Source organism: Lampris incognitus, chromosome 2, assembly GCF_029633865.1.
Source record: "Lampris incognitus isolate fLamInc1 chromosome 2, fLamInc1.hap2, whole genome shotgun sequence".
Classification (NCBI taxonomy): domain Eukaryota; kingdom Metazoa; phylum Chordata; class Actinopteri; order Lampriformes; family Lampridae; genus Lampris; species Lampris incognitus.
Window position 1 is genome coordinate 113,891,230 of NC_079212.1, and position 144,179 is coordinate 114,035,408.

At 43.8% G+C, this 144,179-nt stretch overlaps 5 protein-coding genes and 2 non-coding genes across 7 annotated transcripts; 3 read left to right on the top strand and 4 right to left on the bottom strand.

Moving 5' to 3' along the window:
• Positions 1-4,833: 4,833 nt before the first annotated feature.
• LOC130107313 (cysteine and glycine-rich protein 1-like) lies at positions 4,834-9,074 on the top strand. Its single transcript, XM_056273842.1, has 6 exons — positions 4,834-5,028; positions 6,313-6,422; positions 6,927-7,095; positions 7,884-8,013; positions 8,176-8,269; positions 8,494-9,074. The coding sequence occupies exons 2-6, from the start codon at positions 6,314-6,316 to the stop codon at positions 8,568-8,570; spliced, it is 579 nt and encodes a 192-aa protein (XP_056129817.1). The 5' UTR covers positions 4,834-5,028; position 6,313; the 3' UTR covers positions 8,571-9,074.
• A 14,544-nt stretch (positions 9,075-23,618) lies between these two features.
• On the top strand, positions 23,619-34,814 carry nek4 (NIMA-related kinase 4). The gene is given in 17 exon segments (XM_056273802.1): positions 23,619-23,897; positions 25,063-25,329; positions 25,425-25,622; positions 26,934-27,041; positions 27,184-27,338; positions 27,476-27,620; positions 28,030-28,315; positions 28,318-28,715; positions 28,818-28,874; positions 29,036-29,161; positions 31,682-31,846; positions 32,202-32,268; positions 32,658-32,770; positions 33,086-33,174; positions 33,380-33,591; positions 33,696-33,829; positions 34,283-34,814. Coding segments are annotated over 17 exon segments (2,751 nt in total). The 5' UTR covers positions 23,619-23,762; the 3' UTR covers positions 34,379-34,814.
• Positions 34,815-34,926: 112 nt separating this feature from the next.
• spcs1 (signal peptidase complex subunit 1) lies at positions 34,927-36,683 on the bottom strand. Its single transcript, XM_056273803.1, has 4 exons — positions 36,546-36,683; positions 36,019-36,078; positions 35,816-35,902; positions 34,927-35,217 (listed from the first exon to the last, which is right to left on the bottom strand). Exons 1-4 carry the CDS (start codon positions 36,579-36,581, stop codon positions 35,092-35,094), a joined length of 309 nt encoding a protein of 102 aa, XP_056129778.1. The 5' UTR covers positions 36,582-36,683; the 3' UTR covers positions 34,927-35,091.
• A 356-nt stretch (positions 36,684-37,039) lies between these two features.
• glt8d1 (glycosyltransferase 8 domain containing 1) lies at positions 37,040-47,140 on the top strand. The gene is made up of 9 exons (XM_056274485.1): positions 37,040-37,326; positions 37,592-37,690; positions 42,604-42,820; positions 43,117-43,234; positions 43,325-43,409; positions 43,622-43,734; positions 44,542-44,708; positions 45,381-45,493; positions 45,982-47,140. Exons 1-9 carry the CDS (start codon positions 37,311-37,313, stop codon positions 46,164-46,166), a joined length of 1,113 nt encoding a protein of 370 aa, XP_056130460.1. The 5' UTR covers positions 37,040-37,310; the 3' UTR covers positions 46,167-47,140.
• A 2,270-nt stretch (positions 47,141-49,410) lies between these two features.
• On the bottom strand, positions 49,411-59,547 carry gnl3 (guanine nucleotide binding protein-like 3 (nucleolar)). Its single transcript, XM_056274262.1, has 15 exons — positions 59,480-59,547; positions 59,174-59,232; positions 58,653-58,793; positions 57,726-57,845; positions 57,534-57,614; positions 57,066-57,201; positions 56,845-56,948; positions 55,904-56,054; positions 53,949-54,036; positions 53,460-53,637; positions 53,010-53,152; positions 52,552-52,688; positions 51,201-51,343; positions 50,367-50,433; positions 49,411-50,078 (listed from the first exon to the last, which is right to left on the bottom strand). Exons 1-15 carry the CDS (start codon positions 59,490-59,492, stop codon positions 49,984-49,986), a joined length of 1,656 nt encoding a protein of 551 aa, XP_056130237.1. The 5' UTR covers positions 59,493-59,547; the 3' UTR covers positions 49,411-49,983.
• LOC130108634 (small nucleolar RNA SNORD19) lies at positions 50,514-50,586 on the bottom strand. Its single transcript, XR_008809944.1, has one exon. It is a non-coding gene; the product is annotated as a small nucleolar RNA SNORD19 (small nucleolar RNA).
• On the bottom strand, positions 56,576-56,712 carry LOC130108638 (small nucleolar RNA SNORA47). Its single transcript, XR_008809947.1, has one exon. It is a non-coding gene; the product is annotated as a small nucleolar RNA SNORA47 (small nucleolar RNA).
• Positions 59,548-144,179: the final 84,632 nt, after the last annotated feature.

Sequence of the window (144,179 nt, forward strand, 5' to 3'; positions counted from 1 at the left end):
TCTCAACACTGCCTCCCCCGGTCCTACGTCCCCAAGGATCTGCCATCGGCGAGGTACGTCTTCATTAGGCACGACAGCCATCGGTCCCCGCTGCAGCCCCCATACGACGGGCCCTTCCGCGTCCTGGAGGCGGGGGATAAGAACTTTGTGGTGGACATGGGGGGCAGGCCGGAGCGGGTCGCTATAGACCGTCTCAAGCCTGCTCACTTGGACATTGGGGAGCCAATGCAATTGGCCCTACCCCCGCGGCGGGGACGCCCTCCTAGGTCGGCCCCGGCACCTGCCTCTGTTCCTGCTTCGGCCCCGCCTATGGCCCGGGTTTCGGCCCCATCTGTTTCCCCTCCTGTGAAGCGCAGCCGTTATGGCCGCAGGGTCCACCCCCCGACTCGTCACTTGTTTTCCCCGTGACTTTGCACTATGTCATTGACTGTTCTGTTGTAGAGTCTATTTTTATGTTCATGAGTTGCGCTCTTGCTGTTTTGCATTGTTTTGTGTAGGTGAATTCTGGGGGGGCCTGTGTGGTGACCCACATCTATATAACTAGAGACATTCACCTAAGAGAGAATGCACTTCCGCTTCCGGTCCAGAGAGTTCAGTGTCGTTGTCGAATATATGACATGAAAAGTTGGAGCTAGTAAACTACCTCGACTACGTCTACTCTCACGTCTCCTGTCTCGTTGTTTTCTAACTCCACAGCACCATGGATATGGGATGCAGATCACCAAAAATGCTTTGAAGACCTGAAGTCAGCAATCACTGAGGATGCATGTTAGGGTTTGTGGAAGACCCCAAGCGCACGACACCAGACAGAGATGGGGTTAGCCGAAAACTGGCGTACTTTATTCCTTACGCGTACAAATAGTTAAACATCGGAAGGCAATGAGCGACAAGGAAAAAACGGAAAGTCCAAGGGGGAAAAAAACTCGCGGGTAATCCAAACGGGAACACAGCAGGATACTTCCACGGGGAAGCTTTGCAAGGGAAAAACACGAACCAAGGGCTGGGATGAGTTCGTAGAGAAAAGGACCGTGAGAGGAGAGTAGCCGCTACTGCGGGTGCGGGGAGGCGACAACACAAACTGACAACGGGCAAGTTGGAGGCCACCAAACTTAAGCCCAGCCCTGATGACTAAGCCCGGCCCTGACGAGCCGATTGGCTGCCGGTGCGGGGTGGGCGGGCCACGGCGCGGGGTGAGCGAGCCATAACAGCATGTTTAAGATATTACGACCAAAACACACCCTTAACCTTTGAAATTGATGCGTCACAGAAAGGCCTAGGTATAGCATTGGTGCAGAACAACAGACCCATTGCTTTTAGCTCAAAAACCCTAACAGACTACCAGTCTAGATACAGCAGCATAGAGCATGAAATGTTCGCCATTGTTAATGGGATGCAGCGATACCACACCTTCCTGTACGGGAAGTCATTCATAGTGATAACAGATCACAAATTGCTCCTCACCATATGTGCAAAACCACTGCATGCTGCACCACCACGACTCCAGTGCATGTTGATCAAGACAAAGGGATACAACTATGAAGTAAGGTACCGACCTGGAACACAAATGATCTTGGCGGATACTCTAAGCCGGTTACTAAATCCAGAAAACCATGGTGACATTGAGCTAGACGAGCACATAGATGGAATTGATGCAGAGATTGAGGATCCAGAGTTGCACACCATCACCATATTAAATTTCTGCTGAAGATCCTAAACTTAGTGCGCTGAAAGAGCTGATTCACAAAGGATGGCCAGAAAAGATACAAGACCTACCTAAAGACCTGCGTGCTCATTGGTCCTTTAGGGATAAACTCGCAGTGGAATCAGGAGTCATATTCAAGGGCAGGCAGGTTCTCATTCCAGACTCCATGACTGAGGCTATCCTAAAACAGTTACATGTAAGCCATCAAGGCATAAAGAAAACATGCCGGCTTGCATGAGAAAGTGTCTATTGGACAAAGATGAATGACCACATTGAAAGAGTTTGCAGATCTTGCAGTGTATGTGTGGAACATCAAGATGCAAATCCAAAAGAGCCTGTCAAATCACATTAAGTTCCCTCCAAGCCAAACAATCTTTAGCCTCTGCCCAGTACTTGTTGACAGTAGACAGATATTCAAAATACCCACTGGTGGATGAAATGAAAATTCCAGTATCTAGCCAAGCAGTCGCACAGAAAATGCAAATGTACATGTCCTTATTTGGACGCCCTGATGAAATACTAACTGACAATGGACCACAGTACACAGGGCAGGCTTTTAAAAAGTTTGTAACCGACTGGGGATTAAGACACATAACAAGCTCACCCCACTACCCAAAAAGCAACGGGTTCATTGAAAGGCATGTGCGACATATCAAATCAATTGTGACGAAAACTCAGAAAAATGGAGGTGATCTGCACACAGCATTACTACAAGTCAGAGCAACCCCTATTGATAGTAAGCTACCCTCACCTGCAGAACTGATCTTGGTAGGCCTGTTACTACCCTGCTGCCAAGTTGAACAGACCCAGGCAAAGAGGGACACCGAATGCATCTGGCTCACAGAGCAGCTGTAATGAAGGAACATCATGACCGCAGCTGCTGCAGAGAACTACCTCCACTCCACCCTGGCCAGCATGTCACTGTGTTAAATAAGGAGAGAGGAACATGGCACCCAGCAATTGTCCTGCAAAAGTGCACTGAGCCAAGGAGCTACATTGTCCAAACACCGAATGGAAACAAGGTCAGACGTTGCAGGAGCCATCTGCGAGAGCTATACAATCCACAACTGCATCAGAATATAAAAAGGATCCGCTTTGCTGAGCCAGAATCTCAAGATGAAGCTCAAAAGAATCACAGGGGCCCAGATGAAACACATACCACATCAACCGGTGAAACTAACACAAATGCAGAGGAACTCATAAACCCAAAGCCAACACACAACATCTGGGAGGGCTATAATCAAACCAGCCCACTACAAGGATTTTGTTTAACTATATAACATAGGATTATGAGATAACATCTTGTGACTAGAAACCTTATATCTTCCTCATCTTTCATGTACGCTTTTCTTAATTATGTTGGTTTAAACAAATCGTGTACTGTTGTAAGTGAGAGGTACACATTAGGAATCATTCCAATGATATGTGGACAAATGGTATTTAATGCATTTGAGTTCTTGTTTATTACACAGGACTGTTAAAATATGTTTACCTTTGTTATAGTCTGTCGGGGACTTCAGCTAAGTGGGGGGGGTGTTGTGATATGTTAATTAGGACAGGATGCCAGGTGAAGTGATACAGGAAGTGATGTATGATGTAATGTTACACCTGAGCATAACGTGGAGTAAAGTTATGTTAAACCCCGTTCTGGTTGTCTGCCTTGTCATCCACTAATACTTCAACCCCTGTGTCTTTACCATTTGCATTTTCTCATGAACACTTACTTTTGCGTGTCAAAAGCTGTCAGTCGAGTGGAAGCGATTTTTTTTTTTTACTAGATGAGCTCAGCCGCAACTACACCAATAGGTGTCAGTAGAGAGCAAGAACAGTGTCATATCATCTGTTTTAGGAGAGGAAGAACCTTTGGGGAAAATACATCGCTTAGTGGACCTTTTATGTAACTGCATTGAACTGTAGATGGCAAGCCGAGGCTGCATGTCCACTGTGAAGGAACGGATGGATGACCGAGAAAATTAAACCCACTTATGTAATAAATGAGCGGGGAGTATAAAATAGGAGTGAACTCCAAAAAGTCTGAACTATTCCTTTCAAGGTTTAACACATTGCAGTATGGTATCCCCTAATGAAACACTAGCACCTCATTGCTGGATTTGTTTATAGTGTTTGCTGAAATCTAGAGTTTCCAATTCACCCAACATGCATGTTTTTGGACTATAGAAGAACACCAGGGTATACCTGTTGGGAACCAACAACAACACAGGAGAGCACAGCAGGGCCAGTATAAAACCTGCAACCTATTAGCTGTTTAGCAATATTGCAAACAACTAAGCTACTATGCTGTCTTGTTGAAGTTCCATTCCACTATCCAAACCGCTTATCCGGCTCAGGGTCGCAGGGCTGCTGGAGTCTATCCCAGCAGTCACTGCGCGGCAGGCGGGGAGACACCCTGGACAGGCCCTCAGTCCATCACAGGGCCGACATACATACATACATACACACACACACACACACACACACACACACACACACACACACACACACACACACACACACCTAGGGACAATTTAGTACGGCCGATTCACATGTCTTTGGACTGTGGGAGGAAACCGGGGCACCCGGAGGAAACTCACACAAACACAGAGAGAACATGCAAACTCCACACAAAGGACAACCCGGGATGACCCCCAAGGTTGTTGAAGTTATCCCTCTGAACTATTGCCTCGGCTTTTGCTGAAAGGACAATAGTTTCTGTATAACAGACTAGGAAAACTCCAAAATGTTTTATTCATCTATGCAGAACAAATTGCATATACAGTTACAAATACAACTGTGCATTCAAATATATTCTGCTTTGTGCTAAGTGATAGCAAAACAAAAAACGAGAAATTGTTTTGCAGAATGTAACAAGTAGATATCAGCTCCAATTGGTTGCATGCACCCCTTAATTACAATGTTTCATGACAGGACCTGTCTCTGTCTTATCAACAAGCAGGACATTTCAGGAAAGTGTGGGTAGGTGAAATGCAAAGTTGTTCACCTCCCCTCCTCCCTCTCATCCTTTGCCTCCGACTTCATCAGTAACTCGGATTCAATACATAAATATGTGTCTCCCCATTCTCCTCTGCCTTTTTCCCTGCATCTCTTCACTGTCCCTCCCTTCCTACCGCCCTCTCCCTCCATCTCTCTTTTCCTCCTTCTGTGCCCTGACTCCTCCTTCAGCTCCAGAGTCTGAGTCCGGCGTCCACTCAGCCATCCTCCACTTCTCTGTGTCAAACTAGTGTCTCGTCTTCACCTCATCTTCACCTGACCACCTCTGAGCGCCACTTTACCACTGTAGAGAATACCAGCCTTACACTTTACTGCAGGTAGGAAAACAATTTCAAAAGTAGCCAGGATACATTTAACATTCAAAATAAGGACTCCATTTAGGCTTTCAAAGATTAGTGACAAGTTTGCTTTAAATTCTTATATTATTCCAGTAGGCTGAATAATCTACTTCTTGCACAGAGAGGGTTTTCTTAAAAAAAAAAACAACAACAATAGAACGCAGTTTTAAAGTACAATTACAGCAACTCTTCCAAGTGGCGTCGATGCAGGTTATGATTTGCATATTGTCAAATGCTTTTTCTGAGAAACACTCAACAGGAGTACGTGGCTTTTTATAGCAGTTTGCAGACAAAATCCTTGCATAAAGTCCTCAAGTTGTTGCAGATTGTTATCTAGTACGTCATATAAAGACAAAGATGCCGAAGCCTTTCAGAGCCGGATTAAAAGAGATCTTTGGATGTGTTTGTAGAGGTCTGTTTTTCTTTCAAGCATGAAACACTAGATACTTTCTTCTATATAGAGCATGATGGGAAAACCCCTACCATGGCCTTAGAAAGGTGTGTTTTGCAGGTCGATTTTCTGAGCAGCTGCAGGATATGTAGGAAATAAGGGAAAATAAATCAAGGAAAATAAACTTTTGATTGCTGGAAGTTTACAAAAATGTCAGTCAAATTCTTTTAATGCCAGTTGAATCATATGCGTCAGAAATTTAGGGTTGACACAGTCAGAAAGTCTTTTTCTTTTCTGTGATAACTGGTGGTATGGTGGATAAGCATCAGCCACAGAAACACAGCCTGATTATGTTGCTCAAGGTCGAGATGTGTAATGACCAAATGAAATTCGGGGAATTTCCTGTTAATCCCGTTTGATCTGGTAAATTACTGTTTCTGTCCCAGTGACATCGCCGAGCCAATAGAGTATATCTCAAAATAGCTGTTGTGAAAAAATACTTTCACTTTAGCAGCTCAGCAGCAGACTTGACGTGGTCAAAAGAGTAGTCACGAAGAGGGTAATCTTTATGAGGTGGTTTGAAGCTATCTGCGCAACGCAAGCAGACACTTTGCATTTTACAAGCAGGGAACAATAAAACAGCAGATGCCCATTTATTCCTGTAAACTGCACCACCAGGAGAGAGTAATTCATCGTTAAAAATGTGTACTTTTTTTTCCTTTGAAATGATTTCATGTGTCAACAGTTGACTCAGTTGTTCCTCCCCAACTGTTACGCAAATGACACATGGCACCGCCTGAAATCCATCAGTGATTGCTGTGTACACAATGTATGAAGGTATGTATACAGACGACTCTATTTTCTCTCCACAGAATGCCTTTTGGAGGAGGGAACAAGTGTGGCTGCTGCTACAAAACTGTCTACTTTGCAGAGGAAGTGCAGTGTGAGGGGAAGAGCTGGCACAAAACCTGTTTCTTGTGCAGTAAGTATGTCGATTGTGTAGTTATTTCATTATTTGGCCTGTCCAGTGCTGTAAACGACCTTGAGCTGACAAGAGATGCCCGGGTGGAATTCAGATTATTTGGCTCTGGGGTAGGAAACTGAGCCTTTAAAGGTTTTGCCCAGGCATCTCTGGCCTTATTTGGATGCTGTGAAAACATGTGACCTGAGTTTGGTCTTCCTTATATGGGAGAGGAGGATTCACAACTCCCACTCATCTCGCAGACGTGTCAGAGCCAACTTCAGCAGTAGCACATCGCATTTTTTGTGAGATGACGTATTGAAGGTGTGGGGAATGTTGGTAAATGTCAAAGTGAACTTTTGAGATAAAAAACTGAAGCACTACAATGCTGAACAGTTACATTTGGGGAAATGATTGCTTTGTTTGGTGTGCTTTGCATACACATAAATTGAAATGTAAATGAGAAATAATTTACTGTCTTACACTTTGTAAAATTCATTTTTATCCCACTCTGGTTGTTTTAAGTGGCTTGCAGGAAGAATCTAGACAGCACAACAGTGGCTGTCCATGTGGATGAGATCTACTGCAAATCTTGCTATGGCAAGAAATATGGACCTAAAGGTTATGGCTTTGGTGGCGGAGCAGGGACTCTGAGCATGGACACAGGCGAACGACTTGGAATCAAGCCTGAAGTGTAAGGAAAATTTACAAATCCTGCCATATGCAGGCATACAATTATGACAGGACACATCATAAACTGAAATATAGTAGTATGTATTTCATGCATTGTTTGATCAAATTTCTCCTGAAATCCTTCAACATCTGTCAGAGAATGCTTAGGGTGTGGTATGAGTCTGTGGTGGCCAGTGCTCTCCTGTTTGCTGTTGTGTTGGGGCAGCAGGTTGAGGGTAGTGGATGCAAACAGGCTCAATAAACTGATCCGCAAGGCCGGGGATGTTGTGGGGGTGGAGCTGGACTCTCTGGCAGCAGTTTCTGAGAGGAGAATGTTGTTGAAGTTATGTGCCATCATGGACAATGTCTCCCACCCACTCCATGACGTGCTGGTCAAGCACAGGAGTGTTTTTGGTGATAGACTCAGCCTGCCGAAATGCACTACAGAACGCCACAGGAGGTCACACCTGCCTGTGGCCATCAAACTTTACAACTCCTCCCTCAGAGTGTCAGACACTCTGAGTCAATAGTCAATAGACTGGCTCTTCGACTATTTTACCCTGCCGGGTGTTTGTTTGTGCCATTTGTTTCATGCTGCAGTAACAATATGGATAGGGTATTATATGCTGATGCATGGTGCACATGTGTTTACATATATTATTCTTATTTTATCTTCTATTTCTATTCATTTCTATTTTCTGTTATCTTGTATCTTGTTAGTTTTTCTTTACTTGAGCGTGAGTGTCTGTAATAGGACCCAATTTCCCCTCAGGGATGAATAAAGTATTCTGATTCTGATTTCCTACACAGACAAGCACCCCATCGTCCAACAAATAACCCCAATACCTCAAAGTTCAGCCAAGCTCCACCAGGGTCAGATGTGTGTCCAAGATGTGACAAAACAGTGTATGCAGCGGAGAAGGTCATCGGGGGTGGCAATGTGAGAGAAAAATTTATGTTTTATATCAATTTCACAACAGTGTACAGTGACTTACTCAAGAACACGTGAATGGAAAAAATGTTTTGAATTCAGTTTGACTGAAGGTCAGTCTTTTTACCAAAGACTGTTTTTTTTTGTTTTTTGTTTTTTTTCCTCATCCAGTCCTGGCATAAGATTTGCTTTCGTTGTGCAAAGTGTGGCAAGGGATTGGAGTCCACAACCCTTGCTGACAAAGATGGGGAGATTTACTGTAAAGGTCTGTGTGCTGTCTACGCTCTTTGTATCTGGTATTAAAATATCACTGCTGTGGATGCTTTCAATCATTTTCTATAAACACCTGCAACAAAGCAAACTGAGTTGATCAAATAAGGTAAATTGCAGTAAACTACTGCAGTAAGCATTGCAGTTATGATTTGATGTAATAATGGAACGTGTTATGCCCGATGCAGTGTTTCTCATTTATTTCATCTTTCTCTGCAGGATGTTATGGAAAGAATTTCGGGCCCAAGGGCTTTGGGTTTGGTCAGGGGGCAGGCGCTCTGGCATATTCCCAGTAGTGCCTCCAGCAAGGGCCCACCTTGGACGGACATCTGGTGTACACCGATATCACCTGCTCCAGGCTCCTGCAGTCAGCATCGACCCTGCCATCGCACTCCAGTCTCAGGTGTAGGGGTGTGAAAGCAGCAAATGAAAAGTTTTTTGTGTTTGTTCACTTAACAGATTATTTTAGATATTGCTGTTGAATTGGGTATCTTCACACAAAAAAGTGTGATTGAACGAGAAATAGACACTTCGTTTTTTGTCAGAGCTCACATCAATAATTAAGTGTAATCAAACTGATAATTCAGTGTCTATGCATGGGAACCCACTTACTGAATGAAAGCTGCAAAATACTACCAATGGTTGCTATCGGTTTCTCACGTTGCATTTCACCTACACACCAGCAACACTTTACTCACTAGGTTTCATGTCATATACTGTACATGTCATTACTATGCACCTAAGTTTGTTAACATAGAATAAAGATCACGTGAAAATGGCACTGGAGTTTGTTATTCACTTGAGAAGACTTACTCTTTACAGAATATCTAAACAGCAATATGACCAGTCATCACGAGATAAACACTTGAACAAGTTGCAAATTTTGGCAAACTGAACACAACTGGCTTTGTTCTTTTTAGGGTTGTGGTAATTCTGGTGAAAACAATGAGTCTGTGTGTGCACTTGTTTATCTTCATGCCTGTGCTTGTTATCCCTTATTACCATCACCATAACACACAGTAGCAGGCAGCTGGCCAGGCAGGGATGGTCAGGAACAGCTGGGCACGTCAGCACAGACTAACACTTTTGACTCCCACCTCCCACTTTGTGTTGGACTAAGTGTGACCCTTTGATTTGTTTACAGCGTATTTCCCATCATTGCTACATTATCCCAGTTTCATAAATTCTGAAAATGTATGAAATGAGTTGGAGCTTGTGCACAAAGGAAGATGAGCCCTTGGCCTGCACGCTAGCAGCTGCCCGTTGTGTAAATGAGGTGGTCTAAGGTCGAGAAGTGTAAGGTCAAAGACTACACCAAGATATCACATTTAATAAAAATTAGATGCAACATTAATTTCAGAGCAGTCCATCATAGATTTCATATATGATATACTACAAAAAGTCCATTTTTAAAAAAACTAGATTAGTTTCATATTCCACTATACATTTTCTGCTCGTCTATATTGGACGTCAGTTTTGTGTGTAAATAGTTGAACTACATTCGACACCCTTTGAATTTAAGTAACTGTATGAAAACAGGGCTGCAGAAAAAACTACAGCCCTTTGTTTTCATAGATTTCTGATCTTAATGATAGAAACATGATTAAAAATGTAGCTTTTGCAAAGGAAACTTTATTTAACAGCTAACTAAAGATACTGCTCAATTGGGAGCATCATTTCAGACCACATAATGTTGAAAATATAAACCAACTATATTCAAAATTGTGTAAAAATATAAAGAAATATCAAAATGAATCAGCAACTTTTTGTTTTGTTCAAGTTTTCTGTCTATTAAAATTTGTGTGGTTAACTGAGTTTTATTGAGCCAGGTAGTCAGCACTGAGGTAAAAAAAGCAAAAAACAAAAAAACATGAGAATAAAAAGGTTGACAAAATGGAATATTTTCTTTGAATAATTATCACCAAAATTTAGCATCAATTCTTTCATGGACTTCAATGGCGCGGGGATCCAACCAAATCTAAAATGCTTTTCGGTTGTACTTTTTGAGACTTTAGGATGGGACTTCAATGCATGGACAAAACACCCAACTTATCGTAAAGTCATTGTGGTGGTATGAGTGACTATTCCCCACACTAAAGGGGCTATTGCATTAAGAATGCTGTGTCCAAAATGTGCACTAAAACACTAAAGACTGTGCTTACTTACACTTCTGTCTTATTCATATTATTGCTTGCACATGCATGGACATTTAGGTGCCACGAAAAGTATCAAAAAATGGCTGCTTAAACATTAGCTCAGACTTTCTTATACTGCACTGCTTGTTATAAATTATCAAGTGCAATATTCAAAAAAGTATTTCTGAGTTACAGAACTGTCTTAACTGAAAAACTTGCATTTGTATTTTATATCATGGTGCATATGCATGCTCTGGTAAGTGAACCTCAACCAGCAAATTCTAATCCATTTTAACTTGCTAGATACTTGGCATACAGTATTTGGGAAGTTGTAATGTGGAAGTTACAAAGCGCTATATGGCCCATAAAGGCCTAACAGTAATTGTTTTAATTTCAACACTGACACTCAATGGAGTCTGCTTATCATTTGACAGAGTTTAACAAATACTGAAGCATTATAAAACGTTAGACTCTGAATAAAAAAAAAATGTTCGGACAATATTTTGCCATGAACTAGACCAAGCTACTACATCTGTAAGCTAATTCCAGTGCTCAGAAGGAATGAAACAGTCAATAAAATACTATTGCCCATCAACTACACGCTGTCACTGCAACACATCTTTACAGTTTTTTAAATGTTTTTGTACCATCTCAGCTATTTTTGATTAACAAGGTCAGTAAAAGCAGTGAAACTTTACATTTCAATCCAACTCAATTTTAATACACACTAGTTTTTGTTTAAGGTATGAAAACAACTTGGTAACATTAGGGTTTCACTCAGACTGTAGCTGTATTTGGTAATCTGTACAAGTTTACTTTCAATTGTGTCATGCCGGGAGCAGGAAAAGAGGACCCAAATGCACGACTCAAGAGACGGACTGGACTAGAACAACGCTTTAATTAAACAAAGCAGGTACAGACAGCAGGGAAGGCTCGAAACAGGACGTGGCGCATCTGGCGACCAAGAGTCAATACGTGTCTGTGTGCGTCTCTCTCTGTGAGTGTCTCTAAAACGATCCGACAAGGAGTCAGGGCAACCAGGGGGAATACATACGTAGGGGAGCCAATCAGGGAGATTGTGCGCGGGTGCACAGGGCAGGGCAGGAACAGAACAGCCAATCGGAGAAAGGGGAGGGAGATTGGGCGCAGGACTGTGCAGGACTGGGCAGGGACAGAACAGCCAATCGGAGAACGGAGAAAAGGTGAGTGAAGCAGGGGCGATCAGGAGCAATCAGGGTCACTCAGCCAAATGGGGCGCAGGTGAACCGAAACACCAGTCAGGGGATGGGGAACAGGCGAGCCCCGATGACCCAGATCACACACCCATGACACACTGTTAATACATTATATACAAGTGACACAACCAAGGTAAATGGACACAAAGTGATTACTGACATCAAAGTGTTTGATATTTTCCCCGCTATGGTTGTGGTGTCACTACTGCATCGGGTATAAACACTGTTAAATGCCGTATTGACTTCAAGATCCTGCCTCTCACCTTTAAGGCCCTTGATAACCTAGCTCCTTTGTATCTTTCCGAACATTACATTACATTACAGTCATTTAGCCGACGCTGTTATCCAAAGTGACTTACAATAAGTGCATTTAATGTAGGAAATCAGGAGAACTACTAGTCATCAGAGGTCATAAGTGCATCTAAACAAGCATCTAAGAGCAAAACCAGTGGTAAAGTAAAAGTACAAGAATGAGATTTTTTTTTTAAAAGCGTGAATACAATAAGTGCTAAGAACAAGTAACAGGGTAGTAGTTCTTGAAGAGGTGAGTTTTCAACCTGCGCTGAAAAATGGTGTGAAAAATGGGCACTCCGCTGTCCTGACATCAGTGGGGAGTTCATTCCACCACTGTGGGGCCAGGACAGAAAAGAGCCGTGACCGGTATTGTATTTAGAAATCACGTCAGGACACAGCGCTGTCGCTCGACACAACCGCTACGTTGCATTCTTTATTTAGACTGACACAGCATCACAGGCAGACCCGATCAAACAACCCAGAGCCCGCAGGCATCACAATCGATCCCAGCACAATAGAACAGCACCAAATGCAGCACTGTCGACGTGTGCAGACATAACATTTCCCCCCCCCCCCCCCCGGCAGGATTTCAAACATGAAAGGTTGACACAAAGTCCTCTAGGTGGCCAGGGCGTAAACGTGTGCGAACAGGTCGCGGGGCGGCCTGAGGCTGGGCAGGCCGAGGTGGGGAGGGAGAAGGCAGGGGAAGCTGAGGCCCAGGAATGTCTGGGGCCCGTGTAGGAGCTGCATGAAGCCCCGGGGCGTCTCGCCATGCCGAGGGAATGGCTAAGGTTGTGTCACCAGCTGTGTGTGGCGGGGCTGACACCTTCCGTAGACGACTGGAGTGCCACCGAGTGCCATCGCTGAGGAGGTAAGTGGCTAGGCCCAGCTGACGGGTGACTTGGAGAGGAGAGGACCAGTATGAAGCCATTTTATTGTCCCTGTGGGGACTGCGGACCCTGACCCAGTCTGACACATTGATGTCTGGCACCCTGGTTCGTTTTGACTGGTCAAACCGTTGCTTCATCCGCGTCTGCTGACGAGTGACTGAGGCTCTGACCCCAGAGGGAGGTGCCTGGGGTGTGGAGGGGCGGAGCCTGTCAAGGGGCATGCACAGTTCCCGGCCTAGCATGAGAGAGGTTGGGGAGACGCCTGTGGTCGAGTGCTGTGTGGCCCGATAGTGCAGCAGAGTGTGACGGATGGCCTGCGTGAAAGAGCACCCTTGGGCCATGTGTGCTCTGAGGCCGTTCTTCAGTGACTGGTGAAAACGTTCAACGCCGCCATTGGCCTGGGGGTGGTAGTACGCAGTGCGTATATGATGGATGCCCTTGCTTTCGAGATAAGCAGTGAACTCAGCAGAGACCAGCTGAGGGCCGTTGTCAGTGGTGATGGTCTTTGGGAGGCCCCAGCGAGAGAAAAAAGAGTCCAGGAAGTCGATGATGATCTGTGAGGTCACAGTGCCGGAAGTGGTGAGTTCAGGCCATTTTGAGTGTAGATCGTAGGCGACCACCATGAAGCGTTGGTGGTGGGGAACTCCATGGATCTCACCACAAATGTCCAACTGCAGGTGTTCCCAGGGCTGAGAGGGCCAGGCGAGAGGTTGCAGGGGTGGGGGAGCCTGGTGGCCAGTCTTGCCACTCACAAGGCAGGCAGAACAGTCCTTCACCAGAGCCTCAATATCTCTGTCTATCCCCGGCCACCACACCAGGTCTCGGCAGCGCTGCTTCAGTTTCACAATGCCCAGGTGGCCTTCATGCGCCATATTCAAAACAAATGCACGGAGAGCAGCTGGGACCACTGTGCAAAACCCACGTGCCACGCAGGTGTCGTTCCAGCAGGAGAGCTCCTGTCTGACTCGGGCGAACACAGCCAGCTCCCCTGGGACCTTGTGAGGCCAGCCGTTCTAAATGTAGGTGCGGAGCTGGGAGAGGACAGAGTCCTGTTCGGAGGCTGCCCTCAGCTTCTGCAGAGAGACAGTGGCCTGAAGGGATGTGTGTAGCATTTGGACAATGTCCTTTTCCACACAGTCAGTGTCCGTCTGTGGAGCTGTGGTGGAGACAGAGCGAGAGAGCAGGTCGGCGACAACATTGTCTCTGCCTGGGGTAAACTGCAGGCTGAAGTTGTACTGGCGGAGGTGGTCAGACCAGCGGTGCAACCTCAGGGGTTTGTGGCCTGTCCCAGATGTGGACAGCAGCGCTGTCAGGGCCTGGTGATCTGTCCTGAGGGTGAAGGAGTGGCCATAGAGGTAGAGGTGCCACCTTTCACAAGCCCAGATACAGGCTAATGCCTCACGCTCACCCACGGAGTACCGCTGCTCGATCAGGTTGAGGGCACGGGAGGCGAAGGCGATGGGCTTCTCCACACTGTTCTGGGTTTGAGACAGCACAGCCCCTATCGCTGTGGCTGATGCGTCACAGGTCACAAAGGTGGAGCTGGAGATGTCGAAGTGAGCCAAAACTGGTGGTGAAGTCAGTTGAGTCTTGAGATCACGCACAGCGTCACTGCATGCCTTTGACCACACCCATGGCTCGTCCTTACGCAGCAGCTGACGCAGGGGGGCTGTGGTCACAGAGTACTGGGGAAGAAACCTCAGGTAATAACTTGTCATACCCAGGAAGGAGGCGACCTGGGCGGCCGAGCTGGGCTCAGGGATGGCCTGAATGGCGTCCACGTTGGATTGTAGTGGAGTTACACCGCTCGCTGACAGCCGGAACCCCACGAACTCGATGGCTGGCACAGAGAGGACACATTTCTCAGCATTGAGAGTTAGCTTGTGCTTGGACAGGGCTGCGAAGACCATGTTGAGGCGCTTGTCGTGGATTTCACTGGTGGGCCCGTGTACCACTATATCGTCCAGATAAACGGTCACGCCCAGTATGCCAGCCAGCACAGAGACCATGATTTTCTGGAAGCAGCTAGGGGCGGAGCTGAGACCGAAAGGCATCCTGGTGTAGCGAAACACTCCTGCATGTGTCACAAAGGCTGTGAGGTTTCGGCTGCTGGGGTGGAGGGGCACCTGTAAGTACCCCTGTCTGAGGTCGAGCTTGGAGAACACCTCAGAGCCATAGAACTGAGCAGTGAGTTCTTCTGAGGTGGGCAGTGGATACTTATCAGGGACCACTGCCATATTTACTGCACGTAGATCGATGCAGACACGCAGGCTCCCCGACTTCTTCTTAGCCACCACGAGGTTTGAGACCCAAGGTGACTCGTCCACCGGTTCAATGATGCCAGCTTCCAGCAGTTGTTGCAGCTCGGCAGAGACCCCCTCACGGAGAGCCAACGGGATGCGGCGCAGTGGTTGGATGACAGATTTCACAGCAGGGTTGAGGAGAGGTTGATGGGCGAAGGCGGAGAGGCAGCCCAGCCCCATAAACAGTGATGGCCACTTCTGCTGCCAAGGTGTGGCAACAGTCAGGATGCTGCCCCCCTTGTGTCTAAGAGGGAGAACCCCAGAGCGGAGAACAGGTCCAGGCCCATCAGGTTGGCCCCACGGCGTGCCACATGAAAAACTGCATTGGGCACCAGCTTGGTTCCATAACGGACAGTCACTTGGAGAGAGCCAACCAGATCGATTTTGGAGTCACCATACCCGCAGAGGACAGCTGAGGGTGCGGACAGTGGCAGTGAACCGAAAAATTGACTGTAGGTATCAACATTCAGGAGAGACACACCTGCACCGGTGTCCAACAGCAGGGGATGCACACATCATTAATGTTGACTGTGCATGATTTGAAGGACACTGGCCCAGAGCTCACCTTGTGAATGACGGCGGTTGAAGACTGGGGGGTGTGGCCCTCTGACCCAGCCGGGGAAGATCGACAGACGTTGGCAAAGTGATTTTGCTTACCGCAGCTACGGCATGTCTGGCCACGGGCAGGGCAGTTCTGAGCCCTTGAAACATGAGACCGAGACCCACAGTTACCGCAGGACTGTTGAGGGCGGGGCCGAGAACGCCGTCGTTGCAGTTGCAAGACGTCCTCAGTGGAGTCGGCGCCCGCCTCGCTCTGGCTGGGTTGCGTCCCGAGGGGCAGCTGTGAGTAGAGGGAGAAGTCGTTGGCAGCTTGACTGGAGGTGGCCACTTGCTGTGTATTTAGCATAGCAGCACACTCAGCTGCTCCCTCAACCTGTAGTGCGATGGTAATTGCTGTGGACAGCAGCAGATCGTCTTTTTCCAGCAGGAGAGTCTCACGCACCTTTGCGTTGTTGGTGTGTTCGATAAACTGGTCGCGGACCATCTCGTCCTGAAGCGCGCCAAACTTGCATGAGCTAGCTAGCCCTCGCAAATTAGCTACATACTGCTGCACAGACTCACCAGGCAGTTGGTGTCGCTGACGGAATATAAATCGCCGAAGGAGGGCACTCTGTGGAGCAGCGAAATGGGTGCTCATAAGTCCCACAGCTTCGTCAAAGCTTGTGACGTTCCCCAGAGTCCCGAGCACACGATGACCCTCTGCTCCCAAGCAGTGTAGCAACAGAGCCGTCTTCCTAGCCTGGCTCACGTCGTCGAGCCCTGAGGCGATGATGTAATTTTCAAAACTATGTAGCCAGCGAGTCCATGGTACCGGAGGCTCGCCAGGTAATGCCAGGAAGGGGGTGTAATATTTGCTAGTAATATTTGAGTTGCTAATGTCCCTTACGGCTTTCCGTAGCGCCACAACAAAGTCACGTGATGTACGTAACAACGTCAGTCGGAATCCGTTCGGTGAATAAACACCCAGCATGAGAGAAGTCGTCCTTGCTTTATTAATGTTATAAGTTAACATAGCCAGAGGGCACAGATCATTACATGGTGTCAGAGTAGCGGAGTTTAAATACCCAATATGGATTCGTACGCCGTTCCAGCTCCACAGATGGACTGGGAATCGGCGAACTTACCTGAAGCATGGAGACGATTTCGACAAACAACGGAGCTAATGTTCAAGGGCCCCCTGCGCGGGAAGAACGAAGAGGAGAAATGCAGCTACCTCCTGCTCTGGATAGGGGAAAAAGGGCGCGATGTGCACAACACTTGGACACTCAGCGGAGAACAAGCCAAGAAGCTAGAAACGTACTACGATAAGTACACTGAGTACATCACCCCCAAAGCAAACCCGATTTATGCCAGATATAAATTTCATGACAAGATGCAGGGAGAGAGTGAATCCTTCGAACAATTTGTAACTGAGCTAAAGCTCCTAGTCAAAGACTGTGGCTACCCAAATGCCGACGAGATGGTCAGGGACCGCATCGTGTTTGCCACCAACTCACCCAGAGTGAGAGAAAAGCTACTTAGCCAGGGAGCTGAGCTAACGCTAGAAAAAGCCTTAGATGTAGCCCGCTCACACGAGCTAACAAAGCAACAGCTAAAGTTTATGGGCCAGGGCAGCACACGTGAAACGGTGCACGCAATAGGCAGAAAGACTTACAAACCGAACGCACCCAAAGCAGCTAACGCTAACTTCAGACAAAGGGAGGGTAACGTTAGCACCGCCGCCAGGGCGTGTAGCTATTGTGGAGGGCTACACGCCGCTAAAGCCACTTGCCCAGCTAAGGGTAAACAATGCATTAAATGCAAGAAGCTCAATCATTTTGCTAAAGTATGCAAGTCTAGCTCCCAGGGACAGACAAGGTACTACCGCGGCACAGTACATGCCGTCGGAGAGAACCCAGAAGAGTACACCACTGACAGAGAGCAGGAAGAACTGTACTTCGACAACATTACAGTGGAGAGCACCGCTGTGGGAGAACAGACAGAGCTGTACATAGAGTGCATCTCAATAGAGAACAACGGAAAAAGCAACGAGCAGGCTTACGTAGAGGTTGGAATTGGCACACCTCCACAGAAGGTAAAGTTTAAACTAGACACTGGGGCACAGGCCAATACTATTCCCACCAACCTGTTCCAGGCGCTGTTCAAAAATGTGACACTGAAACCAGCAATACACAGACTCACTGAATATGGAGGAGGCGCGCTGAGCGTGAAAGGCACATGCAAACTCAAATGTAAGTACAGAGACAATGCAATGATGCTGGACTTTTACGTCATTGACACAAACGCCCCACCAGTCATGGCAATGAAAACATGCCGTGACCTAAACTTGGTAAAAGTAGTGATGGCTGTGAGCGAGGAAAACAATGTCACATCACAGAGCATAATGGATGAGTATGCAGATGTTTTCCAGGGAATAGGAGAGTTCCCAGGCGAGTGCACCTTCCACGTCACACCAGATGCAACGCCGGTCGTCTGCCCACCACGCAGAATCCCCATCGCCCTACGCAGCAAACTGAGGGACGAGCTTGACAGCATGGAGAAAGGCGGCATAATCTGTAAGGTAACAGAACCCACAGAATGGGTGAACGCACTCGTCATTGTTGAGAAGCCAAAGACAGGCAAACTTAGAGTGTGTTTAGACCCCAGAGCTCTTAACAAAGTGATACAACGACCTCACTACCCCCTCCCCACGCTGGAGGACGCCACCACAAAGCTCGCTGGAGCTGAGTACTTTAGCGTGTTAGACGCGCGGTCAGGCTATTGGGCCATCAAACTGAGCACTGAATCCTCAATGTTGACGACATTTAACACAGTGTTTGGCAGGTATCGTTTCCTCAGACTGCCATTCGGAATCGTGTCCGCTCAAGACGAGTTCCAGAGACGCGTGGATGAAACATATGAAGGATTGGACGGTGTGACGGCCATAGTGGACGACATACTAGTGTTCGGCAAGACTAAAGAGGAACATGACCAGCGTCTCAGAGCGATGCTGAAGCGCACAAGGGAGCGAGGGGTGAGGCTCAACCCCGACAAGTGTCACATATGCGTGTCCGAGGTACGCTACTTCGGCCACACGCTCTCACACAAAGGCATCAAACCAGACCCACACAAGGTGAAGGCGGTCAAGGACATGCAACCCCCACAGAACAAAGCAGAGCTGGAGACAGTCCTCGGCATGATCAACTACCTCGCCAGATTCGCTCCACACCTCTCACAGATAAACTCACCCCTCAGACAGCTTCTGAAACAGGACAGTGAGTTTGTGTGGGATGCAGTCCACGACAAGGCGTTCCAAGAGATGAAGAATCTCATTACACAGCACCCAGGTCCAGTACTCTCATATTTCGACCCGCAGAAAGAGCTGCGACTCCAAGTGGATACATCCAAAAGTGGCCTTGGGGCTGTCATGCTCCAAGATGGCAAACCAATTGCCTATGCGTCCAAGTCACTCAACAGCACTGAAGAAAACTACGCACAGATAGAGAAGGAGCTCTACGCTGTGGTCTTCGGCTGCAAGAGGTTCCACGAGTACATGTACGGACGAAAAGTGATTGTGGAGTCAGACCACAAGCCTCTGGAGGCAATACTAAAAAAGCCACTGGCAGCAGCACCACCCCGGCTGCAACGGATGATCCTGGCGCTCCAAAAATACGACATCCAAATCATCCACCGCCCCGGTAAGGACATACCGGTGGCCGACACACTGTCACACAAGTCAATAGAACACCACGACAGTGACCTACAGGAAGGGATGGAGGCCCAAGTGCACACAGTCCTCAGCAACATCCCTGTGAGCGACACAAGACTCACAGAAATCAAGCAGGAAACAGCGCAAGATCCACAGCTCACCGCAGTCAGACGAGCCACACTCACTGGCTGGCCAGACACAAAGAAAAAGTGCCCGCCCAGCATCCAGGAATACTGGAACCACAGAGCAGAAATCTCAGAAATGGGCGGTATCCTGTTCAAAGGTGAGAGAATCATTGTCCCCCAAAAGCTTCGCAAGGACATGATACAGCGCATCCATGCCAGCCACCTTGGCGTGGAAAAAAGCAAATGCCAAGCAAGAGACTTACTGTTCTGGCCTGGCATGGGGAAACAGATCGAGGATGCGGTAGCAGACTGCAGCATATGCCAAGAACGGCGCAGCGCAAATGCAAAGGAACCAATGATGTCACACGCCATACCCGAGCGGCCGTGGCAAGTGATAGGCACAGACCTATTCACATGGAACTCACAGGACTTCATAGTCACTGTGGACTACTACTCCAGATTCTTCGAGCTAGAGAGACTTTACAGCTGCACCTCATCTGCCGTCATCATGAAGCTGAAAGCAGCAATGGCTCGACACGGAATCCCCGAGACTATCATCAGCGACAACGGTCCGTGCTACAGCTCTGGTGAGTTCCGCAACTTCTCACAGACATGGGGTTTCTCACACACCACCACAAGCCCCCACTACCCACAGAGCAACGGCCTCTCCGAGAAGACTGTCCAGACGGCCAAACGCATCCTGGACAAAGCCAAAGCTGAGAACAAAGACCCCTACATGAGCTTACTGGAGTATCGCAACACACCGGTGGACAACCTGAAATCACCGGCACAGCTACTGGTGAGTCGGAGGCTGCGGTCCATTCTCCCATCAACAGCAAAACACCTGCAGCCACAGATCGCCAGTCAGGAGGATGTTCACAAAAGGAGAGAGGTATGTCAACAGCGCCAGCAGGCATACTACAATCGAACAGCCAAACCTCTGCCCCACCTGCCCACAGGCATACCAATCCGCTTCCGGCAGGAGGATGGATCCTGGAGACCTGCAACTGTGGAAAGACCAGCGAACACAGACAGGAGCTACCACATCCAAACCAAAGAAGGTCAGATCTACCAACGCAACCGTCAACACCTGCGACAAAGCAGAGTGAACACTCACACTACACACACACACACTTAACAGCAGACTGTTACCAGCGCTAACAACAACACACAAGCCCATCAGCAAGAGCATGCTGAACCTCCAGACACGAACAATCAGCGACAACCAGACACACAGCCTGGTTACACCACGAGGTCAGGTCGCACGATCAAATCAAGACAAATCCTTGACTTATGAATGTAAAAAAAAGAGAGAATTGTACACCAACCTGTACTATACCTGCTATGTTTTGAAAAGAAATATTTACAGCATTCACTTACCTTGTGTACCTACCTGCTGTTTGCAGTTACCAGTAATAAAATGGGAAAAAAAAGATGAAATGTTATTACGGTGTCACATTTAGACAGTGAAGGAAATGTTTTACACTACTTTGTTGCAGTCCAGTTATATAAGAGTTCCACTTTCATATTCTTTCTTATTAAGATTGTATTCGCTTATAAACGTGCTCAACGTGGTCTGTATCTCTGCAGAGAAAGCAGCACTTTTCAGAAAAAGGGAGATGTAATATTTGCTAGTAATATTTGAGTTGCTAATGTCCCTTACGGCTTTCCGTAGCGCCACAACAAAGTCACGTGATGTACGTAACAACGTCAGTCGGAATCCGTTCGGTGCATAAACACCCAGCATTAGAGAAGTCGTCCTTGCTTTATTAATGTTATAAGTTAACATAGCCAGAGGGCACAGATCATTACAGGGGGCAGGTGGTGGGAGAGAGATATATCCCATCCTCGTCGCCAATATTGTATTTAGAAATCACGTCAGGACACAGCGCTGTCGCTCGACACAACCTCTATGTTGCATTCTTTATTTAGACTGACACAGCATCACAGGCAGACCCGATCAAACAACCCAGAGCCCGCAGGCATCACAATCGATCCCAGCACAATAGAACAGCACCAAATCAAATGCAGCACTGTCGATGTGTGCAGACATAACAACCGGGTCGATCGACAGCGAGGGCCTCTGAGCGACGGGGCAACCAGGCGTCCCGAGGCAGCAGAGTGAAGTGGTAGGGCGGGGGTGTAGGGCTTTTGACCATGGCCTGGAGATAGGAAGGAGCTGTTCCTTTCACTGCCCTGTAGGCTAGCACCAGAGTCTTAAACTGGATGCGAGCAGCTACTGGGAGCCAGTGTAGGGACATGAGAAGGGGAGTTGTGTGGGAGAACTTATGGTGGTTGAACACCAGACGAGCTGCAGCTTTCTGAACAAGCTCCAGAAATCTGATGGCCGACACCGGGGCGCCAGCAAGGAGGGAGTTGCCGTAGTCCAGCCGGGAGATGACCAGAGCCTGGATGAGCACCTGTGCCATCTCGTCCTTGAGGAATGGATGAATCCTCCTGATGTTATAGAGGAGAAATCTGCAGGAGTGAGCAACCGATGCAACATTTTCAGCAAACGACAGTTGGTCGTCCAGGATCACACTCATTCATATCCATCCACACACCCTCCACTCTCTAATCATCTTCTGCTCTCCAACTCACTACTACACCATCGGCGTGCTTGACTACCATGGGAACTAGAGCCTTCAGTCATTCTGCCCTCCACCTATGGTTCCTCTCCCACAAGACATTCACAACACTGCCTCTCTTCCAACCTTCAAATCCCATCTCAAAACACACATTTTCAAACTGGCGTATTCAGTCTGATACACGCTTCATTGAGTTTTGTGCAGATGATGATTTTATGCTTATCTTTTGCATTAACCTTTTATTGTCTACCCTCCTTTGTTTTGATTTTATGCTGTCTGATACAGTGCTTTGTTTTTAACAGTGTTCTGTAAGGTGTCCTTGAGTGCTCTGAAAGGTGCCCACAAATAAAATGTATTATTATTATTTAACTTACTAGTATTAATAATATCCACTGACTATGAAGCATTCATTTTGGATCTTGGCAAAGATGTGTCAGTAACTGTACATTAAAATATACTCAGGGGAAGAAGCTGTCCCTGTGATTAGCTGCCTTGATTTATTATATCTCCCTTGGAAGGAAGAGAGTCAAATATGCTGTGGCCAGAAGTCAGCAACGATCCCAATTTCAGACGTTTAACTTCAGGATCACACAGAACTCTTGTCAAAGTTCTACAAAGAGCCAGAAAACGTTCTCCGTAAATAATTTATTTATTGCGTTTGTGTGTTTAGAACCATGAAGGTTTCCTTTGAATTCCATTATGAAAACAAAAGCTCTATAGAGAACCCTGGCTGGACGGTAATAAAACCAAAAATGGCAAAAATTGTTCTATGATTAGAATCTATGACGTCACTCTACAGTACCTACCCAGAACCCTTTTTGGTCGGGCGGGCGCCTTTATTATGACTACGAGGCCAATTTCGCAATTTTCATCGTGGCAGCGCTGACAGAAACATGGGTACATATTCCAGATCATGTCATCACAGTAGGATGTGGATTTACGGCTGCAACCCACGTTTATTACATTGTAGGTTTATACTACGAGATCTAATATATAGTTTTTTCCTGAAACAGTCAATGGTGTTGAGTGCTCGATTAATGAGGAGCGGAATATCAACACGGATACAGGAAAAAAATATTTTAATGCATAGCAGTAAATATTTTAATGCATAACTGCTATGCATTAAAATCTTTACACACACATAAACCTAACTCCGTTTTACAATCAGGTGATAACCGCTACACCATGGAACTACGGCCATATCACGAAACCATTTGGCCCTGTGATGGCCTGACGGCCTGTCCAGGGTGCTGTCCCCCTGCCTGCGTGCCCAACGAGATAGGCTCCAGCGTCCCCTCGACCCTGAGAGCAGGATTAGCGGTTTATAATGGATGGATGGATGGATGGATGGACATCACAGTCTGGGAGTACAGCTATACCCCTGCTAATAAACCCACTCCTTTTTCCGAGTTTGTACTCTAGATGGGGCACTAGCAAAACCAGCTCTGCAGTTTTTGGTTTCGCTTGCTCCTCCGGCCAGCCTTCACAACGAAGAGTCGGTTGCCTAGTGACGGAAAACTAGCTGCCGATGATTTCCTGTTTTTGGAAAACCGTGCTGATGGACATCACTCTTGGCGAACTTTTGCAGTCGTGAGTCACACGTTTGCCTTAACTTTACAATTTACACGATGAGAAAATAAAACACCGCTTATTGCGCGGAGAATGGCGCATGACGTCGGCGTCTCCAATCGGGTACCGCAAAACTTGTGAAGAAACGATGAACGATTACATTTTCATCAGAGTCGTCGGCAAGGGGAGTTACGGAGAGGTGAACCTGGTGAAACATAAAACGGAACGAAAACAGGTGAGATCGATAGATGAGTTTGTTTGGAAATGGGACACGGCGGGCAAAACGCTAAACCGCGCATATCCCCGTTCCCAGCGCTTGAAGTTAGCCAGCTAACGCTACGTTAGCTTGGCTAACGTGGGTCACAGGGACATGACAGTGGGCTTGTGATTTTAAAATGTTGCATCAAGTTAAAAAGTAAGGTCAGCTTAGCTTGGTGTTTGCAGGCTCGGGGATCGGAGAGAACAGTCCAGACAGTCGTGTGTCGCAAAGGCCTCTGAAGAGAACGTCTGTAAATTGATAGGGAAATATAGCAACACATTTCACAATTCAAAATGGAAAATTCCTTGTTGTCAAGCGTAATCAAACACTCGTGAACATGAACACCACCCTCTCAACTCTGGACGTAAACTCGAGTTCATCTACAGAGAATGCAACAAAAAAAATCTAGTCGGCCACAAGCACCCAGACAAATTCTCAAGTTTGAGGGTATGTTTTCAGTTTCAAAATAAATAGCAGCAGGATGTACAGACGGGTGACAAAATAAAGCGGAAAAACCTGAATGCTTGACCCCCTACAGTGAGGGGGGCCAGGGGCTCTGTTATGCTGTGGGAGGCATTTTCCTGGCATGGTTTGGGTCCACTTGTCCTCGTGGAGGGAAGGGTCACTGCAAATACAAAGTTATTCTGAGTGATCATCTTTGTCCTATGATGAAACATTTCTATCCTGATGGGAGTGGTCTCTTCCAGGATGTCAATGCCCCTTCCACAGGGCATGGGGGGGTCCCTGAATGGTTTGATGAGGATGAAAATGATGTAAATCATATGCTGTGGCCTTCACAGTCACCAGATCTCAACCAAATTGAACACCTATGAGAGATTTTGGACTGACATATTAGTCAGCGCTCTCTACCACCATCATCAAAACACCAAATGAGGGAATATATCTTTTGGAAGAATGATGTGCATCCCTCCAGTAGAATTCAGAGACTCGTAGAATCTATGACAAGGAGCATTGACACTGTTCTGGAGGCTCGTGGTGGTCCAACAACTTACTAAGACACTTTATGTTGGTTTTTCCTTTTAATTTGTGACCCATCTGGTTTCCAGATTTGTTCATAATCAAAATAAACGTTCACAAATATGCTGCATGACTACTTCTAGCTCTGTCTTTGTTTTGCCAGTATGTAATAAAGAAGTTGAACTTGACCACCTCTTCGAAGCGAGAGCGACGTGCTGCGGAGCAGGAGGCCCAGCTTCTCTCTCAGCTGCGACATCCCAACATTGTGACATATAGGGAGTCTTGGGAAGGAGGTGACTGCCAGCTGTACATTGTCATGGGTTTCTGTGAGGGAGGTGACCTCTATCATAGGCTCAAGCAGCAAAATGGACAACTTTTGCCTGAGAGGCAGGTGGTGGAGTGGTTTGTCCAGATAGCAATGGCCCTCCAGGTTTGTTGTAAATTTTTTAAAAATGACAACAAAATAAAAATCAATGAACTCAAAGGTCATGTTACCAGTAAAATTGTTGTAATTTCACTCTATAGTATCTGCATGAGAAGCACATCCTACACCGGGACCTAAAGACACAGAACATCTTTCTGACTAAGACCAACATCATCAAAGTGGGGGATCTCGGAATTGCACGGATTTTGGAGAATCAGAATGATATGGCCAGCACACTCATTGGGACGCCATATTACATGAGCCCTGAGCTCTTTTCTAATAAACCCTATAACCACAAGGTACGTAGACGATCTGTTAAAGCTTCAAATATTAGTTTTTCACTAATTATTCATCAGGCTCAGTTTGTGTTGGCTGCCTCTATATGGCCAGCATAAGTGAATGAGACCGTCTGTGAGAAAATTAGATAATCTCTCAAAACGATTTATGACATTGATGGGACATATAGCCATCATTAGATACATTACCTCATTGCCATATGTATTGCAAACATCTACCTTTCCAAAACACCACTACACTCACTCACTTTTCTTTTCAAAACAAATGCACAAGGTACCAGTGGGTGAATGTAGTTCTTTGTGACAAAAGGTAATGCTTATGCAAAATGAAGCCGTTCTTCCTCGAAACAGGGTGGCATGATGGCCCAGTGGTTAACACTGTTGCCTCACAGCAAGAAGGTCCTGGGTTCGAACCCCAGGCTGTCCCAGGTCCTTTCTGTGTGGAGTTTGCATGTTCTCTCCATGTGTGTGGGTTTCCTTTGGGTGCTCCAGTTTCTTCCCACCATCAAAAAAACATGCATGTTACGGTTAATACTCCTGTCTGAGACCCTGACCAAGGCAATGGAAAGAGGAAATGGAGTTGGTCCCCGGGCACTGCACTATGGCTCGCTCACTGCTCCTAATGTATGAATAGAGGATGGTTAAATGCAGTGAATGAATGTCATTGTATAAAGAAGGGGGTAAAAATGACAAATTGGAGTTGTAATAAATTTTTGCATGTAGAATATATATTGCAGGCTTCACAATACAATGTTTATGTTGGGACAGCCCACCCAATTAAATCTAAAGCTTTAAAGTACTTAGTTGGTCCCCAAACCCGGCGTCTACTGTAGATGTTGTATTTAATAAAAGTTAAGATTTACTGCTATCAAACACAGAAAGTCTTCTTAATAAGTGATGACCATGATTCAGCGTACCTACCATGCAAGGCACTGTAGTGGTTAAACATTTCATGATCACTCTGTGGCAGTGAACACACTGAATGCAGTAGCGGTTTCCACAACATGCTGAATGCAGGGGCAAAGGTGCTTATACATAGCCTTGTATATATGAAACGATAGACTTGAGCATCAACTAAGGCTAGTGCCCAAGCAAAAATTATATGTTGAGCTCACTAAAAGAAATGTCAGAAATGCAAAGTATAGTTTAGTATAGATATACAGATGGAGAACCAATCGCTATCCTACCCTTAATTAGGTAGACTGTGAGTCTATGGGAAAACTTGCATGCTGTTTCTACTTTTCCTTTAGGTAGAAAACACTGAAGAATAAGCTGGGGTTTTTTTGACAGTGAGCTGTTATATTTGATCTCTAGTCAGATGTATGGGCATTGGGATGCTGTGTTTATGAGATGTCCACGCTGAAGCATGCCTTCAATGCCAAGGACATGAACTCATTGGTGTATCGTATTGTAGAGGGAAAGGTGAGTTTATCTTTTTTTTAAATATTTTATTTTCAAATAAAGACCCAAGCTATTCTTTTTAACAAAAAATATCTTGAAAGCTCAATTAAGGCAAACTTGTTATACATAGATCTCTCATGTAATAATCTATTTATCCCATCAGTTGCCTCAGATGCCTAGTAAGTATGACCCCCAGCTTGGAGAGCTGATCAAAAGCATGCTGTGTAAGAGACCCGAGGACAGGCCCGATGTCAAGTTCATCCTCCGACAGCCTTACATCAAACGACAGATTGCCATGTTCCTTGAAGCCACTAAAGAGTAGATAACGCTGATAGCGAACAACCTTTCTGGAATATTCCTTTTTCTACCTCTTTATATTTTAAATGGACTCAATTCATCTATCTTGTAAATGATGCTGTCTGAGATGTCTCTTATTTTGGTTCTCGCCACATCAGGAAAACTGCCAAGTCAAGAAAGAAAGCCGCAGGTGGCAGCAGTGACAGAAGTGCCAACAGTGCAGTGCTTGTAGAGTCACCTCAGCCAAAAGCCGAGAGGCTTCCACCAAATCCCCAACCGGAGCCTATTGCCAAGGGAAGACGGGTGAGATAATGCACTGTAGCTTGGCTAGCTTTGCATGGTAACTTAAGTGGAATAAATTACAGCTTGCAAGCAAGTACATAAGCAACCAAATTAAATTAGATTCACATTGTGTTATGTGAATACAACCCTTGCCGAACTCTATCTGAACAAAATCCTGCTCTGCCAGTATAGCATATCAATATGATGTGAAAGATATATAGTGTTTTTACATCTTGAACTTGTAGAATCATTTTTATGATGAGATGTTGCCAGTTGCAAAGTCCGATAACTGTTTCTGAATTTTTGGCGCCATGCTTACTTTGCAAGAACATTGAAGATGTCGGGTCATTGGGGCCTTCAGTAAATACGAAATTCTGTCATTGTCTTATGTTTATTCTGACTAGTTCTTGGGTTTCTCCCCCATCCCCAGAAAGAGAATTCACAACATAAAAGTAAAAAAGGTCTTATAGAGCTACACAAAGCTCAGACACCTCCATTGCCCAAATCCCCTTCACCTGATGCTGTCAAAGGAAGTGCAGTGTCCCTGGCAACCATCAGCAACATTAATATTGATATCCAGCCACAAGAAGACAAGGACCTGGTGGAAAGACGGTTTCAGCAGCCCCAGTCAGTTTTGCCAAACACCAAAGCTGGTGACAGACAGGCAACGGACAGTTCTACAAAAGACAGCAAGGGAAAGGGGAAACCGGATCCCTCTTCCCTCCTTTCTTCCGTCAACCACAGCTAAAGCCATTATCAGAAGTTGAGAGAAAGGGGGGAGAGGAGAGAAGGCCATCCAATGGACTACTAGACATTTGCTCACACGTGGCGCCGCCTCCTGGAGACAAACTTCCTGCCTTCACAAAGAAACAAAAAGCAGATGCGAATGATAAAGATGATACAATGGAATTACTTAGGGAGGCTGAGATGGCAAGACCAAAGCGTAAAGTCGGGAGAGAGGCTGCTGTATCTGTTAGTGACCCTGAGCTGTGGTCTGCAGATGAACCCAATAGAGAAAACGTCAGGGAAACTTTGGAAGGGAATATGGACAGTAAAAATGACACTGCCACCCCCCTCAAGGGAACCCCAACGCAAAACCATACCTCAGAAACCCAAGTAAGTGCTAATGGTAGACAGTGATACTTCTGCTGTTGTTTGATTGATTATATGAATTGCTCATTTGTTCTGTTTCATATGCTTGATATATTGTCTTTGTAGGAGAGCCTAGAATCTACTGAAAAACTATTAGAGCCCCTTCCTCCCTCCATAGCGCTGGTGAGAATTAGGGTTATTATACCCACTGTGTGATGTTTATCTCTGAGCAAAACCCATAAGATGACTGTATGACAATGCCAAAGTGGAAGGTTCTTCTCCAACAGTGTCAGATAAAGTTTGCCACAATGGCAAAAAAACAAAACTTGATTTTGTGTCTTTAGGAACCTTTTCAGCATGAGTCCTCCTCAGCAGTCACCAAGCTGGGCCTGCCTCTCACAGGCCCCACTTCCCACATTTATTTGGAATCTTCAGTCTCACAACAACACTGTCAGACACACAAGGACAAGGTAGAGACAGTAAGTAAGACAGTAAGACCCTCAAGATTTAAATTAGCGAATTATTTCCTTTAATATGTTGTTGAAAAGGTTTTATCTCACTACAGTTTGATAATTTCCTAAGATCACATGCTTTATGTTGTGAGGTCTGGCTTTAGGTTTAGAAAAAGCACCCTAAACTTAGGTACCACCTCTAGGATGTCTTGGGGGTCAACAAACAGAAATATGTAAAATCTAGTTGGTGTGAATTGCAACTTGCAAATGTTTTACATGAATCAAGTGGAAGAGAGAGAGAGAGAGAGAGAGAGAGAGAGAGAGAGAGAGAGAGAGAGAGAGAGAGAGAGAGAGAGAGAGAGAGAGAGAGAGAGAGAGAGAGAGAGAGAGAGAGAGAGAGAGAGAGAGAGAGAGAGAGAGAGAGAGAGAGAGAGAGAGAGAGAGAGAGAGAGCGAGAGAGAGAGAGAGAGAGAGAGAGAGAGAGAGGGCTTTGGGTTTGGAATCATAGATAGATTTTTGGAGAGACCCCTCCCAGGATACCTTATGTTCTCATGATCAAGATGAATCCCCTGCTAGTTGATGTTTTGATCCTCTGTCCGTATGCAACTTGAATTCTTTTTTCTTTTTTTTGTGAAATTGAACATCAGGTTGAATCTTCAAATAGAAACTAAAAATATATGCTTGGTGCCAAACAACTGAGATTAATCACCTCTAATGTAAATACGTTTTTTAGCTTCTTGTTTAGCTTGTTTGTAATTTCAACCTACAATAGTTTGCTAAGGAATATAATTTCAACAGACAATTATACTGTTAAGACATTGAAACGGCAGTTACAGTGCATCCGGAAAGTATTCACACCCCTTCACTTTCCCCACATTTTGTTATGTTACAGCCTCATTCCAAAATGGATTAAATTCATTTTTTTCTCATCAATCTACTTACAATACCCCATAATGACAAAGCGAAAAAGGTTTTGTAGAAATTTTTGCAAATTTATTAAAAATAAAAAACTGAAATATTGCATGTACATAAGTATTCACACCCTTTACTCAGTACTTGGTTGAGGCACCCTTGGCAGTGATTACAGCCTCAGGTCTTCTTGGGTATGAAGCTACAAGCTTGGCACACCTATATTTGGGGTATTTCTCCCATTCTTCTCTGCAGATCCTCTCGAGCTCTGTAAGGTTAGATGGGGAGCATCGCTGCACAGCTATTTTCAGGTCTTTCCAGAGATGTTCAATGGGGGTCAAGTCTGGGCTCTGGCTGGGCCACTCAAGGACATTCACAGACTTGTCCCGAAGCCACTCCTTCGTTGTCTTGGCTGTGTGCTTAGGGTCGTTGTCGTGTTGAAAGGTAAACCTTCGCCCCAGTCTGAGGTCCTGAGCGCTCTGGAGCAGGTTTTCATCAAGGATCTCTCTGTACTTTGCTCCATTCATCTTTCCCTCGATCCTGACTAGTCTCCCAATTCCTGCCGCTGAAGAACATCCCCACAGCATGATGCTGCCACCACCACCATGCTTCACTGTAGGGATGTTATTAGCAAGGTGATGAGAGGTGCCTGGTTTCCTCTAGACGTGACATTTGGCATTCAGGCCAAAGAGTTCAATCTTGGTTTCATCAGACCAGAGAATCTTGTTTCTCATGGTCTGAAAGACCTTTAGGTGCTTTCTGGCAAACTCCAAGCGGGCTGTCATGTGCCTTTTACTGAGCAGAGGCTTCCGTCTGGCCACTCTACCATAAAGGCCTGATTGGTGGAGTGCTGCAGAGATGGTTGTCTTTCTGGAAGGTTCTCTCATCTCCACAGAGGAACGCTGGAGCTCTGTCAGAGTGACCATCGGGTTCTTGGTCATCTCCCTGACCAAGGCCCTTCTCCCCCGATTGCTCAGTTTGGCTGGGCGGCCAGCTCTAAGAAGAGTCCTGGTGGATCCAAACTTCTTCCATTTACGAATGATGGAGACCACTGTGCTCTTCGGGACCTTCAAAGCTGTAGAAATTTTTTTGTACCCTTCCCCAGATCTGTGCCTCGATACAATCCTGTCTCGGAGGTCCACAGACAATTCCTTTGACTTCATGGCTTGGTTTCTGCTCTGACATGCACTGTTAACAGTGGGACCTTATATAGACAGGTGTGTGCCTTTCCAAATCATGTCAAATCAATTGAATTTACTATGGGTGGACTCCAATCAAGATATAGAAACATCTCAAGGATGATCAGTGGAAACAGGATGAACCTGAGCTCAATTTTGAGTGTCATAGCAAAGGGTGTGAATACGTATGTACATGCAATATTTCAGTTTTATTTTTAATTAATTTGCAAAAACTTCTAAAAAACCTGTTTCACTTTGTCATTATGGGGTATTGTGTGTAGATTGATGAGGAAAAAAAGGAATTTAATCCATTTTGGAATAAGGCTGTAACATAACAAAATGTGGGGAAAGTGAAGGGGTGTGAATACTTTCTGGATGCACTGTACATAACAATCACTGAGTTCAGTCGAATGAATCTGGGTCTTGTATCATGTTTTGTTTTTTTTGTTAGTCCAAGGCAGCAACTACTAGACCGCTACCTCCCCCGCCTGTATACGCCGTAGCCATAGAAGGGAAGAAGAGGAGCAAGGGGAGCACAGAGAAAAAGAAAACTGCAGTTCCTACACCTTTCACATCAACTGGCACCCCTAAATGTGGATTCTCACCACTGCCACAGGTGACTGATGGTAGTGGGCTGTCTTTATCTGTTTCAAGGGCCCTTAGCTTGTTCATCATATAAAAAGCCATGAAAAAGCCATTTGAACCTTCAGTTTCTTTAGGCTGGCTCTCAGTATGACAAATTTCAGAGTTAATAAAATATTGAACCATAACATCAAAGGCTCTTTTGGAACTCATGGAATCACACCTATAAATTATAATCACACTTATAAATTGTTATCTTGTATCTTGCTAGTTATTAGTTTTTTTTTTTACTAGAGCATGAGTGTCTGTAATAGAGCCCAATTTCCCCTTGGGGATGAATAAAGTGTTCTGATTCTGATTCTGAAATTGTGCGGGTTCATTTCTTTCAGGACCGTCCTCTTTCTGCCAGAGAGAGGCGAAGACTGCGACAGTTCCAAGAAAACCTCAGCAATCCAGGTAAATAATTGCAAGAAATGACAAATACCAGATAACAACAAACACAAGGCCCCGATAAAAGATGGCATGGTACTTGAAAAGGGGGCAACAATCACTTGGGTGAAAGAGTTAAGAGCAGATCAAAGAAAATCACATGGATGCATTTTGAAAAAAGCAAAATGGTAAGATGAAATAGGCATGTTTGATAGCCAAACAAATGTCACTACAAAATCTTACAATTCTTGACATCCAAGTTACTAATCTTGAAAATTTTAAAAAGCAAAGGTTGACACTTAGGATTTAGTTCAGTTTCGTGAGTCATTTGCTTGTGCAAATTCTGCATGTATGGGTGATGAGTTAATCTTCTGCATATTTCTTAAATTGTTGACTAATTTTTTGCTTTCCCGCAGCTGTTGGTGATGTAAGAAGAGCATCGTATGATGTCACTCCCTCAAAGCCTGAGCTCCAACATACCCCAGTCACCCGATCCAGTTCTGATTCCATCAGCGAGGCTGAAAAGAAGGTATAGTCTGGGTGGATGAATCCAGATTTGGTGACTTTCTTGCACTTTTCACCTTATTGTATCTTGGCTCAAGATATTTCAGCAAAGTTATAGAAAGCATTTAAATTCATGTCTTATGCTTGGACAAAAGGCAAGATTGCCTTTTTTATTACATCACAACACGCCTAAAAAACATTTGATTATAGCCTAAAAGGTTAGAGGTGCATCTGAGCTCCTCTTGCTAACAAAGCTAACCAAATAAACAATGCCATGAGCTGAAAGGAGAAATGTATCCCATTTCTTCCTATGATAACGGGGTGTGATCTGTCCTAGCAGGATAGGTTGCTGGGGCAACGGTCAGATGAAGATGAATGCAGCTCATCCACAAGTTCTACAGAGCGCTCAGAGGGGGACTGCAGAGAACGGTGAGAGCGTTTGAACACAGGGTGAAGAGGCCATGCACTATAGCCCACTGTTACATAAAACCTTTAAGAACCTCACAACTCCTCCGTGAAGTCACTACACCTTTTATTAGTTGCCTAGCTCTAGAGCTGTATGCACTCATCATTTCCTGTATTGCATTATCTATGGAAAATTTACAGTTAATTTGTGTTCATTGCCTCTCTGCAGTAAGAGTGAATCCACTGACATGCAGGATCTAGTTCAGATGATGACTCAAACATTGCGCATGGATGGCAGAGATGGTGTGAGCGAGCTAAACGGAAATAGCTCTACTGCATTACCAGAGTTTAAACTGAACAGGAAGTACAGAGACACCCTGGCGCTTCATGGAAAAGCTCATGAGGAAGAAGAGGAGTTCCCATTCAGCAAAATACCAGCTGGTTAGACGGGAGCATACACAATTGCATTTTGCATACTATTATTGTTAGTTAATTCATTATGTGGCTTTTCCTTGTTTTGTGATCATTTTTTCCTACTTCAAAAGGCTCCAAATCTGGCCCAGCCAAGATCCTGAGGGCTGTTGAGCGCCTGAGGACAGATGTGGTGAAAGGTTTAGGTGTCAAGCTGTTAGACAAAGTCATGGACATCATGGAGGAGGAGGATGAGAACAAGCGAGAGGTATGGAATCAAACTAGTAAATTGCATCCAACTCAAAGAGCTTTGCCAATATACTGGCCTTCATTTATGAAGCCATCATAAAAGCAAACAAATGTGAGAGGTGGAATAACAAAGTTAGTGTTTTGTGGTGGAAAGAAAACTTTCTTGCAGCTAAGATTAAAATGCAAAGGTTAAGTGACTTAAACATCATTCAGGTGGGTTTGCACACCATGAAGAGCTATGGTACTACTATCTGCTAAATGAGAGGATCTAAGGGCTACTTGTTACACTCCACGTCTTTCCCAAACTGAATTTTCAAGGCTTGCTGATTTCTGAAAGTTTGTTAGCATTACTGAAGTTATACTCTAGCTTTAAAAATAATCCCACTAGAGAAATTAAGTTCAAACTGATACATTAATTTTAAGATTGATCCAGATTAGAGACCACATCTGGAATCTTTTTGTCTCACTGCAGCTTTGTCTTCGGGAGCAAATGGGAGAGAAGTACCAAACCTATGCTGTGATGGTGAGGCAGCTGAAGTTCTTTGAGGAAGTTGCCCTCAAAGATTAAAAAAAAAAAGTTAAAAGTGAAAATTAGCTGACTTTGGTTTGGCAATCTTATGGAAATGTGTATAAAATATTTTGGTACCTCACTTTTAGTAAAAGAGATATACAGTTTATGATTTCCATGAAACCTATGCAAGGATCGTGAGATTCTAAACATTAGTTGTCTTTTTACTAACTGTAGAGTTTTCCTAGCAGTGATTGAGTGGCTAATTTATTTGCATGATAAAATTTCAAGAATTGATCCTATGATGTATGTATGTTACAGATCTTAGATTTCATTTGTTCTGCTTTTTGTATTTTTATAGTCACAAGATAATGTAGATGTATTGTAGAGGTTTACAAAACAATCTTTGAATAAAGTTACAAATTGAATTTTTCCTTAACAAGCTTGAACAGGTTGAGCAAAAATGTTAGGACAGATTCATGGACTAATCAAACGACTTAATATGTCTCATTGCGCTACTGGTCTACCATCTCGAAACACATTCCCAACAGTGCTTGCACCACATCAAAAAACCTGAACTGTGAAAAAAATATAATTTACAAAACAGATCTTGTTTGATGTTTATTTAAATATATTGACAGTTCACCACTGACAGACATATTGTAACAAACTCATCCATACAAATGCTACTTAAGTGAATTTTGTGAGGAAAAAATCCGTTATTTTCATTATAAAAGGGTGCATTCAGACAGCTTGGTAGGGATGGTTCTCGTTTACTTGTGCTTCTTCTTCTTGATGCTTTCCTGAGGTTTCTGACTTGTTTCACCACTGCTCTCCGGTAGGGCTGGCTGCCAGGACAGGGGGCTCTTTCTGTACATGGGCCAAGGGGGAAGGGTCAACTAATAGGATGAAGGGGGGAGAGAATAGTAAGGATAAAGTTTTTCCAACTCCTGTAAGTTTCCTGTCTCAAGTAGTTACAGGAAACACAAGCTTTTATAGCATGTTAGAATTTTTATTTCAATGCTGCCCCATACGTTCATACATAAAGAGGGTGATGGGCCTAATTCATCAATCGTTCATACGTACAAATTTGTTCTTACACACATGGATTTTTTTTTAGCACTCAAGATTGTCTGACAGTCATAAGCAAAACCTGATGGTTATTTGCATTTCCTTCCCCCTAACATCTATTGTCTACCACTTGCAACGAGCAATCACCCAGGCCTGCAAAGACATCAGTGTTAGCCAATTGGTGTCTAAATTCAGGGGTTACCCAGGTTCTACGCTGGTCTGGAGACAAATTTCTGGGCTAAAAAATTCCATGGGTGTGTAAGAACAAATCTGTGCGTATGAACAATGAATGAGGCCCAATGCGTGGCAGCAACTCATCTGTTAATTACTGTGTGAACACAGCCTAACTTTGATAAGTGGGCAACCTATATATACATCATTTATCCACATCAAAGTACAACGGCAAAAATTAAAAATACAACTTACCACACAGGACACGGCAAAGCCCGTCAAGACTATGTAAACTGTCCATCCAAATTGTTCAATAACTAGACCATATATGAATCCAATCACCTGAAATACAACGTAAGGTGTTATTGGCAACTTATAGCTGCACACTGAGGGAAAATACAGTGCCCTGCTTGAAAGGACTGTAGAAAAATAGTTTCTGTGGTTTAAGGTTTATTTACCGCTGAGACGAGAATTATTCCTTGGAAAATCTGTTCAGCCAGTTTCTGGCCTTTATAGTCCTGGGAAAATATAAGAACGAACAAACGTTTCTTTCGCTGACTGGGTCACAGATATTATAAATACAGGCGACATTAAACATTATTGTCCAGTTTAACGAACATGGGATTACACTTGAGTGTGGTGATAAACGATAAAGCAGCTGCATTGCTGGCTACCTAACGTCCCTTGTAGTGTGTGACATTTCACTGTTATCAAACAGGTAACAATATTATGGTAACATGGAGATTGACTGGGGCAAAATGCTAACTGTGTATTTGGGTAGGGATTTAGTTTACAGCTGCACAAAGAGGAATAATTGAGCCAATAGTGACGAAATTTATCAACAGCGTCGGCCGTTATAGCTGAAGATAGCTTCATGGGAAGAGGTAAAAATGACAAAACATGCCAGCTGGCAGAGTTTGCCGCGTAAACAAAACGTGGAAAAGCCTTTACATGAAAGATAAGTTAATGCTATTAAAATACTTACCATATGGGTCGGAATAGATTTAAATACTGAGAGCATTTTTTTTTATTGTGGATGTAAAAGAATTAACGGAACTTGGTCCAAATTGAGGCAAACTCAACTTCCGGTTTCAAAAAGCTACGTGGTGCTGTGAAGGACCCCTCCGAGTCTGCTCATGAGCGTCATAACTTGACCAAAACTGTGCAGGATGGTAAAGTTACAAATCACATTGATGAGCTCAATTTCAGCTGATTGTGCTAATCCGTCTAGTTTAACACCGGCGAAACAACGCCCTGTAGTCCCGCCAGTTCAAATGTTGTTTTTTATATTTTGTATATATTTACTCTTTGACTTATATTTGCTATTATTAAAGTACTTGAAGTCTACTGCAATTTGATGCACAACATGATAATTTGTAGGCTTTAGACAGCGGTATCAATTACTTTTACAACAAGGCAAAAATAGAGACAACTCATAGAGCAATTCAATGCAAACTATAAACTTGCTGATGTTGAGTTGGCACTTTGGCTTCAACGTGAGTTAGTTTTATTGTCTGTGTGTGATTGTTTATATACGCATTGCGTGGATTTTACATTAAAACATACACGAGTTATACGAAGCCCTCACAGACACATGCTTTTGTGTTCATGCAATTGCCACGCATTCCGCTTTACTATGCCTTCTTGACGACACCCCATTCACAATAAGCTGTATTTTTTGTGGGGATTTTTTTTTGTGGATCCTATCTGTTGTTGATCGGACTTCCACGGAACGAATGAAGGGACTAACATGACATTGAGGAGAGGTAAATCGGACTGGATGATGGTTGCTCTTTTAAAACATAATTTCCAGCTTAAACATAGTGGTATGTCTAGTGCATGATACCATATGTAAGCAGTGTACGAACTCGTTGCAATAGACAGCAAACTGAACCAAAGGGTTAAACGTTCCCCCCAAATAATTACTGGAAATGAGAGGCACCAGTCATTACGTATTATTGAGGCAAGTCACTGGGGACATTTATTAGTTTTTGATTTAAAAATGCATTTTCATCCGTTTTTCTCTTGCAGTAAACGTGGCCATTCTCGTGCTGCTGGCCGTGGCTTTCCTAATCATTGTTCAACGAAACCTTCTGAATCTCAATGACTTCTTGCAGAGAGAAAACCCAGGTATGAGTTTGTGTTTTGTTCAGGAGTTCTTATCCGGCTGTCTGTCACTGTCCTGCACCTGTCGGTGTGTTTGACATTTTCTTGAGTGTTTTTGCTGTGTTAATGGGCACGTCAAGGAATGATTAAGTGCATATGGCACTTCATTTTAACGTGTACATTCCACACAGTTGACTATGAATAACTATTATAAACGTTAAACCAGAAATATCAAATTAACATTAATAACGTAATTTTTACTCGTCGAAATTTAATAAGATACAAAGAACACAATTATTAAATTCAACTTGAAAATGTTTTCTTTTAACCTGCAACTCACTTCTGTGTTGTGAAAATATAAATTCTAGATGTTTAGATATAATTATAAATACACAGAATTATGGGGGGCGGGGTGATCGCAGAATCCACATAGAATAAATACACAGACACAGAATAAATACACACGTATAAATACACAGAATTATGGGGGGGATGATCGCAGAATCTAACTTTAAGTCAGCCTCCTTTTACATATTTATAACTTTTCACTTGTCGTAATTCTAAGTAAATGCTTCTGAAATGTAGTTTTGACCAATCATATTTATAATTACAGATATTAACAAATCAGTTATTATTTCTCAAAATGATAAACCTTGGCATCTACATGTCCAGTTATGACTTATCAAAATGTTAACTGTAGATGTCTACAATTAATTTTTGACTAGTGAAAGTAATATATAGAGATCTTCACAAAACACCCAATTCTCTAGATATCTACACAAAATAAATATTCAAAATTAAGACCAGTTCATATTTTAATTGTAAATATTTATAAGTCCTGTTATAACTTGCCAAAATAATTGTACAGATACCTTTAACTTTGCTCTGACCCATTAAATTACTTGCATGCCATTCAATAATACACTGGATCTGTTAAATAACATGCTGATATTTTGGGGGTAAATACAAAAACCCAATTCAGCAAACCAAGGCGGAAAATCCTAATTCAACAAACTTAACATACTTTTCCCTGCATTCAGTGAGAGAACATCAGGCGATGCCGTTGTAAATCTCCATAAATCAGATTCCAAATGACTTGGTTGCCTACAGAACAACAATGACCCTTTGTCTTCTATAAACATCGTTTCTCCATTGACCCCATGTGGCATGTCAGGCACCCTGGTAAATACTGGTTAGCTTTTACAAGAAAGAATGAAGACAGGGTTGCCAATGTGAGTATGTGTACCCTCGCTCTTGATATCAAAAACTGTAAGCTAATGGAATAGCTGACACTGCTGGCTTGAACCAGCCCACTCAGCAGGTCAGAAACCGAACACCCAAAACTACAACAACCATTGAGACTGCTAAAGTGAGTATTTCACTGGGGTTATCAAGTGGGCACCTTCCATCCCAGATGTTACATTGAGTTAGGCCCACAAACACTTCCAGAAGGCTCAACAGTGACTTTTGGCCTCTCAGAACCACCCCCCTCCATACCCACATCAGAAACCTTCTGTGTACCACCAACCTGCAAGAACAACATCAAAGGGCTACTCCTCCAACGAAACTGATTTATTCTCATCCACAGCCAGTGACTAGCCTATTGTGTCAGACAGTTTCTCCATGGTTGATATCAAAAGCAACCTCAATACCAAATTCTAAAAAAACAAAAAAACAAACATTGCTCTTGCTACAAACACTGTTCCTATCAAAAGCTTCCTCCAGTCTACAAGCGGGATTGTTAACTTAATGAAGTACACTGCTCATTCATTCCTTCTCTGAATATAGAATCATGTTCAGCCTCAAAGTACTGGACAAATCTGTGGAGCCTGAATTTGCATGCCAACATCAACTAGCAATTTCCAGTCCCTTGCCTTCCCCCATCTACCAAGAGTATGATTATATGCCTGTACTGCAACAGTTTGACCCTCCCACACGACGCTGGCTAATCTATTCTCTGTACTGATAGGAGACCAATTTAACTCGATATGCTTGCTTTCAATCACACCTGCCAAACACTGAAGAACTGGAGTGACCCTTTGCTAAACTAACCCTGTAGCCTGCTTCAGAATAGCCGTGCCTGCACACATCTGACAACTTGCATCTTCACTTAGCCATTGACTTAATGTTTTGCGGTTATTTTTAAATGCATCGATTATCAACTGCAATACGTTATACTTTCCATGGCGTTACCATGGATCTTATGGACAGACCATGTGCCATTGTTCGAGAATAGCCATCTTAATAAATACTTCACCTGTAAGTGCTTCTTAACAACAATGTTGGTGTAACTAAGAGATTCTCTGAAAAAAGAAAACTTTTTTTTATGTGTAGGTTATCAACAGAAATACGAGTTTTTCCAGTTATGATGAGCAGACTTGTGAAAGTGTATGAACCTGGTTCAGAGAGGAGGAGGCAAAAAAGGAGAGGATGGATTTTTTTTGTTTTTTTTTGGTGGTGTACTTTCAAAATCTATTCGTCTTGCTTATTTCTCCAATTTCACATATTGCAGCTTTTATGGTGAGACTCTTGTTACCATTTAGAATAATTAATTGACTTGTCACAACCAAAGATGAGATATCTAAAACCACTTTGGTGGCAAGTTTCATTGGAATTACAGGTTTTTGTCATGGAATTGCTACTTGTAGAGCAGCAAAAGGAAATGCTTGACTAATCTGCATTCAGTTGGAGATATGAAATCTTTCAAAGTATATTTTCATCAAACAGTTATCCAATTAAGAAGTAAAAACTTTATGGTATATCACAACATTACAATTAAAAAGTTCATATAAAGTTCATTATGGCCTAACAAATATAAAAACAAGTTTTAAAGAAAGATATTATTGCGTTAAACTGAGTCTTATATTTTAATGTTGACTAAAAACATTTAACTATAAAATATAAACTATAAAAATTATTTATCTATAAAATATTGGCTAATGTGGCATTGAGCTGTTATTTGTTTCACCTTGTGTTTTTAAACAACACAGGCCGTAGAGTTTGTGTATGTGAGCAAGCTGCCCAGCCACTATGCAAGAAAAAGTGACACGGGGATTCGGCCGCAGTGTAATCAGTAAATTTGGGAGACATAACCAGTCGTATTGTTAAGATTAATACTCATCCCACATCTTTTGTTACGAGAAAATCAAGCAGTTATGAATGATACAGTTGTAAATTCACAGGATGTTAAATATCATGTTAGGCCAATGGTAACGTTGATGGTAGCAAGTGCTGGTTGACAACACTGCTGCAATAGTGGCTCACTAGTCAGCAACGTAATCCATCCTGTTTGACTTGTTGAGTGACAACCAATTTTTATGCATGTGGTTAGCCTGGCATGAGCTGAAATGATTAAATCTATTGGAACAGTTAACATGGAAACCTGTTCGGCCGTGTTGATATGCAAAGCCTGTGTGCTATTCAGCGACTCTGATTCATTCCCACGTGGGAATAATGGAAATGGTCATGTTAGGTGCAGGAAAATAACTTTGTAATTTCTGGTGACCATTCCACTGCTGTCGACAATCCATTATCTGCATACCGACTAAGGTCTGTCCCTGGTCTGCTTAGTTAATGTCAATAGTCTCAAATGGCCCATGTCAAATCTTTTTGAAATACACATGTGAATAAGTTAATCGTTGTAAATCACATTTCGGTGGCCTTACACATATGAAATAGGTAGGGATTGTACAGAAAACGGCTTGTGTTGTTACAACAGGTGTCTGAAATTCAGATTTGACCAGAAATGCAAAGTGCTTTGAATGGCTGTTGCAGCTAGAAAAGCACTGTATAAAATGCAACTTGATTGATTGATTGATTGAATTATTGATTGATTGATTGATTGATTAACACAAATGTCCTTGCTATGAACCTGCCTCTCTCTCTTCATATAATGCACTTAAACTTGTATTGTGAAGTTATCTGTGATATAATTCCTATGCCTTTAACTGTAAACTGTTGGGGATGAAATCTTTTGCAGCAATACTTATACTTATATTAAAATGCCAGACATTAGGCATATGATCTGCAATGTGATGTAAGAAAATTAAATGTTGAATCCATCCTGCAAAACTGGTTGCAAAGTATGCATGAAAGAGACAAGAAATGCACAACACTCCCTGTAACAGAAGAGTAATTTAATTCGTTGTACAGTTTTAATAGTGGCCCTGTGGTTAGCACTGTTGCCTCACAGCAAGAAGGTCCTGGGTTCGAACCCCAGGCCGTCCCAGGTCCTTTCTGTGTGGAGTTTGCATGTTCTCCCTGTGTCTGCGTGAGTTTCCTCCTACCATCAAAAAGACATGCATGTTAGGGTTAATACTCCTGTCCGAGCCCCTGACCAAGGCAATGGAGAGAAGAACTGGAGTTGGTCCCTGAGCGCTGCAGCTGCACACTTGCTCCTATACAATATGATGGGTTAAATGCAGAGAACACATTTCATTGTTACCAAACAACTTTATAATGACAAATATAAAGTGGCTTTTTTTCTTTTCTTTCTAATTCAGCAAAGCCTGGCTTTGCTGAATTAGATTATGGTTAATCCATACTTGGGATAGTCTATAGGCTACATAGATACAACTAGACACAGTGAATTTGAAGTTCAAACAATGAGCCACTTCCTTTCCATACTGGTTAACTTTCCCGTCCTTTACATCTCTGGTTGCAGAGACTGCTTTCTGTTTGGCCTACTCATATATCAGGCCTCAAATAAACCCAACCATCTAAGTGGAACATTGTACCTCTCAATCAGAAACATCAACACCGCACCACTGTCTGTTGTCTGTCTGACTGTTGTTTTCTTTTCTTTTTTTTATTGTTTTACACACATGGTGTGACTAATTATCAAATATTCATGAAAACATTTAGTGAGACTTAAATGTTACAGTTTTAATGTGTATGAAGTCCCCAAAAAAATGTAAGATGAAACTGTCTTTTTCCAGACGTAGTGCCAGGTGGGATACTTCCATTTGAATCAGAACTGTCCCTTGACCATAGACTAGAGTTAGTGAGGACGGGGGAGGAAATCCCTGTCATCATCACTGCTGCTGAGGAGAGACTTGGTGCTGTTGTGGCAGCCATCAACAGTGTCTACCAGAATACTAAAGCCAATGTGGTCTTCAACATCGTGACTCTGAATGACACAGCGGACCATCTAAAGTAAGTCAGCAAAGCTCAGTTACTCAGTGAGGCTGATATCTACTTGTTTGGCTCCAAAAAGCTCTTTACAGGCATGCACATACAATAGATAACCGCACTGACTACTGTATAATCTTCCTCTTGAAACAATGCTTCTCTCTGGTGTCTCTTTTGTGGGAACTGTCAGGAAGCCACAAATTGGACTAAAGAAGAATTCTTGAAAACTGTCAGCCATAACTGCTTTGTCTAATGCGTGCATTTTAAAGTTAGCTCTCATCTGAGACCCAGTATGACTTTTTTCATTTTTATTAATCCAGAGTGTGGCTGAGTCAGACAAAGCTAAAAAATGTCAAACACAAGATTATCGTTTTCAAGCCTGAGACGCTCAGCAGTAAGATATCCAAGGATCAACAGAGGCTGGAGACTGTGAAGCCGGTGAGACAACATGCGATTCTGGTTCAGTATCTAGATAAATGAATACTGTTTACCTACTGTCACATTTACAAATAACCCCCTGTTTTTCAGTTAACTTTTGCTAGGTTCTATTTGCCCGTGTACATACCTGATGCAGAGAAAGCCATCTATTTGGATGATGATGTCATTGTTCAAGGTAGGAGACCACAAAGAAAGCAGTTGGTTTCTTTGGTTATGGACCCGATTAGGGTTTAGTCTGAAACAGACTGTGCCCATTCAGAACCAATTGGATTGTGTCCAATGCACCATTTCACATATAGTTATAATAATGTCTGAGAAACTATAACCGATGGTCCAGTCTTAGAAATGGTGTGATTAATGGATTCAAAATGTTCTCTTTGGTCCCAGGGGATATCCAAGAGCTTTATGAAACCAACCTTAAACCAGGACATGCAGCTGCCTTCTCAGATGACTGTGATTCGGCATCTGTTAAAGGTATAGTTCGAGGGATGGGAAATCAGGTAAATACCTCTTTACTCTATAAAGAAAGAAGAAACATACGAGCTGGTTTTTCATATGTACAGCCTTGTCATAAGATAACTATTTTCATGTAAGACCACTGTACCAACTTTATCCCAGCCTACCTCCGCATTATTATTTTTTTTAGTTATGTATTTCTATGTACTGCTCATAACTTAAGAAATATGATTACACCACTCATATTGTCAGCAACTGAACACAAATGTTCCAGTATGGGTATTCACCTCACAAAATCTGGTTCAGTATGCCATCTAAAGGTTGAAATGAACAGAAGGTGTTTATTTGTAGATGCTTACGTGTAAAAGAGTAATTGTATCAAGATGTGTCATGACGCCAATGACTTACTACAGACTGTTCAAGAGTAGATTTCTCAAAGCGCGGCCCTTTCTCTGTGCGCACTCATGATCCCACCCATTTTTGAGAATGATGAGACCCTGGGGCTTAGAAATACTCCACCTCTATATTTTAACTTGGCTGTGAATGGGTATCACTCTCCATTTTCCATAAGACCTGCAAATGTTTTCATCAATTCTAATGTTTGCATATGATGTGTTGGGCAGAGGGGTCGGCTCATTCACACGACCCCACCATGTTCCTCTTCTGACCAACCAAGCCCCACCCCTATAAGCCCCTGTCCTCTCTCCCACTTTTCACACCTACCCTCTGGCATTTTTCAAAATCGCGTAGCAGGCGAAGACAAGCTCAGAACAAGTGTGGTGTTAGACTTTTAAAGCAGGGTAGATAGCAGTTGATTACAGTCAGTTAATTGAAGGTGTGTTTTTCCTTAGAATAACTACATAGGCTTCTTGGACTTCAAAAAGGAGGCGATCAAGAAGCTTGGCATGAGGGCCAATATGTGTTCCTTCAACCCAGGGGTCATCATTGCCAACCTGACTGAGTGGAGGAGCCAGAACATCACCAGCCAGTTGGAGCACTGGATGGAGCTTAACACACAGTAAGTCATTGGCGCCATATAAAAATGATAATTGAATTTACACAAACTTTTAGACTTGGGGGCAAAATTTAGAGGAACTGAAATGCTGTCTTTTTACATGGCTTTGGCTCTCATATATGTGTGCACTTAAGGAAATCCGCCGCAAAGAAAAACATGTTGTGTTTATCACTTGATCTAATTAGGGTGCCTGATTGTAACTTTAGTTGAAACTCCTACTAACTGTCCTTAAAAGTAAATGAGATTTCCAGTCCGCGGTGGCGTAGCGGTCTAAGCATCGGCTTGGTGTCGATGCAGTTGCCCACTGGGGACTGGGGTTCGCGCCCCGGTCTCGTCAGATCCGACTATGGCCGGACTCGATGAAGCAGCAATCATTGGCAACGCTGTCTTCGGGAGGGGGGCGGAGTCGGCTTGTGTTCGTCATGTGAATGCGTCTCTGTGTGTGTCGGAAAAACAGTGGTTCGGCTTGGATTCGCCTTGTCACGAAAGTGGGGAGGCGCTTTCCTTCGAGACTGCCGGCCAGAGAGATGCAGTTGGCGAACGCATGCAATACGAGGGTGGGTGTTTGAATTAAAATAGGGATCAATTGGCCACTAAATTGGGAGAAAAAAGGGAAAAATCAGAAATTAAAAAAAAAAAAAAAAGTAAATGAGATTTGATTTGTAATTTCACCAGGGAGGATCTGTACAGCAAGACATTGGCAGGAAGTATTACTACCCCTCCACTCCTCATCGTCTTCTATAAACGACATTCCTCTATTGACCCCATGTGGCATGTTAGGCACCTTGGTAAGTAATGGTTAGTTATTTAAAAGAAAGGAAGACCGCTTTTTTAAATGACCCTTTGGATATAAATTAAATACTGACCTTTCCCGTGGACTAATTTATTTTTATGCTGGGATGTCAGTCTCCCATTCACGAAGAGCAAACAGTTAAACCATGGGAGCCCAAAGTGAGATTTGCAGACATTGCTTTTAACACTGGTGGATGAGCCGTATGGAGAAGGCCATAAATCCTAATAATCGTGATCAAACCTCATGCTTTAATGATGCTGTGTAGTAGGATGTCTACCTCAACAGAGCATGCATCAACACGTCCACCTCAACAGTCCAATTAAGGCAGTTTGTCATTACACTCTGTAAAATCCTAACACATTTTTGGGGGATTCAAGCTGAACACATGCAGCACCATGTCAAACACCAAACTTTAAAAAAAAAAAACTTTGGTTGATTTATTTTTTCTTGAACCACCTGACACCTAAACGTTCTGTTTATAAGGCAATACAGGAGCTGGAAATCGCTACTCCCCCCAGTTTGTGAAAGCTGCCAAGCTTCTGCACTGGAACGGACATTTCAAGCCTTGGGGGGGAACGTCCTCCTTTTCTGATGTGTGGGACAAGTGGTACATTCCAGACCCCATGGGAAAATTTCACCCAGTGCGAAGACACACAAGAGACAAATAAATTGAAAATATGCAATGTTGATGGGCAACCAACTAAACCAGCCCAGTAATAGCAGGACCACACCTATTGACTTCTCAGGAACAAACAAGTAAGAAACAATATTACAGTTAACAGTATACAACAATCCTGTGATCAGGGTTGATAGGTTACTTTATATATGTATTCAGTAACTTACTCTAAGTATCACAATATTAAAGTAATATCTGGTTACTTTCAGTTACTTTTGGATAACCACAATGCCTAATATGAAAAAAGACAAAAGAAAAGATATCAATAACTTTTACTTAGGTGCATTTTGTAAGACAACAAAACAATGCGACCTTGGAAAGGACAATGCGGACACAAAGCTTTCAAACATCAAAACATGTAGCAAAAAGGCAAACAGACAATGCTGTTTTAGTTTAATACACAGATTAAAGCCACCCACACTCACCCTGTCTTTTAGCCCTGCTACATGAATTACGAGTATCCAGTGTTTTTATTTTAAACAAATCATGTGTCCATCTATTGAACTGTCAAAAAGAACATCATAAAGAAATTCAGGCACTAGGCCTATGGATTACAATTTAAAGTAGAGGCAGGGCTTAATTTGTGCCGGATCCTGCCGGAACAGGATCCGGGACTTCCCCAGATTGGGACCGGCACCTATTTAATTGGATCTGGCACCTCCTTTGTCACTGTCAACATCTGTAAATAAATTTTGTGTATATAATGTTATCTGTTCTGTCATTCTTTTATTTTCCATTGAAGTTACTCATAATTCGCTTGTTTGCCTATTTTTGGGTGCATTTTCAATCTAAAGAAGGAAGAAATACCTGCATATTTTCCTTTCTCCAGTTGTCAGACTTTGGGCCACCCAGAGAATGCGGAACAAATCACACTCTGTATTGGTTCAACAAGGAACGCATCATTTCCTTCTAAAATACAGGATGGTTCCATATTTTAAGGGACAGGTGGCAATTTGAACAAGTTACAAAGACCCACAGGGCACCCACCAAGTGGGAAGTTGATCGGATGAATGGTTGCTGAGAAAATCGAAGGACGGACAGAAAGACAAACTCCTTCCATTTTAGTTAGATTATTATTATTGTTATTCAGAGGAATTTTGAACTGTATAGACTAATGAGAGCGCTTCCTATTAAACATCACCCTCAAGTCATCCATGAGTGAGTGACCAAAATTTGCGACACATAGTCCATGGCAGCAGTTGCGCGGCACCAGGGGAAAAACATTTACTTTTATATTATTTTTAAAATGTAATCCTGAAAAATAATCAGTTTTTAAAAATTGTATCTATAGTTTGATTACATCTTTTTTTTCTGTTACTGTATAGTCCAGCTTTTTCTTCCGTTACTTATCTACGTCACTGGGTAATGCAACTTCATAATGCCCACCACTGGCAAGTTTGGCCCACCCTCAAACAAACTAGGTTGACCAAAGGTGAAAAGCCTCAAAGTTTAGTAGAGCAGAAGCTGATGTCGTGCAAAGGTACGATCCCCTGATAGGAAGTGTACCCCCGGCCACTAAGAGGGTCGTGGCGTCAAAAGTAGAGGTCAGATTGCTTCGGCCCTGGTTTTGATTCAGCAGAAAATGCTGGAATATTTTGATGCATATCGAGTTCCCATGTTTAAAAACGTGGGAACAATAAAGCACTTGTAAGGCAAGACATTTCTGTGGAGATCTGCTAGCAAACGGCTCTTTATTTGTGTTCAATCCCACAATTTGAAACAAACATACACGTTCAAAAATGTTCAGCGATTTCCCCTGAATCGAATGGTACCAGAGAGTTGAGTAAACAGTGAAAAATGAGTTTTCGGTCAGGGGCACATTTCTATGAGGGGATACGTACCTTTGCAGGACACCAGGAAGAGTTTGGTTAGTGTGTATCACCATGTCAAGAAGACTGCTTTCTTTGGTGTGAAAATGTTTTATATTTTGTTATATAATTATATTTCATTTTGCATGTTCCGATAGTTTCTTATTTATTAGAGGCTACCAATTGTGTTGGCAAGAGACTATCAGTTTTCTTCCTTTCGGCTTGTTCCTTGTTTCTCGGGGATCACCACAACGGATTTTATAGTGTCCATCGGTACCTTGCGAGAGCACAGCACCAATGGTGGCTGTTGTTAACCTGGGCCTTGACTGATCTGGTATGGAGCCTTGACTGATCCGGTATGGTCTTGTCAAGCCGCATAATGATTTGGCAACATTTTACATCGGCTGCCCTTCGAGACACAACCACTAACCCTATGAAAGGGGGCACAGGATGCCATGCTAGTATTCATGGACTTGCGCCTATGCCCCATCAGAGTTTGAATAATAATAGTAACAATAAAAATGCACCAAAACACCCCACAGGATAAAGTTAGATAATCACAGGTTCCATTTATTTTATAATGGGTGTTTGTTTTAGGATAAAGAAACCTTCCGTCAACAGGCAAATAAGAGACTGGTCTCGAGCTCACAGCGGGGTCTGTGAGCGCGATAGGCCAACTGGTCGCCATTTTGGGGCAAGTATACCTGGCCGCGGCCTGCAGAACGGGGCGGTGTTCAACATCTAAAGCTGAATCCCACCCACTGTTTGATTTGATTGGTTTAACTGTCATGGCGGCATTGTCTGTGAATGTTCTCATTCATCCAGGTCATGGTTATACAAAGGAGTTGAATCAAGTGCAACTGGACTTGGTATATATCCGTGAAATATATATATGTTCTGTCAAATCCTTATCCACCTCAACACCTAATTTACTTGCCAAGGACTTTAACTCTAGTATGATACTGGTGACAAAGTTATGGTGGACGTTTTTACTCAACCTTTGCTTTGGTTTGATATGAAAACAATTTATAGATATCTGAAATGACTAGAGAACATATTTGCAAAGAATTTACAGTTGACCTATTGCGAAGATTTTTATACAGCATTTGGTTTGCTGATGTCATTTTGTATAGCAGATATAAACTCATTTATCAGGAATAGATAAACTAGATATCTTGTTCTTCAAGACTCATCAGTTCCAGGAGTGTCAGATTGTCTTTTTTTTTGTGTGTGTGTGATTCATGTAAACGCTCTGAAAACTGAACAAGCAACATAGGCTAATCACCAGCCATGATAAAGAAAATGCTACTTAAATGTACATGATAGTAAATAATCATACCCATCGGTGGTTAGTTCAATCCTCTTTTCTGAATTAGAAGTCTATTTTGGGGAAGACAAGTCACTGGCAAGGGGACATTATCAAGATATAAACCGGATAAAAGCATTACAGAGGGTTAATTTATTACATGTATTCAGACTATTTACAATGTTTTAACAAGATGTCACACCGTGACCATTTGAAAATAACAGATTTTGTTTTAGACTTATAAAAACAGGTACACATTCAATGCCAAAGACCAAGTTGGGCCCAGTTTTTTTTTTTTTAAGATTCTTTTTTTGGCATTTTCCACCTTTATTAGATGGCGACAACAGAGAGAGATAGGAAAGAGGGGGGATGACATGCAGCAAAGGCACCGGGCCAGATTCAAACCCTGGCTGCTGCAGTAAGGACTCAGCCTTATGTGTGACGCGCTCTACCAGGTGAGCCACTGGAGTGCTCCTGGTTAGGCCCAGTATGATACCAGTAAACAAGGCCTCAATTCCAACCAGCCAGTCAGGCAGGTTATGTATTCTGAATAGACAGTGGATCAATTTTGCTAAACATAGCGAGAAGCACTTCTTTCTCTGAGCGGCCCAAATACTGACAACCCAAGATCCAAATATGCCCAGAGTAGGTCAGTGTAGTTTACGATGAGGCAGCAGAGTTTAAAAGAGCATTGTTCATTTAAAATCTGTGTTGAAGTCATAGGCATCATCTGTATTGGCTGTAGAGTAGGTAATGTCGACAGAGTGTAATGGGGTTGTCCTCGGTTTATCTGAAAAGATGAGGAAAATTATTTCAAAATGTAGCCATATGACAGCATAGATAGACCTTCTCGACTCCAGTCCTCGGGTACCAACAGTACTGTTTGTTTTCCATGTTGCCAAGTACTTAAATCCATTTCCCTGTTCCAGTTATTAAAGCCTCCAATCATTGAGATTTAAGACCTAGAACAATGGGTGAATGTAATGACCCAGCTAGCAAAACAGAAGAACAGCAGTTCTGGTTGTACCAGAGGACCTAAATAAGATGGAATAGGGAACGTTTTTCCAAAAAAAAATACTTTTGACTGGGGCCTTCTGTGGATCCTCCATCTCTTCATGTTCCGACTCCTCAGCGACATCCTCAAACTGAAACAATAGTTGATACATTTAAATGTTGAGCATTATATTAAAGCAACCATGTAAGAAAGAAATTACCCTCAACAGGTCATGCCAGCAGGATCAGAGTTGGATTAGAAGTCTTCATTAGAATTAAGACTTGCATTATTTTCCTCATTTCCATGCTGGTATTGAGACCATACTTTGTGGTATTTGAGAATATTTAAGCACATGTATTGTCTAGCTGGATTTTGTTTTCCGGTCAAACTGGTAAGATAAACACAGGGTGGAGAGAGTAGGGGAAGAGATGGCGCCAAAGTTCTAAACCGAATTTGAATCTGGGACATAACTATCAGGCATAAAACTAGAACAGTAGGGGATTAAGTGGTTTAGCCACCAGGACACACACCATACTGCTGGATTTGAGATAATTAGCCAAATGTACAAAATTCTTGCATAAGTTACCTTTCCATTAAGCTTTTTAATTTTGAAATAGTGGGGAAAAAAATGAAAACATTAAAAAACAAAGCTAATCAAGAAGTTCATGCTCACTTGAGCTGGAAAAGTTAATGATTCTTTTTAGAGATTGTGGAAACCAAATGAGTTTCTTCAATTACAAATAAATTGTTAATCCCTCCATTTTTTTACCCAAGATATTGTTCTCATCATGTACTGCAGACTGTGAAAATGTGTATTTACTTAAAATCAGCTAAAGGAAATATACCTGATTCACATTTTAACTTCTATTTGTTCTTAATATTCATTTAACGTGTGAATGGAAAAGCAGCTAGTGTTACCTTTTCATTCTCCATGTCTGTCTTTTCCTCCATGGGTTCAGGGACAGAGCTTTTCTCAGGGATGTCAGTAACACTGAGCAGGCCTTCAGTGGGACCTTTAGAAATGAAACCTACACTACTGGCCCGATTGGGGAACCGAACACCTGCAAAAAGACATAAGATCGGTTTAAGTACAGTCAGAAGTTACCAACTCCTCTTTTCTGTGGCTAGATTATCAGCATGCTTCAAATTATGTATGTACTGAAATAGGAGGGCGTGGGATGTAGCACGTCAACTAGCCCCAGGTCAAATGTGTTTGCAAACTGCTAGTCGACTGTAGTATTCATCCAGTTCAATGGACACTTTTGAGGGGAAAACAATTTGTGAAAACCTTTAAAAGCAGTTATCTAGTCTTGAATGATTGAACTGATACACGTCCAATGAGTCAATGCCCCATTTTACATGGCAAGCCCTTCCTTTATTCATCCACATCTCTGCAGTCAGAATGGGGCTTTGAATCACAAGCATGAGGGGACAGAGTTCCTGAAAGGCAAACCATCATTTTGTCTACCCATCTACCTACCTCCGGATTTGTAGGGATGACACTCCATTAGCAGCTATAATACCAAACATTCTTCTCTCTGAAATGCCAGCGAAATTGTTTCGAAAGACTAGTGATGTCACCGGTGGACAACCAATGAGTGGCCATTTTTACATGGTAAAATATATAGCATTATTTTCATTTTCTTATACAATGTGGCCTATTTCAAGTAGCCAACAAAAAGGTACCCGTAAAGAGGTAAGGGTTGTTGTTTTCACATTCCACTTCAGTGACATCAATGGCAGATACTTTCCCTACATAATTTTGGCAGTGTTTCAGATGCACAGCAGACTTCTTAGTATTATGGCTGCTAATGGACTTTTGTCCCTACTACAACATATATTTAGAGATAATGTTGAAAACTCATCGTTTCTTGTTAAGGCTGGATCAGAAAGTTACTTAGAAGTCATAAAAGTTCGTAAATATACAAATTTTTCAGTGTAAATGTGTGAGCAGGGCCAGGCACTTTTTTTTTTAACCTATCAGTACTGCATATCTATACGGAAGGACCAAGTAAAAAAATGACACATTGATCAACAAATGACTAGAAATGAATAGTCAATTCAGTAACAGGGCATTTAAGACATTGTTATAGACCGACGCACAAAGAGGCCGATAATGAAGCAGGGGCAATGCTTTGTTTTTTGAAGGCCCCTTAACTTGAAAGTTGTGTTATTTCAGAAATACTGTTCACCTCAGCCAGAGAAAATTGATTCAGGGTAAAGAAAATAACTCTCTATAGAGGTGTGTGCATTTATTGAGTTTCCATACCTTTCAATGTGTCGTCATTACCAGTTTTAAGTTTCACTAGATCCCAGTCCTTTTTCATCTCAGTGACAATTGCATCAGACAAGTAGGTAGGGAGGCCGCGGTTCTCCGGCACCTTACAGTGGTAGCTTAGCTTGGCTCTAGGAAAACAATACCAGTGATGTGCAGGTGGAATAAACTTTGCAGACTTCTTATGACTATTTTGAATAATTGGTTCAATTTAATTCTATGAAAAAGTAAGTATTCTGCAGCACTCCTACACCAAGGATTGCAGGGTTAAAACTAGTTTAGCCATCTAGACTATTACTGAAATTAGGCTGGCACAGTTTTGGAATCAGAGTTGGATTAGAAGTCTTCACAATAAAATCAAGACTTGCTTTTTGTCCTCATTTCCATATTGATGCACAGGCCAAAATTTTCCCTGCTGAGCCAATACATTTTAAAGTGGCGTGAAGACTCACCCTGTACAATCGTCAAGGAAAGCCGTAGCTGCTTGCTCTGTGTTAAGTACTCCACCCTTAAGCAATAAGCCACGTTTTTTTGCCAGAAGGGTTAAAAACTCCAAAGAGTTTCTGTAGTCTGGGATGTTATACTGGAGCATTATCTGAAACAAGAATAAATGACTGAGTTTCATAGATAACCAACTCTTTTAAGCCACACTTTTGTCAAATAATGGCTGCACATCCAACTTAAATTTGTCATCCTCTGACCATTCTTGACATTCTGCTGAATTTACAGCTTTGTTCACAAGCATCAGTTTACAACCTGACATCCCATGGGGTAACAAGGTCTAACTGGTGCAGTTGAACACAAAAAAATCTGATGAGCAAAAAAAGCAGGGAAATTTTAATATAAAACCCTGACCATTCTCCAGAATATTCAACCACCCACTACATTTCAAAAACTCCAACCTGGGTCTGGTCACACTGTTTAAGCAGAGACCTGACAGCCTCCAGCACACTCTCTTGCCCTTCTTCCACTTGGAGGCTTCTCAGGGCCAAGGAGGCTGGCGGGTTGGATGGTGATGCCACAATACCGGGGCTGTCTAACATTTTCACATTCTTGAAGATATGTACATCCTGCATGAACCTGGAGGGGAGGGGTGAGATTAGGACTGATGTCGGGGACAAGATACAACCAAGACAAGCTAGTGTACGATAATGCTAACTGAATATTTAAAGGGAAAAAACAATCCTTGAGGCTCAGTATTTTGTCTTTTTGTAACCTTTTTGCATTACAACGGCAAATGCAATAGTAATATATAAAATACTTCCATCTTGTAAAACTTCCATTTACATTTTACCAAATGACTAAATTTTTACCAATATGGCATGTTCCATAGATCAAGGCAGAAAGATGTTACTCCACAAAACTAGTAATGTGACTTATTCTTGACTCACTTAGTGATGCCCCTCTTGAACCCAGCATTGCAGGCCCGGATCCCCTTCATACTGTTAATCAGACTGCTCTTTCCCACATTAGGGAAACCTGAGGTTGACAAAACATATACGTCACAATTCATGATACGGAAAGTGGCGCTGAAAAACTGTAATACAATCAGAAGAGGGTTATTTTGCGATCACACATATAGCAGTGTGAAACAGCATCACAAATAGCACATAGATGCTGAGGTTTGATTTCCCTTAATGTTCATATAATCTTCATCCACAACCTTAAAAATACAGTTCAGCGCTCCAGAGTAAAATTTCACACTGGTGGCACTGGGGCCACCAAGTCTCTCAGATGCTAGCAGCAGTTACCAATTTGGTGACACTGCTTCTGTTTTGTGGCATAACATAAAAGAATGAATGTGTATTGTCCTAGAAATGTTTTAATCTTCCTTTACCATCAGACATGTATATTTATGGGGAAATTAGGAGAGAGACTTTATATGAAATAAAGACCTGTGCAACTTTAATGTCTCATGTTTGGAGTCGGTTGTTGCTGTGGCAAACTTTGTGTTGCCAGCACTGATAACACCATACTCTGCACAGTGCACACAGTTCATTTCGTTCTTCTCCTTGTTGAATCTCAACCAAGGAAATTAAATTAGCCATTCCTGTTGGAAAACACATTTCTTTTTGGCTGGACCGGCGAGCGGGGCCAACCCTACAAATGCGAAAGTCCCAGACTGACTGACTGGGTGATCAGTTTGACACAATTGGGCTGCTGGATCAGGTGACCAATGACAGTTCCAGCTAGTGGCGACCAAAGATGTCACTGAAGTTACACGATTGGTCAGCTGACAGACACAGAAGTGGAAGTTTCCCTATTGGCCATGAATCAGCGCAGGAGTTCACACGCTGAGAAACATTATATACTGCTGCTCAAGATACTACTGAAATGCCTACCTGCAATAATTAATTAATTAAATGATTAATGTGCCAATTGTGCATGAGTAAACATTGCTATAGCAACTCGGATGGGGGAAGGACATAGCCTGAAGAGTTGTGTGTCTGACATTCTTCTGTAAGAAGTCGGGTTGTTGTGAAGCGTCTAGTGTGTTGGTGTAGTGTTCTGTGCCTGTCATGTCTCACTCTCAACCTTCACCACTGGCTAGCAGAAATTTGAAAATGATAGCCGAGCACGTAAGTCTCTCCCTGCCAGTACATAGTCTCTCCAACAGCAAGTCCTATGTAATGCCTCCTCGTGGTGACACACAGTAACTGGGTACACTTTGGACCCTGGCTGAACTACAAGGGACTCAGAGGAGGTCTGGCCCCTAGACGTGCAGTACGCAGGCTCACCGGTGTGTGGATATTCCCTGATGCCCACAAACCACCCCCCAGCTATGGGTTAAACAGTGCCACTGCCTAGTGGATACCTCAGGAGAGGAACAGGCTACGGGAGTAAACGCCTACAGAAAATCAACGTCTACAGTGCTGTTGTTTTTTTGTTTTTCTTGCTCTTTTGTATCTGTTTAAGTCAGAGCGTACTGCTGGCGTTGTGTGTGGCTGCCGCTTCTCCTTCTCGTAGTCCCCCCTTCCCATCCACCCCTGTATGTTTGTGCTATGTTTATCTGTTGCCTTGTTTCACCGCCATTTATTGTAAAGCGACTTTTGAGTGTTAGAAAAGCGCTATATACATTTATTATTATGATTATTAAAAGAGTTATCCATAGTATTGTAGACCTTCATAACGCACAATCAGACCAGAACAGTTTCAACCAGACAGCAAAAAAAAAAAAAATCCTAAACATCCATTAATTGTACAGTCGCACTGGTACTACCTCTGGGAGGGGGAAAAAAAAAACTCACACTTTGAATAAAAATGGTTGTAAAATGCGACCGATCAGTCGCAGTCTGGAGCCCTGTTCTCCCTGCAAAGTAAAGGGGAGCTGCACAGACATACTTGCCTACAATGCCCACTTTGAGCAAGCCTTCATTCTCTTTGGCTGCTGCATAACTTTCCAGGAGTTCAAGGAGACAGCTTCTACCAAAGCAGGACGCCCCTCTGGATATGTCCAGGACTGCATTGGAGGTGGTTATCCTGCGCTTCTTTTCTTGCTGATATGGACAAATGTGAAATTACTTAGGATATATCACACACACCAAAACATGCTCTTGCGTCAACATGGTTATATTAGGATTTGTTACTGACATCCTGCAAGTCTTCTTTAACCTTACTGCTTGGATGACCGGTAGCTTTTTTCAGCCCTTAAAATGAACTTTCCTGTATTGCTTAGGATCTACTGCTGGCTTCTAAGGTAATTTTGTGTAAATTGACAATCACTACCCACTGACAATTATGAGATGAGCAATAGATGACATGAGGATGGCAAAACTAGCATCAAATACAGCCTCCTTTAACAAAATCTAAATTTTGGTGAAGAGGGTATATGCTCCAAGAAGCAAGAGTTTGGAGAAACTGGAATTTTTTTTCAAAACTGCCAAAAAGTGTTTCCAAGTTCCCTTACAATTTCTTTTTTTTTTTTTGGCTTAGTGACCCACCTTAGGATCCCAACATCACAATCTTTCTACATTTATAATCTACAGCACACCCTTTTTGCAGTTTGAGAGGACTTTTTCCAGTGTTAACCAAAACATCAAGCAGCACTGGTGTGTCACACAGAGCCAGTAAGTTGTGTTGGTTCAGTGATTCTCTTGGAGGTTATAACCAGTTTTAACAGCATAAAATAGGCTGCTAAACCTTCTCAGTCCTCCACTATGACAGAACAGACAAAAACGAGCAAGCTGAGTGGATAGAAAGTGTTATATATCAGCCAAAGAGTTCCTTCTATGCCACCGTGATAAAAAAAATAATAAATAAAAAAAAATCATACAAAGAGGCTCCTACCACAGTTTTGTCTTGGAGCTGTGTGGATGCCTTAAAAGCCACAACTGGAAACTCCTGCTGAAGACACCGAATCCACTTCTCCACATTTTCTTTTGGCACCAGATCTAAAATGAAGGAGGTACATTTAAAGCAGTGCTACTTAGTTGCCAGCTTTATGTGAACACCACACCAAATGTGCAGGACAAAATGGATTGACATGACAATTTCCTACATCCATTTACCTATTTTGTTTAAAACCAAGAGCAGTTTCTTGTTGCCTTCCCGGTGCAGTACAGCCTCCTCCAGCTGTGGACACCTGTAACCCAGAGGATCTCTAGCATCTAGAACCTCCAGTATGACATCAGATGCATCAATTACCTGAAAGGGAAAATAATTGGTTTGTTATTATCAGATGGGTTTCAGGTGATTGGTAAAAGCCATTTTCTAGCACGCGCACTTTTAATGTTACCTGACCAGTGGATTACAAAACAACTCAAAACCAGAATTCAAGCAATTCACTCTGAGCTTAATGTTGATATTTAACTTCTTATGTTAAGTCCAAGACATAGAATAAAATATATATTAAGTCTGGACTTGTTCTTGTCTATAGACATTATCACAGAGGTGGTTTTAAAAATAAAATCAGGACATTGTGTCATCTATGGGTCTCCTAGGCTGGGAATTATCCTTTCTTATAGAAGGCAGCTTACCTTATTTAACTCAGAACAAAGGAACGGTTTTGAACTTTTGTCTGGAGTCAGCCGTTTGCCTGCCTTTTTGCCATTCTCATCCTGTGGAAATGCGATATCTCCACTTTTACATACTGCAAATGTGTCACAACAGAAATAAATTTCAATTTTGAACTATGAAAAATCCATGCAGAACAGGTTTTTGCCCATTACCATCCGAGCCTTCTTGGCCTTAGGATCAGCTTCTTTACTTGCAGCCTCTTGCACCTTCTTCCTTTTCTTTGCCCGCTCTTCTTTTATAGTTTGCTTCTTTTTCTCCTTTTCCTCTTCAATCTGTGAGAAAAACATTGTCAGTGAGTTCACACAGGACAGAAAAGGAGTGTTACTGTCATTTTATATGCACGTCAGAAGCAGAGTACAAATGATCTGGTAGTGTTCTTTATTCAAGGTCATTTGAAGATATGTATTTTTATTTTCCTGGCTTTATCAGCAGCGTTAACTGGTAAATAAGTGCCTGTAACAAAAAAAAATTGTGTGGGTTACAAAGTGTTGGAAAGGTAGCAGGGGGTGGTATGTGCTTACTGTTATTGTCAGGTAGTTACTTGGTGGTTAGCAACCACCAGGCATCCAACCAACAGGATATAACACATTGAAACCAGACAATAGCCAAATATAAACAGCCTAGGATGTCTTGTCCCTTGTCAAAGTTAAAAGTAATTTCTATGGCAACAACTTTTTTTTAATTAGCTACATAACTTCAAACACTGCAATTTTTTTTAAAGTTTTTTTTTTTGTATTTCCCGCCTTTACTGGATGGCGATAGCCCAGAGAGAGACAGGGGGAGAGAGGGGATGACATGCAGCAAAGGGCCCAGGCCAGATTCGAAGCCATTCGAACCCTGGCTGCTGCGATAAAACTCAACCTTATGTGGTATGCGCTCTACCAGGTGAGCCACTGGGGGCCCCCCAAACAGTACAACGAGGCTACCCAAACAGTACAATTTATCCACATCTCAAATAGATGAACAATGAAGCGAGTTGATAGGGTAAAGTACTGGTTATGAACCCAAAGTGACAACTTTGTGCGCCAGCTAGGTTTCAGCTAGCACACTAAAACAAAATGCAACATGGATCTATCTACCTTTGATCGTCTCTGTTCCGCTTCTCTGAGAACCTCTTCTCTGAAAGGAGCAATGCTGGGTACTCCGGGATCCTTTTTCACATGTTTACTGCGTCCTTTCTTTTTTGACTCTTTTCTTAATTTCTTGTTGTGTTCCCGTACCTGGACAATGAAGAATTAATAATACATTTTATTTATGCAGCGCTTTTCAAATGTAAAAATAAACATAAAAGCAACACACCAAAAGCACAAAACACAACATTAATCACATACTAAAAGCAATTCCGAAGAGCTGAGTTTTGATTTATGAATTGAATATCGACAGATTGGGGCAGTCTTGGTGTATTTGGGGAGGGAGTTCCAGAGGGAGGGGGCAGCTATGGAGAAGGCTCTGTCACCCCTGGTATAGAGGATACAAATCTATTAAAAATGTAAAACAGTAACTAGCTTAACTCAATACACCAGCTACCTGATGTGCATGCCGACGTTCCCTCAGAATCCATTGATATTACCCAACGATATACTTGACGTCTGTCACTTACCTTTTTCTGTATTTTGTATCGTTTTGCACATGATAGCCGCTTACTTGATTTTCTTAACTCTGAAAACAAGAAACAGAAAAGCTCTCTTGATTAAAAATTGTCAGCCAGCACGCTGCCGTTAGCTACTGCTACAACAGCGCTAGCTGTTCCACTAGTCCGCTGATTTACGAGTCAACCGCCGTATGTGCCAGTTTGGGTTAGTAAGGTGACTCGCTCAATAAAACCCCTGTGAGGGTGACATGTCAAACGCGCATACATTTTAACAAAACACATATATTTTGACAAAGCACATGGTTATCTACTCACTTGGCCGTTTCATGGTGGAGCAGTTCAACGTGACTGTGATCCCTTACACGTGGAGAGACGGACCTTATGGGACGTCCGCTCATGTCAGGTTTTCTGGTTAGACCGCCCCCTATTGGACTGGAGGGCTCTTTTCCGTTAGGGTCCGTCCAAAAATATCCGAAATACTTTTTGTAGCGTGCAATTTTATGCCAGAAACAATACTTCACTTATTTTGGCGGAGTTTTCATGCTAGAATTTTTTTGAAAGACACTTCCAGGTAACATTGAGCCTGATTTGGAAAATGGTTGCACGTTGATTATTTAATCATTAATTATTTAAATTCTTACAAAAACCAAACTATTTTGGTTTTTGTAAGAATAATAGAAAAAAAACCAAAACAATATATCATAAATTCAATTGCATTTTTAGACATATAGCTTGAGTCCAAACTTCATATTCGATATTGAAACCGAACAAATACATTAAAACGAATTTCCCTTCCAAAAAAAAAGCTGTGAGAATTGTTAGTATATATACACTTCATCTAATGTATTCATCTCAGTGATCTTCTCTCTGGTGCTGCTTTCTGTAATAACTTACTGTTTTGTTTTGGTTTATTGTTTTTTTTAAATAAAACTTTTTGTACTGTTACTTGTTTGAAGGGAAAAAAACCTACTGAGTCTGTTTGTTTTTCCATCCATCTGTCTGGCCCATGTGATATCTTAAACACTATCAGTCTGATTTTCATGAAACTTGGAGGAATGATGTATCCTGACACTGCTCAAGCATCTACAAAATAACGTTTGTTTGTTTTTTTCTTAAAATGAATCCCCTTGCAGAACAAAAATATCACAAAACTTTATACAAGTACAACTTTCTCACAATTGAAGCTAAGAATTGAAATTTGGTACATGTGCTTTATTTATTTTCCCCAAACACTCCCAGTCTTATGCTCTGGGATGGCCTGGTGGCCTGTCCAGGGTGTCTCCCCGCCTGCTGCCCAATGACTGCTTGAACAGGCTCCAGCATTCCCGTGACCCTGAGAGCAGGATAAGCAGTTCAGATAATGGATGAATGGATGGATGGACTCCCATTCTTATGTGATTTTGTTTGCTTTGAGCGTTCTTCCAGTTTCTCTTCCAACTAAAACGATCCTGCTGACACCTTTCATTCATACAGGTACACCTATGCATGTGTGTGCACACAAATATGGATGCTTTTAAGTTTCCTCTATATGATATTCAAGTGAACAGATGCATTTAATGAATGAAAAAATGAGCATGGAATGAAGCCAGAGTGAGAAATATAGTACGGAAATAGTACATTTCAAGTTTGTTAAATACACAAGTTCACAAAGAAACTGCTCAAATTAAGATGACATTAACACATTAAAAGAAGGACAGTACAAGCATTAAAAACCATAGAGAAAAGGAGATTTAAAAGGCATTCGGTGATGTGTAAGATGGTATGTGCTCCAATCAGAAACCAGTCAACATGAAGAGCCCTGGTCACCTTCTGCTTAATCTCAGCTATATACTCAAGACGCCAAATCTCAGCCATTTTAGAAATAATGCCAAAAAAAGAAAAAAGAAAAAAAATAGCCATCAGGACTTTGCTTGAGTTGATGTTGAGAGATATTCAATTTTTCAATGTTGGTGGTCTTGTCATGACTAAAAGAAAACACTTGAACCATAAGGGAAGAATGTAGAAAATCTAAATATATATATATAGAAAAAGGATAATTTCTATGTATCATTTGACATATTTAAATTAACTAATCATAACAGCCCCTTAAGGCTGCCAGAGTAACATGTTTCTCTGATCCCGCTGCTGTAAACTGTCCCCAATTCTCGGGTCCTGTTTAATCCCATCAGCTCAATCATCTGCCAACCCTTCCCCAAGAAATGTGAACTGTCCAAAGTTCCCATTTCATCCCAAATATTAGAACAAGTTTTATTTCTCACCTCTTTCTATTTCTAGAACATGACATCTTTCTTAAGGCCCTCCATAGAACTGAGTCAGCACTACTGAAGGTATCAAAGAAAGTTGAACCAGTTCATCTGGACACAACATTCACTGAGAGAAACGTAAGTGACCTTTTCGGTCTCAACTGACTGCAGGTACCCCTACCCTTACAACCAACACAGTGGCATAATGACCTAAAATAACGTTTGGTTTCATATGAAAATCACCATGACCATTAACTAGAGTTAAAATGGTCATGTGTACTCTTCACAGATGATTGGGGAATAGTTGCAATCACAGCACTGTAAGACGGCAACAGATGTACACTTAGCCAACCCCCCCCCCCTCGGTTCAGGGATGTTCATTCCCTCTTCACATATAGATGGCCTCCTTATTGAGCATGCATAAAGACACTACTGAAGGTAGCCAGTGACCCCCCCCCCCCCCCGGCCCCAGATGTAGGTTGTCGCGGTACTCTAATCCTTCGAGATCTCAGTGTGGCTTTTGACATGCTTGATCATGCTATCTGGACTGACCATCTTCAAAACTTGATTGATATGACAGGCACTGCTCTAGATTGGTTCTGTCCCTACCTGTCCAATAGATATGTGTCGCCATGTGCTTCATCCCCTGCGCCTACTTGTCATGGCCTTCCTTGGGGATCAATCTAACTATCTTTTCACATGCTCACATTTGATCAGATCATTCAAAAGTATGACATTTCATTTAATTGCTATGAAGATTGATGGGCTGAGTGCAAGTTCGTTAACTTGTCTTTTCCAATACCCCTGCATACATAAAATGCTGGATGGCATATAATTTTCTCCATCCATCCATCTATTCATTATCCGAACCGCTTATCCTGCTCTCAGGGTCGTGGGGATGCTGGAGCCTATCCCAGCAGTCATTGGGTGGCAGGCGAGAAGATACCCTGGACAGGCTGCCAGGCCATCAGCTGAATGAAAATAAATCTGGAATATCCTAATCACCCCCCCAAAAAAAACCTCAGTACACATGATCAATAGTATTCTGTGTCAGTTGTCCACCAATGTTAAGACCTGAGTCAAAAATCTCGAAGTACCCTTTCAACCAGGCTTAGAAATTAATGTTGTTGTGAAATTCAACTTCCTCCTGCTACAAGGTATATCTGAAGTCAGATTCTTCCCCCTATTCTCAAGCCTCAAAAGGATTATTCATGCTTTTATCTCATCCTGCTTCAGTTATTGCAACTCACTATACATTGGTGTTAGTCAAGCCTATCTCTCGCTTCCAACTAGTCCAGAACACTGCATTCTGTCTCTTAACCAAATGAAAAAAGAAAGACCACCCCTATTTTGGAATCTTTGTACCGGCTCCCTGTCAGCCACAATTGTGTTTAGATTTTTACTATTTGTTTATGAAGTCCATGGTGTCACAACTGATTCATCTGTGACTTTCTGTGCCCACCAGACTTCTTATCTGTCCTAAAGTCATAGAATCGCCTCCAAATGTCAGATCAGGTGAATCTGTTAATTCCTTTAAAACACAGCTAAAACACATATTAAATCTATTTTCTCTTTGGCTTTTAATTGAATCTGTTTTGTTATTTTTATTTTGTTTTTTTACTCTACGTTTCTTCTTGTGGTACCTGCTTTAACATGCGCGCCTGATATAACTGAAGCACTAAAGCACTTGGGAGCGAATGTCTTTTGCTGCAGCACTCCACATAAATTGACTTGACTTCATTCATTGTGTCGAAATGCATGACAGTTTCCCAACTCGATCAAACGGTATAACGTAACGGTTCAGGGCGCACTCATAATCTCCAAACAAACCCAAACCAGAAAAAAGCAACAATTTTCCACTGTACGTTTTCTAAGCATTACGGTAGTAGAAGCCATGCCGTATCACGTGACCGGGCTAAGCATCTTTTTGGTCCATTTTGGATGATAAGCGACTGACTCTGTCCAACCCCCCGAAAATGACCAAATTGCAGTTTTTAAATGTCTTTTTGACTGAGCGCCTCATGCTTGCCGCGCAGGAGATATATAAATCTGTCGAAGATACGATTCTGGAGTACCAGGACGAGATAGCGCTCAGAGAGCGGGAGAATGACCATCTGAGGCGCAGACTGCGAGACGCTGGGATTGAAATATGGCCAGGTTAGCTTTCCCCCTGCATTCCCTGCTGGCTGAAGTTGAAGCCTGGCCCCATATTAAGTCCAGCTAGCTGTGCCTTCGGAATGGATTTGGTGCTCGGATTCATTCCAGTGACTGATTGCAAAGGGGATAAATTGTTAATGGACTTTTTTGTGTTTGTTAGCGTTATTTAGGCCCAAATGCCAAGCTAGCTAACGGCTCATAGCGATCTAGTTTACCTTAACTGTTATTACGATGCCACAAACACGTTAGCTAGCATAGTAGCAACCTTTGTTCGTTAGCCAGTTAGCTTTAGAGGCTAACTGGCTTTCTTAAGTCAGCGTTTCGCTGTCATTACGCTGATGCAGCCACTATATGGTTGCCTTTGTTGTGGCACTCCCGCTCTTAACTATATTCCATCATCATGGTATATACACGTTTGTTTTAGTTTTTACTTGGGGTTGATAACATCACTTTCCCATCTGCTGTGCTCTCAGACCGTCCGTCCATGGCGCTACTGGATGATGAAGATGGTGAGCATCCACGGCGTGAATGGAGTCCCAGCATGGGGCATGAAGAGCGTCTTCCTCTCCAGATAAAGGATAAGCGAGATCTCAGAGCTAACCAAGGGGATGATCAACTCCGTGGGCATGGGTCCTGCGGCACACCAGATTCTATGTTCACCCCACCCCGTGTTAGCAATGAGTATCCCCAAGATGCCCCCCACACATCCAACCTCTCTCAAAACCAAGGTGTGGAAAACAGGGAGAGGGATGCAGGATCTAGGGGTTCATCAAGACACGTGAAGGCAGAAAGCGGTGGAGGACATAGAGGTTCTACCCCCTCTAATAGTGGCCCTCAGCCCCTCGCCCCAGTCAACCCAAACTGCTCAAATGAGAATAACATTGATATCATTGGAGTCGAAAATGGAGGACAGATGGCGGGTTCTAAGGGAGGTGCTGGAGGTAGCAGAGGACAGGGCTCTCACATGCGCAACCAAGGTGCCAATGCTGTGGACTGCCCTCATCAAAAATCTCCTCTACAAGGTCACATGTCATCCTTCTGCTGCAAAGTGTGTGGTGAAGCTTTTAGTCATATCGGTCACTTGCATGTTCATGTGCAGGTGCACACGCGAGAAAAGCCTTACCGCTGTGGTGTGTGTGGGAAGTGTTGCAGCTCCTCCGGCAGACTCCAAGAGCACCAGCGCAGCCACACAGGAGAAAAGCCCTTTCGTTGCCAGATTTGTGGCAAGGGCTTTACTCAGATGGCACATTTAAAGGTACATATGAGGATCCACACTGGGGAGAAGCCTTATAGTTGCCCTGTGTGTGGCAAGTGCTTTAGTCGTTCTGACAAAATCAAAAGGCACCTTCAGACCCACAGCCGAGAGGGAACCTATTTCTCAGGGCAATGAAATTACTGTTTTGTTAAATTGCCTGATTTGTGAATCGTTGACATGGGACACATTTCGAAAGCTAATATTGCTGCCATTACGCTGAGGTTTTTCTTCCTTATTTTGAAGAAATAGGAATTCTGCAACTCTTAGAATGTTTTTATCTAACCTAACACTTCTCCATGCCATAGTCTCAGCAATAGAATTACATTAAGTCAGTTTAGTATGTCATTGACTTACTTTTTTACTTGTCACTGAATATGGCATTTCTAAGACAGTCTGATTTATTAACTAGCCTTTCTCAATTATTTAGCCTTTCTTAACTCATAATTAGCATGATAAAGTCTTCCACACGCCTTGAAGCTGAGATCCTTTCAGAACTGCAACAATGTACAGCTTTAAAAAAAAAGTCGCCCCCCCCCCCGACCACAAAGCATTGTTACTTGGGTACTCAGTTCACATTTCAGTTTGAAACATTACAGACTTGATCTAACTCAAATGTAATGTATACATTGGTTTTCTACTTTAAGACAAGAAACAAACCCCATGAAATGATCACCATTACCATTTTATTTTTTTATCAGCACAACAACTTATGTGTTATATATGCCTAAATCAAGTTGATGACACATTTAGACAGACTTTCATTAAAACTGACACCCGTCCTTTTGAAAATATGGACTCATGCCCAAAGACTTGAATTCAGTGCACCTCACAGTTATTAAAAGAAATTAAATGATCTGATAGGTTTTTTTTCCTCCACATACACTTTTCAACAATATAATTTAAAATCACCTCTTTTCTTGGTACCCTTTCCATTAAGATTAGAGAATGGTTTATTACTTTGAAGAATTGGGTATACTATCAGATGTTATGTTTAACAGGTTTAAGGTGCCATTAACATGCTAAAGCCTACGTTAGACCAATTGACCATTTTAAACCTTCTCTGTTACATTGTTAGGGCTGAGCACTGCAATCTCATATGGTTATAACTTCATGCTGTCCACTGAAATGGAGAAATATATTGTGAGACTGCTCTATTTTGTAAGGTAATGTGATCTTATTCTGTAAAATACCACTAGTCCAGATTTCTCATATATTTAGGAATTTTGTGGTGTCTTTTTGATGATCTGCACTATGGCATCTGTCCAACATGATGCAGAAATTTACTTAGCAACAGGGCCATACAGTATTACCTGAAACTGGTGTCTTTCAGGAGGGTCAGTCTGCGGAGATTTATATGTTCACCAATGTGACTAATAGTTCTTTAAATGTCATATTTTTTTAGAGTGCTCTTAGTTGTGGGTGTATTTGTGAACTACTGGTTAGCTCATCATTGAATCAGGTACTAGCTCAGTTCCCACTGCCCACTCTGGACTGACCCTCTTGAACAACACACTACACCGATATCTATCTCATCTCAGGACTAATGCTGCATTCATGTCATGTGGGGATAATTGTAAATACTTGTGTAATTAAGGACAAGTATTTATTTCACAAGTGAACTGCAAGTCAAAACTCAGGGTTAGTTAATTTTTCCATGGAATGTTTCTCTAGCCCCATGCAAAGTTGTAGAAATAAAGTTGAAAACTCGATTTAGGCAGCAAAATATCCTTTCAAAATTGTAATGATTAAAATGCAAGAAGAAAGAATGCCCTTGGTGGTAATTGGTGAATAAAAAGCATGTAAGAAATCATAGTGAGTGAAATTTAAATAGCCAAGAACTCACATCCTGCTTAAGTTGTCTATCCTTACGTCATGAATGCAGCAAGAGACGACTGCAGAACGTCCTTGGAACCAACCAGCATCCCTACTCGTTGTCTAGTTTGGGACAAATTTTCTCCTACACACACAGTCACACAAATTTCACTGTACAGTGTTGTATTACTGTCTATTAAATGTTATTTTTTAATAAAGTAGTAACTGAGTATCAATCAGAATTTAGTCATGTGGTGTAAACAACGTTCCCTTTGAGATCTAGAGGATTTATTGGGGCAGTGAATAAAATCAGCACTCATTTTTGAACGAAGAACAGTGGTTACCCATTCGCCTGCAATGGAAATGGACCATAATCAAGGAGCTCCAATCAAATGATTTATATGGCACGAATACAATTTTTTGCCATACTTTGCTAATATGGCATCAACCTGTCGTTAATAGTCAGACTGTTCAATGCCAGCGGTATGACAAGAGCTCCAGGCTACAGCCTCAACCTACTCCTAACAGCTGAAGCGTTACCATCCAATTTGTTTGCAGTGGCACGGGTTATAGAATTAGATGTCCCATTCGTTGTCTGTAAACATTTCAGAAAATTCCTATATAAAGAGCTTCAAGTGTTGATCCAACCAGCTTCAAAATGAACCATGGTCTTATAACAATTAATTCCAAGCAAAATATATACATACACTTTGTATGTGAAAAACAGTAAAAAAGGCAAAGGTACAAGACTGGACTTGACCATCTCTTAAGAGGGAATGAACTACTCGTCACATAAGGCATTGCGAATGATGTCATCGAATTACTTTACCCTCACTTTCAAACAGTTTCAACCAGCCGCAATCGCGTACGATTTTCCTTATATATTTACGTATTACCATGATTTGTCTGCTCTTCCTTAAACAAAAGCACATCATGTCTGACGGAGAACACATTGTGGAGCAGCAGCAGCAACAGCAGCAGCCACACTTTCGGAGCCGTTTACATCTCCATGGTAACAGCAACGTCTCTGAGCCACTCGAGCATTGTGGATAGTGTAGTACGAATTCGGGATAGGAACAGCAACTCTTTAAAACGAAGCTGAAATCCCGGCGATTCATGACTTCCTCGGGAGCATGTACCATCGTGTCACAATCTCTTAAATCTACCTCGAAGGATTAATACGTTATGGTTAATAGTCGCATTCCCTTAGGAGACTATGAATGGTATATTTTACGACGTTTCAACTCCACTCCCCACTCTCCTCCCATGCCGGGCTCGCCGGTGTCGCGCCGTATGACGTCACGTCTATGTAAACAGACGGGCTAGCCGACGACCCTGACTCACACAATAATGACAAAATTACAATATCTGAATTCATATGTCACTGAGCGTTTGATGCGAACTGCGGAGGAGATACTTCAGGTGGTCGCAGAGACATTGTCCGAGTTCCAGGAGGAGATCAGCCGTGCGAAAAGTGAAAATCAATACCTGAAAAGACAGCTTCTTGCTGCAAGCAAGGAAAGAGGACAAGGTATGACAATATTTACTCGGGGGCCTTTTTGCAATGAATGAGGAGCTAGGACGGGAAGACACATTTAAAAATAAAACTGCTGCGTGGTGCATCTCAGTATGAGGGCTGTTAAACCCCTACAACTTAGGGGCTAAACGTACGTGTAGTTGTTGTTGATTTTTAAGTCCTCCGTGTTGCAACTAGGTTATTGGATGCTGGATGGTCGACCAGGATTTTTTTTTAATGTTTTCTCTTTTGTCACACATCTTGCACAATGACCCCGTCCTTCTAATCGTGTAAATACAAACAAACAAAAAAGTACACATAAATCAGGTTTCCTGAATTGCTACATTTTATGTTTTGCCTGTTCAACACAGTGCTGCATGGCACATTGCATTGTGCCGGTGGACCAGTGTTTGGCTCGGCGTGTTGTGGGGTTTGAAAGGAACCGACAACAACCCTCTCAACTGTTCCGGCACTCCCGCCACATACGGAATCACCACTGGGTTATGCAGCGGTTGTCCTTCTGCTCTCTTCGATCGGCTGGTGCACTGTTCGTGCATCTTCGTGGCTTTGACAAATGCCCAGTTAGGATAACCACACTTAACCAGGGCCAGTTTAATGTGAGATTTCCCCCCTTCCCCGGCCGCTGTGTCGGTGGGGACGTTGTCAGCTCGGTGGTACAGCATCCTGATGACTCCTATAGGGTTCGTGCTCCAGTGGATGATGTTAGGTACTGATAAGTATGTGTAGCTTTACGGTAAACATCAATCAAACGTCCTCCATCACTAATAACAATTAATCACAGTCAAAGGAGGCTAACCTGTAATTTTTCACATCCTTCCTGGTGAACTTGATGTGGTTGTCCACAGAGTTAATGTGGTCGGTGAAATGTGGTACGCCCTGAGATTTAATTTTAACCAAGGCGTCATCCACAAATCTGAACCAATGGCTAGGTGGTGTCCCTGGATAGGATATCAGAGCCCTCTTTTCCACTTCCTCCATATACAAGTTGGCCACTACAGGTGAAATTGGGGAACCCATAGCACACCCATACCTCTGCCTGTAGTACTGCCCCTTGTATGTGAGGTACGTGGACTGAAGACACAGCTTCAGGAGGTCAGTGTTTCAGAGTAGTTCTATGCTAAGGGTGGGGTTGTCCTGTAAATTCATACAGACCACCTCCACTACTTCATCAGCAGGAACACGTCAAGAGAGATGTAAAATCATACGAGAACATTGTTTCATCTGCCTCCATAATGATGTCCCTCACCTTATCCACACAATCCATAGTGTTCTGGATGTGATATTCATTACTGCCTACCAATGGGTTAAGAATAGCTGCCAGAAACTTGGAGATGTTATCTAGTTAATCATACAAACAATAGGCCGTAATGGCACATCCTGTTTATGTATTTTAGGTAACCCATACAGACTAGGTGTAGCTTCCCCTGGGTATAATCTGTTTTACAAAATTCTGTCAATAGCATTGTCCTGTTCTAACAGCATCAGGCAATCCATCACCTTTTTCTTGTAACCACAGTCTGGATCTCATTTCAGGGGCTTGTAAGTATGTATGTCACTAAGTAACACTGCACCATTAAACATTTTGTCCAGATGAACTGATTCAACTTTCTGAGATAAATGTTGGGCAGATTTATACAAATTAAATTGTTCTATGTCACATGAAAACATTTTTTTATCTACTCTCTCTATACCTTTTTCATTTTTAGGGTTTAGCTGTCATGAGTTGTAAAATGTGAGAAATGCAGCAAGAATTCACAGTCTAGCTTTTTTCCTTGATGTCACTTATACTGTGCATCCCCTACTGTGCATACTGTACATTACACATAAATATGAGCACTATATCGAGAGTCACGGCTGACATCCAGCTTAAAACACTGTAAATTGACCTGTTAATTTTTACTAATCCAGCCCTTCGTATGCGTTTGACCACTGGAATATTACCTGCTTAATATCTGCATGGTATCTACAAATTGTTCAAATTGACACCTAACCTATTTCTGAAATATTTATATTTCATGTTGCAGCATGTTCCCAGACCCTGTGGTTTGCAAATATTCCACCACCTCCCGAGGAGCAACATGATGAGCTGGTGGACATTCCCACTGTGTGGCAGCAGAACCTGCTGCCTCTACAGACTAAAGATGAACCAAAGCTTAGGATATGGAAAGAGGAGGAAGAGACTCAAGAGCCACCTTTTGATACAGATGATAGAAATATCCAAAGGGCTTTCTGTGGGGACGCCGATGATGATAATAGCATTGCTCAGTCCTCCCAGCCAAACCACATAACATATTCTGAGACTGAGGAATGTGACACTCAAATAACTGATCAAATTAAAACAGAACCTTTTGGAGATGACCCTCACCGGCCAATCTCAGCTCATAACACAGAGCCTCTCCCTCCAATAACTGCACACTGCTCCAGAACTGGAAATAAGTGCCATGAAAATATTCTGCAGAATGAGCAGGATACAAATGAGAAAAAACAAGAGGAACACTTTTTAGTCCACAGCAACAGCAATAATGACTGTACAGTACGCCAACAGTCCTTCCCTTCACCAAAGTACCTCAAGAGACACATGCAATCACATATCAAACAGATAGCATCTCGTTGTGGTGTGTGTGGGAAAAGCCTCAGCTCTTATGGGAAGTTAAAAGAGCACCAGAGGCTCCATACAGGTGAGAGGCCTTTCTCCTGCGAGTTCTGTGGGAAACGCTTCAACCAGAACTGTAATTTAAAGGTTCACTTAAGGGTTCACACGGGGGAGAAGCCGTATCCCTGCCCAGTGTGTGGAAAGGGCTTCAGTCAGTCCAGTCAAGTGAAGGTGCACCTCAGGACACATAGGTAAAGCCTTGAGGTGGCTAAAATTTCCAGAAGAGCCAGTGATGGAGTTTAGAAAGCTTTTAATCAAGTTTTTGTTTTTGTGTAAAGGTCGTAATAGACATAAAAATACCATACTTTGACAATTAAATACCCTTTTTTTTACCACATCATAAAATGCAATAATGATTTAAGCCTCAATGACTATTCTTGATATGTATAAATTTAGTAGGACACAGAAGTATCTGAAATTGCCAGAGTTGCTGTTTTTTTGTAAACTGCTTTCTTAAATTTACTACTTGTTTGGTTGACATTATTTTAACTGTCAAACACAGTTATAAGAAAAGGTTTGTGAGCCTTTTGGAATTACCTGGACTACTGAATTAACTGTATTTTTTCAAGTCTTCAGTTAACACAGTTGAAACAACCTCTGTCTACTCTGCAAAAGATATGTTAACCTCAGAGAGATAACGACTTAAAGGTAATTTTAGTTAGCCGTGTGATCACACTCAGGTGTAGGTTAGAGGCACCCGGCTCAATAAAAATAAACCCCACAAAGTCAGGTGTTCACAATCGAGATTTGCTGGAGTGATACGTGGACCAAAAGAGGACCTTGGATTAACAGTTTGTTGAGGCTCTTCAAAGAAGGTTGAATCAGTTCATCGGGATACAATGTGGATAATACAATGACTGAAGATGTCACTTAGTTGAGTGATGAAACGTATCCGTCAATAAACGTATCCCATCCATCCATCCATCCATCCATTATCTTAACCGCTTATCCCGCTCTCAGGGTCGCGGGGATGGTGGATCCTATTCCAGCAGTCATTCGGCGGCAGGCGAGGAGACACCCTGGAGAGGCCGCCTGGCCATCACAGCCCCCACCACCACCACACACACACACACACACACACACACACACACATTAATTCCTAGGGAGCCCCCGGAGGAAACCCATGCAGTCACGGGGAGAACATGCAAACTCCACACAGAGGATGACCTGGGCCCACCAAGGTTGCGCTACCCCAGGGCTCGAACCCAGGACCTTCTTGCTGTGAGGCGACCGTGCTAACCACTGCGCCACCGTGCCGCATGTTGTATCCAGATGAACTGATTCAACCTTCTTTTATTTTCTTACCTGGATTATTGAGCATGCATCAAGACATTTATTGAGGCTCATGAGGCTGGAAAGGGATCTAAGAACAGGACATTTCTAAATAATTTGGACTCCATCATGCCACAGTCGGGTGGATTGTGCACAAATTGAAGCAACCGAGTGTGTCTGCTGGTCCACCGAGCTGTGGATGTCCAGCAAACATCACTTCAAGAATGGGCCAACTGATGCTCAAGGAGATGACAATGATCCACAGGGTAGCAGCGAAGGATCCAATGACTGATGACTGTGTTCATGAGTTTGCAGTAAGGAAAACACTGAACATGAAGATATTAGCGAGGAAAACATTGTTATTCTTCTTCAAAAGAAAAAAAAACCTACATCGGCCTCTCAAGTTTACAAAAGACCACTTGGGTATTGGTTTAACAATGTTTTGAAGCAACAAGTCATCAAAATCTCATTCCTGCAGTGAATCATAGTAAAGAGAGCATCATGGTTTGGGTCTGATTTGCTTCCTCGCAACCTGGATGTTGCAATCATTGAGGTAATGATGATGTCCAAATGGTGTCAGGAAATTCAGCATGAGAATTGTAGAGTGAAAAGTGGCAGTCTGAAATTTAACAGAAGTAGGATCATGCAGCACGGTATTGACCCTCTCCACAGAAGTATAGCAGATTGAAAATTAGAATTTGGGGAAGAACAAGTCTGAGTCCAGTCCGCTACCTTAACGAAATGTGGTGACTTTATCCGAGTATCAATACCCCCTAACCCTTTCACAGGTCTGTTCAGGAAATTATTGGCGGAGGTTGTTGCTGGGGTGGGGTGGGGGGGGGGGCATTCCACCAGTTATTAAATCTAAAGAGTCAATGAGTTTTCAAACCTTGTGTACTGTAAAAAGACAAAATAGTACATCAAAGATAGTTGAATCAGTTCATCTGGGCACGTTTATTGACAGATAACGTTTCATCACTCAACTAAGTGACCTCTTCAGTCTGAACTGACTGCAGGTCAACTGCACCCTTATAAACGATACAGCTGCATTACGCCCGAAAACAACGACCAGTCTCATGTCGCAAATATGGGTGTGACCATTAACTAGAGTTTCGATGTACTATTCACAGAGGATTTGGGAATGTTTGCACTCACAGCATTGTAAGATGATGCCTGATGTACTCTTAGCACCCCCCCCCCCCCGGTTCAGGGATGGTCGTTCCCTCTTCACATACATGGCTTCTTTGACTCTCACTTCACACCAGCGTTCCTCCCTATCAAGGATGTGCACACATCCTGCGTCCGGGTAGCGTAGCGGTCTATTCCGTTGCCTCCGACTTGGCCGTGTCTGTGGATGGGAAGCCGGATGTGGGTGTGTCCTGGTCGCTGCACTAGCGCCTCCTCTGGTCGGGGGAGGGAGAACTGAATCGGAGGAGGCATGTGGTGGTCGGCAGTGGTAGTCCCAGCTCAGAGGACAAGTACAATTTTGGGGGAAAAGGATGTGTACATCGAAAGAGTGGCCACTGGCCCTTAGATGGGTGTAGACTGCGGAGTCCTGGCCTGACTTGTTAGCTCTCCTGTGTCTTTTTAGTTTCCCCAATGTAGCTACAAGTCACAACAATCCTTCCTGCACTTAACATCGTGCACAATATTGCTCTGTTTGTTCCGGGGGACCCGATCTTTGGGGTGGACCAATTTCTGGCGCAGCGCGTTTCGGGGTTTGAAAGCAACTGAGACGCGGTGTTTGGAAACACGTTCTTACAATGCGGTGATTGCAAACATTCCCAAATCCTCTGAATAGTACATGTACAGTGACTGAAACTCTAGTTAATGGTCACACCCATATTTGCGTATGAAACTGGTCGTCGGTTTCGGTCGTTATGCAACTGTATTGTAGTAAATTCGGGGGGCAACCTCAGGAACCGCCGCAGCCGGGACGCGAACCGGTATCTCCCCCACCGCGGGAGACATCGCTAACCGCTCGACTAAAGGGTCCGGCCCGTTAGCCACGGGCTAGCGAGCCTATTTATCCGTAATCGTTGCATTGGCCCCTTCCTTCGGGAAGGGCGTCCCCGGCCGGACCGTCACAGCCGGGGCGCGAACTCGTGTATTCCGTACCGCGGTCGACTACGTTAACCAGTCGACTAAAGGGTCTGTCCCGGTCTACTCATCCATGCACGTTACAGTATTGTTTGTAAGGGTGGGGATACCTGCAGTCAGTTGAGACTGAAGAGGTCACTTAGATGAGTGATGAAATGTTTCTCTCTCAATAAACGTTATGTCCAGATGAACCGATTTAACCTTCTTTGATTTTCTTACCTGGATTACTGAGCATGCATCAAGACATAAGATAGTACAAGATCAAAATAGGTTTAAGGATCAATTAATGCAGGAATCCGGGTATTTCCTACAGGTTCACAAACTTTTCTCACAACTGAGTGCCAGAAACTATTATTACAAACACCACGGTTCTCATGTAGCTCCGATGAAATGCATTTTGCTTAACTTGTGAAGTGTCATTTTCAGATAGTTATAAGGGCATATTGACCGTCATACTGCCTTTCCACTAAGGTGGGTTTCATCTATCAACAAAACCTGACACAAATATTTACATTTATTGAAGAAATTAAGTATTGACAAAATACAGCCAGCATACCTAAGGAAACACAAGACATTCAGGAACTTTAACAGTGATAAAGGTTTTCTCGAGTATGTCAGGATAGGTCAATCAGTCTACAGTGCATTTGCACTGTAATGGCTGGTATATGCAACCTTCCTCTTCCTTCCTACCTTGAAGGAACGACAGTCATCGCTTCAGACTTGCGGATTGTGGTATGGAGGATTCTCGTCACACCACGTTTCTCGAAATATGTTGTGTGTGGTTGTATTGCTGCTAAACTCTTTGTTGTTTACAGAACAGACATGACGTTTGTATGCCTGCTGTGTACAGTTATTAACGCTCACAGCGATGTGGTGGCACCAGGAGACTATGATATTTGACCATGTATGACCTATACCAAGTTTAGCTGTAGTCAACATTGCTTGGATAGATATTGGAGTTTAAATCTATTTCATAAGTTACATTCTCAATTCTAACTATGAATACAGCTGATCTTGGGATTCGCTATAAAAAGGGCCAACGTCAATATTGTTGTAGTAACAAATACAGAACAGTAGATGGCGGACGTAGACTACAGTATCTTTCACAAGTGGACGACAAAAAAAGAGAAGATTTTAAAAGTGTAAAAACAGTTTTAGATCCTCAAATATTAGCACGAACATTGAATTAAGTTGGAAGATATTGAAACTACCCACAATATGTGTATACATCTAGATTTTTCCTATAGGGTAAATCCTTGCTTAGTCGAAGAAACCCTGTCTGTTTCCACTCACCGCAGTTGGACAAAAGCAAATGTCAGCTTGTCAGCAGTTTATAAACCTTATTTAGAGTCACCAAGGAGTCAGTCTTGGAAACAGAGAAGACCTTTTGAATTCGCCTTTGATCACAATCCCAAAGGAGAACAGCCTGCATTTGTTGTGTTTATGAGAACAGATTTTTTTTTCTTTTGCACTCAGCTTCATTTGCTCACAGTTAGGAAAAAAATCCCATGAAGTATTGCAAGTACATCTGAGCTGAGAGTCTATGACGTGGCATGTGATGGACACACATATGTGTTTTCAAAGTGTTCAATATTACGTATTCCCTTTCTAGGACTTATTCAAGTTAAATTGGTCACATGTTTTATTGACCTAACTAAGTAATTACTGTGCAGTTTGGGACCTTTCTTTAAAGACGATCCAATTATTAATCCACTGTAAGATTCTCAAACAGAGTCCACACAGGAAGAGAAGGATTTTCACCTTAAATCCTGGTAATGTTGCAGAAGCTGATTGTACCTCAGATGTGCGAATGGCATGTGTATGAATGTTTATTATTTCACATGATTAGTGATTATTTAGTGATATGCTCTTCCTCCTCCTTCATCAGTCTTGAGGCCTGAGTGGTTTGATAATTGTGGAAGACCTAGCATAGCTCCCTACGGTCTAGTCATCTGTGAGTTGATGCTCGGCTTTGTTTCTAGTCTAACAAGTCGAATATGCTCACAAAGGATGCTTGAAAATGTTTGAAATCGCTGGACACATATTGCACCTCAGCAAGGGGTGGGGGCGTCCAAGTGACATGATACCAGGAAGATGGGAGGGGTAGGTGCCTCATCTTCTCAAATTTCAATTTGTTCATGTAATCAAACCATTATGTGCCTAAAAGATTTTTGTTTGCTTATTCTCAGATTAACTTTGCACTCTTTGCTTGAAGTTTGACATTTATAAAAGGCAATCAAAGGCACCAGACCATCCCCACTACGCCATTGTCAATGTGTCATCATGGCATCATCATGTAGTCATCGTCATATTCATCTCCAACACTGAGTCACATGAAAGCAAACAGGAAATCACTGTTACGGTTTGGTTTTCTTTTGCACCTAAAAGCAGACACAGACACAAAATAGAAGGTAAAAACGAGGATTTATTGTAGACTGTAAAATGTGGGTGGTGCAGGTGTTGAAGGGTGGCTGGTTGGAGAGGCTGTCCAGGGAGGCGGTGTGGAAAGGTGAGACCAGGCTGAGCACATTAGCTGGCAGTCCAGTGAGCAGATGTAGCAGGCAGGTAGCTGTGGCGTGGGAAAGTGAGGAGACTCTGGGCAGAGGGCAATGAGGCAATCCTGAACACAGGGAGCCAGACACACTATTAGAGCAACAAGAAACGCAGACAAGGTAATTTAGAGGAATAGCAGCTAGGCGAATTGTCACCACTGATGCTGGCTGAACAAACTGGAGGTGAGTGGGAGGAGGGCCGGGGTTCTTACCCTGGAGAGCTGATGAGTTGATTGCAGAAAGGTGGAGAGGTGAAGCAGGAGCCAGGAGAAAGAGGGTGAATCACACCCACGCCACACACACACACACACTAACAATCCCAGTGAGACAGACAGGGAAGGAGGAGACACAAGGGAGGTAGGGAGGATAGAGAAACATGAGGAAAATCTAGTCACAGCCAGAGCCATGACAAATTACATTATATTTTTCAATCATCTCAAAAGTTTGAGTATAGCTATACTTTTTGGTGTCAGTAGGAAGTTATTGTTTTGTCTTGATGCATGCTCAATAATCCAGGTAAGAAACTCAAAGAAGGTTTAATCAGTTCTTCTGGATACAATGTTTATTGACAGATACATTTGTATCTGTCAATAAACATTGTATGAACTGATTCAACCTTCTTTGAAGTTATTAATTTATTAAGCATTATACCACTTTTATTTTTTATAAAAAAAAGAGGTTGCATTTCTTGTAAATTTCAAATAGAAAGTTTCAATTCAAGAGGTCGATAGATAGCATGGTAATGTGAGTCGGGTTTCTTTGCCTGCAGAATGGGCAGGGTAGGTGAGAAAAATAACTTTGTTTTTGAATCACTGAAATGGTGAAATTAGGAAAGTCAAAAACACTTCTCATTTTCAATATAGAGTATATATAAGTATGAAAGTATAAGTATGAAACCCAGCCACTGAGGATGCACAAGCCAGTGCATTCTTAGTGCCAGTCCCAAGCCAGGATAAATGGGGAGGGTTGTGTCAGGAAGGGCATCTGGCGTAAAACCTTTGCCAAATCAAATATGCAGATCATAAATCAGATTTTCATCCCAGATCAGTTGAGGCCTGGGTTACCAACGACCGCAACCGGTACTGTTGGCCAACAGGGTTCCAGTGGAAACTATGACTGTTGGGTGAAGGAGAAGGAGAGGGGGAAGGCATATGCAGAAGCAGCGGGAGAGGAGAAAGGGTAGGAGTGTGGAGGTTAGAGTCTGAACTTTGAATGTTGGCACTATTATTGTATTTAGAAATCACGTCAGGACACAGCGCTGTCACTCGACACAACCTCTACGTTGCATTCTTTATTTAGACTAACACAGCATCACAGGCAGACCCGATCAAACAACCCAGAGCCTGCAGGCATCACCAATCGATCCCAGCACAATAGAACAGCACCAAATCAAATGCAGCATTGTCGATGTGTGCAGACATAACATTTCCCCCCCACCCTGGCAGGATTTCAAACATGAAAGGTTGACACAAAGTCCTCTAGGTGGCCAGGGCGTAAACGTGTGCAAACAGGTCGCGGGGCGGCCTGAGGCTGGGCAGGCCGAGGTGGGGAGGGAGAAGGCAGGGGAAGCTGAGGCCCAGGAATGTCTGGGGCCCGTGTAGGAGCTGCATGAAGCCCTGGGGCGTCTCGCCATGCCGAGGGAATGGCTAAGGTTGTGTCACCAGCTGTGTGTGGTGGAGCTGACACCTTCCGTAGACGACTGGAGTGCCACCGAGTGCCATCGCTGAGGAGGTAGGTGGCTGGGCCCAGCTGACGGGTGACTTGGAGAGGAGAGGACCAATATGAAGCCATTTTATTGTCCCTGTGGGGCCTGCGGACCCTGACCCAGTCTGACACATTGATGTCTGGCACCCTGGCTCGTTTTGACTGGTCAAACCGTTGCTTCATCCGCGTCTGCTGACGAGTGACTGAGGCTCTGACCCCAGAGGGAGGTGCCTGGGGTGTGGAGGGGCGGAGCCTGTCAAGGGGCATGCACAGTTCCCGGCCTAGCATGAGAGAGGTTGGGGAGACGCCTGTGGTCGAGTGCTGTGTGGCCCGATAGTGCAGCAGAGTGTGACGGATGGCCTGCGTGAAAGAGCACCCTTGGGTCATGTGTGCTCTGAGGCCGTTCTTCAGTGACTGGTGAAAACATTCAACGCCGCCATTGGCCTGGAGGTGGTAGTATGCAGTGCGTATATGACGGATGCCCTTGTTTTCGAGATAAGCAGCGAACTCAGCAGAGACCAGCTGAGGGCCGTTGTCAGTGGTGATGGTCTTTGGGAGGCCCCAGAGAGAGAATAGAGAGTCCAGGAAGTCGATGATGATCTGTGAGGTCACAGTGCCGGAAGTGGTGAGTTCAGGCCATTTTGATAGTAGGTGACCACCATGAAGCGTTGGTGGTGGGGAACTCCATGGATCTCACCACAAATGTCCAACTGCAGGTGTTCCCAGGGCTGAGAGGACCAGGCAAGAGGTTGCAGGGGTGGGGGAGCCTGGTGGCCAGTCTTGCCACTCACAAGGCAGGCAGAACAGTCCTTCACCAGAGCCTCAATATCTCTGTCTATCCCCGGCCACCACACCAGGTCTCGGCAGCGCTGTTTCAGTTTCACAATGCCCAGGTGGCCTGCATGCGCCATATTCAAAACACGCGCACGGAGAGCAGCTGGGACCACTGTACAAAACCCACGTGCCACGCAGGTGTCGTTCCAGCAGGAGAGCTCCTGTCTGACTCAGGCGAACGCAGCCAGCTCCTCTGGGACCTTGTGAGGCCAGCCGTTCTGGATGTAGGTGCGGAGCTGGGAGAGGACAGGGTCCTGTTCGGAGGCTGCCCTCAGCTTCTGCAGAGAGACAGTGGCCTGAAGGGGTGTGTGTAGCATTTGGACAATGTCCTTTTCCACACAGTCAGTGTCCATCTGTGGAGCTGGGGTGGAGACAGAGCGAGAGAGCAGGTTGGCGACAACATTGTCTCTGCCTGGGGTGAACTGCAGGCTGAAGTTGCACTGGCGGAGGCGGTCAGACCAGCGGTGCAGCCTCAGGGGTTTGTGGCCTGTCCCAGATGTGGACAGCAGCGCTGTCAGGGCCTGGTGATCTGTCCTGAGGGTGAAGGAGTGGCCATAGAGGTAGAGGTGCCACCTTTCACAAGCCCAGATACAGGCTAACGCCTCACGCTCACCCACGGAGTACCGCTGCTCGGTCAGGTTGAGGGCACGGGAGGCGAAGGCGATGGGCTTCTCCACACCGTTCTGGGTTTGAGACAGCACAGCCTCTATTGCTGTGGCTGACGTGTCACAGGTCACAAAGGTGGAGCTGGAGATGTCGAAGTGAGCCAACACTGGTGGTGAAGTCAGTTGAGTCTTGAGATCACACACAGCATCACTGCATGCCTTTGACCACACCCATGGCTCGTCCTTACGCAGCAGCTGGCGCAGGGGGGCTGTGGTCGCAGAGTACTGGGGAAGAAACCTCAGGTAGTAACTTGTCATACCCAGGAAGGAGGCGATCTGGGCGGCCGAGCTGGGCTCAGGGATGGCCTGAATGGCGTCCACGTTGGATTGTAGTGGAGTTACGCCGCTCGCTGACAGCCGGAACCCCACGAACTCGATGGCTGGCACAGAGAGGACACATTTCTCAGCATTGAGAGTTAGCTTGTGCTTGGACAGGGCTGCGAAGACCATGTTGAGGCGCTTGTCGTGGATTTCACTGGTGGGCCCGTGTACCATTATATCGTCCAGATAAATGGCCACGCCCAGTATGCCAGCCAGCACGGAGACCATGATTTTCTGGAAGCAGCTAGGGGCGGAGCTGAGACCGAAAGGCATCCTGGTGTAGCGAAACACTCCTGCATGTGTCACAAAGGCTGTGAGGTTTCGGCTGCTGGGGTGGAGGGGCACCTGTAAGTACCCCTGTCTGAGGTCGAGCTTGGAGAACACCTCAGAGCCATAGAACTGAGCAGTGAGTTCTTCTGAGGTGGGCAGTGGATACTTATCAGGGACCACTGCCATATTTACTGCACGTAGATCGACGCAGACACGCAGGCCCCCTGACTTATTCTTAGCCACCACGAGGTTTGAGACCCAAGGTGACGCGTCCACCGGTTCAATGATGCCAGCTCCCAGCAGTTGTTGCAGCTCGGCGGAGACCCCATCAGGGAGAGCCAACGGGATGCGGCACAGTGGTTGGATGACAGATTTCACAGGGTTGAGGAGAGGTTGATGGGCGAAGGCGGAGAGGCAGCCCATCCCCATAAACAGTGATGGCCACTTCTGCTGCCAAGGCATGGCAACAGTCAGGATTGCTGCCCCCCTTGTGTCTAAGAGGGAGAACCCCAGAGCGGAGAACAGGTCCAGGCCCATCAGGTTGGCCCCACGGCGTGCCACATGAAAAACTGCATTGGGCACCAGCTTGGTTCCATAGCGGACAGTCACTTGGAGAGAGCCAACCAGATCAATTTTGGAGTCACCATACCCACAGAGGACAGCTGAGGGTGCGGACAGTGGCAGTGAACCGAAAAATTGACTGTAGGTATCAACATTCAGGAGAGACACACCTGCACCAGTGTCCAACAGCAGGGGGATGCACACATCATTAATGTTGACTGTGCATGATTTGAATGACACTGGCCCAGAGCTCACCTTGTGAATGACGGCGGTTGAAGACTGGGGGGTGTGGCCCTCTGACCCAGCCGGGGAAGATCGACAGACGTTGGCAAAGTGATTTTGCTTACCGCAGCTACGGCATGTCTGGCCACGGGCAGGGCAGTTCTGAGCCCTTGAAACATGAGACCGAGATCCACAGTTACCACAGTACTGTTGAGGGCGGGGCCGAGAACGCTGTCGTTGCAGTTGCAGGACGTCCTCAGTGGAATCGGCGCCCGCCTCGCTCTGGCTGGGTTGCGTCCCGAGGGGCAGCCGTGAGTAGAGGGAGGAGTCGTTGGCAGCTGCCAACTGGAGGTGGCCACTTGCTGTTCTCTCAACTTGTAGTGCGATGGTAATTGCTCTGGACAGCAGCAGATCGTCTTTTCCCAGCAGGAGAGTCTCACGCACCTTTGCGTTGTTGGTGTGTTCGATAAGCTGGTCGCGAACCATCTCGTCCTGAAGCGTGCCAAACTTGCATGAGCTAGCTAGCCCTCGCAAACTAGCTACATACTGCTGCACAGACTCACCAGGCAGTTGGTGTCGCTGACGGAATATAAATCGCCGAAGGAGGGCACTCTTCGTCAAAGTTTGTGACGTTCTCCAGAGTCCTGAGCACACGATGACCCTCTGCTCCCAAGCAGTGTAGCAACAGAGCCGTCTTCCTAGCCTGGCTCACGTCGTCGAGCCCTGAGGCGATGATGCAATTTTCAAAACTATGTAGCCAGCGAGTCCATGGTACCGGAGGCTCGCCAGGTAATGCCAGGAAGGGGGCAGGTGGTGGGAGAGAGATATCAGCCATCCTCGTCGCCAATATTGTGTTTAGAAATCACGTCAGGACACAGCGCTGTCGCTCGACACAACCTCTACGTTTCTTTCTTTCTTTAGACTAACACAGCATCCCAGGCAGACCCGATCAAACAACCCAGAGACCGCAGGCATCACCAATCGATCCCAGCACAATAGAACAGCACCAAATCAAATGCAGCACTATAACAACTATGACTAGTAAAGGGAGAGAGCTGGCTGACATGATGGAGAGAAGGAAGGTAGATATACTGTGTGTGCAAGAGACCAGGTGGAACGGGAGTAATGCCAGGAGCATCGGAGGTGGGTTCAAACTCTTCTACCTTGGTGTGGATGGGAGGAGGAATGGGGTAGGGGCTGTGGCGGAGCCAGAGCGGGGGCATGGGGGCGTTCGCCCCAGGGCCTACAAGGTCGGGGGGCCCCGTTTGGAGCTCTGTTGCCGAGTTTACGAGCGTCCGTGAACGCACCGGGTCTCGGGACTCCGACGCATTCAGTGACACACTCGTAAAGTCGGCTAATGATAAAAAATACAGTGCAGTACGGGGCCCCTATACATAGATATTAACGGCCCCTATAAAGGCTATAGCCTTTTTTACGACTATTCATGAATGCATCGGAGCTGTGATCCAGCTGTGATTGGTTGTGAGGTATAACTGCGTCACACTGCCAGAAGGGGGAGTGAGTAAGCATTTTTGCACTTGACAGAACTGGACAGTTTTATGAATGAATTTGAGGGAACTTCAAAATGGAGAAGAAAAAACATGATTCCTGGATAGGATGAGATGTCCGCTAGTTTACAGTTTTTGAATTTTAAAATGACTATCACAAGGGTTCATCGAGAAGCTCCGCCCCCTTTGTGCTGAGACCCACGCTCCGCCCCTGGGTAGGGGTAATCCTGAAGGAAGAGTATGTCAAGAGTGTCACAGAAAGTTGAATCAGTTCATCTGGACAAAATGTATATTGAGAGAAATGTTTCATCACTCATCGAAGTGACTTCTTCCGTATCAACTGACTGCAGGTATCCCCACCCTTACAACCAACACAGTGGCATAATGACTGAAAACAACGATTGGTTTCATATGAAAATTACCGTGACCATTAACTAGAGTTAAAATGGCCATGTGTACTCTTCACAGATGATTGGGGGATAGTTGCAATCACATTATTGTAAGATGGCAACAGATGTACTCTTAGCCCCCCCCCCCTCGGTTCAGGGGTGGACATTCCTTCTTCACATAGATGACCTCTTTGACTCCCCATTCAAACCAGTGTTCCTCCCTATCAAGGATGTGCACATCATCATCCTTGAAAGAGTAGCCACTGGCCTGTAGATGGGTGTAGACTGCAGATTCCTGGCCTGATGCGTTAGCTCTTCTGTGTTGTGTCATCTTCTTCACCAGCATCGGTTTGGTTTCCCTGATGTACAGGTCACGACAATCCTCCCGACACTTAACAGCATATACTATATTGCTCTGTTTGTGCTGGGAGACCCGATCTTTGGGGTGGATTAATTTCTGGCGCAGTGTGTTAGGGTTTGAAATCAACTGAGACGGTGTGTTTGGAAAATACACATCTCGACAGTAATGTCACATACGGAATCACCACTGCTTTACGCTTAGGCAGCTATTGTCCTCCTCTCTTTGATCAGCTGGTGCACTGTTCGGTTGTCTTCCAGGTCAAGAGTATCAAGACTATTTTGGAAGTGAAGAGAGTGTTGGACAAAGTGGTGAGTATGAAGCTGGACATCAAAGGTGTGATGATGAATGTTGTCAGTTCATATGTCCCACAAGTTTGGTGTGAGATGGAAGAGAAAGAAGAATTTTGGAGTGAGTTGGATGAAGTGGTGGAGAGTGTTCCCAAGGAGAAAGTAGTGATTGGAGCGGACTTCAATGGGCATGTTGGTGAAGGGAACAGAGGTGATGAGGAGGTGATGGGTAGGTATAGTGCAGAGGAGAGGAGTGTGAAAGAACAGATAGTGGTGGATTTTGCGAAAAGGATGGAAATGGCTGTGGTGAATACATATTTCAAGAAGAGGTAGAAACATGACGTGATGTATAAGAGTGGGAAGGTGCACACAGGTGGACCACATCTTATGCAGGAGGTGCATAAGAGACTGCAAGGTGATGACAGGGGAGAACGTAGTTTGGCAGCATTGGATGGTAGTCTGTATGATGACTTTGGAGATCACGAAGAGGAAGAGAGTGAAGGCAGAGCCAAGGATTAAATGGTGGAAGTTGAAGAAGGAAGACTTGTGTGGAGTTCAGGGAGGAGTTAAGACAGGCACTGGGTGGTAGTGAAGAGTTGCCGGATGGCTGGGGAATTACTGCAGAAATGGTGAGGGAGACAGCTAGGAAAGTACTTGGTATGTCATCAGGACAGAGGAAGGAATACAAGGAGATCTGGTGTTGGAAGGAGAAAGTACAGCAAAGTATACAGAGGAAAAGGTTGGCGAAGAAGTGGGATAGTCAGAGAGATGAAGAGAGCAGACAGGACTACAAGGAGATGGGGAATAAGGCAAAGGGAGAGGTGGTGAAGGCAAAGGAAAAGGCGTATGGTTATTTGTATGGAAGGTTGGACACTAAGGAAGGAGAAAAGGACTTGTACTGATTGTCTAGACAGAGGGAGTGAGCTGGGAAGCATGTGCAGCAAGTTAGGGCAATGAAGGATAGAGATGGAAATGTGCTGACAAGCGAGGGGAGTGTGTCGAGAAGGTGGAAGGAGTACTTTGAGGGGCTGATGAATGAAGAAAATGAGAGAGATAGAAGGTTGGATTATGTGGGGATAATGAATCAGGAGGTGCTGTGGATCAGCAAGGATGAAGCGAGGGCAACTATGAAGAGGATGAAATGGAAAGGCGTTTGGTCTAGATGACATACCTGTGGAGGCTTGGAAATATTTAAGAGAGATGGCAGTGGATTTTTAACTAGATTGTTTAACACAATTTTGGAAAGTGAGAGGATGCCTGAGGAGTGGAGAAGAAGTATACAGGTACCGATTTTTAAGAATAAGGGTGATGTGCAGAACTGTAGTAACAACAGAGTTATAAAGTTGATCAGCCAGCGTGAATATATGGGAAAGAGTAATAGAAGCTAGGTTAAGAGAAGAGGTGACAATCAGCAAGCAGCAGTATGGTTTCATGCCACGAAAAATCACCCCAGATGTGATGTTTGCTTTGAGAATGTTGATGGAGAAGTATAGAGAAGGTTAGGAATTAGGTCGTGTCTTTGTGGATTTAGAGAAATCATATGACAGGGTGCTGAGAAAGGAGGTGTGGTACTGTATGAGGATGTCGGGGATGGCAGAGAAGTATATAAGAGTGGTGCAGGATACTTATGAGGGTAATGTGACAGTGGTGAGATGTGCGGTTGGAATGACAGACGGGTTCAAGGTGGAGGTGGGATTACATCAAGGATCGGCTCTGAGCCCTTCCTTGTTTGCAATGGTGATGGACTGGTTGACGGACGAGATCAGGCAGGAGTCTCTGTGGACTATGATGTTCGCAGATGACATTGTGATCTGTAGTAAGAGTAAGGAGAAGGTTGAGGAGAGCCTGGAGATGTGGAGGTATGCACTGGAGAGAAGAGGAATGAAAGTAGGAGCAAGACGAAATATATATGCATGAATGAGAGGGAGGACAGTGGAATGATGAGGATGCAAGGAGTAGAGGTGATGAAGATGGATGAGTTTATATATTTGGGTTCAACTATTCAAAATAATAAGGAGTGCAGAAGAGAGCTGAAGAAGAGAGAGCAGGCAGGGTGGAATGGGTGAAGAAGAGTGTCAGGAGGTATTTGTGACAGAAGGGTACCAGCAAGAGTGAAAGAGAAGATGTACAAGATGGGTTGTGAGACCAGCTGTTATGTTGTATGGTTTGGAGAAGGTGGCACTGATCAAAAGACAGGAGGCAAAGCTGGAGGTGGCAGAGTTGAAGATGCTAAGCTTTTCGTTGGGAGTGACGAAGATGGACATGATTAGGAACGAGTATATTAGAGGGACAGCTCAGGTTGGATGGTTTTGGAGACAAAGCAAGAGAGGCGAGCTTGAGTTGGTTTGGACATGTGTGGAGGAGAGCTGCTGGATATATTGGGAGAAGGATGCTGAAGATGGAGCTGCCACGGAAGATGAGAAGAGGAAGGTCAAAGAAAAGGTTTATGGATGTGGTGAGGGAGGACATGCAGGCGGTTGGCGTGACAGAGGAAGATGCAGAGTATATATAAGTATATATGAATATGAAATAAAATATATAGTATATTAAGCCTATTAATTACTTCTACTCAAACCCAGCCGCTGAGGATGCACAAGCCAGTGCATCCTTAGTGCCGGTCCCAAGCCCGGACAAATGGGGAGGGTTGCGTCAGGAAGGGCATCCGGCGTAAAATCTTTGCCAAATCAAATATGCGGATCATAAATAAGACTTACATACCGGATCGGTCGAGGCCCGGGTTACCAACGACTGCCACCGGTACTGTTAACCAGCAGGGTGTCGGTGGAAACTATGCTACTGTTGGGCGAAGGAGAAGGAGAGGGGGAAAGCATGTCCAGAGGCAGCTAGAGAGGAGGAAGGGTAGGCATGTGGAGGTAAGAGTTGGAACTTTGAATGTTGGCACTATGACTGGTAAAGGGAGAGAGCTGGCTGACATGATGGAAAGAAGAAAGGTAGGCATACTGTGTGTGCAAGAGACCAGGTGGAAGGGGAGTAAGGCCAGGAGTATCAGAGGTGGCTTCAAACTCTTCTACCATGGTGTGAATGGGAGGAGTAATGGGGTAGGGGTAATTCTGAAGGAAGAGTATGTCAAGAGCGTGCTGGAGGTGAAGAGAGTGTCAGACAGAGTGATGAGTATGAAGCTGGAAATTGAAGGTTTATTGCTGAATGTTATCAGCGCATATGCCCCGCAAGTTGGGTGTGAGATGGATGAAAAAGAAGAATTCTGGAATGAGTTGGACGACATGGTGAAGAGGGTACCCAAGGAGGAGAGAGTGGTGATTGGAGCGGACTTCAATGGACATGTTGGTGAAGGGAACAGAGGTGATGAGGAGGTGATGGGAAGGTATGGAGTCAAGAAGAGAAATGTGGAAGGACAGATGGTGGTGGATTTTGCGAAAAGGATGGAAATGGCTGTGGTGAATACATATTTGAAGAAGAGGGAGGAACACAGGGTGACGTACAAGAGTGGAGGAAAGTGCACACAGGTGGACTATATCGTATGTAGAAGGCGCCATCTAAAAGGGATTGGAGACTGCAAGGTGGTGACAGGGGAGAACGTAGCTAGGCAGCATCGGATGGTGGTCTGTAGGATGACTTTGGAGACCAAGAAGAGGAAGCGAGTGAAGACACAGCCGAAGATCAAATGGTGGAAGTTGAAGAAGGAAGACTGTTGTGTGGAGTTCAGGCAGGAGTTAAGACAGGCACTGGGTGGTAGTGAAGAGTTGCCAGATGGCTGGAAAACCACTGCAGAAATAGTGAGGGAGACAGCTAGGAAGGTACTTGGTGTGTCATCAGGACAGAGGAAGGAAGACAAGGAGACTTGGTGGTGGAATGAGGAAGTACAGCAAATTATACAGAGGAAAAGGTTGGCAAAGAAGAAGTGGGATAGTAAGAGAGATGAAGAAAGTAGACAGGAGTACAAGGAGATGCAGCGTAAAGCAAAGAGAGAGGTGGCAAAGGCAAAGGAAAAGGCGTATGGTGAGTTGTATGACAGATTAGACACTAAGGAAGGAGAAAAGGACTTGTACCGATTGGCTAGACAGAGGGACCAAGCTGCAAAGGATGTGCAGCAAGTTAGGGCGATCAAGGATAGAGATGGAAATATGCTGACAAGCGAGGAGAGTGTGCTAAGAAGGTGGAAGGAATACTTTGAGGGGCTGATGAATGAAGAAAATGAGAGAGAGAGAAGGTTGGATGATGTAGGGATAGTGAATCAGGAAGTTCAGCGGATTAGCAAGGAGGAAGTGAGGGCAGCTATGAAGAGGATGAAGAGTGGAAAGGCAGTTGGTCCTGATGACATACCTGTGGAGGCATGGAGATGTTTAGGAGAGATGGCAGTGGAGTTTTTAACTAGATTGTTTAACACAATCCTGGAAAGAGAGAGGATGCCTGAGGAGTGGAGAAGAAGCATACTGGTACCGATTTTCAAGAACAAGGGCGATGTGCAGAACTGTAACAACTACAGAGGTATAAAGTTGATCAGCCACAGCATGAAGATTTGGGAAAGAGTAATAGAAGCTAGGTTAAGAGGAGAGGTGACGATCAGCGAGCAGCAGTATGGTTTCATGCCACGAAAGAGCACCACAGATGCGATGTTTGCTTTGAGAATATTGATTGAGAAGTATAGAGAAGGCCAGAAAGAGTTGCATTGTGTCTTTGTAGATTTAGAGAAAGCTTATGACAGAGTGCCGAGAGAGGAGGTGTGGTATTGTATGAGGAAGTCAGGAGTTGCAGAGAAGTATGTAGGAGTGGTGCAGGATACGTATGAGGGAAGTGTGACAATGGTGAGGTGTGCGGTTGGAATGACAGATGGGTTCAAGGTGGAGGTGGGATTACATCAAGGATCGGCTCTTAGCCCTTTCTTGTTTGCAATGGTGATGGACAGGTTGACGGACAAGATCAGGCAGGAGTCTCCATGGACGATGATGTTCGCGGATGACATTGTGATCTGTAGCGAGAGTAGGGTGCAGGTTGAGGAGAGCCTGGAGAGGTGGAGGTATGCACTGGAGAGAAGAGGAATGAAAGTCAGTAGGAGCAAGACAGAATACCTATGCGTGAATGAGAGAGAGGACAGTGGAATGGTCAGGATGCAAGGAGTGGAGGTGACAAAGGCATTTGAGTTTAAATACTTGGGGTCAACTGTCCAAAGTAATGGGAAGTGCAGAAGAGAGGTGAAAAAGAGAGTGCAGGCAGGTTGGAGTGGGTGGAGAAGAGTGTCAGGACTGATTTGCGACAGAAGGGTATCAGCAAGAGTTAAAGGGAAAGTTTACAAGATGGTTGTGAGACCAGCTGTTATATGGTTTGGAGACAGTGGCACTGACGAAAAGACAGGAGGCAGAGCTGGAGGTGGCAGAGTTGAAGATGCTAAGATTTTCACTGGGAGTAACGAAGAAGGACAGGATTATGAACGATTATATTAGAGGGACCGCTCAGGTTGGACGGTTTGGAGACAAAGCAAGAGAGGCAAGATTGAGATGGCTTGGACATGTGTGGAGGAGAGATGCTGAGTATATTGGGAGAAGGATGCTGAATATGGAGCTGCCAGGGAAGAGGAGAAGAGGAAGGCCAAAGAGGAGGTTTATGGATGTAGTGAGGGAGGACATGCAGGTGGCTGGTGTGACAGAGGAAGACGCAGAAGACAGGAAGAAATGGAAACGGATGATCCGCTGTGGCGACCCCTAATGGGAGCAGCCGAAAGTAGTAGTAGTAATTACTTCTACTCAAATTCTTGACTGTATTTGAATTTTTGTCATGATCTTTTTTCTTTTTTTTAAAAAATTCTGTATGTCTCTGTTGTCTTTGAAATCTTGGTACGTGTCTTGTTACTGAGCTTTTCCTGCTGGTTAAAAATGTTGATGTAATATCTATCTATTCTCTCTCTCTCTCTCTCTCTCTCTCTCTCTCTCTCTCTCTCTCTCTCTCTCTCTCTCTCTCTCTCTCTCTCTCTCTCTCTCTCTCTCTCTCTCTCTCTCTCTCTCTCTCTCTTTCTCTGGCTTGCTCACCAATCCAAAATCCAAGAGTCATTTCCCAAGAAGGATTTTCACTTGGGTGTATAATCTCTGAATTGGATGATGTGTTACGTACTTTTAAATGGAGACAGTCTTACTCGTGTAATAATGGGTAATATTGTATTAGTTGCCCATTGCAATCCAAGCAGTGTTGATGTTATTTTTTTTCCAGATTTTCCCCTTATCACAAAAATACACATACATACATACATATGTGCATAAGCAAGCACCCCACCAGGAAAATGCACACACACACACACACACACACACACACACACACACACACACACACACACACACACACACACACACACACACACACACACACACATGCTTGCTGGTAGTCCTTCAAGTCAGATGATGACATCCCTCCTCATTCACGATGTGTTCTGTGATGACTGTAGAGTCCAGTTCTTGATCCACAAGTTTTATTGCACGTTGGGCATATGAGGTCTGAGTTAGTGGGGCCAGGCATGGTTGTGTGTCTCCTTAGTCTTTTCTGTTGTTTTTTCACATTCCTCTCCATTTCCAGCTGTTCTACCCCCCTGTGGCAGATCTCCTGCCAGTTGGAAGGGCTTGCTCCAGTCTCAAGGGGTCGATACAACACTTCTTCAGTCTCACACACACACACACACACACACACACACACACACACACACACACACACACACACACACACACACACACACACACACACACACACACCAGCCAAAAGAGAAGAATGTGATTACATTACTTCCTCACACTTCAGATACCCCACAGTGTATGTCTGCCCCTTCTATGACACGTCACATGTTCACCACAAAAAGAGAAAAGGAAAGGATTAACCTCCTGTGTGTCTTTTATCCTCATGTTATCTCAGCCTGCACCACTGCCTATGAGTAATTTGGGACTCTAAAGCATACAGCCTGTGTCTGCAGTGGGACCTGCAAGGTTAGAAAAGCAGCAAACTGTTGAAAGGTCTGCTGTATGAGTCCTTCAGCCAACAAGCAAAAATCTGGATAGTGACAGTATTTGAATAATGCTCTCCATTATCTGAACAATTACTGCAACTGTGTTGTCAGGCAAGACCATTTGCCCTGTAAAAATTGTGTTTGCATTTGGCAGTTTAAAAGATAAATATGTATCTGCATGAATGAGGAGGGCATTAATATGAAGGGAGCATGCCTCTTCACTATCTACCCCCTAGGATAAATAAAGCCTATTTACTCCAGATTAAAGAGAAAAGGAGGTAAATGAGACCTCTCTTCCCTTATTAGCCTGATTTGGTCATTTATTCACTTTCATTAAATATGGAAAACACCCAGTTCACTTAAAATTCACTTAATTTCACTGGGTATTATTGACTGTCTTTTAAGAGCATGACATAATGTTAGTTCAAGACAATGGAAAATCGTTTTCATCAGACATATTTTAAACTACTGATTTGGGTCATGTTTACCAAACAGACAAAGATTGTTATTCATCAGCCTGACTCCACAAAATGATTGTATCTCTTCAAGGAAGAGAATGATTCAAATGTGTATTGTAAGTGAGGCAGAAGTATTAATATATATTTAAAATACTAAGAGGAGAACAACAAGGAAAATGAGATTAAGATTTTCATTTATTTATTTATAATTTACACATGAGCAACAAACAGACTGAATGAGGCTCAGTGATATTGATAATAATAATAATATTAATAATAATAATAATAAACTTTATTTATATCGCACTTTTCTAAACAAAGTTACAAGGTGCATTCAAAACAGGATAAAATAATGCACATAGTCAAGATAAACCAACAAAATATAATAAAAATATAGGACATAATGCCAGAGCCACTCCACAGAACAAGGTATAACATGGTCAGGATAAAATCAGAAGAGCATAATTAAAACGTAGAGAATTAGAGCCGATAAAACAAAGATTATGATAAAAAACAATTAAAAAAAGGTGATGAGAGAAAAATATAAATATATACAATATGTAAACAATATAAAAAAATATAAAAGTAAATAAAAAACAATTGGGCAACGACAGATATACTATAAAAAAAAGCATTCCTGTTAAACTAAGTTTTAAGAAGTGATTTAAAAGAAGGCAATGTGTTTGCTAGCCTAATTTCCTCTGGTAGGGAGTTCCACAGCTATGGATGCTCTTACAGAAAAAGCCCAGTCACCTTTAGTAATGAGGCTGGCCGAGGAAACAGTTAAAAAGGACTTGCCTTAACACTGAATTTCTGCATGATCCCCCTTTCAAAATTACAGATAAACTGAAGTATCATGGCGTAGTTCTGCCAAAAGACCCTAAACTAATTTTTAAGATGAACTTTCTTGAAAAAGTGGAAAAACCGAGGCGGGGGGGGGGGTGCTTGGGTAGTGTAGTGGTCTATTCCGTTGCCTACCAACACGGGGATCACCAGTTCGAATCCTCGTGTTTTCTCCGTCTTGGCCAAGCATTCCTACAGACACAATTGGCTGTGTCTGTGGGTGGGAAGCCGGAAGGGGGTATGTGTCCTGGTCGCTGCACTAGCGCCTCCTCTGGTCGGTTGGGGTGCCTGTTCAGGGGGGAGGAGAGGGGACTGGGGGAATAGCGTGATCTGCCAACATGCTACATGCCCCTGATGAAACTCCTCACTGTCAGGTGAAAAGAAGTGGCTGTTGACTCCACATGTACTGGAGGAGGCATGTGGTAGTCTGTAGCCTTCCCCGGCTTGACAGAGGGAGTGGAGCAGCGAACTGGACAGCTCGGAAGTGTGGGGTAATTGGCTGGGTACAACTGGGGAGAAAAAGGGGGGGGAAATGTAAAAAAAAAAGAAACAGAGGGGGGACATTGAAAAATGGAGGACCCTTCCACTTTCTATGGTGAGCCATATAAATGCCATCAAAATGGTTTCTCTGCCAAGATTCTTGTATATCTTTCAAAATCTACCCATTTTTTTGACAAGGTCCTTTTTCAAATCATTAGACTCAATAGTTATGCCTTTTGTCTGGGGCTCTAAAGCTCACAGAATATCAGAAACTCATTTACATAAACCAAGAGAGATGGGTGGACTAGGACTACTGCACTTCCTGCATTATTACTGGGCAGCTAATGTGAGGGCCCTTGTCTATTGGCTAGAAGGTTACAGAATAGAAATATCCACCGAGACTTCTTCTTGGGTTGCCATTGAAAAGAGTGATGTCAAAAACAACTCTCTCTAGCACTCCTTTTCTCAGTACCCAGGTCCCCAGCAAATACTAAGGTGGATAGCTAATCATTTTGACTTGATGCATGCTCAATAATCCGGGTAAGACAATCAAAGAAGGTTGAATCAGTTCAACCTTCTGAGCAAATCCGTAATTTATGTGGAGTGAGGTCATGTAGGACTTTAAAAGTAATTAGTAAAAGTTTAAAATCAATCCTATACCTACAGGTAGCCAGTGAAACATTGCAAGAATGGGAGTGATGTAGTCATGTCTCTTGGAATTTGTTAATAGTCGAGCTGGAGGTGGGAGATGGACTTTTGACTGAGCCCTGAATACAGGGAGTTACAATATGATGAGATGAATGCATGGATGACTTTTTCAAGGTCCGTTTGAGATAGAAGATTTGTAGCTTTTGTGATGTTCCTAATTTGGAGAAAAAAAGGCTGTACTACCTTGGTGATTTGTGTGTCAAAATGGAGCTCAGAGTCAAAAAAGACACACAGATTGTGGGCAGAATGCTTAACATTGGAGGACGGGTTCCTTAGACTCTTCCAGGTTGCTAGTTGGGTTGGGGGGGGGGTAAAAGGACCTCAGATTTGGACTCATTGAGCCGGAGGAAGTTTTGTGACAGCCAGCATTTAATATCGGAGAGACAAGCCATAATGTGAGAAAGACAGTTTGTGTCATTACTAGTAAGCGGGACATAAAGCTGGGTGTTGTCCGCATAACAGTGAAAATTAATGTTATGATGACGGATGATCTGACCCAGGGGGAGCATGTAAATGGAAAATAATAATGGACCAAGAATTGACCCCTGGGGGACACCACATGTGAGGGGCGCTGGGGATGAGGAGAATTCTCACATCACAACAGAACAAGATATGTCAGATAGGTAGGATTGGAACCAGGCAAGTGCAGTACCCTTAATGCCAACATAGTAGTTTTCCAGGCAATTTAAAAGGATGTCGTGGTTGACCGTATCAAAAGTGGAACTCAGATCAAGCAGAATTAAAATTCAGCAAGCATCAGAGTCAGCGGTGAGCAATAAGTCATTGGTAACTTTAATGAGAGCTGTTTCTGTGCTGTGGTGGGTACAGAATCCTGACTGAAATTGTCCTTATACATGCTTAATAATACAGGTAGGAAAATCAATGAAAGTTGAATCAGTTCACCTGGACACAACGTTTATTGAGAGAGTTTACTGAGAGTGACAAGAAACGTTTCTCTCAATAAACATTTTGTCCAGATGAACTGATTCAACTTTCTTTGACTTGATTAAAATTGCTCAAAAATACAACTATTAATGTGTCTGGTTACCACTGACATTGATGTCAGCAGGTAATGTTAGATTGCATTCAACAGTGGTTTTAGTATGTGCAGTGTGTTTGTGTGTGTGTGTGTGTGTGTGTGTGTGTGTGTGTGTGTGTGTGTGTGTGTGTGTGTGTGTGTGTGTGTGTGTGTGTGTGTGTGTGTACACTAAAGAGCAGTTGTGTTGTGGGATGGTTGTATAAAGGGTGAGTGTATGCATAAGTGTGCAGATCACATGTAGTGCATGTTTACCCACCACAAATGCATACAACTGCAAACCATTCAACATTTTAATGGCTGACAAACATTACATTCAAAAACCAACTTACACTTTATCAAATAAATGGTTACTTACTACGTATTGCTAATAATGCCTCACTACATTTGAAATGTTTTCAACACATACTGACAAAGGGTCTGCTACCAACAAACATACCCCCCTCAGACAAATATTCCCAAATGGAAACATTCACATATGCTTTACTAATAAACTTTTATAACTACCACTTTTGTTTCAGTGAAGGATTTAGGATTTATGTTTTCCTCTCCCCCATGTTTTGTCTTATTCTAAAAACTGAGGGGAGCAAACGGGAGTCAAGTGAACACTGGTTTTGGTATTTGTGATTGAGGTCTCTAATCCTATGATGGGTAAATTAATTTCCCCTAATCCTTATTATGGATTTACTAAAGGATTACAGTAATTAGTACAGATAGGACATTCATGTAAAACATCTCTATAAAGAGTACCAGTTAGCATGATGTTGGCTTGTTATATCATGCAGAGTGGGACAACATGACTTTGTCAGCTTTTGAAATCTGTAAATTTGAAGAAACCTATTTAACTGTTAGGGTTAGGGTCATTTTACATCTTACATCATCCATCGTGGTAGTCACTCTTGCCATTTTCATCCAGATAAGATCACACTCCAAGTAATGAATTGCCTGTGAGTTGTGAATGAGTTTTTGCTTTTGTCTTTAGTTTTTAACATCATATGCCTAAGTCAACATATTCTGATCAACACCATCCACTCCAAAAAGAAGTAGTATGTGAGCAGCAGCATTGTTGTTGGAGTATTCTTTAGTCTCACATGTACCTTCTTCAGGGCATGCCACATAGTTGGAGAAATCAACAATTTAAAGCATTTGAATGCACAACAGTTTATACATTTTATGTCTGCTGTTAACTAACAACCAGGTCTCAAATAACTGCAAAGCTTCATAACAGAAATAATGATAGCAACATGATTGCAGTCTCTGCTTTTTTTTGTTTTTAAATTTTTCTTCCTTTTTCTCCCCAAAAATACTTGTCCAATTACCCCACTCTTCCAAGCCATCCCGGTCGCTGCCCCACCACCTCTGCTGATCCGGGGAGGGCTGCAGACTACCACATGACTCCTCCAATACATGTGGAGTCGCCAGCTGCTTCTTTTCACCTGACAGTGAGGAGTTTTGCCATGGGGACATAGCGTGTGGGAGGATCACGTTATTCCCCCCAGTCCCCTCTCTCCCGAAGAGACGCCCCAACTGACCAGAGGCGCTAGTGCAGCGACCAGGACACATACCCACATCTGGCTTCCCACCCACAGACATGGCCAATTGTGTCTGTAGGGACGCCCAACCAAGCTGAAGGTAACACGGGGATTCAAACCGGCGATCCCTGTGTTGGTAGGCTACGGAATAGACCATCACGCTACCCAGATGCCCTAGTCTCTGCTTTTTTACCATAGCTTCAGTATATGTCTTTTTACAAATTCTTTGTCATTCTTTTCTTTTTATATATGTTTGTAGTTGTATTAGCTATTATTATGTCATTGTGTGTTTGCTTTGTGTTCAGATCTGGTCCTGGTGCTGTTAGCAAGTGCTTAGAGGGGCTGATCATATTGACATTTGTGTGAACTGATAACGCTGGCTGACAGGAATGGCAAACAGGTCCACCGACTGAGATGTTCTGAGCATGTAAGGAGAAGGCCATAGGTGAATTCTAAGAAAGAGTCATGGATGAGTGTATAATCACCCAAGCTTGTTTTATTTGTTTTTAATTATGAGATAATTGTATGCATAAGAATCTCCATCAGCAGATGTGGGAGCTCAGAGTTTGCAAAAGATGCGATAGTTATCTAGATTCTGCTGTTCAGTCTATCCCTTGTTCTCTTCCCCCTTTTTCTATTCTCTTTAAATATGTTTTTTTTCTTATTTTCACAGTATTTTTTTCCTTTTCTTTCCTCCTTTCACCTTCCTCTCCAACCCCTCCATCACTGTACTACTTCACACACTTCCTCTTCCAGCCTTTCCTGGCCCAGCCCTCATAATTTACAACAAGCTTTTAACATTGACGTTGGCCTGAGAGAACACCATGGATTCCGTAAGACCATAAATTCCCACGCTCATATCCAGACTCATATTTCTGATCTCCCACCCAGGCACACATGGAAAACAGGAGGTTTGTCCACCTGTCTGCAGACATTGATCGCCTGTAAATGTCAAGATAATTCACCCGATAATGCTCTTTTATAATGTGTGGGACAGGTGTGACAAAATATTACAGGCTAGACAGAAAGGGGTTATGTAAGAATAAGCTAGTCATTAGTCATTCCTTAGAGGTTCTTCCTCAAGAAAAAAAGAATCAAGGCTCAAAAATGTAAGTTTGTTAGGTGCATTCAGATTTGCAGCAAGACGAGACATTGCCTCGTAATAGCGGGACCAAAGTGCAAAGTGGTTGTGTGGCAATGTTCAATTTGTATATTATGGTTGATAATACCACGTAGGCTTCCTTAATGGGACTCCTGGCAAATAATTTGTTTTGTAAGTAAACCATTATAAACCCGCTACCAACATATCAAACCCTGAATTGGAGACCACTTGTTAAGGCAAAACTCGTGGGCCCAATGCAAGACACAGACAAAGGAATATGCTGAATATGAAAAAGGGAATTTATTGAAGATGGCAGGCCAGACAGATGGCAGAGAGGCGATGGCAAAGCTGGACTGGCAGATGAGGGAGGGCATGTGGCTGGATGAAGACAAGCTGGTGAGGTAGGCAAACAAGCAGGCGAGGTAGACAGATTGGTGTAAAGATAAACTGAAACAGAGTAAACAATGATTAGCATACAGGCGTGAGAGAAACGCTTGAATTTAGAGCAGTATTCACAATACTGTTGGCTGGGACTTTGCCGCCATGATCTGGCAAAGTCCAGGAGTGAGAGCCGGGTTCTGGGGCGGCATGGCTCAGCAGGTAGAGCGGGTCATCTAGTAATCAGAAGGTTGCTGGTTCGATCTCCAGGTCCCCCAGAGAGCGTGTTGAAGTGTCCTTGAGCAAGACACTGAACCCCTAACTGCTCCTGATGAGCAGCAGGTTGGAGCCTTGCATTGTAGCCTCCGTCATTAGTGTATGAATGGGTGAATGTGAGGCATACATTGTGAAGCGCCATTTATTTATTATACTGTCAAGTTGATGGGCTGATGGCAGGCAGGTGAGCTGATGAGGAATGCAGGGCAGTTGTATTGGTGGAGAAAGGAACCAGAGGGGAGAGGGGGAGAGACAGATACACACATGCTAGAGACACACAGAGGGACTGACAGGGAAACACAAGGAAGGCGGGAACACAGGGAAAACACTAGAGTTTGGCTGTGGCCATGACATCACTACCACTCCCAAATTGATTGACAGGTCTCCTAATTCCAGGCTAACACTGAACAACAACTGAATCTCAGTTTTTAATATTCTGTGATGCAGTAAAACGTTTGTTTACATTGGTAACATCTGTAAACATTAGAGTAAAATCGGCCAATATTTTCTACTGAGAAAGACAAAATGCTTACTTTCAATTTGCAACCCAAACTCTTCAATTATGAATGTAAATATACCCTAAATAGTCAAATAAATCACAGATTGGGCCTTTAAATTGAGGTGCTACATGACGTAGGGTTTTACTTGCAGTGACAAAGGTGTTATGTCATCGGTAAAAACTAAGTTGCTGCCAGAAGTGGTGTTGGTGGGCAGGTAGGGGGATGTCTCCCCTCTGGTCCTAATAAAAACAACAAATATCAAATCCCAATCCCCCAGTCCAGTGACGGGGACACTGTGCTGTAGGAGATGCCATCCTTTGAATGAGACGTTAATCGAGGTGCTGACTCACTGTGGTCATTAAAGATCCCATGGCACTTATCGCAAAGAGTGGGGGGGTTCCCCGGTGTCCTGGCAAAATTCCCAACCTGACTTTCTCCATCTCGCTACCTAATCATCCCCCCGTGTAGTTGGCTCAATGATTCCTCCCTCTGCAGCTCAAGCTGATGTGTGGTGAGTGTTCTGGAGCAAAATGGCTGCCGTGTATCACCCAGGTGGGTGCTACACATTGGTGGTGGTTGAAATGAGTTACCCTCTACACTGTGAAGTGCTTTGGGTGTCTAGAAAAGCGCTATATAAATGTAATGATGATGATGATTTTTATTATTGTTAAACCTTGTGCAATGTGCCTTTTGTGCAATGTGCTGTCTGTGGACAGCCACATCTGGGTTGCTGGAAGAAAGAGTTGGACTGGACAGCTAACAAATAGCTGTCCAGTGCAGTTATGGTAGTCAGTGGCATTGGTTGTAGATTTCAGTTGTCTGGCTTTTCCATAATCAAACTGTGCCTGAACTCGACTGTATTAAGCTCCAAGATGAGGACTGACAAGCTCTTTGCCAACACTGTGTTACCTGTTGGTCAAGTGAAAAACCGCATGCAGAGGGCCACAAGTTGTTGATTAACACCTTTGCCTGCTTCTAGCATTCATAAAACCTTCATTCACCAAGTGTCATAAATACTGTACTTTACCACAAACAGGCCACCAGGCCACAATAAGAAACATGATATTTGTCGGCCTATAGCCTCTACTAAATAGCAAACGTTTCAAACATAAAAAAAGCATCGTGCCCACATCCAGAACATGGTTATTCCACTGTTGGTGAAAGCAGCGTTATGCAGTCCATAGTGAGATAGCTCATCCTTGCACATTGCAATTTCATACATGTGCATTTCTTAGGGGGCAAGGCTCTACCTTAAAACAATGATACCTGTGAAAGGCAAGCGTGGGGGAGGCATCCTATGTATTCCCTATGAGACCACATGGCAGGAAAAGAATCCCAAAATTCAATGATTGCCTCTATAGCTGTATGTTTATGATATTTAAAAATATCTTTTGACTTGCTGTGCTGGTACTATCATTGTAAGACTTACGTTTTGAACTGCACACAGGGCTGCACAACCGAATACAGTACACTGCATTACACTATAATACTGTATATTACTACTCTATGTGATGTAATAGTTCCTATCAACTCTATCCCTTACCTCTTTTAGATGATGTAGAATCTGTCTATTCTCAAGTCAGATCTATTACACTGCTATCAGGAGAGACATAAGCTATACAGAGAGCCTGTATTCTTATCCCATGACAGGGGTTGTGCATCATCTGACACAAAGGACTATTTAACAGAAGGAAATATAATCCCCTAGTGCTTTTATGAATTTTATTAGCAACAGTGAAGATGAAAGCAGAAAATGGCATTATAGAAACATTCATCCAGCCATTCATTATCTGAACCACTTATCCTGCTCTCAGGGTCACGGGGATGCTGGAGCCCATTCCAGCAGTCATTGGGTGGCAGGCGGGAGACACCCTGGACAGGCCGCCAGGCCATCACAGGGCTCACACACACACACACACACACACACACACATTCATACCTAGGGACAATTTAGTATGGCCAATTCACCTGACTTACATGCCTTTGGACTTTGGGAGGAAACCGGAGCCCCCGTAGGAAACCCATGCAGACACGGGGAGAACATGCAAACTCTACACAGAGGACGATCCAGGATGACCCCCCCAAGGTTGGACTACCCCGGGCTCATACCCAGGACATTCTTGCTGTGAGGCGACCACGCTAATCACTGCACCACCGTGATGCCATTATAGAAACATGTAGTATGTATAATCAAATATCACCTTTTGATAATCTTACTGAGGTAGTATATATTCCCCCAGAAGAACCAACATTATCCAAAGAGTCCGACAGAATACAATAAAATGTAGGAAATCATACAACAACAGTAAAGAAAGAAAGTAAAAGAAAGAGTAAAGAAAAAGTAAAAGTAACGAAAATGATGTCTTTATGCATGCTCAATAATCCAGGTAAGAAAATCACAGGTGACTCGGTTCATCTGAACACGTTTAGTGAGAGAAATGAAAGAATGAGTGATGAAACGTTTCTCCCACTAAACGTTGTGTCCAGATGAACTGATTCACCTTTCTGTAAAGAAAATTATGAAATACATCAGCCTAGGACAAAACAAAAATGTAAAATGAAATAGAGAAGTTAAACTACAATTGCACTTTAAAATATTGTTTAGAGGAAGTTACATGGGGAACACTATAATAGAATAAACTAGAAGCCAAACTATTAGAATAACTAAGATAAGCACTACGGATGCACAAATGGTAAATGCATTTAATTTATTTAGTGCTTTTCTAGCTGCAACAGCCACCCAAAGCGCTTTACATTCATTGAATGCCACACATTCACCCACACACTTATACACCGATGGAGGTGTCAACCATGCAAGGGCAAGATAACAGCCAGCTCATTGGGGGCAGTTAGGGGTTATGTGTCTTGCTCGAGGACACCTCGAGGAGGAGCCGAGGATCAAACCAGTTACAAGACGACCTGATCTACCTCTGAGCCACTGTCACCCAAATCAATGGTACATCTATGATAAATGAAATTAGAAAAATACAACAGCTAAAGATAGAATTCAGAACAGTTACTCCAAGACTTATCCCAACGTATTCAACAAGCCACCTCGCCCCCCGCAAGGTCACACCATCTAATCTCATTCATATTCCCTGCTGACCTCTGTCTTCTCCACTGCCCTATGCCAAAATGCCAAATATATTTAAGACAGAATCAGAATTATGTTTGTGGGGGAGCGTCCAGGTAGTATGATGGTCTATTCTGTTGCCTGCCAACATGGGGCTCCCAGTTCAAATTCCCGTGTTACCTTTGGCTTGGTCGAGCGTCCCTACAGACACAATTGGCCGTGTCTGTGGGTGGGGAACTGGATGTGGGTATGTGCCCCGGTTGTTGCACTAGCGCCTCCTCTGGTCAGTCAGGTTGCCTGTTCAGGGAGAGGGGGGAACTGGGGGAATAGCGTGATCCTCCCATGCGCTACGGCCGCCCTGGTGAAACGCCTCACTGTCAGGTGAAAAGAAGCGGCTGGCGACTCCACATGTATCGGAGGAGACATGTGGTAGTCTGCAGCCTTCCCCGGATCGGCAGAGGGGATGGAGCAGCAACCGGGACGGCTCGGAAGAGTGAGGTAATTGGCCAGATACAATTGGGGAGTAAAGGAGGGGAATTTTGTTTATTGGCTATGTAGGTTTGCCCTTACATGGAATTTGACTCCGGTTTTGTGGCTCTCTCAGTGTACTTCGCATAGAATAACAACACTACAACACAACAATCGTCAGATAAATACACAAGGATTGATTTATACAGGCGAAATCAGGTGATATAGTGCAATGGTGCAGATAATATATTTTCAGAGATGCTGAATACATGTTTGCAGGTTACTTATATGCCTGAGGTAGATGGACATGACAGAGCATACCAGTACAATGTACAGTGCAGTATAATATATACAATATGGTTGGATTTATTTGACAGTGTTAAGTGTTCATGTGAATGACAGCCTACAGAAAGAAACTGTTTTTATAGCTGGTTGTTTTGGGGTGCAGTGCTCTGTAGCGCCTGCCAGAAGGGAGGAGTTGGAACAGGTTGTGACCAGGTGTGATGGGTCTGCAGTGATGTTGCCTGCCTGTTTCCTGAGTCTGGAGGTGTGTAAATCCTGAATGGAGGTTAGGTTGGCACCAGTTATTTTCTCTGCAGATCTAACTGTCCATGGTAGTCTGTCCTTGTACTGTTTGGTGGCTGAACTAAACCAGACAGTGATGGATGTGCAGAGGACAGACTGGATTATTGCAGTGTAGAACTGAATCAACAGTTCTTCAGGCAGGTTGAATTTCTTGAGCTGGCAGAGAAAGTACATCCTTTGCTGGACCTTTTTGATGATTGTGTCTATGTTGGATGGCCACCTTAGGTCCTGGGAGGTTGTGGAACCCAGAAATCCATAGGTTTTCACCATAGACACCATGCTGTTGCGTATGGTGAGGGGGTTAGTGTTAGGGGACTCCTCCTGAAGTCCACTGTCATCTCCACTGTTTTGAGCATGTTCAGCTCTAGGTTGTTATGGCTGCAACAGAGGGCCAACTGTTCAATCTCCCATCTATATGCAGGGTGACTTAACATAATATGATCTCTGTTAAATAAGTCATTTGTGTGTAATGATTTCATTTTATCACAAAATCTGGATATTTCTATGATAACAGAATCACGTGTGAAACCTGAGGATCTTACTCCCCTAATTCAAGCCTCTCCGCATGTGTACTCTTTGTTTCCACCAACCTAAATTTTGGGGAAGGCGGGGGGGGGGCGGTAGCTGTTTTTTTTAGGAATAATTTTACTCTTTCTTGTATCAACTTTGGACTATTTTACTCCCTTGAGGCACTTCCACTTGTTTTTACCAAGTAGCTGTGCCTTCTAGTCTACAGACCCCCCCCCCAAGTCTTCTTTTGGTTTTATAGATGAATTTTCAGAGCTTCTATCAATAATCATACACAGATATGACAGGTTTTTAATTTTATTTTTGGACCCCCCCCCCAACTTTTTTTCCCCAATTGTATCCAGCCAATTACCTTACTCTTCCAAACTGCCGCTGCCCCACCCCCTCTGCCATTGATCAGGGCCCTCTAAAGTAGGGCCTGATCAATATGACAATCTTCTGCATAGCAACGTCACCAAATCACACAAGAAGGCCGTGAAGTCTGCTGAAAGAGAAATCACTTTAAAGTGCAAAAAAAAAAAACTGCATCGGATCTGAAATTGGACGACTGCATTGACGTCACCACCTGGAAGCAAGCCTTTATTACCGTAACCACAAACCAAATTTAAAAACAAACCAACATGTAGGCTTATCAAACTCACCAAACCGAAATAGGTAAGCTAAGCAAAAAAAAATATTGAAAATATAAACAGGACGATTCTGAAGGGGGTCCCCTTAAATCAGTGGAAGAACACCGACCAAGTACTGAAATGGTTTAAGGTCATAGATGACAAGAGCAGGCATACGTTCATATGTTTCGATATTTGTGAGTTTTACCCCTCCATAACTAAAGAGCTACTAAACAAAGCTATTGACTTTGCCTCAGCATACACCATAATAGCCAACCAAGACAGAGACATAATAGCCCACACCAAAGAGTCAATCTTATACCACAAGGGAAACCCATGACAAAAGCAAGATAGCAGCAAATTCGACATGACCATGGGCAGCTTCGATGGGGCAGAGACTTATGAGGAAGTAGGCTTGTACTTGTCCCAACTACAGGTCCTAGACATCAACATCGGGCTATATAGAGACGATGGGCTGGCTGTCTGCAACAAACCGAGAGAATAAAAAAGAAAATGAGTAATACATTCGCAAGCAATGGACTAAAAATTTCAATTGAGGCTAACAAAAACCAAACTGACTGCCTCGACATCTCATTACACCTTAGAAATGCACATACAGGCCATACATGAAGCCCAATAATATACTGCAATAAATCCACAGAGAAAGCAATCATCCACCCTCTATTTTGAAAAATATCCCAGTGAGCTTAAATAAGAGACTCTCATGTTTATCATCCAATGAAGCAGTCTTTAATGAAGCAACCCCCTCCATATCAAGAAGCCTTACAAACATGTGGATATAATTTGTACAATCTACCATCAATTAGCGACAGCCAGCAAAACAAAAAAAACAAAAAAAAACATCACCTGGTTTAATCCTCCCTACAGCGACACTGTGGCCTCTAATATTGGAAAACTATTTTTCATACTTTTGGATGAGTGCTTTACCCCAGACCACCAATTAAGAAAGATATTCAACAGGAACACAGTCAAAATTAACTACAGCAGCATGCCAAATGTTCAGCAGGTTATTTCATCCCACAACACAGCACCATGACCAAGGCACAGACCCCCTCACCGCAACCAAGCACCTCCAACTGCAACTGCCGTGCTAAGACATTGTGTCCTCTTGAGGGAAGGTGCCAGACAGAGGGAGTCATCTACCAGGCATCGGTGACAAGAGCAGACAACTGCAATGTGGACACTTACATTGGACTAACAGAGGACCCTTTAAAATTAGGTTTAATGCCCGTATGAGTTGCTTCAGAAATGAGCATGCAAGAAATGCAACGGCCTTGAGCCGCCACATTTGGTCCTTGGTGGACAAGAATATAATTTACTCTATTTCATGGAAAATCCTTACGAAGAGCAATGCATATTCAGTTAGCGGCAAAAGATGTAATCTGTGCTTGGCAGAGAAGTATTTTATTATTTGCAAGCCTAATATGTCCACCTTGAATAGTACAAATAAATTGGCCACCAGCTGTAGACACTGAAAAAAATATCTTCTTTGTAACTATAAGTAAAATGTCAAATCAAAATCAATCAAATCAGTTTTATTTGTATAACCCAATATCACAAATTACAAAGTTGCCTCAGTGGGCTTAACAGCAACACAACATCCTATCCTTAGACCCTCTCATCTGATAAGGAACAACTCCATAAAAAAAAGCCCCTTTAACAGGGAGAAAAAATAGGAAGAAACCTCAGGGAGAGCAACAGAGGAGGGATTTCTCTCCCAAGACAGACAATGTGCAATGGACGTTGTGTTTACGCAATTTACACAATACAACATTGAAAGAAGACACCACAATTATAATGAACTTATAACATTTATGAAGAATATGATGTGCAGGATGCCAAGCAGTGTCCAGACGCCAGTGGAACAGCCAAGGACCCAAGCCACGCGACCAGCATCACCATGTGAAATAAATAAATAAATAAATTATATATATATATATATATATATATATATATATATATATATATATATATATATATATATATATATATATATATACAGTGCTGCTTGAAAGTTTGTGAACCCTCCAGACATGGTCACTGTTTTTGTAAAAAAACATTAAAATAAGCTTATTACACATACATCCAAATCCCAATTTATAAAGCACACCTTCCAAATAATGGACACACATACAAAAAGAGATATATTTTCATTATTTAATTCAACAAAGGTGGTTTATTTAAAAAAAACTGAAAATTTAACATGTGCAAAAGTATGTGAACCCTTGTATTAGTAGCTTGTGGCTCCTCCTTTTGCAGCCATTACTTCCACCAAACGTCTTCTGTAACCACTAACCAGTCTCTCGCATCTGCTTATGGGGCTTTTTGCCCACTCCTCCTTGCAGAACTCAGCCAGTTGAGAGAGGTTGGAGGGACATCTGGTATGTACCAACTTCTTCAGGTCTCGCCACAACATTCCAATTGGATTAAGGTCCGGACTTTGACTGGGCCAATCCAGAGTACGAATCCTCTTTCTCTGAAGCCATTCCTTTGTAGTTTTGCTGGAATGCTTTGGGTCATTGTCTTGTTGCATAATCCATTTTCGTCCCAGCGTCAACTCCCTGACTGATGGCAGGAGATTCTGGTCAAGAATTTGTTGATATGCCAGAGAATCCATGGTTCCTTGGATAATATGGAGTCATCCAGGTCCAGAAGCAGAAAAGCAGCCGCAGACCTTCACATTTCCACCACCATGCTTCACTGTTGGGAGGAGGTTCTTTTCTTCATATGCAGTGTTGGCTTTTCTCCAAACATGTTGGTTTTGATTGTGACCAAATAATTCTATTTTGGACTCGTCTGTTCAGAGAATGGACTTCCAGAAGGCCTCTGGTTTGTCCAAGTGCTCTCTGGCAAAGTTGAAACAGGCAGCTTTGTTCTTTTTTGAGGGCAGAGGCTTCCTTCTAGCAACCCTCCCATGAATGTCATGGCGATTCAATTTTCGTCTGATTGTAGACGCATGCACATTTGTCCCAGATGCTACCAGAGAGGTCTGCAACTCTCTAGAGGTGATGTGTGGGTTGGCCTTTACCTGATTTATTATTTTTCTGGTGCTTCTGGGTGATAGTTTTGATGGGCGTCCACTTCTAGGCAGAGTTGCTGTCATGTTGAAGGCCCTTCATTTGTAAATTATTTGTCTTACAGTGGATGGATGGAGCTGGAATCTTTTGGAGATGGTCTTATAGCCCTCCCCAGACTGATGGGCTGTCACTACCCTCTTCTTCATGTCCTCGGATATCTCCTTTGCTCTCGGCATTGCTGATTTGTATGGGACCACAGTGGTTTGGTTGGTTTCCTCTCTCTTTTAATTAGTGCAGGCCAAACCCTTTCCCAAAGATGTCTCATTTCATTGGTCTGCTTAAATGATTAATTAAGCACCCAAATGTGTTTCACCACAGTCTGTTACCTGCTTGACTTAACCAATGCAGCTGGGGGTTCACTTACTTTTGCACATACACTAATTCCATGTTTCATGTAGTTTTTGGGCTACTTAAACAAGTCCCACTAAACGAGTATATGCAATTGATAAACATATATCTGACATTTCATACATAAAAACTGGTGATGATAAAATAAGAAAATCATGGTAAAACAACAGAAACATTAAACTGCTCAAGGGGTTCACATACTTTCAAGCAGCACTGTATATGGATTTATAAAAAGAAAATGTGATGAGAGGAATGGCAGGCAGCGTCCAAGTGGCGACCACCATCGCCATGGAGACCTGGGAGGAGAATCGACTGCATGTGCACACACGGGAGACTCACATGACACCATTCACACACAGAAAAAGAGGAAGGAGAAGACATCTTTCAGAGAGCGAGAAAAGACATGTGAGAGAAGAGAACAGTTTGCAATAGTCATTAGTCAAAATCAATTAAGTCATCAATCAGTCATAATCTATACTCTATAATCTCGTTGGCAGAACAGTGGTGGGTAAATTCATTGAGACAGAAAACCAACCCGCCATGCAGTACAGGTTGTGAAGCATTCAATTTAAGGGCAACTAATTGTAAGCTAAGGCAAAAAGATGAGTTTTAAGTTTGGGTCTAAAGGACTCAACAGACTCTGATTGTCTGATGGCAGCAGGGAGGTTATTCCACAAGAACAGAGCCCGATAGGAAAAGGTCCTGCCACCAGCTGACTTCTTTTTAACTTTGGGTACACACAGGGGCCCTGTATTTTGAGAATGAAGAGCTCGAGATGGCATGTAAGGTTTAAGGATATCAGACAGGTAAGATGGGGCAAGCCCATTTAGGATTTTATAAGTCAGCAGAAGCACCTTGAGGTCTGATCTAACATATCCAACATATGTAAAAAATGTCTATTATTCTCTCCCCCCCATTAGATGATACACATGTGACATTTATTAGATGTTGTATTTTTATATTTTAACTGCCTGACCTTCCAATTGTACCCCAACACCACCCCACTATATAATATACATAAATTACCTTGTTGTATGTTAAATGTATGCTATTTCAACAGTGCTCTGGTTAGAGTTGCCAACTCCTTGAAATGGAAATAAGGAATGGGGGGCAGGGACAGGGGTTGGATGGATGGGGTGGCGCTGTCATAACATACTATAATGTGCCTTACACTATACACACATACACAAACATACACACACACACACACACATATATATGTATAATAAGGAAGGATTCCTTATTTTAAGGAATAGTTGGCAACCCTAGCTCTGGTCCTTTAAATGCTTTTTCAAAACAAGCCCCAACCCCTTACCCCCATTAGTTGTAATGTTTTCTACCCCACCATTGGTAGCTGTGCATTATACCTACCATTGGTTGTAATAGTTCAAACGTTTTCTCCACTCAATGGTTACTGTCCACCGAAATTAGGGGCGGGACGCGGGGCAACGTAAGCTGTGAGTTTTTCTTTGTTGAATCACATTAGCAGCTGATGAGTGCGCGACACACGAAACAATCTTGTACTGCTATGTAGTAAACGTTTTTTCCTACATCTATATATATAGATATATGTGTAGAGGGGCTCAAGCAGGAGTCGTGACAACTTTCTCTTTCGGCTACACAACGTGCACCATTTATTCCTTCCACCATTACAACAACAACCAAAAGCCCCCGCAGCGGAAGTGTATCACTGCAAACCCGAACTGAGAAAACAGCAGCTGTAAACCAACGTTCCTACTAGCTCAATAAGGGGAATTATGTATCCCCATAACCACTACACATGTCCCCCCAGAATTCGCCTTAATACGAAAAGTCAGTGTGGCGAGGGGGGCGGATCTCTCTGCCCCAACGGCTCCGCTGAACAGGAGCTGGGGGCTGGTTAACCGCAGGCAAAGCAGCAGAGTCCTCACAGCTGGACCGGGGAAAGGGAGTGGCTGGGGAAGCAGGGGGCGGCTCGCCGGGGGAGGGGGGCAGAGGAGGGGGGCGCCCCCGCCGTGGGGGCAGGGCAAGACCAACAGGGTGGTCTAAGTCCAGGTGAGCAGGCTTGAGGCGGTCCACAGAAGCCCGCTCCAGCCTGCTGCCAACCTCCACCACAAAGTGCTTATCTCCAGTGTCCCGTACCCGAAATGGGCCGTCGTAGGGGGGGTGCAGGGGACCGCGGTGCACGTCGTGACGGATGAAAACATACTCCGCCAACCGCAGCTCCGTGGGGACATAGGACTGAGAGCCGCCATACTGAGAAGTGGGGACCGGTGCAAAAGCCCTGGCTTCCTCCTGCAGCGCAGTCCGTTGGCAGCTGGCGGACCAGGGAGCCGTGGTGGTGGGAAGGAAATCCCCCGGGACCCGAAGTGGCTGTCCGTAGACCAGTTCGGCGGATGAGGGCTGGAGGTCCTCCTTGGGGGCCGTCCTGAGCCCAAGCATGACCCAAGGCAGTTTGTCGACCCAGCGGTCGTCCTTGAGGGTAGCCTGCAATGCGGCCTTCATCGAGCGATGGAACCTCTCGACCAATCCATTCGCCTGAGGGTGATATGCTGTGGTGCGATGGAGCCTCACCCCTAAACCCGCGGCGATCTCCTCCCAGAGCGCTGACGTGAATTGCAGCCCTCTGCCCGAGGAGAGGTCAGATGGGGTGCCAAAGCGGGCGACCCAGGTTCCGATGAACGCCCGGGCAACCTCAGGCACTGTCGTGGACGAAAGCGGGACGGCCTCTGGCCATCGCGTGGTCCTGTCGACCATGGTGAGCAGGTATGTGAAACCACGGGAGCGGGGTAGGGGGCCTACCAGGTCCACATTCACGTGGTCGAACCTCCTCTCAGGTACCGTGAAAGGTATCAGGGGCGCTTTGACGTGCCGGAGCACTTTGGAGCGTTAGCACTCCACACAGGTGTCAGCCCAGTCCCTCACATCCTTTTTGAGTCCATGCCAGACAAACTTTGCCGCCACCAACCTCTGTGAAGGCTTTCTGCCAGGGTGAGACAGCCCATGGACCGCGTCGAAAACCCGCCGCCTCCAAGCAGTCGGAACGACGGGTCGGGGCTGACCCGTAGAGGCGTCGCACAGGAGCGTGGCGCCGGCGTCATCGAAAGCCACATCCTCCAACTGCAGCCCTGTGACGGCGGTCCTGCATGCCTGCACTCCTGGGTCGGCGGCCTGGTCAGCCGCCATCTGGCTGTAGTCGAGTCCCAAATGGGCGGCACCAGCGATGGCCCGGGAGAGACAGTCGGCGACCGGGTCGGACTTCCCAGCGACATGCCTCACGTCAGTGGTAAACTCAGAGATGTAGGCCAACTGTCGCTGCTGGCGGGCTGACCACGGCTCTGCCACCTCGGCCATCGCGAACACCAGCGGTTTGTGATCGACGAAAGCTGTGAACTAACGGCCCTCCAGTAGGAAACGAAAGTGCCTAACAGCGAGGAAAAGGCCAAGCAGCTCACGATCAAAGGTGCTGTATTTGCTCTCTCTCAGGTTCAACTGCCGGCTGAAGAAGGCAAGCGGCTGCCACGCGCTGCTCACCCACTGCTCGTAAACCGCGCTGACAGCGTAGTCCGGAGCATCCGTCGTGATGGCGATGGGCGCTCCAGACACAGGGTGTGCCAGCATCGCCGCGTCAGCCAGGGCGGCCTTCACATCCTTAAAAGCCTTGTCCCTCTCTGCAGACCAGTCCACGGCGTGTTTGGGGGCTGTGCCCTTCAGAGCCTCATATAGGGGGCGGAGGAGATCGACAGCCCGGGGGATGAACCGGTGGTAGAAGGACACCATGCCAATGGACTCCCGGAGGGATTGGGCCGTGTGTGGGCGTGGAAAGTCTGCGACGGCCTCCACCTTAACTGGAAGGGGGGCCGCCCTGTCCTTGGTGATCCGGTGGCCCAGGAAGTCGATGGTGCTCAGACCAAACTATCAACCCGTGCAGGCTGAGCCTCTCGAAAAGGGCTCTGAGGTGGGACAAGTGCTCGGACACGGAGGTGCTAGCGACCAGGATGTCATCCAGGTACACAAAGAGGAAAGGCAGGTCCCGCAACACTGAGTCGTTGGAAGGACTGCGCGACGTTCTTGAGCCCAAACGGCATGCGCAGGAACTCGAACAGTCCGAACGGAGTTGTCCCAGCCGTTTTGGGGACATCATCGGGACGGACGGGCACCTGGTGGTATCCACGGACGAGGTCCACCTTGGAAAAGATCACTTTCCCAGCCAGGTGGGCGGATAAATCTTGGATGTGAGGGACCGGGTAGCGGTCCGGTGTTGTTGCGTCATTGAGCCGACGGTAGTCACCACATGGACGCCACCCACCGCCAGGCTTAGGCACTATGTTGAGGGGTGAAGCCCACGGGCTGCTGGAGCGGCGGATGATGCCGAGGCGATCCATGTTCTCAAACTCCACTTTGGCGACAGAGAGCTTGGTCGGGTCGAGGCGCCGAGCTCGGGCGTGCACCGGCGGGCCAGTGGTGACAATGTGGTGCTCAACCCCATGTTTGGTCGTAGATGACGAGAATGTGGGCTGAGTGAGGTCAGGGAACTCGGAGAGAAGATGGAGAAACACGTCCTCGTTGGAGAGCATGCTGGACAGCCTGACGGAGCCTGTATCGCTGAGTGCACACGCGTGTGAAGCGACGGTGACGGCGTCAATCAGGCGTCGATTCCTGACGTCCACCAGCAGCCCATGAGCACAAAGGAAATCTGCACCGAGGAGGGGAAATGTCACGTTGGCGGTGACAAAATCCCAGCTGAACCGCTGTCCGTTAAAACACATGTCAATGTGCCTCGTGCCGTACGTACGGATAGTGCAGCCGTTAGCAGCTTCCATGGGAGGGCCGTGAGTGCCCGACAGGGCGTCCACACTCGATGCAGGTACGACACTCCTCTGCGCCCCAGTGTCGCATAGGAAACGCCGCCCCAAGATGGAGTCTTGCAGGAAAAGTAGCCCGTTGTCCTCCACGCCGACGCCCATGGCCACTAGTGAGCGCCGGCCTTGGCGTTTCCCGACGAGCTGAAATTGCACGAGGAGTTGCACTTTTTCGCCCTGGCCCCGAATTTTGCATGCACAGGCCGGGCTCCTGTCGCCGACCGGGGGTTGCCGCGGCGACCACCATGGAGTCACCAGGTGGTGGCGTGTGGGGGTGGGCAGGGGTGAGCGCGGACGCGCAGTGCTGCTGTTGGCTGGCCAGGAAGAACTTGTCAGCTTCTTCAGCTAGCTTGCGGCAGTCGGTAATGCTGGTGTTCGCCAAAGCGGCCCGCACCTGAGCAGGCAGTTGTCGCAGAAACAGTTGGACAAAGAGGAAATCAGGTGTGTGCGCCGGTCCCAGCAGATTCAGCATTGTGTCCATGAGCTCGGATGGCTTGCTGTCACCCAAGCCTTGCAGAGAAAAGAGACGGTGGGCCTTCTCGGCGTCGGAAAGTTCAAAAATCTTCAAGAGGTGATCTTTGAGCCCCTTGTATTTGTCTGCCGCCGGAGGATTTGTAAGGAGACTCACCACTCTAGTTGCAGTCGAACATCCGAGCGCCGATACCACGTAGGAGTATTTAGTAGCATCATCCGTTATTTTGCGGATAGCAAACTGTGCTTCCGCCTGGGCGAACCATGTCGTTGCCGATGACTCCCAGAACTCTGGCAATTTGAGAGAAACTGCGTTGATTTCGTCAACTATGTTCGTTCGAAAGATTGTCTCTGATAACTACCAAGAGACAAACGTCGGGGTCGCCAGTGTAGAGGAGCTCAAGCAGGAGTCGTGACAACTTTCTCTTTCGGCTACACAACGTGCACCATTTATTCCTTCCACCATTACAACAACAACCAAAAACCCGCGCAGCGGAAGTGTATCACTGCAAACCCGAACTGAGAAAACAGCAGCTGTAAACCAACGTTCCTACTAGCTCAATAAGGGGAATTATGTATCCCCATAACCACTACATATGTATATATATCTATATCTATACACACACACACACACACACACACACACACACACACACACACACACACACACACACACTCTTGAATTACTGGATTATTTTGCACCTTAGTTGTTGAGCACTTTCCCTACCATTGAGTGTTGCTTTTAACAAAGTTTTATATATATATTCAGTAACGTGCAGCGAGGTCCATGGCTGGGTAGGCAGTGAACGATATTTATTTGTGCCAGAGAGAGGCACATGCAGACTCTGCCTCAGCAGCCTGGATTCACGAATGCTAGTTTTGGGAGCAAGCCATCCTGAATAGGGCATGCCTTTTATTGATAAAACAAGTTTTATATGAGTTTTGTAATTATTTTTTTACAATAATCTTAGCAAACGTAAGTTAAAAAAATAAATAATAAATAAATAAATGTTTTTTTATAACTATCATATTTCTTCTTATTAGCCTGGGTGAGGCGCTGCCTACCCTGCCTCCTCTGACTGCACATCACTGCACTTTACCAAATTAAAACATATACAATAGTGATCAGACCATGTCAAGTCATGTCGTGCTCCGATCCTTGTATTTCTGATCACTACTGTATATGTTTAAATTTGGTTTTCCCTCCTTGTTTTAGCTGCTTACAGACACAGTTATGGTCTAGAGTTTTTTGTTTCTGTGTTTTTTGTTTTTTTTTACCTCTGCCAATATCTTTTAGTATCTTAGTATCTTTTAGTATCTTTTTGCGAGTAGGTTGATCTGTTCCCTTTGAGATGGCATTTCACAACCAGGATATGTAGCAGCACAAGCAGCAGCACAAGAATACACAGGCAAATTATATTGAAAACAAGTCTACTGTACATGACTTGTAACATGACTTGTTATTCGTCCTTGCCATTATAGTTGCTGTATATTACTGTACATGATGTACAGTAGTATACAGCAACTATAATGGCCATGAAGGAAAGAGGGCGATGAATAAAGTGGGAAGAAAAGGAAGAAAGAGGAAGAGAGAGTGAGAGAGGGGGGGGGGACGAGAGAGAGCGATAGAGAGAGAGAGAGAGAGAGAGAGAGAGAGAGAGAGAGAGAGAGAGAGAGAGAGAGAGAGACTCTCGGTTCATTGCGCACTGAGTTTAGTGGGCCTCATTAGAGCGGAAGCTTTATAATGGAAGATACTCACTAACAATCATGGTGCACTGACCCCAGTGAGGGTTTAGACAAGACAAGCTTGAATGAATACATCAGGACAGGGGTCTCCTTCTCCAGTTCCCCACTTCACATCCAATTAAAGGCCAAAATGGCCTCTAAAAGGCCTTCTGATGGAATTATCTAGCAAAACATCAATAGACTAAATCATTAACTGTTTTGTACAGCTCCAAAAAGATTTCAAGCAGATCCTATTAAAATTATATTTTGTACAGGTGGTTCGCATTCTTTCCAATACCCTCCGAAAGCTAACATTTAATGCTACTAACTACTTGTAGCAGTAAACTGGGTGTTCATTTGAAGACTTTTGGCGCAAGATAAGGTATCGACTATTTCAAAATGTCCCTTCACAAGTTGGTTGCTAGCATGAAAGTGAAGCTTGCTATAGCCATTATCAATCTTTAGACATTGTTCTATGAGATGCTTTTCATGTAGTGGATAGGATCACATGTACTTTTGAAAAGTTAGGGCAAAAATCTGGTTGATAGCAGTGTTTCAGCTTTCCATTGATAAAAATTTCTTTCGTTCAGTTTGCACAAAGCAGGGAGGATTCATGCAAGCTATTGATCTCTAGCAGAGCGGCATTCAAGTAGAGGCTGTTTTGGAATTTATTAACTTCAACTGATAAGATCAATAACATCTGTCTTGAGTATGTCATCTCAAAGTCGTGTCTGTTTTCCTTCACTCTCAGTCTAAATCTCCCATCTCTCTTCTATTCCCCCTTGCTTTTCTTTCTCGTCATTTATCAAGTTTATCGTCCCAGCTTTGAGAGGCTTTTATCCCTGATACTACACAGTGCAGCATGCATAGTCTGTTTAAAGATAATCAGCTAAAGGACTTTCATGTTTCAAAACAAAGAGAAACCCAGTAGCAGTTCCTTATGTGCACAAATGATGACTTGTACAAAGCTTGTGTTTATGGTTACATAGCAAAGATCGGATCACAGTTTCAACTGAGATTAGGTAATCCAGTTTGGTCCTATCGTAAATCTAGTGATTCAGAGCTTTGCGACAAGGCCAGTTGATAAGTCTTTGCTATCGTTTTTGGGGATTTATTGATACTCGATATTATTCATATCCACATTCCCTCTGAAAACATTTCCGCTAAATAACTTTTTATATGTATTATTATACAGATTAAAGTTAACATTACAGATGTTAAAATGTGTTACATTTAAACTGGCATGACAGTTAAAACTGGTTTACAGCAGGTTCCTGTTCTGCAGCATATAAGACAGAATCACATTACAATAAAAAAAAATAAAGAGACAACCAACAAATAAAACTTAAACAGCTATACAGACATTACACAGGTGAGGACTTAATTAGAGTGAGTAAGACGGTATATGCGAGTTGACTCAATGGTTGCAGGTGTGTCCCTCCATGAGGTAGTGTTTATATGCTTGTTTGAGGTGTGATATTGAGGTTATTGCTCTAATGTAATATGTGATCTCAGTCCAGATTTTAGTCTATTTTATCATACATTAAAATGTATGTCATCTGTCATGCCTGAGGAAGAGATCAACTGCCACATTAGCAACACCTGCAGTGACAGCATGAGGGAGCAAGACCTGGGCCACTGCACAACCCTTATATCCCCACCCGAACCTGTATTGTGCACAGATAAATAGACTCGCTAGGATTTGGCTAACGGGGCGGGCCCTTTAATCGATTGGTTAACGTAGTCGCCCGTGGTGCGGGAGATTCGGGTTCGCGTCCCGGCTGCGGCGGTTCCCGGGCTGCCCCCTTTGAATTAGCTACATTGGTGTCAGAAGTGGGATGGTGAGACCGTCGGAAGCACGTGCGCCCAGAGGCGTGAGGAAGCTGATACGCTGAAGCGTGGGGATGCGCTTCTCAAAGGGGGGAGGGGGTACTGTAACATGCACGGATAAATGGACTCGCTAAGGCCTTGGCTAACGGGTCGGGCCCTTTAGTCAAATGGTTAACGTAGTTGCCCGTGACCCTTTAGTCGACTGGTTAACGTTGTCGCCTGTGGTGCGGGAGATCCGGGTTCGCGTCCTGGCTGCGGCGGTTCCCGGACTGCCCCTGAACTCGCTACATAAAGGGTCCGATCAGTTAGCCAAGGGCTAGCGAGTCTACTTATTCATGGTCGTTACACTACCTCCCTCCTTCGAGAAGCGCGTACCCGCGCTTCAGCATATCAGCTCATTCACGCCTCTGGGCGCACATGCCTCCGATGGCCTCACGGTCTCACATCCCACTTCTGACACCAATGTAGCGAATTCAAGCGGGCAGCCCGGGAACCGCCGCAGCCGGGACGCGAAACCGAGTCTCCGGCACCACGGGCGGCTACGTTAACCAGTTGACTAAAGGGTCCGATCCCTTAGCCAAAGGCTAGCGAGTCTACTTATCTGTGCACGTTACACTCGCATATATCATGGAATCCTGCCTCGACTCCTCTGGCCACTGCTAATCTACAAAGGAAGATCAGCCAGTTCCTGCGCAGGTGGCTGGTTCTGCTGCAGAGCCTAAGCAGCCTCGCCCTTTATGTGCTTAACACCAAGCCACAGCTTCCTCTCAGCAATATCTTCCTCCAACGCCTCTGTCACAGAACAAGTTAAAAAAACAAAACACGTCTCCTTTTTCAACAAGCTGTACTCATGTTTTGCCCCTCCATTCTACTCTCTCACCCAAGTATTGGTCTTTTTGGCTTGTGTAGAATGATTGCAGACTAGCTGCAGCTGGTGGTTAATTGGCCGTGGCAATCAGCTGCTCTCTCTCCAGGTCTGCCAGAAGTAAGCATGGCAGTATTAGGAATTCAGAACTACTGTCAATGGCTTCTTTCTAGGTTTTACGCGGGATGCCCTCCCTGAAGCACCCTTCCCCATTTATCCAGGCTTGGGACCGACACTATGAATGCACTGGCTTGTACATCCTCAGTGGCTGGGTTATACAGAGGAAAGAGTAAAGGACCCAAAATGCTACCTTGTGAAACTCCCATAGTACAAGTTATCGGGGGAGATGATTTTAACCACTTGGGACCTATTAGGTAGATATGAGAGCATCATTACCACAGAAGAGAAAAATTGAAATGAGCTGAGTTTGTTCAGCAGAATCTGATGATTCGCTGTATCAAAGGCTGTACCAAAAAAAAAAAATCAATAATTGCTTCAGTGAAATGACCTAAATAGTAATAATGTAGACATGGTTGATCGGAAAACATATTGAAAGTCACTGGGGAGGTTATTGCGTTCAAGATGGTTGTTTAATCGGTTAGAAAGATTTTTTTCCGGATAATTTTGGTATTACTGGAAGAATAGATATTGGCCTGTAGCTCAAAACAAGTGTTGGATCCTCAGATTTAAGAAATTGGGGTGAATTGAGCAGTTTTCCAGCCAGAAGGAAAGCTAGAAAGCCTGATACAGATGGTGGAGGAGAGGCATGAAGCCGTCAGCATGAGTCTAAAAAAAATGCATATTTAAACCATAATTATTACAAGCATGGGAATTGTTCAAAGAGGTCAAAATATCAGACAGCTCTTTCTGTGTAATGTCAGAGAAAGGGAACTGGTAGGATAAGCAGGAATGAGTTAGCATTTTGGTCCCTAGTACTAAGGGCATTGTTTTTAATAACTTGGTATTCTTAACATTGCCATAACAAAGGTCAGTTTTTTTTTTAAATCGCCCCTGGTGGCATATGTGATATACTGCTGAGAACTCGGGAGTATTTTGTTCAGCGTACAGCCGTCGAAATCCCCAAAGGATGAGGACAAGGAAGTCTGGGGATGCACATTAAATATGAACTAACAAGGCCTATGATGTGCGTGTGACATTGCCAGATGGAATGGAAACAAGCACCAAAACTAGCTGACTGAACTCTCTGGTATCTATCCATCTCTGTGGAGGCCTGCCAAATATGGGAATATAGATATGTGAAATATATTTTCTAGTCTGCACGGTTATGCATGTGTCACAATCGAGGTGGCTCAAGTTCTTTTGCGCCCCAGTGCAATCTCAGGACAGACAACAGGTATTTCTTGCGATAGCAATTTATTTAAGGAAAAAGTAGAAAAGCCGTTTAAAAGAATTGTCCATTTAAATACGTCCATAAAAAAGGTGTCTTTTGTGGCTTTCCTATAGGCTACAAAACATCCCAAACAGTGTTTCTAGATCCGTAGTCCAAAAGGTTCCTATAATCCAATACTGCAAGGATTCCTAAATTCGATCTAGGCTACTCATCCGAATTTTGTCAGTCCGAGGCATCTGGTCTCCTCTTCAGGGAGCACCTTCCCGCTCGTTGGATTAACCGTCCCTCATCGGGTGGCTGCGGGATTCCGGGTAGGCGGTTGCGACAGCCAACGTGGCCGCTCTCGTTTTTTCCCAAGGTCCTGCTTGGCCTTATTTAAAGGAGTCTCTCAATTTACTACACCTGAGCATAATCAAGATAATCGGGAAAAGTCATGCAGGGCGTTACTCAGCTCATGGGGAGAAGGCGTATCATTGGTTGAACGTTGATCTGCGAAACACGTGAGAAAAAGGCAGACTTCGTCACCAAGTGACACATGTTTCAATATGGAGTGGTGAAGTAGTGTATTTGCCACAATTCTTTGATTCTTCACAGCTAAACCTGTGTAATTTCCGGTTAAGAGAGTGATGTACTCTAAGCCAATCAGAGACGACTTCGGGGGAGTGTTCCGGAACATGGGAGAGGAGTTTGCTGAGTTATCGTTTCGTCTGTAGAAATTGAGTTTAGTGTCGAAGTGAGTAATATTTTGTGGACTGAAATACTTCTAAGGATTTGCACAAGTATTGTATTGTAACAGCTTATAGCCCTGTGCATCTCGACGTTTCGCAACTCATTCTTCCCCAGTTTGCCGTGGAAGTTGGCTAGTCTACTGTTGCAAGTGTAGGTGCATATAAATAACAGACAGAGTCGGGCTGTGTCGCTTAGTATAATGTATTCACCGGCTGTGCCCATAACGCAACTGAGGTATGTTACACAGCGCAAGTATACATCAATCAGTGCCCCAGGGGGAGCTGTTGGCTGCATAACATTACCCTACAACACCTACAGCCAGTTAGCTTAACGTCAGCTGTTTTGCTCACCGTGTTGTTATTTTCCTTAGCTGGCTTTATGAAAGCGTATAGTCTATCAAGCGTGGGCGTTTTGCCAGAACTGTCGTGGGGACAGTCATCTATAAACACCGGCCGTAATTTGTGCAGGGAAACTGGAGTCGAGAGGATTTCACTGAAGCTAATTAGCTAGTTAGCGCCGGACCTTCGTGATCAGCACGGACCTTGTTTCTTTCATCAACGCTACACTGTTGCATCATCTACCCGCCCGCGGACCACTCGTGAATCGTTTGTGCGGTCGCGTGAGTAAGAGGAGACTAACGTTGACTATCAACGTGTTCCTATTAGGAGTTAGTTCCATTTTTATTTTTATTCTTTTATTTATTTTGTATTTTTTGTGCTCCAACGTATGGGCCCCATCGTTTAGAAATCCAAGCGCTTGGTAATATAGTTCGCCATTGCTCTGAGTTGAATTGTTTATTTGGAGACTTTTATTCAGGACCTTTTCTGATATTGCAAATTCATTATTGGGTCAAGGTTATTTATTAAGGTGTTCACGTCATATGTATGACAGCTTTTCAATTCCGTATTCGAGTATTTGGTTTGCAATTCCAGAGGGTTGTTCCTTTTTGATAGTCTGTTGATGAGATAACACAAGAGGGATTTGGTTGTTTGATAAGTAAATACTGTTCTGATACATATCGAGAGAAGGAAAGGTATAAGAACAACAATAGCCTACCAGAGGATAAATGTTATTTCTTTATTATTGTTGTCCTGAACGTTCTATTATTCTGAGGTTTATCATTTACATTTAGCCAACTCAACACCAACCGCTGAGAACTCAGGATCCTCTTTAAGGAAAATTGAAATAGTAGCCATAGCTGTCAACAAGGGGTTACATGTCTGTCTGTCTGTCTGTCTTTCTTTCTTACCAGACACAGAGAGGCATTGTCAGTGTACAAACTCTTTGGCAACAGCTGTGATTCAGTAGAAACAGGAAGTAGGGAACACTTCCTGCTTAAAACTAGAATCATGAAGAAAGATGTGTGTGTGTGTGTGTGTGTGTGTGAGTGTGAGAATTGATTAATTATAAAGTGCTTTGAGTGGCTGTTGCAGCTAGAAAAGCGCTATAAAAATGCAACTTGATTGATGTAGAAGAAATAACAGGTGGGGATAAGAGGGAGTGTAAGAGTTAGATGCTAGTTCTTTAATAGACGTAGCAAAATAATAATTGAAAGACCCTGCAGTCTTTCCAGTTTCAGTGATAAGACTGCCTTATAGAAAAATGTTGATATTGTCATTCTTTTTCTTCTCATTTTCACCAGTGATTACATTAAGTGTCTGCCATAATGTTTTAGATTTAGAATCAGTTTGAATAATTTCTTTTGGAAATAGCTTTAGCCTTGCATAGTTCAGTAGTACATTTGTTTCTGATCTCGATGAAATGTGTTTTACTCTCCAATGTTTTGGGAATCTATACATTTTGAGAGCAAGATCCTTCTGTTTGAGTAATTGCAGAATTTCAGAATTTATCTATTGTAATTTATTCTGCTGAGATTGTACCTTATAGGCAGTGGCATGTTTTTAGAATGTTGTCTCCACTCTGTCATACACTGAGCCAGAATTTGTTCTGGGTTTTCAAGTGACAGTTCATTGCTCCAATCAGTATCTTTAATTTCAGCATTAAACTGAGGTAGTTTTGGAGTTGGTATTTTAGAGACAAGGCAGTGAGCATGGCTTCCTGCAGGTTTGACAGTTTTCCTAGCAGCATAATTAAGTGAGTGATCTGATTTCGCAGTGTGAATTACTCCGGACAATGCATATTTAGAGGGTGGATTTGTAAATATAAGGTCAAGGACTGAACTGTGAGTGTTACTAATTCTAGTTGGCTCCTTGATTAATTGATATAGGCCAAGCTTTTTTGTAGTAGCTTTCAATAATTTTGATGAGCTGTCATTCCAGTCCAGATTGATATTTCACAATATAAAAAAAACTCCTTTGTTTTTACTGATTTTATGAAATCGATGAACTGTGATGAATAAATACTTGCACTGACATTTGGAGGCTTATAAGTGACAATAATAGTAATTGCATGTTCACATGTAAAATTTATAACCAGTTGCAATGTTTGTTTCAATTTATGTTGTTGAATGCATATATTTCTGACCTCACAGGCAACTCCTCCACCAGTTTAATCAGTGCAGTCTCTGCGATAGAGACGGTAATTTCATGTTGAGAGAAAATAATCAAGAATAATAGGAGTTAACCATGATTCAGAAATTGCCATTATATGTGTTTTTGACTGTGTAAGCATAATCTTAATTTTGTCCAGTTTGGGGGCAAGACTTTGAGTGTTTAGGTGGCAAGTTTTAAAACCTTGAATTCTACCAAGTTGGGACAGGGTAGATGGATTTTGGATGGATTTTTTTTTTCTGAAGTGGATCAATCTTCCTCGTGGATTAATCACTTTAGCTTCAGGACACAGAGCAGATATAGAGGAGGGAGGGGGGTATTATTGGATTTTTAGGGAAGGGAGAATGGATCGGAGTCATAATTGGGAACATGTGCTGTGGTTGTATTACATTTGGTAAAGGTGTGTACAAACCGTCTGTTATAGTTTACCTGATAAGCATACAGTCCCAAAAAATACAAAAAGATTCGACATAAAAACATAACATTATGATAATCTCTTTATTTGGGTGAGAGATATTCTTTGGCTAGATTACACAGTGGAACTTCCTCTCCGCATAGCACTGTAGAGTGTAAGGGTTGCACACATTGTGTGAACACATTTCTTAAATTAACTACTTTCTGTAACTTTTCTGCATTACTTGATTACTCTAAATGAGTCCAAAAGTTGTTAATAAATGTTATATTAGACTCAGATTACATTGCATTCATAATAAAAAGGTAAATCACAGACCTAGGCCCACTAGGAATTTGTTTTGATAATTTTGTAAACCACACAATTAAGCTTTTGAAACCCACCACATTTCATTGCTGATTTAAAAGAGCATTTCCTCCATTATTCAGTTTGGCCCTTTGATTGTTAATTTGAGAGAGAAAAGAGTCCGGTTAGCAATGACACATTCTACAATGCAAAAATGTTTACTGTCGGACTAGTCAGTCTAAGGACTCAAGAGCAAAGTTCAGGGTTAAATTGTGGCATTAATCTTTGCTTGGAGCATAAACTGTGAAAAGATATTAGCGTTATTACATCATGATCTGTTAAAGAAATTCAGTTTTATCAGCAGGACACAACAAGATGTGTTGTAAAAGTTAAAAAAAAAAAAAACAGCAACAACTTTTCATCAATAGCAGCTTGGTTAGTTCATTTCTTGGAATCACCTGGAATATCCCTTGGCCAGTCCTCGGAGGTGGATTATATATCCAGTCCAGTCCATCAATTGGACTGGATAATCAAACTGTCAGATTGAAACAGAAGAACAAGCAACAGAGGAGACATTAATGTGGGCAGATATATTGCGGGTGAACCTCTGGCGGTGCAGACTGAGAGCCTCTCAGAAGAATGTGCACTGATGCTTGTAGTTCTGGATCAATTGGCAGACAGCAGTATGAGCCAGTGACATATCTAAAGGCTCCAGATAACCATATGCACATACCAGCTCAGACAACACCACTCCTGCACCTCACCGCTATCCAAACAACCATCCATCTCTCTCTTTCTGTGTCTACTATTTCTAATCTACTCGATTCTCCTTCATGCTTCTCAGTACTGTACAAGGCTGGATATGGTTCCAGTGGTACATGTTATCAAAAGTAGTGCTTACATCTATTTAATTCATTATGATATAGGTGCACTGTTGACATTGAATGGGACTAGCATTAATTCCCTCTGCCGCTGTTCCCTTATCTCCTTCTGTACCTTGCTTAAAAAAGTCACCTTTGTTAATGTATACAAATAAAGAAAAGGAGGATTAATGTGTTACTACATTCTCCAGTTAATCCTGCACGAAGTGGAAAGTTTGCTGGATTAATGGTAAACATATTTGTGTCCTTTGTCTTGCTTTTAATAATGTCAAATCACAGAAAGTTGAATCAGTTCATCCTGACACTGGATAATGTTAAATCTTACTCTTACTGCCTCTGGAAGAGAATCTAAGAACCTATGGTGCAAATTATGTGGTACAAGCTAGTAATATCCTCAAAATACATAAATAAATAAATAGATAAATAAATAAAGATATTACACTACCTTTAGAAACAGTCATGTAAATGCTTTTTATATAATTATTTTTTATCAGGATAACATCAAAATTTGATTTAGCATAAAATGATGAATTCAAGCTTTTTGCCCAATCTTTTGATTTGTGCATGTCAACATGAGTGAGGTTTGCCTTTATGCGTGCTCAATAATCCAGGTAAGAAAATCAAAGAAAGTTGAATCAGTTCATTTGGATGTTACGCCTGGCATTGCTGCGACAATGCCGTGTACCGATCCGGTTAAACGTTTTTACCTGAGTCACGTGAGTGAACGTTGTGAGTTGTGTTTTTGTATTAAATGGAGTACGCTCCGACTAGAGCTTTGCTCATCGTGTCGACACCAACGAGCGGGTGAATCTGTATCCCAGTATGTGGCTGATCTATGAGGCCTAGCTAGCATATGCAAATTTGAGGCACTACAAGATGAAATGGTATGTGACCAACTCATTTTACACACAAATTGTGACAGAATTAGGGATAAACTGTTGCTTGAAAATGATGACCTGTTGCTTGAAAATGATGCCCAGGCTCTTAAGATAGCACTGCAAGTCGAGTCTGCATTGAATGCGCGGCCAGTCTGTCTTCTCCCACCTTGCTGCCCCTGAATGATCAGCCAGTGGGTACAACCCGGCCACAGACACCAACTTCCCTCGCCAGTGCTGTTAGCAGCCCAGACAGTGTCAGTGTACAAGTAGCCTCATGACCCCATGCTCGCTCACAGCAGTGATGTGGGAGCTGTGGCTCTCCCACACACAATTCAAGAGCACGAACCTGTCCTGCTCATGGGAAAACCTGCTCCAACTGTGGAAAGCTCAACCACTTTCACAAAGTCTGTAGGTCTGCCCCAGCCAGAGCCTACCGACAACACCCAGCCATGCCTGTTCCTGCAACAATAATCCATAATGTTCGCTCAGGACGAGTGTCATTTAAAACACGTTCATTGATGGTTGACGACATCACTCTACCCCTCCTCCTCGACACGGGGGCCACAGTATCACTGCTGAACTTGGCAACTTGGAAATGATTCTTCTCCCACAAGCCGCTGGGACCTCCCTCCACGACCCTGCGTGGCTACGGTAATGCTGAAATTGACATTGTGGGCTCTCTTTAGCTGCCCATGGGGTATGGGGACAGGACTCTGCCGATGTTCACGTTTCACGTGTCACACCGTGGGGCCAATCTCCTTGGTCTCAACCTCTTCAGCAGCCTAGGTTTCACCTTGTTAGACACTACTAGCACAGAGATTCACACCATCAGCAACCCCTGGCAGCAACAGTGGCCTGCACTGTTTGATGGGCTGGGCTGCCTCACTGCCTTCACCCACCAGCTTGTTAGACCCAACAGTAACACCTATCATGCAACCACTCTGCCATTCTCCTCTGGCCCTGTGTGACGACATCTCCTCTGAGCTACAGCACATGGCATAATTGAGCAGGTGAACGCTTCACCTTGCATATCTAATTTGGTTGTGGCTAAGAAGAACAGGGGGCTGCGCATCTGCATGGACCTGAAAGTGTTAAACAGAGCCATAACACCTGATATATACCCCTTGCCAACGACAGGAGCTCATCGTCCAGTTCCATGGGTCCACCATTTTCTCAAAACTTTATCTCCGCCAGGGCTATCTCCAGGTGCCCCTACATCCTGAAAGCCGCAACCTCACCACCTTCATTACTCACAAAGGGGACTTCCACTACACACGTATGACTTTTGGTTTGAGTTCTGCTCCAAGTTGTTCCCAGAAAATCATGGCCTCCATCTCTGCTGGAATCCCAGGTGTGGCTGTCTACCTTGACGACATCGTTGTCCATGGAGCCACCACCGCAGTGCATGATGAACGCCTCCACGGCATACTTGATGCATTAGCTTGAACACGGAAGCCATCCTATGGGTCCCAGAGCTCACTTCACCCTCCCAGGTTGCCTCCTTCTCGGGTATGATGGCGTATTATCTCCGATTTTTGCTGCAGTACTCTGATAAAACAGTGCCACTATGCAAACTGTTGAGGACTGACGAGCCCTGGCTTTGGACACCAGCAAGCTCTGACGCGGTGCACTGCCTGAAGTCACAGCTCGCCTCACCACCGATCCTGGCGCACTTCGACCCAGCCAGCCCTACCCTCATCACATGTGACGCCATTGCCATCGGTGTCGTGATGTCCCAGCTGCATGGGGGAGTGGAAAGGCCGATGCTTTCGTCTCCCGAGCACTCAGCTCCACAAAACAGAGGTACTCAGTAGGGGAGCGAGAGGCTCTAGCATGCCTCTGGGCCTGTGAACACTGGCACATGTACCTTTATGGATGCGAATTCACCTTGAGGATGGACCATCAAGTGCTTACCACCCTCCTGGCCACATCAGGCGCTGGCCACAAACCAGTCCGCCTTCACCATTGGGCTGACCACTTACAGCAGTACAACTATCGCCTGCAGTTTACACCAGGCTGGGACAACGTGGTGGCAGACCTGCTATCACATTCGATCCCCAAACTACCCACCCCCCTGGTTCTGGCCTCTGAGCATGATCAGGCAGATCATGACCTTGTCCAGCTTCTCCACGCACCCCTTCAGGAGATGGTGTCACTGAGGGAGCTCCAGGATGCCTCAGCAGCTGACCTTGTTCTCTCCTCAGTTTTAACGTACGTCAGGCAGGGCTCTCTCGCAAAGGTGTCGGATAAGCTGTCTCCCTACTTCAGGATCCGGGAGGAGCTGGCATGTTGGCATGACACCTGTGTTGTCAGAGGGCTCTGCACTGTGGTCCCGTGTGTTCTTGCTATGGCACATGAGGACCACTTGAGCATAGTCAGGCTTAAACAACGATGCTGGGACCTCGTATGGTGGCCAGGTATCGACAGAGACATCGAGACCTGGGTCAGGGACTGCACTGCCTGTCTTCTCAGTGGAAAGACCAGGGCTCCAGCCTTGCCCCCGCCCATGCAGCCCCTGAACTGGCTGTCCCAACCCTGGGAGCATCTACAGCTCGACATCTGCGGCGAGCTGCATGGGGTACCACACCACCAGGGGTTTGTTGTTGTGACCTATGACCTCCACTCTAAGTGGCCGGAGGTGACACCCGTGGGCTCAGTTACAGCCAAGGTGTTAATTTATATTTTAGATTCCCTGTTCTCACGATGGGGTTTGCCCAAGAAAATCACGACCGATAATGGGCCCCAGATGGTCTCACACAAACGGTCCTCCTACCTGGAAAGGAAAGGGATCCGCCATATTTGCACAGCTTTCTATAACCCAGCTGCCAATGGGGGGGGGGGGGGGGTAGAATGGCTGAATCGGCCTTAAAGAACGGAATCAGGGTGAACCTCGCTCAAGGCTGCACATTCAATACCAGCCTCCTCCAGACACTGCTACACTATTGCGCCATCCCACATGCCACAACTGGAGTCTCCCCAGCCTCTCTCATGCTGGGACGGGAGCTTCAGCTACATCTGGATAGGCTCCACCCTGCCCTGGCTCACACTCCAACTCACCCAGCTCAAGCCACAGTCAACATACGTCAGAGCCAGATGAAGAACTGGTTCAACCGGACATGACGAGCCAGGCCTCCTGCCATTGCCGCTTACGACTGGATCCGGATCCGATGACCTCACCGTGACAATATGCTACAGTCATTCCGGTCAGATCCTGTCCAAGTCAGCCGACAGCTCGGCCCAGCCACATTCAGGCTCATGGATGGCACTTGCTGGCATGCTAGCCGCCTGCACAAGGTACAGGCCCCTCTTAGACCAGGATTCAGTGCGGCCCTTACAGTAGCCCTACCAGCCTCACAGCTTGAAACTTCAGCATCCCCAGTCCCTCTGCAGCTTGACACCTCACCCACCCCTGTCCAGCTAGGAGTCATGGAGCCAAACCCTGAGGCTAATGCTGCACCTGTGCCCTGCTCAGTCCATGCATATATCCGGCCTGTGCACCTGCGTGACTTTGTGACCGAGTATCACACTTGGGTTCTTGTGTGTGTGTGTGTGTGTGTGTGTGGGGGGGGGGGGGGGTTGTGTCTGGCATTGCTGTGACAATGCCGTGTTCCAATCTGGTTAAACGTTTTTACCTGAGTGAATGTTGCGAGTTGTATTTTTTGATTAAATGGAGTACGCTTCGACTAGAGCTTCACCTGTCATTTTCGCAACATAACACTAGACACAACGTTTATTGAGATAAACGTTTCATCACTCATCCAGGTGACCTCTTCAGTCTGAACTGACTGCAGGTATCCCCACCCTTATAAACAAAACAGTCGCATAACGACTGAAAACAATCGGTTTCATATGCAAGTTGTCATGACCATTAACTGGAGTTACAATGGCAATGTGTACTATTCACAGAGGATTGGGGATGGTTGCAATCACAGCATTGTAAGATAGCGACAAGATGTACACATATACCCTTTTCCCACTGGCCAAAAAACCCGCAAAAAACCCGCTAATGTCTGCCCTTGGTCAATGTAAAAGGGCGGATGTTAGTGTTTTTTTGGCCAGTGAGAAAAGGGTAAGGGTATGCCCCCCCCCCCTTAGCAATAGGACTGTGCTTAACACTGACCAAGTGTGTCTGCTCCTGAAGATGTGTCTTCAGTCCATGTACTTCACATACAGGGGGCAGTACAATAGGTAGAAGCACGGGTGTGCTATGGGTTCCCCAGTATCACCTATAGTGGCTAACTTGTATATGGAGAAAGTGGAAGAGGGCTCTGATGCCCTATCCAGGGACACTACCTAGCCATTGGTTCAGATTTGTGGACGACCCCTGGGTTAAAATTAAATCTCAGGACATGCCACATTTCACCGTCCACATTAACTCGGTGGACAACCACATCAAGTTCACCAGGGAGGATGTGAAAAATGACAGATTAGCCTACTTAGACTGTGAAATTGCAATTGGTCATTGGGGACATTTGATTGTTGATGTATACTGTAAACCTATACATGCTGATCAGTACTTAAGGTTTGACTCTCATCATCCACTGGAGCACAAACTAGGAGTGATCAGGACGCTGTACCACCGAGCTGACAACGTCCCCACTGACACAGGGAAGGAGAGAAATTTCACATTAAACAGGCACTGCTTAAGTGTGGTTATCCTAACTGGGCGTTTGTCAAAGCCAGGAAGACGCCCAGACAGTCCGCCAGCTGATCAAAGAGAGGAGAAGGACAACAGCTGTCTAAGCGTAAACGACTGGTGATTCTGTATGTGGTGGGAGTGTCGGAACAGTTGAGACGCATATTTTCCAAACACCGTGTCTCAGTTGCTTTCAAACCCCAAAACACGCTGCACCAGAAGTTGGTCCACCCCAAGGGAAACAAACAGAGCAATATAGTGTATGCTGTTAAGTGCCAGGAAGATTGCCATGACTTGTATATCGGGGAAACCAAACAGATGCTGGTCAAGAGGATGGCACAACACAGAGGAGCTGACGCGTCAGGCCAGGACTCCGCAGTCTACACCCATCTACATACCAGTGACCACTCCTTCAAGGATGAGGATGTGCACATCCTTGATAGAGAGGAACGCTGGTTTGAACAGGGAGTCAAAGAGGCCATCTATGTGAAGAGGGAATGACCATTCCTGAACTGGGGGGTGTGGGGGGGGGGCTCAGAGTACATCTGTAACAACTTTACAGAGCTGTGATTGCAACTGTTCCCCAATCCTCTGTAAATAGTACACATGGCCATTGTAACTCTAGTTAATGGTCACGCCCATATTTGCATATGAAACTGATTGTTTTCAGTTGTTGTGCCACTGTATTGTTTATAAGGGTGGGGATACCTGCAGTCAGTTGAGACTGAAGAAGTCACTTAGATGAGTGATGAAACGTTTCTCTGTCAATTAAAGTTGTGTCCAGATGAACTGATTCAACTTTCTGTGATCAGTGAGGTTTCTTTAAGCTTTTTGAAAATGTGCATATGACATTTCACCAGAGAGCCAAATGCTATTTGTGGAGGAAAAACAAAAAAACGAACAATATCTTTATTAAAAGAAGTCATGTAAACCCAGGAATTCATGTAATTGTGTTATTTCAGACCTTGTCAATGCTTTAAATTTAATGTTTATCTAAAGTAGTCACTCCCAGAAATCAGTGTGTGGGGGTATAGGCAATTAATTTTTTTAATGGTTGTGTGGGTAGTCAGTTTGTTTCTTCGTTGTATTTATAGCCCTCTGACAAATAATAACATCTTTCAAATTAAAAGTCACTCATCAACCATCTATATTTTCTAAAAGAAACACAAATAAACCGAAATGCCTGTTAAGAAAGCAAAATATTGTTAAGTATTGAACCATATGTAGTGTAGGCACTCAGCTGTGGTGGGTGACACAACTGAGCTGTCAGATTACAAGGACTCACATACTGTCTGGAGGCACCATGGAGAATGTCAAATGCCAGAAATCCACTTAACATAGATAAGCTTTTGGCCAGAGCAAGGTCCTCATTCTGTGACATTTAGGATTGTCCTTGGCAGTATAAAAACAATCAAACGTGTGTTTCGTACCACTGACAATACACAAAAAACAACTCTCTCTCAGTGATCTATCAATGAATCACAACTAATCAGTCAATGAATATTTTTATTTATTTTTTTTCTCAACTATATTCATTTTAGGTCAGATCCCAAATTTACATGCAAAAAAACCCAACTTTCTACACAAAACTGTACAAAAAAACAAAAGCATAGTGCATACATTTTTGATGAAATATAGCATAAAAGACCTTGTCAGTGTAACTTATTCTCACACCACTGCTTTGATGGATGGAGAAGTCATTCTTTACAGCTGAGTTAGGCAAGATACTGCTGTGTTATTGTAAAGCTGTGAGCTGCATCACAATGATGTTTTTCCTCCTGACCGTCTGTGTTGATACTTAGCCCACTGGGGAAAAAGGAGAAAGTGAAGGGTAAATCCAGGGGAGTGAGTTAAAGGACTAAAGGATAAACAAAGATGGAAAACAAGATACAGGGCAAGATGAGACGTTTTTAGTTGCACTTCACGTCATGTTATATTTGCATCCATCTCTTTCTTTTACCTTTGAAATTGTGTTCAGAAACCCTGAATACGTATCACCAAGTGTTGCTTGAGGAGAATATTCTAAGCCAAAGAGATGGTTAAAGCATGCCTGTGTGTAGCAATAAGACATTAAGACGTAATATCCTCTGAGATATTCTCGCTAGTGGGAAGTTAAGAAGTGAGAAGGTAAGCTTTCTGTGACGAATGCGCTTTTTCATTTGAATGAACATTTTTTTTATTTTTTATTAATATACTGGATTAAACTAGGTTTCAGCTCACCGATTTTACCTCCCAGGGGTTTGTGGGATTCAACGTGTTTACAAAAACCTCTAATAAGGGATTAAAGTGGGTGGACACTGTCTGGATATGAAGTCCACTGGCCAAATAAACATTTTTATCACACAGTCATAACAAAGTATCAGCAATTTCATCTGACGGTAGCGTTTTGAGTTGACAGTGTTTGACGATTCTAGGCACACTTCGAATTAGACCTCCATGTCATGGCTTTTAAATAGAAAATGTGCTGATGCAGTTGTTTCATAACGAAGTAGGTGTCTTAATGAAGTTAGGCCTTGAGCAAAAAGGTCTAAAGAAAGGTAAAAAGAAAAACCTCTTTATGAGCAGAATTAGCTTCTTGACGAGCTTCGTTTAAATTGGAATCATTGGCCCTCAACTTATTTCTCCCCTCTTTTTCTCAATTTTTATTTTGACACAACATATGCTCCCCTGCATCCACTTAACAAAGTAGTTGTCTCTGCCACTGCAGGTAACTGAACTCCTAATCCCATTTTTCCCATATTGTTTCAAAATCCCAGAATGTCCCCTCAGAAGTTTAAGAATCCCCTTTCATTGACACAGTTATTTATATATATATATATATATATATATATATATATATATACACTACCGTTCAAAAGTTTGGGATCACCCAAACAATTTTGTGTTTTCCATGAAAAGTCACACTTATTCACCACCATATGTTGTGAAATGAATAGAAAATAGAGTCAAGACATTGACAAGGTTAGAAATAATGATTTGTATTTGAAATAAGATTTTTTTTACATCAAACTTTGCTTTCGTCAAAGAATCCTCCATTTGCAGCAATTACAGCATTGCAGACCTTTGGCATTCTAGCTGTTAATTTGTTGAGGTAATCTGGAGAAATTGCACCCCACGCTTCCAGAAGCAGCTCCCACAAGTTGGATTGGTTGGATGGGCACTTCTTTGAGCAGATTGAGTTTCTGGAGCATCACATTTGTGGGGTCAATTAAACGCTCAAAATGGCCAGAAAAAGAGAACTTTCATCTGAAACTCGACAGTCTATTCTTGTTCTTAGAAATGAAGGCTATTCCATGCGAGAAATTGCTAAGAAATTGAAGATTTCCTACACCGGTGTGTACTACTCCCTTCAGAGGACAGCACAAACAGGCTCTAACCAGAGTAGAAAAAGAAGTGGGAGGCCGCGTTGCACAACTGAGCAAGAAGATAAGTACATTAGAGTCTCTAGTTTGAGAAACAGACGCCTCACAGGTCCCCAACTGGCATCTTCATTAAATAGTACCTGTTAGAGCCTGTTTGTGCTGTCCTCTGAAGGGAGTAGTACACACCGGTGTAGGAAATCTTCAATTTCTTAGCAATTTCTCGCATGGAATAGCCTTCATTTCTAAGAACAAGAATAGACTGTCGAGTTTCAGATGAAAGTTCTCTTTTTCTGGCCATTTTGAGCGTTTAATTGACCCCACAAATGTGATGCTCCAGAAACTCAATCTGCTCAAAGAAGTGCCCATCCAACCAATCCAACTTGTGGGAGCTGCTTCTGGAAGCGTGGGGTGCAATTTCTCCAGATTACCTCAACAAATTAACAGCTAGAATGCCAAAGGTCTGCAATGCTGTAATTGCTGCAAATGGAGGATTCTTTGACGAAAGCAAAGTTTGATGTAAAAAAAATCTTATTTCAAATACAAATCATTATTTCTAACCTTGTCAATGTCTTGACTCTATTTTCTATTCATTTCACAACATATGGTGGTGAATAAGTGTGACTTTTCATGGAAAACACGAAATTGTTTGGGTGATCCCAAACTTTTGAACGGTAGTGTGTGTATATATATATATATATATATATATATTCCCCCCCCTTTTTTTTTTTCCCCAAATGTATCCGTTCAATTAACCCACTCTTCTGAGCTGTCCCGGTTGCTGCTCCACCCCCTCTGCCGATCCGGGGAGGGCTACAGACTACCCCATGTCTCCTCCGATACATGTGGAGTCACCAGTGACTTCTTTTCACCTGGCAGTGAGGAGTTTCACCAGGGAGACGTAGTGCATGGGAGGATCACGCTATTCCCCCCTGAACAGGCGCTCCGACCAACCAGAGGAGGTGCTAGTGCAGTGACCAGGACATACTATACCCACATCTGGCTTCCCACCCGCAGACACGGCCAATTGTGTCTGTAGGGATGCCCGACCGAGCCGGAGGTAACACGGGGATTCGAACTGGCGATCCCCGTGTTGGTAGGCAATGGAATATACCGCCACACCACCCGGACGCCGACAAAACAATATTTGACAACTTCCTATTGCAGCCCGACTGACTCCTGATCGTGAACCGCTGCCTCCCCTGTGACTCAATTCCGAGCATTTGGCAGTGGGTTTATTAAAAGTACAGTAGTGTTAATTTCATAACCAAATCAGGAATGATTTACCCGAAGGGGTCGCTGGACAAGAATAGATATACAGGCACCAGGTCCTCCTGGGATGGTGTTATTTCCCATAACTCTGAAAAAAACACTATCTATTTTTTCATACCTCTGGAAAACATTTAACCTTAAAACATATAATTAAATACAAACTCCCTAAGCTTTCCTGCTGTTGACATTCTCAAATTTTACTAGATACTATTACTGCCAGCACAGTTTGAGCTACACGAAGTACACATCATACTTCTAAAATCTAAAATGACCATGTTTTAATGTTGTGCTATATATTTGTCAGTCCCACTCAATAAAGAATATGCTCATTAATATCAAAGATACAGCCATTCTGCACTCATGATGGTAATATACAAGCAAATGTCCATATTGTAAAAATATATGCACATGTCAAATTAGACATTATGCTCAATTTTGCTCATACAAACTTGATGAACTATTAAGAATTATGTAAGACGTTATCTAAAAAAAGTGTATTACTTTATATGCTGACATAATGTGATAAGTAATTCAGAATAGCTGCCATATTTTGGAGATGCAGGCCTCTTTCCCTTTAATTCAGACAGGTGAAGGGCAGAGTATTTCAACCAGAGATATATTTTACAGTGCATCATGATGGAAAACCCTGCATTTTAGTTATTAATACCAAATTAATCTATTTTCTAGAAGGCCTTATTGGATAAGTCTGTAAGAAGCGGCATACAGACTACATTTGTAATCACTGTCTGAGATGAGCCACTTCGGTGGACAGTGAACTTTTTTGGAGAGGTGTGTGTGTGTGTGTGTGTGTGTGTGTGTTTTATCTCTTCCAAATGCAGTTCTGTCAGGTTGAGCAATTACTTTGGTAAGTTCCTAATCTGATTTTTGTAAATCAGGTGTCCCTTTTATTAATTTTGTGTTTAAACCAAGGGACTAATTGAGTAAAAATATTAGTTTAATGTGTTTTAGCAGGATTCTCTGCCTTAACAAACTTTTTTCCCTTCCTCCGAAGGAGCTGGTGTAGTGGCATATTTTATACCCCTCTTGTAAATGTAATTTTAGCTGCTTCCTTTGAACTACAGTGGAATCAGTTCTGTTTTCTTGCGTTATCTCACGCCTCTCAAAAACTCCATCTCGTCAATGACGAGGAACATTTCAGTGTCGAACAAGTCCTCCTCACAGAAATTGATGTACAGCAGATGTGGTTGTTGTTTTATGCTGAGGCACCAACCTTGTCTCTTAAATGACAAAACACATATGACAGACTTATCATCTTTATTCCATCTTAAAACCATACAGCTTGCATGACATTTTGCAAAGACACGACAGGCCTACCACGGTGTATTGATCTGGATGACACAGTGAGAGAGAGGCTGAGATGGAGAGAGTTTAGAGATTATGGCAGGATTTCAGTCTTGAGCCGGAGGGCAACATGTTGCACCAGAGGCAGGGGGCTAAATTTGCACCACTGTGAAGGAGACATCTTGTAGTGTGTAGGTACTAAGTAAGAGAAAACCAATTTTTTCTCTCTGATGTTAGATAATTCAACTGGAGCATCAATGCAACAATTCAGGTATGATGAGATGAGAAAGCTTGCTTTCCACACAAAGTGATGATGCAGCAGCTTTACGGTGTCCTGTCATTGCACAGTTATTACGCAAACAGTGTAATTCATGACAAGGAAGCATGTTTTATGGATTTGGTGTTTAATCAACTTTTGAAGTAGCTTCATTGATTATTTCATTTTATGAATTAGATGTCTCGTCAGTCCTTGAGGTAGCTACATTATGGACTACATCTTACAGGTCAGGCGCCCCTTATCTTAAAACTGTGATGTCTGGTTCAGTGTCATAGGCCTAGCCTTTCACACTGTTCCTCTCTATTTAAAAAAAAATGTTGTTGGCAAGGTTTACAATTTGTGTGCCTTAATGATAACTCAGAAGAAACAAGCATTTTCTAATTTGTATGTCTATGGCATACCATAGACTCAGGGGCGGAGCATGGGTCTCAGCAAAAAGGGGGCGGAGCTTCTCGATGAGCCCTTGTGATAGTCATTTCAAAATTCAAAAACTGTAAACTAGCGGACATCTCATCCTATCCAGCAAACAACACAAATGGTCACTTATTGAGCCAAGCAGCCTACATGTCTAAGAAAGAATAGAAAAGCCACTTTTGTCAGACAAACCTGTTCAGAAGCTTGTTCTGAAGAACAAAAAAAAGTGTTGCCAGTCGTGCTCAAATGTCACAGCTCCAATGCATTCATGAATAGTCATAAAAAAGGCTATAGCCTTTATAGGGGCCGTTAATATCTATGTATAGGGGCCCCGTACTGCACTGTATTTTTTATCATTAGCCGACTTTACGAGTGTGTCACTGAATGCGTCGGAGTCCCGAGACCCGGTGCGTTCACGGATGCTCGTAAACTCGGCAACAGAGCTCCCAACGGGGCCCCCCAACCTTGTGGGCCTTGGGGCGACCGGCCCCATGCCCCTGCTCTGGCTCCGCCACAGCATAGACTTGTTTTGGACTGGGGCTTGAGGCCTTTTAGTTTCATCTAAATCACAATCAGGGCTGATTCTTCCAGACATAGGTCATAAAAAAGTGAGGGATTGAGACAAATCATTCAAGAGAAATTCTTATTTGTTCATACTTATTACATTCTTCATTATTCTTTATTTATATTATTCTACTAGCTCACAACATTCTCCACTTGACAAACTCTTTTTCTCTAAAATCAATCAGGCTGACGTACTCACAGTGCCATGATGATTCACAGCCACATGGCCCACTGGAGGTGTGAGGAGGGAAAGTGAGAGGGTAAAATGGTGCAGAGCACCCTGAGAGGTCATATCAGTTCAAGGAATGCAAAGAATGAACTCTGTCTGGCAAGGAAGGCATGTTTCTTTCATAATAACAATGGCACCCAGATTTTTAGTCATTATGTGAGCTCAGTAAGCATTGCTTTATCTTTGTAAACATTAAGTTATGTATTGATATCATGGTGTTGCTCAAAATCAAAAGAACTTTATTTGACCTCATTAACTGAGATAAAGCTTCTTTGTATGTGTTTGGCTGCTGTGGTACTCAGCCACGTGAACAGGTATGTACCGTGTACAGTGATCTTTCATTCTTGACTCATATCTTTAAATCATATTTACAGTTCTCACAATTTATAAATCAGTGTTCTAATTTGCTTATTTCTGTTCTCTTGTTGCAAACCTGAGGAGTATATGTTCTGCTTTTTGTTTTTGCCATTAAATCATTCAGTTTAGTTAAGTTGTGCATATTGATAAAAAGTCCACATGCATACAGTAGCATTTATTGGTACTCATTAAGATCCTGGGTTTGTCCCCCTGGCCATCCCAGGTCCTCTCTGTGTGGAGTTTGCATGTTTTCCCCGTGTCTGCGTGGGTTTCCTCTGGGTGCTCCAGTTTCCTCCCACCATTAAAAAGACATGCACGTTAGGGTTAATACTCCTGTCTGTGCCCCTGACCAAGGCAATGGAAAGAAGAAGTGGAGTTGGTCCATGGGTGCTGAAGCTGCCCACTTGCTCCTATACAATAGGATGGGTTAAATGCAGAGAACACATTTCATTGTAACCAAACAACTTTACAATGATAAAAATAAAGTGACTTTTTCTCCTTTCTTTCTAATTCAGCAAAGCCACTCTGTTAATCCATACTAGGGATAGTCTATAGGCTTAAATGCAGAGAACAAATTTCAATGTAACCATACAATGACAAAATAAAGTGGCTGTCTTTCCTCCACAAAAAGTAATTAAATAAGAACTGTAGGAGTTAACCTTCGACATCTGCTGGTCTACTGTTACATAATTATCTTGGATTAAACCCAAGTCAATGTCTTTCTTCCTTCTCATCAGTGGGTGTAAAGCCCTTGCAGAGTCAGGACGCAATGCAAAAGCAGCTCTTTGACAAACTTTCCAACCAGCGTACCAGAGAGAGGCATTCGCTTCCAGGCCAGAGAAGCGGAACAATGACGGGCACAAGTGACCTTTGACACCAAACATACTTAAAGGTATAAACACCTCCAATCGCAGAATTGGGAGAATGACATTGTAAACAGCTAAGAGCTGCAGTGAGAGCGGAAATTTTGTCCTGACAGACGTATTGATAATTCGAACATAGTAAACCACTTCAACGTCAAGCCAAGATTTTCAAAGAGGAGCATATACAGCATATTTATCTAATTTGTCTATTGAACTGTTCATTTGAATATTTTACCAGTGGATGAAGATAGTAGAAATGTCTGGATAGAGACTAAAAGATTGGAGAAAGAAATAGAACCACATACAATTCTACTGACAGCCAGTAGGTTTGTTTTTAAAAGAATAAATTAAACAAAAAAAAAAACATTTCTACTCCTGAATAAAGTGAGTGGATAAATGCATTTTTGCATTTGCATATTGCAAAAAAAACTTGCTAAAAGCCTCATACTCACAAAAAAGCAGCATTAAGATACAAAAAAATAAATAAATCTGTGTTCTTTGTTGACCTGGAGTGTCCTGGTTTTGTCAAACATTAATCGAACTCTCCACACACCAGAGATGGAGGACCAATGCCATTGCAATCTAAACATGTCTCTTATCTCTAAGTCCTTGGTGGCAACCAAATAGAATGACACTCACATCTACTCTGTTGCCCAGAATTGGATGTTGAAGCCTTTCATTTTTCCAGGACACAGCACAGGACTTGGCCTCATACTTGCTACAACTACATTGTGCATGCTATTACGCTGCAGGAGGATGTAAGAGCTCATCTTACAAAACACAGCCGGGGTATTATGCCAGTGCTGGTTGCCCAGAGCAATGAGTCAAAAACTGGATTTAACAGCTGGAGAACCCAGTTTGATATTAAGATGGTCATAATTAATATGGTTATTGTGATAACTATTGCTACTACTATTTGCTACTTTTCTATTTTTACTTTATTACATCAATAGAATACAATAGAATACAATATTCTTTATTAGTCATTTTGTATGCACATACAAATAAAATGTACTCTCTGCATTTAACCCATCCTAGCTGTGTAGCTAGGAGCAGTGGGCAGCTGCAGCATCCAGGGACCAACTCCAGTTCTTCTTTCCATTACCTTGGTCAGGGGCACAGACGGGAGTATTAACCCTAACATGCATGTCTTTTTGATGGTGGGAGGAAACCGGAGCACCTGGAGGAAACCCACGCAGACACGGGGAGAACATGCAAACTCCACACAGAAAGGACCAGGGACAGCCTGGGGTTCGAACCCAGGACCTTCTTGCTGTGAGGCAACCGCACTAATTACTGGGCCACCGTGCCACCCATAGAGTAATATATGTACTATAAACCCCCGCTAATCTGGTCTAAGGAACTTGTTTGGAATGCAGGGAACGCATATCTGCATATGGAAGTTGTTATTTAAAGTCAGACTCTACAAGTCAATGGGATAAATCTGCTATTAGTTTTATCACAGAGGATTTTTGTCCAACCTGTGTCGAACTCTTCTTGGTGCCCTAAGCTGTCACAATCTGCTTTCCCTGACCATGAATTGTTAATCTAAGGTTTTAGATTTATGAAGAATCTTTGAGAACAGGGTTTTGACTCAAACATGATTTACTATTATTAATTAACTTTCTCACTGAGTCATATGAGGATTTTTTTTTTTTTAATCTATTTATGGGCCAAGAAAGGATAAAGTCAAAGCAACTAAGTCTACTACTACTACTACTACTACTACTACCACTAATACTACTACTACCTTTGGCTGCGCCCGTTAGGGGTCGCCACAGCGGGTCATCTGTTTCCATCTCTTCCTAACGTGCTGCACATCCTTCTCAGCTTGGTTCCTCTTTCTAGCCAATCAGTACAAGTCCTTTTCTCCTTCCTTTGTGTCGAACCTCTCATACAACTCACCATACGCCTTTGCGTTTGCCACCTCTCTCTATGCTTTACACTGCATCTCCTTGTACTCCTGTATACTTTCTTCATCTCTCTGACTATCTCACTTCTTCTTTACCAACCTCTTCCTCTGTATACTTTGCTGTAGTTTCCTCATTCCACCACCAAGTCTCCTTGTCTTCCTGCCTCTGTCTGCCAGTGTAGCAATGACACCTGTGTCCTTCCCATATAAAGACCGAACAGTGTGATGTGTAGCTATTGTTACTAATGTCTATCCATAATATTTAACATAGACCATTGAGGCCCATGCTTTAGAAATGATCATTTCAGCTGTCAGAGCAGTGCTACAATGGTTTCTTTATGCCCTCCCACCCCCCACTCAAAGCATTTCATTCAATTACCTTTGCTGTCAAATTCTCTCAGGCCAGATGATTACATGTCTCTCTTATCATTAATGTTTTTTTTTGGATTTCCCCCCCTTTTCCTCCCCAGTTGTACTTGGCCAATTACCCCACTCTTCCAAGCTGTTGCTCCACCCCCTCTGCTGAGCTGGGGAGGACTGCAGACTACTACATGTCTCCTCCGATACATGTGGAGTTGCCAGCCGCTTCTGTTCACCTGACAGTGAGGAGTTTCGCCACGGGGACGTAGCGCATGGGAGGATCACACTGTTCCCCCCAGTTCCCCTTCTCCCCCGAACAAATGCCCCAACCGACCAGAGGAGGCACTAGTGCAGTGGCCAGGACACATACCCACATCCGGCTTCCCACCTGCAGACATGGCCAATTGTGTCTGTAGGGATGCCCGACCAACCCAGAGGTAACACGGGGATTCGAACTGGCGATCCCCGTGTTGGTAGGCAACGGAATAGATGGCTATACCACCTGGACTCCATAAATTAATGTTTTATTGGTGTTAAGTTTAAGGGTGTCACTTATGCACAGTGATAGTAGACAAGCCACCTTATTTGTTTTTCTACTTGTCCTTTTGGTGTTGATGAGCTCATCCACCAACAACCTGTCATCTGGTAAATTGAGTATATTGATGGATGGGTCACCAGTGGTGAAGTTGGTGTTCTAACAGGAGAGTGACGGAAAGAGAAAACAGCTCTCAGGAGCCTCGTTTTTCACGAGGAAAGTAACTGAAAGGTGATTGCTCAGCTGGTAATCTGTTTCAGATTGGTCAGGGGGTCAGAAGGACACTGATGGAGAAACCAATGTCTCGCTTGGTCAGAACGCTGTGAAGAAGCCTCATTTGAGCTTTGCTAGAGTAAACTAGGATTCGGGAGGACAACATTACATTTCCCTTTCTCATATAAAGTTTACTTTATGTTCCTGTTCCTGGCTCCCATACAGACATTAATGAACAGACATCTGCCATACTAGCCTACATTAACTTTTGCACTGAGAGTGTCACAACAAAAAAATCAGTCCACACCTTTCCAAACCAGAAACCCTGGATGACCAGTGAGGTCCGGCAGCTGCTGAAAGTCTGGGATGCAGCGTTCAAGTCAGGTAACTGTGAGGCCTACAGCGCAGCCAGATCAAACCTCAAAAAGGGCATCAGAACAGCCAAACATAAATATTCCCTACGAATAGAGGACCACTTTCACAATAACTGATCCTCGGCGAATGTGGCAAGGCATTCAGTCTATCGCAGACTACAAAAGCTCTAATCGCGGTCCCGCTGTCTATGATGCCTACCTGCCAGACAAGCTAAATCATTTCTATGCCCGTTTCGACAAGGACAATACTGTCCCAGCCACAACAATCCCCAGCCACCCAGAAAACCAGGTGCTCACTCTATCAGTCGCAGAGGTCAGAGAATTACTGGGCAGAGTGAACACACGGAAGGCTGCTGGACCAGACGGCATACCGGGTTGGGTCTACCGGGAATGTGCTGACCAGCTGGCTGAGGTCTTCACACCTGTATTTAACCTCTCACTGTCCCAATCTAAAGTCCCGGCATGCTTTAAGACCACCTCTATCATTCCTGTCTCCAAGAAACCAACATCCACATGTCTGAATGACTACCGACCCATAGCACTCACCCCCATTGCCATGAAGTGCTTTGAAAGACTGGTTCTGGCTCACATCAAAAACATTATACCCCCCACATTCGACCCACATCAGTTCGCCTACCGTCCCTAAAGGTCTACTGAGGATGCCATTGCCACTTCCCTACACATTGCTCTGACCCACCTTGAACTTAACAACACATACATCTGGATGCTGTTTATAGATTACAGCTCTGCCTTCAACACTATCATCCCCGCCAAACTAACCACCAAACTCCTCTCCCTTGGCCTAAACCCCTCCCTCTGTAACTGGATCCTGGACTTCCTGACCAACAGACCTCAGTCTGTTAGGTTAGGTGACCACTCCTCCTCCACCCTGACCCTCAGCACAGATGCCCCTCAAGGCTGTGTTCTGAGCCCCCTCCTTTTCTCCCTCTTCACCCACGACTGCCTGCCAACTCACCCCTCAAATGTTATAGTTAAGTTTGCAGATGACACCACAGTCATTGGCCGTATCACCAATAATGATGAGATGGCCTACAGAGACAAGATTGAGCACCTCACATCATGGTGTACTACCAACAATCTTATCCTTAATGTGCAGAAGACGAAGGAGCTGATTGTGGACTTCAGGAGGTCTGGAAGCTGCAGCCACTCCCCCATACACATCAATGGGGTGGAAGTGGAGCGTGTTTCCAGCTTTAAATTCCTTGGAGTCCACATCAGCAAGGACCTTTCGTGGACATTAAACACCCAGGCCCTTGTGAAAAAGGCCCAACAACGCCTGCATTTCCTGAGGGGGCTGAGGAGCACCTGTCTACCCCCCAAAATTCTCACCAACGTCTACCACTGCACCATAGAGAGCATCCTGGCCATCTGCATCTCAGTGTGGTATGGCAACTGCACTTCAGTAGACCAGAAAGCTCTGCAGCGGATCGTCAAGGCGGCCCAGCATATCACCGGTACCCAGCTCCCAGCCATAAAAGACATTTATCACAAACGCTGCCTTCGAAGGGGTCTGAGCATCAGCAGAGATCCCATCCACCCCAACCACGGACTGTTCTCCCCCCCTGTGCTCTGGGAGGCGCTACAGGAGCCTCAGAGCCCGCACTACCAGGCTCAAGAACAGCTTCTTTCCACAAGCTGTTGCCCACCTGAACCTGGCTACCCACTGAATGTTTGTAGATATTTTTAAATATTTTGTACTCCAGCTCTCTTTTAACTTATTTTTAGCTTTTGTTCTTCATGTGTGTATATCTTATACTGTGTTTGCTGTGTTTGTCTGTGTCTGTCTTGCACTGTTTGGTGAAGCCACAGCCCTCATTTCATTTTTAACATGTGCCTGCACATTGTTTTTAATGACAATAAAATTGAATTGAATTAAATTAAATTGTTTTTATTTCTTTTGTGTGGTATTTTGGGTAATCTGTTTGAACAAGGACATTGTGTGGATGTCTTTGCTTTTGTCTTATCAGGACGCATTCATATGTAAAACAAAACAGATTCAGAGGGAATGAAGATAACCTTCTCATGGACTGTTGAGTCATTGCATTAGCATCATGGCCCACAGAGACTGCTGCTGAATGCCATTAACAGCAGTGACCCGACACTGACTCAACATTGATCCAAAGCTCTTGCAAAAGCCAACATTTATTTCATGGAACAAATTACCTCACTTTTTCTCTGTTACACCTCACAGCTTCATTTTAAGGATGACTGAGTCCTTCATTATTAGGATCTTGCCTCCTCTGATAGCCATGATAAACTTCTCTTTACTTTGGATCAGCTCCAATTCATAGCTACTGGCTGGGTGACTCTCCATGGTTCAGCAGGTGAGCCCCATATTCCATAATTTGTATTGATGGCATGGGTGGAAGGAGCAAGGGATGCATTGAAGGATTGGGATGAGAAAACACTATGACTAAACTAAATTCCCCAATCTGATCAATTGTTTTACATCAAAAATACAAATTTATTGCTGGCCATTGTGCTTTATCTGTGACCCTCTCCCCTTCAACACATAAGCATTGAATTATATGATCCTCTGCCATGTTAACGTCTTGTTAATAGGAAAATGAGATTTACAAATGAAACAATCTGCTACTGCTACTACTAATACTACTGCTACTACTACTACTTTCGGCTGCTCCCTTTAGGGGTCACTACAGCGGATCATCCGTTTCCATTTCTTCTGTCCTCTGCATCTTCCTCTGTCACACCAGCTACCTGCATGTCCTCCCTCACCACATCCATAAACTTCCTCTTTAGTCTTCCTTTTTTCTTCCCTGGCAGCTCCATATTCAGCATCCTTCTCCCAATATACCCAGCATCTCTCCTCCACACATGTCCAAGCCATCTCAATCTTGCCTTTCTTGCTTTGTCTCCAAACTGTCCAACCTTAGCTGTCCCTCTAATATACTCATTCCTAATCTTGTCCTTCTTTGTCACTCCCAATGAAAATCTTAGTATCTTCAACTCTGCCACCTCCAGCTCCGCCTCCTGTCTTTTTGTCAGTGCCACTGTCTCCAACTCAAAAAACATAGCTGGTGTCACAACCATCACATAAACTAAATAATCTACTATTTTGATTAACAAAATGTGACAATACAAAATACTTGTCTGTGCAATCTACTGTGGGTTTTTATGATAAATATTTGCGACTAAAATTGTGCAAACATAAAACATATCAGGCAGTAGAGATCAGAATTTACACACCTTATTAAATTAACAGAAATTAAGAAATGTGTTGATGCAAGGTATGCACAAGTCAGAATAGTGGAGGCTATGCAAGTACATATGCATGTGTATGTGTCTGTATGCATGGACACGCGCACACACACACACACACACACACACACATATTTGCTTGTTTGCTTTCTGGTTGTCCATCGTTTCCGATGATGTCCATCTTCTCCAATTTGTGAGTCCTTTGGTGGCTGAATAGTCCGTGGTTGCAGACCGGGCATGTAAAAGTGGTGCTGGGGGGGCAGGGATAGTTTTGTGAGCATGCCTCTTCGCATGCTTTGCTACACAGTGTTGTGTGCGCTGGTTTTCCATATACTTCACTCCCTCCCAACTGCAAGGTCAGAAAGGACATCTGACAGACTAAGGAGTAGAGAAGCTAGAGCTGAAGTTAGGCCACTGGAAGCTTATTAAACAGATTAAAAAGCACTTTTGATGTTTGGCGATGGTGCTTGACATGCTTACTCTTCCATCATCCACCTTTCTTTTTTATCTGTTTAGTCATTTAGTGTTTTACCGGATTGGTCGAGGCCCAGGTTACCAACGACCACCACTGGTACTGTTGGCCAGCGGGGTGTCAGTGGAAACTATGCTACTGTTGGGCGAAGGAGAAGGAGAGGGGGAAGGCAC

Excerpts from the sequence above, each read along its gene's own strand:
- LOC130107313 (XM_056273842.1), top strand. The coding sequence starts at position 6,314 with ATGCCTTTTGGAGGAGGGAACAAGTGTGGCTGCTGCTACAAAACTGTC. Across the intron at positions 8,014-8,175 it reads AGGTCATCGGGGGTGGCAAT|TCCTGGCATAAGATTTGCTT; the intron begins GTGAGAGAAAAA and ends TTCCTCATCCAG. Across the intron at positions 8,270-8,493 it reads TGGGGAGATTTACTGTAAAG|GATGTTATGGAAAGAATTTC; the intron begins GTCTGTGTGCTG and ends CTTTCTCTGCAG.
- spcs1 (XM_056273803.1), bottom strand. The coding sequence starts at position 36,581 with ATGCTCTCAGTATTTAAATCTATTCCGACCCATATG. Across the intron at positions 35,903-36,018 it reads GAATAATTCTCGTCTCAGCG|GTGATTGGATTCATATATGG; the intron begins GTAAATAAACCT and ends GTTGTATTTCAG. Across the intron at positions 35,218-35,815 it reads GCTTTGCCGTGTCCTGTGTG|TTGACCCTTCCCCCTTGGCC; the intron begins GTAAGTTGTATT and ends TCATCCTATTAG.
- glt8d1 (XM_056274485.1), top strand. Across the intron at positions 43,735-44,541 it reads TTCGAGGGATGGGAAATCAG|AATAACTACATAGGCTTCTT; the intron begins GTAAATACCTCT and ends GTTTTTCCTTAG. Across the intron at positions 45,494-45,981 it reads GTGGCATGTTAGGCACCTTG|GCAATACAGGAGCTGGAAAT; the intron begins GTAAGTAATGGT and ends TCTGTTTATAAG.
- gnl3 (XM_056274262.1), bottom strand. Across the intron at positions 58,794-59,173 it reads GATACAAAATACAGAAAAAG|GTACGGGAACACAACAAGAA; the intron begins GTAAGTGACAGA and ends TTCATTGTCCAG. Across the intron at positions 50,079-50,366 it reads ACAGAAGGCCCCAGTCAAAA|ATAAACCGAGGACAACCCCA; the intron begins GTATTTTTTTTT and ends TCATCTTTTCAG.